Source organism: Pelobates fuscus, chromosome 13 (assembly GCF_036172605.1).
Source record: "Pelobates fuscus isolate aPelFus1 chromosome 13, aPelFus1.pri, whole genome shotgun sequence".
NCBI classification, from domain to species: domain Eukaryota; kingdom Metazoa; phylum Chordata; class Amphibia; order Anura; family Pelobatidae; genus Pelobates; species Pelobates fuscus.
This window is the reverse complement of record NC_086329.1, coordinates 35,474,189-35,602,222: the sequence shown is the minus strand read 5'-3', so window position 1 is coordinate 35,602,222 and position 128,034 is coordinate 35,474,189. Positions and strand designations below refer to the sequence as shown.

The 128,034-nt window shown below is 40.0% G+C and overlaps 1 protein-coding gene across 1 annotated transcript; it reads left to right on the top strand.

The window, feature by feature from the left end:
• Positions 1-15,935: 15,935 nt before the first annotated feature.
• Positions 15,936-103,297, top strand: DICER1 (dicer 1, ribonuclease III). Its single transcript, XM_063440043.1, has 28 exons — positions 15,936-16,051; positions 42,581-42,642; positions 50,138-50,328; positions 50,651-50,813; positions 53,104-53,234; positions 54,560-54,694; positions 64,694-64,854; positions 66,215-66,383; positions 67,050-67,528; positions 68,756-68,888; positions 69,973-70,215; positions 70,304-70,452; positions 72,005-72,137; positions 75,355-75,430; positions 75,698-75,837; positions 78,929-79,108; positions 79,445-79,658; positions 80,342-80,495; positions 81,984-82,166; positions 82,791-82,896; positions 82,976-83,151; positions 83,927-84,698; positions 90,250-90,405; positions 91,850-92,693; positions 93,643-93,911; positions 96,105-96,267; positions 96,432-96,507; positions 100,478-103,297. The coding sequence occupies exons 3-28, from the start codon at positions 50,215-50,217 to the stop codon at positions 100,641-100,643; spliced, it is 5,685 nt and encodes a 1,894-aa protein (XP_063296113.1). The 5' UTR covers positions 15,936-16,051; positions 42,581-42,642; positions 50,138-50,214; the 3' UTR covers positions 100,644-103,297.
• The last annotated feature ends 24,737 nt before the right edge of the window (positions 103,298-128,034 follow it).

Genomic DNA, 128,034 nt, shown 5'->3' with positions numbered 1-128,034 from the left:
GGCGGGCATTCCCTCCAATGGCCATTGGAGCAACTAAAAGTTGTTTTGTTGCCTATAGTATCCCTTTAAGATCTGAGACAACTGTGCATCTTCAGAATACAAAACAGGAGTGTTGACTTTAAAAGTCTCTGCTGAACAGCCACAATTAAAACGAGTTTTTTTTTTTATATATGTATCCTAAAGCACAAAATAATTATGCGTATATGCAAATGTTATTTGCCATCACTTCATCTATTTTATTAACACTATGAATGGCTGAAAGGATTGTGATTCTTGCAAAGTGAATGGAGATAGTTGATTCGCTAAAGTTGAACAGTCAATTGTAGAATATATATAAAAATATATATTTATTTATACAATTTCAGGGAAACAAGGGAATTGGGAAGATTTGTATAGTATGTATTTTGTATATTTTCTGCTCGTATAACTTTTAAATAATTCTGTCAGAGGGGCTAATATTTTATGGGTAAAACAAAATTATATATCACTAACGTTTTGTCTATGCTTCTGATAAATGAGAGAGAAAAAACTTGCTGCAATTTAGTGCTTTTCTTGACTGCAAAATAAAGTTTTATTCAATACACTTGCAAAATCTAAAGATATTTTTCTACTACATAAAATATGTGAATCTAATGATATAGTAAAATCAGAGGTAAAGTGCAAATATTAATAGTTGTTGCCAAATACTTTTTTCCCCCTCAGTTTATTTGACCCCTGCTATTACCCTGCCCAGGGTATCAATGCCTTAAGAAGGGCAGTAATTAGGTAACACTGACCAGTGTAACATCCTGCAATAGTTTTTACTCTGTTCCAAAATAAATAGTGTTTGGTTCAGATTTAGAAGCCATAAAAATGATTCATATACATTGTGCAAGTTAGTGTATATGTGGTTACTATACTACCCCTTTAATTAGGACACTAATAATACTTGTGGGTCAACTATAACTTGAGCTCACCCCTGTTTGTATAGATTATCCATTATCATCTCAAGATAAAAGAAAAGTAAGACGTTTTACAACATTGTATTACTTGCCTTCATTGTGACATCACCTTGCAAACTCCTATGCAAATTAAAGGACCACTATAGTGCCAGGAAAACAAACTTGTTTTCCTGGCACTATAGTGCCCTGAGGGTGCCCCCACCCTCATGGCCCCCCTCTAGTCGGGCTGAAGTTGGAGGAAGAGGGTTAAACACTCACCTTTCTCCAGCACCGGGCTCCCTCGGCGCTGGGGACTCAACTCCTCCTTTGGACACCATCGGCTGAATGTGCATGCGCGGCAAGAGCCTCGCGCGCATTCAGCCAGTCTCAATGCTTTCCTATGGATGCTGGCGTCTTCTCACTGTGAAAATCACAGTGAGAAGCGCGGAAGCGCCTCCAGCGGCTGTCAATGAGACAGCCACTAGAGGCTGGATTAACCCTAAAGTAAACATAGCAGTTTCTCTTAAGCTGCTATGTTTACAGCAGGCAGGGTTAACCCTACATGGACCTGGCACCCAGACCACTTCATTAAGCTGAAGTGGTCTGGGTGCCTATAGTGGTCCTTTAAGGATTTGTTGCAGCAGTGAGTTGCTTTGCATATTGGGGCACTTTGTGATATTCCAACTGTTTTAAATTAAAAGTACTTGTGATCTCAACATTTGCTCACAGTTTTGCTGCCATAATGTATAGTCTACCGTTATTTAGCTCATTGTTTCTCTTTTATAAACACTTTAAACCTGTATGGTGCTGGGGTGCACAAAGCACATCCTCTTGTCACTGAAATGGGTATTCCCTGTTATAATCACAGGTTTTAGAGCACAATGTTTTAGGATTCTGAGCTTCCATTTATTCATTGTTAAATATTTGTACTCTTAGATTTTTTTTTTTAGACACAGTGAAGTCTTTTTATTATTCTGCATCAAAACGTTGACGTATGGACAGCTCAATGCACTAATATATGAAGTATAAAACTGTAAATATTTTATGTGGCTATATCTTGTTAATAAAAAATCTTTACATCTGAACTCAGTTCTGAGTGATTATTTAAGAAAAGTGCTGTGTAACTAATGTCCTGGATCGGCCCAGACTGAGTTTGAAATCCTTGAAGCATAATAAATCCATTGTCCACTACTGTCTGAAAGCTGTACGAGTAACGATAAAGGGTACGTGGGTGAGGAAAGCATGTGTTTTAACAGGTTTTATATGAGTGGAGTGAAGAGAGCGCATTTAAGGTGGGGGGTTCGTGAGTAATGTGTATAGATTTGTGAATGGAGGTTTCTGGGTGGTTTGGCTGCTCATATGAATTGGTGCTTTGGTGGGACAGTGTTGGTAGGACACTTGTTTGTATGGCCCATTATGTCTCTGATGATCTGTGTTTTTTATCTCTGCCATAAGTTCCTAGTGATGATTCTAGAGCAGGGGGCTTCCTGGCAGTTTCTTACCGGTAATACCGTGATTTGTTAGATTTTTTCATGATTGGCTCTGATGTCTAAATCCTGTACTTGCACACTAGAGTATTTTGGTGGATCCTGAATTACACAAGACGTGGAGATCTCTCTTCCATGTTTAAAACTCCTGCTTTTCATTCTTTGTGTGGGTGTCTACAAAGGACCTGTTTACAGAAGGGAACTGTACTATGGGTTGTGTTGAAATGTCCATCTTAACACTTTATCTACTCAAGGCTGGAATAACAGCTGTGATATGAATAACAAATATACTCTGGGGTTTTTTTTTTAGGAAAAGAGAGCTTGATTACAACAATACAGGAAACCATGCTAACAAGCAGAGCAAATGTTTCTGGGAGTTGTAGTTCAGCTAGTTGGTGTCATAAGTAGAAAGCAGATAACTGATTTATAGAAACTGAGATCGTCCCTCCTCAGACACTGTGCTTTGAAAGATTTATAGTTATTTATTGTGTATGCAAGAATATTGAATACCTGCAAAGATAGTTACATCTAGTGCCCTTTTTGCAATTTTACACTTTCCATGGTGATTTAAACATAAATGACAGTTCAGGCTCCGAGGAGCTGAAAGAGCGTCTTCTGACTGGCGGGGTGACTTCGTAGTGAAGACAACACTCAATGGTGTGTGGGGATTTACACAAAAATAACTTTAAAAGTAAGTATGTAATTAATGCAATATCTTAACAATACATCAACCACTTAAGGAAACCGCTTCAGAAGTAAAAGGCCAGCACGATGGAAAATATGTTGTCTTTCAGGGGTTAAAATGGATCATTTCCAGCGTAGAGTGCACCTTTAATACAGGTAGTTCAGTGTGCAAACAAAAACCTACGAACAGACCTGGAAGTGTTCTGACATAACAGGAACGGTTGAAGCTTGACAAAGTCGATGTTGTGCCAAAATCCATAATTGTTTACAGAATAACGATTTCTACTTAACTGCTGGAGTTTAAAATCCTCATTCTTCATTTCACAGGACGTTTGGGCTGGGTGCCTCTCCACAGTGGTTGGTGCATGTGTGTAACATATACAGATGATGGATCTTTAAAAAAACAATAATGTACGCACGTTTACAGTTTGCCTTGGTGCTCTGTTGAGTGGGTCTCCCTGTGCGTCCAGTAAGACTCCTCACGAGGCAGAAACTCTTGCATGGGGTTATGGGATAAGTAATGTTATCCCAAAAACAGTTTTACTCATAACTTAAGATGAGTCGAACTGGCATGTAAACTGATTGCAGTCATTCTGTAACTATGATTTTATACGTAGCCTGGTTCGCTGTGTAGTAAACTGGGCTTGTTTAAGCTCTTAGCAGAGCTGTAGTTTATGCCGAAATGGTTCAGAACTCGACTCTCCCTCCTAGAGAGATCCTGTCTCTGATGAAGTGGGGCTGACACCCACGAAACGCGTTAGACCACAACATAATCAGCGGGGTACGGACGCAGATTGTAGAACCAGCAACAGTTTTTTTCCACAGAGCACTCCGAGATCTGGGGACCGACCGGCAAGTAACGTGCATCACCCAGAGTGAGGTTTCGGACGCACGCCAACCTCAAGAACAGCCGGCAGATAGTGATTTTCTCTGCAACATACTATCCAGATCGGTCCCTGTGGTTAAATCGGAATCACCAATACAGATGTGCTGGTAACAATCTTGCAAACCATCCCTGACTGTTATTTTCATATATTTTTATTCTTTATATATTTTAGTACTTTGAATGCTTTGGCACAGTCACTTTTGCCTAATAAACTTTGTATCATTTATAATTCTCATTCATCATTTTTAATTTATTGGATTCTATTGGATTCTACTGATTGCACTACATTATGGAATACAGTTATTTGTACTGTATCTCTACCCTATAAGATCTATATCTTTGGATTACAAAGTAAATTATTTGGTATATACTCCACTTACTCTGTCTCTACAGATTTAAAAGCGTATACACCACACACTATTGTGTCATTATACACTAATTTTTACATCAATCTCAGTATAATATAGGAAACAGTTCCTCATACTGTTCTCCTACACATGAAATGGTTAATATATTTTCCTTATAAAGTATAACATTTGGCGTGTATCAAATTGATTCTGTCTATAGCAGATTTAAAGGTATACACACCACATATACAAGTGTTGTCATTTATCCTAGATTTCTTGAAATATATGCCCAAAATTTAACCTAAGCCTTTTTTAATGAACCCGCTCCTCCTGGATTCATCACACTGATCTCCCGGTGTTAACTATATTATTTTACGTTTTTAGACAGATTTTTGGTGAAATCTCTGCCTATATCCAGTTTTGAGCATCTTCATTACAAGTCAGACTCCCTCATCCCTGTGTGTTGCATTAGGCATTGTGATGTAATTCCAGTAAAATACAAGTTTAGCAGGCTAAGATTGCCACAAGGCATATGTATGTATATGTGTTTGTAGTATCAGTTAGTTAATTACACGTAGCTAAGATACTGTTATCACTGTACTGACCAGGTGCAGGAATGTAAGAACTGGAATTACGCGTCCCTCTCCTTTGTATCAGATGAGCCACGTGGTTAGACCGGATGGATGAGTTTAGACTCTATTTATTAAATAGGTTAAGGGTATGTGTGGGTGTAGTTAATTGTGGGAGGAGCTACAGTGCTATATAAGGAATGTACTCTATGTATTCAGTACTCAGACTTTGCTGTATTTTGGTGACGCTAGTCCCTCTGAGTCCCGATCGGTGATCCAATAAAGAATCTCTTCCTTCCTGAAGAAACCTGTGTCCATCTCTCTGTGCTTGGCTTCCGTCAGTTTCTCCGGTATCATTTGGTGCATTGGCCGGGAAGCTCATCGTTCAACGGTAGCTGAGAGGCAGAGGCGTGAGACGGTCTATCTTTGCCCACGTTCTCTACGGCTGCACCCCTGAACTTCTGCGTGGACCTCCCTTCGTCTCGGCGCCACTGGTCTGTTGTCCAGGAGATCATCGGCCTCTACGTGAGAAGTGCTGGGGTGTCCCCGTCGATGAGTGTGAACTCAGGTTCAGGAACGAGGAGGTAAGACAACTGCTGTTTTAGACGGCAGGACCCACTAGGGGTATACCGATTGTGCGGTAGGCCCAAAGGGGTTTTGAATCTGTGTATCTGCCCCCTCTGTCGGAGGGAAGGAGCGAAGGCGCACCGCTCGATCGAACGCTCTTTAGTCAGACCGTTTGATTTGGTTAGTCAGGCGGGGTCCTGGTGTAAATAGCCCTAGCCGGACACCGGTGTCTTGTCTAGACTAGCGTTCTAGGGTGTATATTACGTTCGCTAGGTCGGAGGGACCGGGAGACTAAGCGGCGCCTGTGTAAATTCGGTTCGCTAGTTCTCATCCTATCTGGGCTAAGTGGGAAGGCGTGTAAATTTGGAACCCACTAGACTTTTGATAGTGCGACTAAGAGGCGCCTGTGTAAATTCGGTTCTCTAGCTCGCTATATATGTGGTGATTGGGCAGTGTGGCTAACCAAAACGGGTGTATATAGTTTTAGGTAGTCCATTCAAGGTACTGGCCAATAGTTTAGTTGGGAATTGTAAATGTGTTAACGATTGTTTTAGTAAAGTGTATATCTTGTTAGATAGCGCGAGCTCAGCCGTCTAGCGAGAGTGTTAATAGTGTGTTGCTGTATTATAGTGCACGGTACCATAACCCTGTATATTTACTGACATTATATAATAAGTACTAATCATTGTCGTCCATTGCATGTTTAACACCATAACCACTAATAATTGTATTGTGACCTTAACTTGTGCTTTGACCTATGCTAACCGTACTGTAACCGCTATTTGTAAAAGACGATGTTACTGGGGTGTGTTATAGACGGGTAATTCGTATATAGAGAATTATAGCGTGGGTGACTGTATAGTTACGCCAAAGGGCATAATATTGATTATATAGTGACTGGTGTAACAGCTGTGTGTGTACGGGAATTCCCTGAGTGTTTATTGTTATTGTGTACGTTTCACTTGGTAACCGTACCACGTGGTGCTGTTGCCAGAGGAAACGGGTGTGACTGTTGAATAGTACGCGTGTATAGTATTCGTTGTCGACGACGTTCCATTGTTAAGTATGGGTGCGTCGCAGTCAACGATTCCGGATCCCTTAGGATGTATGGTTAAGAATTTTAAAAAGGGATTCAAAGTTTGTGATTTTGGGGTAAAGATGTCTCCTGTACGTTTGGTCACTTTGTGTACTAGGGAGTGGCCTACTTTGGTTGCGGCATGGCCGCCACGTGGCAGTTTGGATCCAACTCTGGTACAGCGCTTACACGTGGCTGTATCGGGTAGGCCTGAACTTTACGGCCAGTTTCCTTATATTGACTGTTGGAGACAGGCCGTAAATGACTCGCCAAAATGGCTCCAGACATGCCACGAGGAGCAGTGTCGCCTCATGGTAGCTAGGACTTGCTCGTCCACTAGGACTGGTGTTAGGCCCATTTTGGACACGCCCCCTGAGTCCGAGATCCCTTTGCCGCCCCCTTACTTTCCGTTAAGAAGAAGTGACGCAAACGCAGGAAGTCCTGCACCCCTCCCCTCATTACCCTCATCCACTTCCGCTTCCTCCTCCAGTACAGGATCCACCCCCCCTCGTACTAAATCTCCCCTTCCGGAACCAGAATCCACCCCCATTAGAAACGAATATCCTGATTTGGCGCCACTTCAGACTTCCGGTCAAGCTTCATCTAGCTCGGCTCGAAGTGTTTTATTTACGACCTTTTCCCAAAACCGACCTCCCACATCCCCATACCCTATCTCTCCCCGACCGGAACCCATGACTGACGCCTCTCTACGTAGCCCCATCCAAACCCGACAGTTGACTGGTGCCCAACAATTAAAGCACTATCAGATGCCTCTTCGTCTGAATCCCGGGTCAGCTTATATCGATGCCGCAGGTCAAATGGCACACGCTGACCCAGTCTTCGTATATGTCCCATTTACCACAACCGATCTTTTAAACTGGAAGACCCATAATTCCTCGTATACTGAGAAACCACAAGCTATGACTGATCTGTTCACCTCAATAGTACAGACGCATAATCCGACATGGGCTGATTGCCAGCAGTTACTAATGACTTTATTTAACAATGAGGAAAGGACAAGAATAAATCAAGCAGCCATTAAAGCATTAGAGGATAGAGCCCGTGCTTTGAACCAAGCCAATCCAGCAGCATGGGCCGCGACACACTATCCCAACACCGATCCCGATTGGAACGTAAATGGTGCTGATATGGTTCAACTCAGAGCCTATAGAGACGCTATAATTGCTGGCATGAAAGCCGGAGGAAAGAAAGCCATTAACATGTCGAAGACAGTTGAGGTGATCCAGAAAAGCGATGAAGCGCCCAGTGTCTTTTATGACCGATTATTGGAGGCATACCGCTTGTATACCCCCTTTAATCCGGAAGACGCAGACAATTCCCGAATGGTTAACTCCGCCTTTGTCAGCCAAGCATACGGAGATATTAAGCGCAAGCTACAAAAGTTAGAAGGGTTTGCAGGTATGTCCATCACCCAACTAATGGAGGTAGCAAATAAGGTCTATATGAACAGGGATACAGAAAGTAAGAAAGAGGAAGAGCGCAAGATGCGTAAAAAGGCTGATATGCTAGCGGTAGCGATCGCAGGCGTAGATAAACGGGGCCCAGATAGAGGCAATAATAGATGGAGTAGGGAGCCTTTGAGTAGGGATCAATGCGCGTATTGCAAGGAAGAAGGGCATTGGAGGAACGAATGTCCGCAAAGAGAGCAGTACGAGAGAGACCAACCCAGGGCAGGCTACGGAAACTTTAGAGGTAGAGCGAGAGGTAGAGGAGGCCCCGGAGGGAGTAATGGTTATAGAGGGAGTAATGGGAACAGAGGAAGTGTTAGGGAAGACAGGTATATTCCAGCAGCGCAAAGGTCCCGCGATAGAGAAGGTAGGGACTTTGTAGGATTGGCTGACACTGTCATGGAGGACTATTGATACCGACCGGGCTCCATCCCCCTTGGTCGAGCGGAGCCTATGGTCGATGTATCAATAGGGGGGAAAAGGAGTGCGTTCATGATCGACACTGGTGCTGAACATTCAGTGGTGACTAATCTAGTTGCTCCTCCATCTGGAAGGACTATTACTGTGATAGGAGCAACTGGAAGAAGTGCTGAAAAACCGGTTCTTAAAAGTCGACTCTGTACATTGGGAGGCCACGTAGTAAAACACCAATTCCTTTATATGCCTGAATGTCCAGTCCAATTGCTGGGACGTGATATGCTATCAAAATTACAAGCGCAGATTACGTTCCTACCAAATGGAACAACATCCTTAAAGTTTAATGGACCTTCAGGTATTATGACTTTATCCGTACCAAAGGAAGAAGAGTGGCGACTTTATACAGTGTTGACTAGCCAAAACCCTAGGAGTGATGAGACATTGTTTAACATACCAGGAGTTTGGGCAGAGAACAACCCACCAGGACTGGCCCGCAATATTCCACCAATAAAAATTGAACTGAAACATGGGGTTTATCCAGTGAGCCTAAGACAATATCACATTCCGCAGAAGGCTAAGAAGAACATCCAATCCTATCTGGATAAGTTCATACGGTATGGTATCCTAAAATTCTGTACTTCCCCCTGGAACACCCCATTGCTGCCTGTTCAAAAGCCCGGTACAGATGAGTATCGACCTGTACAGGACTTAAGAGCAGTCAATGATGCGGTTGTTAGCATACATCCAGTTGTACCCAATCCATATAACCTGCTTGCTTTAATTCCGGGCGGGGCTACTTACTTCACAGTCTTAGATCTCAAAGATGCCTTCTTTTGCCTCCGAATTGCCGCAGAAAGCCAATGTATTTTCGCTTTCCAATGGGAGAACGCTGTAACGGGCTCAAAACGCCAAATGACTTGGACAAGACTGCCCCAAGGGTTTAAAAATTCACCTACCCTATTTGGTTCAGCTCTAAGTCAAGATCTACTGGATTTCGAGTCTATCCCAGGAGAATGTGTATTGTTACAATATGTAGATGACTTGTTGATAGCAGCAGTTACAAAAGAAAAATGTCAGCAAGCAACGCACGATCTACTACATATTCTCTGGAAGGCAGGATACAAGGTGTCCAGGAAGAAGGCTCAGTTGTGTTTGCCAACTGTCAAGTATCTGGGATTCCATATCTCTGAAGGTCAAAGGATTATGGGGCCAGAGAGAAAAGAAGCTGTCTGCCAAATACCAATACCCAAGAATAGAAGACAAGTGCGAGAATTCTTGGGGGCAGCAGGCTTCTGTAGGATATGGATTCCCAGCTATGCGATACTGGCAAAACCTCTGTACGCAGCCATCAAAGGTACAGAGCACGACCCCTTCTTATGGACCCAAGAACAGCAAACGGCATTTGAAGATGTGAAGAAGGCTTTGATGAGTGCCCCAGCATTAGGTCTACCTGATCACACACGACCATTCTACTTATATGTACACGAGCAAAGAAGAATGGCTGTGGGAGTATTGACACAGTACTTGGGATCATGGCAAAGACCTGTTGCCTACATGTCTAAGCAACTGGATGCAGTGGCCAGCGGACTTCCACCTTGTCTAAGAGCCGTAGCTGCAGCCGCCCTGCTAGTAGCTGAAGCCGATAAACTCACTCTGGGTCAAGAACTTTATGTACGAGTCCCACATGCAGTACAGACGTTGTTGGATTACAAAGGAAATCATTGGTTTAGTAACAGCCGTATGACCAAGTATCAAGCAATGTTGTGTGAAAACCCAAGAGTGCATTTAGAGACTGTAAACACCTTAAATCCAGCTACCCTTTTGCCGCAACCTACTGAAAGTCAACATGATTGTTTGGAAGTAATGGATGAAGTATTTTCAAGTAGACCAGATCTTCGTGATTTTCCCATCCAGAACCCCGATGTTCAATATTACACCGACGGCAGTAGTTATGTGAAAGAAGGGATCCGCTATGCAGGATATGCAGTGACAACAATAGACAAGGTGATAGAAGCTCGGCCACTGGCGAAAGGAACATCAGCACAAAAGGCAGAATTAATAGCACTAACACGAGCGTTACAATTGGCTGAAGGTTTAAGAGTAAATATCTATACGGACTCTAAGTATGCGTTTTTAACCACTCATGCCCACGGAGCTTTGTATAAAGAAAGAGGACTACTGAATTCAGAAGGCAACGAAATCAAGTACGCAGCTGAAATCCTACAACTATTGGAAGCAGTGTGGGAGCCGAAAGAAGTCGGTATCATACATTGTCGAGCGCATCTGAGAGGAGATGGTGATGTAACCAAGGGAAATCGGATGGCAGATAGTGCAGCTAAGCGTGCTGCTGAATCAGGAAGACAGGAGTATGTGGGGCATATAGCTGCTCTTATACCAACTCCACTGTCCCAATGGACTCCAGTTTATACAGCTCAAGAAGAGGAGTGGTTAAAGACTGAACCGGGAAAGTATTTGGAGAACAAGTGGTATCAGCTAGAAGATGGAAGAATAGTCATACCAGCATCACTAGCGGTAGAAATTGTCCAAAATTATCACAAGGGGACACATTCTGGGAGAGACAGTACTGAAGAATCTCTCAGGAAACATTTCTACATACCAAGATTGTCCAACTTGACTCAGGCCATTGTACGCAGATGTGTAACGTGTGCTAAGAATAATGCAAGACAAGGACCAGTAAAGCCACCAGGAGTCCAGTTTATGGGGGGACTCCTCATGTCCGATCTACAAATAGACTTTACAGTAATGCCTAAATCGGGTGGACATCGTTACCTGTTGGTAATTGTGTGCACCTATTCAGGCTGGGTAGAAGCATGTCCTACTCGTACAGAGAAAGCAGGAGAAGTTGTAAGATTCCTGCTACGAGAAATAATACCCCGATATGGACTACCCTGTTCTATAGGATCGGACAATGGTCCAGCTTTTGTTCATCAGTGCCTACAACAACTGACTCATATGCTTGGTATAAAGTGGAGGCTTCATACTGCATATAGACCCCAGAGTTCTGGTAAGGTAGAGAGAATGAATAGAACTATAAAGAACCAGTTGGCTAAAATGTGTCAGGAAACCCAACTTAAGTGGAACGTTCTCTTACCCATAGCTTTATTGCGAATCCGCAGTACCCCTACCAGAAGGATGGGCCTCTCTCCTTTTGAAATCATGTATGGGCGACCACCTCCCGTACTTGGTAACTTAAGGGGGGACTTGAGTCAGTTGGGAGAAGGAATTACCCGGCAGCAGGTTGTAGAGTTGGGTAAGACTATGGAGGAGGTACAGAAATGGGTACAAGATAGATTACCTGTGAATATTTATCCCCCTGTTCATAGTTATCATCCAGGAGACCAAGTGTGGATTAAAGAGTGGAATAATGTACCGTTAGGGCCCAAGTGGAGAGGTCCTTATGTTGTTCTTTTGTCTACCCCTACAGCGATAAAAGTAGCCGAAGTAACTCCGTGGATACATCACTCCAGGGTTAAACCAGCAGCAGTCGATTCTTGGCAAATTACAGCAGATCCAGAGAATCCCTGCAAGATCCGGTTGAAACGCACTACTCAGTCGGAGTAACGAGGAATTATTGTGGATTACAAATTTTATTGTTACAGGTGTGAGTGAGAAGGCCATAATAAAGCCTGTCCGCTTACCAACACATAGTGTATAAGCCAGGAAAGTCTCGAAGGGACACCTGTGAAGACGAGCAGAACTCCATTCCCTGCAGCCCTCACATCCTGGAAGCTGAGGTTCCATCGCACGGACGAAGACTGAGGATGACGGCGAAAGATGTGCTTTTGATTGTGTTTATTTATATGTGTTTTTATATTCAGGAAGGTAGAGGTACCGACACTCCTAGCTGTGAGGTATGCATTAAGACTACGAGAACAGGTAACCATATTTCCCAAACCCTAATTTGGCATTCACAATACGAATGTAAAGGAGAGGTATCAAGATGTAGATACCTAAATATAGACTATAGTGTGTGCCATTTAGGAGTAGGAGAACCTAAGTGCTTCAGTCCAGAGTATCAACCTCGTACAATTTGGTTGACTCTCAGGAATGGAGATCCTCAGGGGACCCTAATTAATAAGACGGTGTTAGAATCCGTACATTCTTCGGGTGTTCTGCTATATGATGCATGTAAGGCGATATCAAGTGGTAGAAAACCGTGGAATGTATGTGGGGATCTTAGATGGGAGAGGACGTATGGGTCTAATGATAAATATATTTGTCCCAGTAGTAAAAATAAATATGTGAGTCCTAGATGCCCAAATAAAGACTATAACTTTTGTCCATATTGGTCTTGTGTGGGGTGGGCGACTTGGGGACAGACAGTAGATAAAGACATGATAGTGACTAAGTTGCCGACTAGCCCTTATTGTAAGTCTATGGAATGCAACCCAGTCCATATACTTATTAATAACCCCGACAAGTTCCTAGATAAGTATGGAAATTTATTTGGGTTTCAGATATACGGGACGGGTTTAGATCCTGGGACATTATTGTTTATAGGAATAGAGACTGATACGGTATCCTCCCAGACTCATCAAGTATACCATTCCTTTTATGAAGAGATGAGTATAGATAATAAGATCCCCCATAACGCTAAAAACCTGTTCATTGACCTAGCTGAAAGTATTGCCGGTAGTCTTAATGTTACCAACTGCTATGTGTGTGGAGGTACTAACATGGGAGACCAATGGCCTTGGGAAGCAAAGGAGGTAATGTCCGGTTCTGAGGCAGTTGACCAACTAATATCTACACAAGCCGATTATCATTTGAGTGTTAGAGGTAAATCTGAGTGGAGATTAAAGACCTCCATCATAGGTTATGTTTGCATAGCAAGGAAAGGAATAATGTATAATACTTCTGTAGGAGAATTAACTTGTCTAGGGCAAAAAGCTTATGATGATGATACTAAAAATACAACTTGGTGGTCGGCTTCAAATGTCTCAGAACCATCTAACCCGTTTGCTAGATATGCCAGTTTAAAGGATGTGTGGTTTGATTTATCCATCACATCTACCTGGAGAGCCCCAGCAAATTTGTACTGGATCTGTGGTAAGAAAGCCTATTCGGAGTTGCCACAGGACTGGGAAGGGGCATGTGTGTTGGGTATGCTCAAACCATCCTTCTTCTTGTTACCGATTGAAACAGGTGAGACTTTAGGTGTTAAAGTGTATGATGTGAATCATAGGAAGAAAAGGGGACCCTTAGAGATAGGCACCTGGGAAGATAATGAATGGCCTCCCCAGCGTATCATAGATTATTATGGGCCAGCCACGTGGGCAGAAGATGGTACCTTTGGTTATAGAACCCCAATTTATATGCTCAACCGTATTATAAGATTACAGGCGGTGGTTGAGATTATTACTAATGAGACCTCACAAGCACTCAATCTTCTAGCGAAGCATAATACCAGGATGAGGACAGCAGTGTACCAAAATAGATTAGCCTTGGATTACCTTTTGGCAGTAGAGGGAGGTGTATGTGGGAAGTTTAACCTGAGCAATTGCTGTCTTCAAATAGATGACGAAGGGCAAGCAATAGCTGAGCTTACTAGCCATATGGTTAAACTAGTGCATGTGCCTACTCAGGTATGGAAAGGGTACAATCCAAGTAGTTGGTTTGGTAGCTGGTATGAGTGGTTTGGAGGGCTTAAGGCAGTGGTAGGTGGAGTCCTACTGATTTTACTGTTGTGTCTACTCCTACCGTGTCTTATACCCTTAGTAGTTAGGTCTGTGCAAAGCCTGATAGGAAGTATAGCAGAGAGGAAGGCTGCTGCACAGATAATGGCGATATATAAGTATAAGGCTCTAGATCAAGGAGAACCAATGCAGGAAGATGAGTGTTAAAAGATTCACATCATAAGATAAGTCTGGTCTGGTTCATGGTAACCTGAGGTATATGCAAACCAAGGTTAAGTGATGCCTCAAGTAATTGTGAAATATCAGAGGCATCAAAGGGGGGAATGTGATGTAATTCCAGTAAAATACAAGTTTAGCAGGCTAAGATTGCCACAAGGCATATGTATGTATATGTGTTTGTAGTATCAGTTAGTTAATTACACGTAGCTAAGATACTGTTATCACTGTACTGACCAGGTGCAGGAATGTAAGAACTGGAATTACGCGTCCCTCTCCTTTGTATCAGATGAGCCACGTGGTTAGACCGGATGGATGAGTTTAGACTCTATTTATTAAATAGGTTAAGGGTATGTGTGGGTGTAGTTAATTGTGGGAGGAGCTACAGTGCTATATAAGGAATGTACTCTATGTATTCAGTACTCAGACTTTGCTGTATTTTGGTGACGCTAGTCCCTCTGAGTCCCGATCGGTGATCCAATAAAGAATCTCTTCCTTCCTGAAGAAACCTGTGTCCATCTCTCTGTGCTTGGCTTCCGTCAGTTTCTCCGGTATCAGCATACCAGACTAACCTAATTCTAGCTTTAAACTGTTTGACTACTTATTCGCTGGCGTGCCAGGGTGATACCGGAGAAACTGACGGAAGCCAAGCACAGAGAAGTGGACAGGTTTCTTCAGGAAGGAAGAGATTCTTTATTCGATTCACCGACCGGGGCTCAGAGGGACTTATGTCACCAAAATACAACAAGATCTGAGCCCAGAACTGACTGCGTAAATGCATAATATAGACATATAGCTCCTCCTATAGTTAACTACCCACATATACTCTACACAATCAGCTGAACAAAGCCTAACTTCCCTTACCTGTTAGACCACATGGCTCACCCAGAACAATGGAGGAGGGGAATATGCCACATGGCAATCTTGTCCTAGTAAATTTATTTTTACTGAGATTCCACCACAAGGGCACTTTTCCCACCATAACCACCAAAGTGAGCTGTAGTAGTGATGGTGCTTGGAGTGTTTCTAAGTGAATTGTGATATTTAGAGGTGCAATAGTAAGCTATTTAAACCCCTTAAGGACACATGACATGTGGGACATGTCATTATTCCCTTTTATTCCAGAAGTTTGGTCCTTAAGGGGTTAAACAGTATTTTCCAAGAGTTTTGTTTGTCTCTGTTATTAAATATCAATAAAAAAATATTTATTAAAAAAAAAAGGAGAGAGATTTTGTCAATGTACTAATAAAGTTGTTTTAATTCTTTACCTAAATAAAGTTATATTGAAACGCTCTTGTATCTAAGGGAAAACGCAACCTTTCTTAAGTCCAGTGGTGATTGGTCATTGCACTAAACTGTATCACTCTCCATTGTGCTGATTGGTGCATTATCTTCCCCCTGCATCCCGCGCTCTGATTGGCTCTGCAAGCAGTCTCTAACGCTGGCTATTTGCCGTTTCACTTCAGTGTTTTATTTCTGGCATTCTCATTGGCTGCCTGCTGTGTAAGTCTGAGTCCGCGCTTGTGATTGGACACGCTCTCACGCTGTCCATGTCTCGTTGCTTGTGATTTGCTGGATCCGCTGCCTTCTCACCCCCTGACCCTCCAGATAGTGTCCAATCAGCTCACTCCGTGCTGTGCTGTGTTCTCCGAGCGGACAGTCCGGGCCGAGCATGGGAGGACAGCCTGGCGGGCCGGCCTTATAAACTCACTGCGTCCCCCGGCTGCAGCCCGGCCTTCACAGCAGCCAAGAGCGGGGTAAGAAACCTGGCACCGCCTGTACCATTATATATACTGTATCTCTCTATAATAACACACAGCCTCACTGTCATTATATATACTGTATCTCTCTATAATAATACACACACAGCCTCACTGTCATTATATATACTGTATCTCTCTATAATAATACACACACAGCCTCACTGTCATTATATATACTGTATCTCTCTATAATAATACACACACAGCCTCACTGTCATTATATATACTGTATCTCTCTATAATAACACACAGCCTCACTGTCATTATATATACTGTATCTCTCTATAATAATACACACAGCCTCACTGTCATTATATATACTGTATCTCTCTATAATAACACACAGCCTCACTGTCATTATATATACTGTATCTCTCTATAATAATACACACAGCCTCACTGTCATTATATATACTGTATCTCTCTATAATAACACACAGCCTCACTGTCATTATATATACTGTATCTCTCTATAATAATACACACAGCCTCACTGTCATTATATATACTGTATCTCTCTATAATAATACACACACAGCCTCACTGTCATTATATATACTGTATCTCTCTATAATAATACACACAGCCTCACTGTCATTATATATACTGTATCTCTCTATAATAATACACACACAGCCTCACTGTCATTATATATACTGTATCTCTCTATAATAATACACACAGCCTCACTGTCATTATATATACTGTATCTCTCTATAATAATACACACAGCCTCACTGTCATTATATATACTGTATCTCTCTATAATAATACACACAGCCTCACTGTCATTATATATACTGTATCTCTCTATAATAATACACACAGCCTCACTGTCATTATATATACTGTATCTCTCTATAATAATACACACAGCCTCACTGTCATTATATATACTGTATCTCTCTATAATAATACACACAGCCTCACTGTCATTATATATACTGTATCTCTCTATAATAATACACACAGCCTCACTGTCATTATATATACTGTATCTCTCTATAATAACACACAGCCTCACTGTCATTATATATACTGTATCTCTCTATAATAACACACAGCCTCACTGTCATTATATATACTGTATCTCTCTATAATAATACACACACAGCCTCACTGTCATTATATATACTGTATCTCTCTATAATAATACACACACAGCCTCACTGTCATTATATATACTGTATCTCTCTATAATAATACACACACAGCCTCACTGTCATTATATATACTGTATCTCTCTATAATAATACACACACAGCCTCACTGTCATTATATATACTGTATCTCTCTATAATAACACACAGCCTCACTGTCATTATATATACTGTATCTCTCTATAATAATACACACAGCCTCACTGTCATTATATATACTGTATCTCTCTATAATAATACACACAGCCTCACTGTCATTATATATACTGTATCTCTCTATAATAATACACACACAGCCTCACTGTCCTTATATATATACTGTATCTCTCTATAATAATACACACAGCCTCACTGTCATTATATATACTGTATCTCTCTATAATAATACACACACAGCCTCACTGTCATTATATATATACTGTATCTCTCTATAATAATACACACACAGCCTCACTGTCATTATATATACTGTATCTCTCTATAATAATACACACAGCCTCACTGTCATTATATATACTGTATCTCTCTATAATAATACACACACACAGCCTCACTGTCATTATATATACTGTATCTCTCTATAATAATACACACACACAGCCTCACTGTCATTATATATACTGTATCTCTCTATAATAATACACACACACAGCCTCACTGTCATTATATATACTGTATCTCTCTATAATAACACACAGCCTCACTGTCATTATATATACTGTATCTCTCTATAATAATACACACAGCCTCACTGTCATATATACTGTATCTCTCTATAATAATACACACACAGCCTCACTGTCATTATATATACACTGTATCTCTCTATAATAATACACACAGCCTCACTGTCATTATATATACACTGTATCTCTCTATAATAATACACACAGCCTCACTGTCATTATATATACTGTATCTCTCTATAATACACACACACACAGTCTCACTGTCATTATATATACTGTATCTCTCTATAATAATACACACAGCCTCGCTGTCATTATATATACTGTATCTCTCTATAATAATACACACAGCCTCTCTGTCATTAAATATACTGTATCTCTCTATAATAATACACACAGCCTCACTGTCATTAAATATACTGTATCTCTCTATAATAATACACACAGCCTCACTGTCATTATATATACTGTATCTCTCTATAATAACACACACAGCCTCACTGTCATTATATATATATACTGTATCTCTCTATAATAATACACACACAGCCTCACTGTCATTATATATACTGTATCTCTCTGTAATAATACACACACAGCCTCACTGTCATTATATATACTGTATCTCTCTATAATAATACACACACAGCCTCACTGCCATTATATATACTGTATCTCTCTATAATAATACACACACAGCCTCACTGTCATTATATATACTTTATCTCTCTATAATAATACACACACAGCCTCACTGTCATTATATATACTGTATCTCTCTATAATAATACACACACACAGTCTCACTGTCATTATATATACTGTATCTCTCTATAATAATACACACAGCCTCACTGTCATTATACTGTATCTCTCTATAATAATACACACACAGCCTCGCTGTCATTAAATATACTGTATCTCTCTATAATAATACACACACAGCCTCGTTGTCATTATATATACTGTATCTCTCTATAATAATACACACAGCCTCACTGTCATTATATATACTGTATCTCTCTATAATAATACACACACTGCCTCACTGTCATTATATATACTGTATCTCTCTATAATAACACACAGCCTCACTGTCATTATATATACTGTATCTCTCTATAATACACACACTGCCTCACTGTCATTATATATACTGTATCTCTCTATAATACACACACAGCCTCACTGTCATTATATATACTGTATCTCTCTATAATAATACACACACAGCCTCACTGTCATATATACTGTATCTCTCTATAATAATACACACACAGCCTCACTGTCATTATATATACTGTATCTCTCTATAATAACACACAGCCTCACTGTCATTAAATATACTGTATCTCTCTATAATAACACACAGCCTCACTGTCATTAAATATACTGTATCTCTCTATAATAATACACACAGCCTCACTGTCATTATATATACTGTATCTCTCTATAATAATACACACAGCCTCACTGTCATTATATATACTGTATCTCTCTATAATAATACACACAGCCTCACTGTCATTATATATACTGTATCTCTCTATAATAATACACACAGCCTCACTGTCATTATATATACTGTATCTCTCTATAATAATACACACAGCCTCACTGTCATTATATATACTGTATCTCTCTATAATAACACACAGCCTCACTGTCATTATATATACTGTATCTCTCTATAATAACACACAGCCTCACTGTCATTATATATACTGTATCTCTCTATAATAATACACACACAGCCTCACTGTCATTATATATACTGTATCTCTCTATAATAATACACACACAGCCTCACTGTCATTATATATACTGTATCTCTCTATAATAATACACACACAGCCTCACTGTCATTATATATACTGTATCTCTCTATAATAACACACAGCCTCACTGTCATTATATATACTGTATCTCTCTATAATAATACACACAGCCTCACTGTCATTATATATACTGTATCTCTCTATAATAATACACACACTGCCTCACTGTCATTATATATACTGTATCTCTCTATAATAACACACAGCCTCACTGTCATTATATATACTGTATCTCTCTATAATACACACACTGCCTCACTGTCATTATATATACTGTATCTCTCTATAATACACACACAGCCTCACTGTCATTATATATACTGTATCTCTCTATAATAATACACACACAGCCTCACTGTCATATATACTGTATCTCTCTATAATAATACACACACAGCCTCACTGTCATTATATATACTGTATCTCTCTATAATAACACACAGCCTCACTGTCATTAAATATACTGTATCTCTCTATAATAACACACAGCCTCACTGTCATTAAATATACTGTATCTCTCTATAATAATACACACAGCCTCACTGTCATTATATATACTGTATCTCTCTATAATAATACACACAGCCTCACTGTCATTATATATACTGTATCTCTCTATAATAATACACACAGCCTCACTGTCATTATATATACTGTATCTCTCTATAATAATACACACAGCCTCACTGTCATTATATATACTGTATCTCTCTATAATAATACACACAGCCTCACTGTCATTATATATACTGTATCTCTCTATAATAACACACAGCCTCACTGTCATTATATATACTGTATCTCTCTATAATAACACACAGCCTCACTGTCATTATATATACTGTATCTCTCTATAATAATACACACACAGCCTCACTGTCATTATATATACTGTATCTCTCTATAATAATACACACACAGCCTCACTGTCATTATATATACTGTATCTCTCTATAATAATACACACACAGCCTCACTGTCATTATATATACTGTATCTCTCTATAATAACACACAGCCTCACTGTCATTATATATACTGTATCTCTCTATAATAATACACACAGCCTCACTGTCATTATATATACTGTATCTCTCTATAATAATACACACAGCCTCACTGTCATTATATATACTGTATCTCTCTATAATAATACACACACAGCCTCACTGTCATTATATATATATACTGTATCTCTCTATAATAATACACACAGCCTCACTGTCATTATATATACTGTATCTCTCTATAATAATACACACACAGCCTCACTGTCATTATATATATACTGTATCTCTCTATAATAATACACACACAGCCTCACTGTCATTATATATACTGTATCTCTCTATAATAATACACACAGCCTCACTGTCATTATATATACTGTATCTCTCTATAATAATACACACACAGCCTCACTGTCATTATATATACTGTATCTCTCTATAATAATACACACACACAGCCTCACTGTCATTATATATACTGTATCTCTCTATAATAATACACACACACAGCCTCACTGTCATTATATATACTGTATCTCTCTATAATAACACACAGCCTCACTGTCATTATATATACTGTATCTCTCTATAATAATACACACAGCCTCACTGTCATATATACTGTATCTCTCTATAATAATACACACACAGCCTCACTGTCATTATATATACACTGTATCTCTCTATAATAATACACACAGCCTCACTGTCATTATATATACACTGTATCTCTCTATAATAATACACACAGCCTCACTGTCATTATATATACTGTATCTCTCTATAATAATACACACACAGCCTCACTGTCATTATATATACTGTATCTCTCTATAATAATACACACACAGCCTCACTGTCATTATATATACTGTATCTCTCTATAATACACACACACACAGTCTCACTGTCATTATATATACTGTATCTCTCTATAATAATACACACAGCCTCGCTGTCATTATATATACTGTATCTCTCTATAATAATACACACAGCCTCTCTGTCATTAAATATACTGTATCTCTCTATAATAATACACACAGCCTCACTGTCATTAAATATACTGTATCTCTCTATAATAATACACACAGCCTCACTGTCATTATATATACTGTATCTCTCTATAATAACACACACAGCCTCACTGTCATTATATATATATACTGTATCTCTCTATAATAATACACACACAGCCTCACTGTCATTATATATACTGTATCTCTCTGTAATAATACACACACAGCCTCACTGTCATTATATATACTGTATCTCTCTATAATAATACACACACAGCCTCACTGCCATTATATATACTGTATCTCTCTATAATAATACACACACAGCCTCACTGTCATTATATATACTGTATCTCTCTATAATAATACACACACAGCCTCACTGTCATTATATATACTGTATCTCTCTATAATAATACACACACACAGTCTCACTGTCATTATATATACTGTATCTCTCTATAATAATACACACAGCCTCACTGTCATTATACTGTATCTCTCTATAATAATACACACACAGCCTCGCTGTCATTAAATATACTGTATCTCTCTATAATAATACACACACAGCCTCGCTGTCATTATATATACTGTATCTCTCTATAATAATACACACAGCCTCACTGTCATTATATATACTGTATCTCTCTATAATAATACACACACTGCCTCACTGTCATTATATATACTGTATCTCTCTATAATAACACACAGCCTCACTGTCATTATATATACTGTATCTCTCTATAATACACACACTGCCTCACTGTCATTATATATACTGTATCTCTCTATAATACACACACAGCCTCACTGTCATTATATATACTGTATCTCTCTATAATAATACACACACAGCCTCACTGTCATATATACTGTATCTCTCTATAATAATACACACACAGCCTCACTGTCATTATATATACTGTATCTCTCTATAATAACACACAGCCTCACTGTCATTAAATATACTGTATCTCTCTATAATAACACACAGCCTCACTGTCATTAAATATACTGTATCTCTCTATAATAATACACACAGCCTCACTGTCATTATATATACTGTATCTCTCTATAATAATACACACAGCCTCACTGTCATTATATATACTGTATCTCTCTATAATAATACACACAGCCTCACTGTCATTATATATACTGTATCTCTCTATAATAATACACACAGCCTCACTGTCATTAAATATACTGTATCTCTCTATAATAATACACACACACACCCTCATTGTCATTATATATACTGTATCTCTCTATAATACACACAGCCTCGCTGTCATTAAATATACTGTATCTCTCTATAATAATACACACACAGCCTCGCTGTCATATATACTGTATCTCTCTATAATAATACACACAGCCTCACTGTCATTATATATATACTGTATCTCTCTATAATAATACACACAGCCTCACTGTCATTATATATACTGTATCTCTCTATAATAATACACACAGCCTCACTGTCATTATATATATACTGTATCTCTCTATAATAATACACACAGCCTCACTGTCATTATATATACTGTATCTCTCTATAATAATACACACAGCCTCACTGTCATTATATATACTGTATCTCTCTATAATAATACACACAGCCTCACTGTCATTAAATATACTGTATCTCTCTATAATAATACACACACACACCCTCATTGTCATTATATGTACTGTATCTCTCTATAATACACACAGCCTCTCTGTCATTAAATATACTGTATCTCTCTATAATAATACACACAGCCTCACTGTCATTAAATATACTGTATCTCTCTATAATAATACACACAGCCTCACTGTCATTATATATACTGTATCTCTCTATAATAACACACACAGCCTCACTGTCATTATATATATATACTGTATCTCTCTATAATAATACACACACAGCCTCACTGTCATTATATATACTGTATCTCTCTGTAATAATACACACACAGCCTCACTGTCATTATATATACTGTATCTCTCTATAATAATACACACACAGCCTCACTGCCATTATATATACTGTATCTCTCTATAATAATACACACACAGCCTCACTGTCATTATATATACTGTATCTCTCTATAATAATACACACACAGCCTCACTGTCATTATATATACTGTATCTCTCTATAATAATACACACACACAGTCTCACTGTCATTATATATACTGTATCTCTCTATAATAATACACACAGCCTCACTGTCATTATACTGTATCTCTCTATAATAATACACACACAGCCTCGCTGTCATTAAATATACTGTATCTCTCTATAATAATACACACACAGCCTCGCTGTCATTATATATACTGTATCTCTCTATAATAATACACACAGCCTCACTGTCATTATATATACTGTATCTCTCTATAATAATACACACACTGCCTCACTGTCATTATATATACTGTATCTCTCTATAATAACACACAGCCTCACTGTCATTATATATACTGTATCTCTCTATAATACACACACTGCCTCACTGTCATTATATATACTGTATCTCTCTATAATACACACACAGCCTCACTGTCATTATATATACTGTATCTCTCTATAATAATACACACACAGCCTCACTGTCATATATACTGTATCTCTCTATAATAATACACACACAGCCTCACTGTCATTATATATACTGTATCTCTCTATAATAACACACAGCCTCACTGTCATTAAATATACTGTATCTCTCTATAATAACACACAGCCTCACTGTCATTAAATATACTGTATCTCTCTATAATAATACACACAGCCTCACTGTCATTATATATACTGTATCTCTCTATAATAATACACACAGCCTCACTGTCATTATATATACTGTATCTCTCTATAATAATACACACAGCCTCACTGTCATTATATATACTGTATCTCTCTATAATAATACACACAGCCTCACTGTCATTAAATATACTGTATCTCTCTATAATAATACACACACACACCCTCATTGTCATTATATATACTGTATCTCTCTATAATACACACAGCCTCGCTGTCATTAAATATACTGTATCTCTCTATAATAATACACACACAGCCTCGCTGTCATATATACTGTATCTCTCTATAATAATACACACAGCCTCACTGTCATTATATATATACTGTATCTCTCTATAATAATACACACAGCCTCACTGTCATTATATATATACTGTATCTCTCTATAATAATACACACACAGCCTCACTGTCATTATATATACTGTATCTCTCTATAATAATACACACAGCCTCACTGTCATTATATATACTGTATCTCTCTATAATAATACACACAGCCTCACTGTCATTATATATACTGTATCTCTCTATAATAATACACACACAGCCTCACTGTCATTATATATACTGTATCTCTCTATAATAATACACACACAGCCTCACTGTCATTATATATACTGTATCTCTCTATAATAATACACACACAGCCTCACTGTCATTATATATACTGTATCTCTCTATAATAATACACACACAGCCTCACTGTCATTATATATACTGTATCTCTCTATAATACACTCACACAGCTTCACTGTCATTATATATACTGTATCTCTCTATAATAATACACACACACACAGTCTCACTGTCATTATATATACTGTATCTCTCTATAATAATACACACAGCCTCGCTGTCATTATATATACTGTATCTCTCTATAATAATACACACAGCCTCTCTGTCATTAAATATACTGTATCTCTCTATAATAATACACACAGCCTCACTGTCATTAAATATACTGTATCTCTCTATAATAATACACACAGCCTCACTGTCATTATATATACTGTATCTCTCTATAATAATACACACAGCCTCACTGTCATTATATATATACTGTATCTCTCTATAATAATACACACACAGCCTCACTGTCATTATATATACTGTATCTCTCTGTAATAATACACACACAGCCTCACTGTCATTATATATACTGTATCTCTCTATAATAATACACACACAGCCTCACTGCCATTATATATACTGTATCTCTCTATAATAATACACACACAGCCTCACTGTCATTATATATACTGTATCTCTCTATAATAATACACACACAGCCTCACTGTCATTATATATACTGTATCTCTCTATAATAATACACACACACAGTCTCACTGTCATTATATATACTGTATCTCTCTATAATAATACACACAGCCTCACTGTCATTATACTGTATCTCTCTATAATAATACACACACAGCCTCGCTGTCATTAAATATACTGTATCTCTCTATAATAATACACACACAGCCTCGCTGTCATTATATATACTGTATCTCTCTATAATAATACACACAGCCTCACTGTCATTATATATACTGTATCTCTCTATAATAATACACACACTGCCTCACTGTCATTATATATACTGTATCTCTCTATAATACACACACTGCCTCACTGTCATTATATATACTGTATCTCTCTATAATACACACACAGCCTCACTGTCATTATATATACTGTATCTCTCTATAATAATACACACACAGCCTCACTGTCATATATACTGTATCTCTCTATAATAATACACACACAGCCTCACTGTCTTTATTTTTACTGTATCTCTCTATAATAACACACAGCCTCACTGTCATTAAATATACTGTATCTCTCTATAATAATACACACAGCCTCACTGTCATTATATATACTGTATCTCTCTATAATAATACACACAGCCTCACTGTCATTATATATACTGTATCTCTCTATAATAATACACACAGCCTCACTGTCATTAAATATACTGTATCTCTCTATAATAATACACACACACCCTCATTGTCATTATATATACTGTATCTCTCTATAATACACACAGCCTCGCTGTCATTAAATATACTGTATCTCTCTATAATAATACACACAGCCTCGCTGTCATATATACTGTATCTCTCTATAATAATACACACAGCCTCACTGTCATTATATATACTGTATCTCTCTATAATAATACACACAGCCTCACTGTCATTATATATATACTGTATCTCTCTATAATAATACACACAGCCTCACTGTCATTATATATATACTGTATCTCTCTATAATAATACACACAGCCTCACTGTCATTATATATACTGTATCTCTCTATAATAATACACACAGCCTCACTGTCATTATATATACTGTATCTCTCTATAATAATACACACAGCCTCACTGTCATTATATATACTGTATCTCTCTATAATAATACACACACAGCCTCACTGTCATTATATATACTGTATCTCTCTATAATAATACACACACAGCCTCACTGTCATTATATATACTGTATCTCTCTATAATAATACACACACAGCCTCACTGTCATTATATATACTGTATCTCTCTATAATAATACACACACAGCCTCACTGTCATTATATATACTGTATCTCTCTATAATACACTCACACAGCTTCACTGTCATTATATATACTGTATCTCTCTATAATACACACACAGCCTCACTGTCATTATATATACTGTATCTCTCTATAATAATACACACAGCCTCACTGTAATATATACTGTATCTCTCTATAATACACACACAGCCTCACTGTCATTATATATACTGTATCTCTCTATAATAACACACAGCCTCACTGTCATTATATATACTGTATCTCTCTATAATAATACACACAGCCTCACTGTCATATATACTGTATCTCTCTATAATAATACACACACAGCCTCACTGTCATTATATATACACTGTATCTCTCTATAATAATACACACAGCCTCACTGTCATTATATATACACTGTATCTCTCTATAATAATACACACAGCCTCACTGTCATTATATATACTGTATCTCTCTATAATAATACACACACAGCCTCACTGTCATTATATATACTGTATCTCTCTATAATAATACACACACAGCCTCACTGTCATTATATATACTGTATCTCTCTATAATAATACACACACACACAGTCTCACTGTCATTATATATACTGTATCTCTCTATAATAATACACACAGCCTCGCTGTCATTATATATACTGTATCTCTCTATAATAATACACACAGCCTCTCTGTCATTAAATATACTGTATCTCTCTATAATAATACACACAGCCTCACTGTCATTAAATATACTGTATCTCTCTATAATAATACACACAGCCTCACTGTCATTATATATACTGTATCTCTCTACAATAACACACACAGCCTCACTGTCATTATATATATATATATACTGTATCTCTCTATAATAATACACACACAGCCTCACTGTCATTATATATACTGTATCTCTCTGTAATAATACACACACAGCCTCACTGTCATTATATATACTGTATCTCTCTATAATAATACACACACAGCCTCACTGCCATTATATATACTGTATCTCTCTATAATAATACACACACAGCCTCACTGTCATTATATATACTGTATCTCTCTATAATAATACACACACAGCCTCACTGTCATTATATATACTGTATCTCTCTATAATAATACACACACAGCCTCACTGTCATTATATATACTGTATCTCTCTATAATAATACACACACAGCCTCACTGTCATTATATATACTGTATCTCTCTATAATACACTCACACAGCTTCACTGTCATTATATATACTGTATCTCTCTATAATACACACACAGCCTCACTGTCATTATATATACTGTATCTCTCTATAATAATACACACAGCCTCACTGTAATATATACTGTATCTCTCTATAATACACACACAGCCTCACTGTCATTATATATACTGTATCTCTCTATAATAATACACACACACAGCCTCACTGTCATTATATATACTGTATCTCTCTATAATAATACACACACAGCCTCACTGTCATTATATATACTGTATCTCTCTATAATAACACACAGCCTCACTGTCATTATATATACTGTATCTCTCTATAATAATACACACAGCCTCACTGTCATATATACTGTATCTCTCTATAATAATACACACACAGCCTCACTGTCATTATATATACACTGTATCTCTCTATAATAATACACACAGCCTCACTGTCATTATATATACACTGTATCTCTCTATAATAATACACACAGCCTCACTGTCATTATATATACTGTATCTCTCTATAATAATACACACACAGCCTCACTGTCATTATATATACTGTATCTCTCTATAATAATACACACACAGCCTCACTGTCATTATATATACTGTATCTCTCTATAATAATACACACACACACAGTCTCACTGTCATTATATATACTGTATCTCTCTATAATAATACACACAGCCTCGCTGTCATTATATATACTGTATCTCTCTATAATAATACACACAGCCTCTCTGTCATTAAATATACTGTATCTCTCTATAATAATACACACAGCCTCACTGTCATTAAATATACTGTATCTCTCTATAATAATACACACAGCCTCACTGTCATTATATATACTGTATCTCTCTACAATAACACACACAGCCTCACTGTCATTATATATATATATACTGTATCTCTCTATAATAATACACACACAGCCTCACTGTCATTATATATACTGTATCTCTCTGTAATAATACACACACAGCCTCACTGTCATTATATATACTGTATCTCTCTATAATAATACACACACAGCCTCACTGCCATTATATATACTGTATCTCTCTATAATAATACACACACAGCCTCACTGTCATTATATATACTGTATCTCTCTATAATAATACACACACAGCCTCACTGTCATTATATATACTGTATCTCTCTATAATAATACACACACACAGTCTCACTGTCATTATATATACTGTATCTCTCTATAATAATACACACAGCCTCACTGTCATTATACTGTATCTCTCTATAATAATACACACACAGCCTCGCTGTCATTAAATATACTGTATCTCTCTATAATAATACACACACAGCCTCGCTGTCATTATATATACTGTATCTCTCTATAATAATACACACAGCCTCACTGTCATTATATATACTGTATCTCTCTATAATAATACACACACTGCCTCACTGTCATTATATATACTGTATCTCTCTATAATAACACACAGCCTCACTGTCATTATATATACTGTATCTCTCTATAATACACACACTGCCTCACTGTCATTATATATACTGTATCTCTCTAGAATACACACACAGCCTCACTGTCATTATATATACTGTATCTCTCTATAATAATACACACACAGCCTCACTGTCATATATACTGTATCTCTCTATAATAATACACACACAGCCTCACTGTCATTATATATACTGTATCTCTCTATAATAACACACAGCCTCACTGTCATTAAATATACTGTATCTCTCTATAATAATACACACAGCCTCACTGTCATTATATATACTGTATCTCTCTATAATAATACACACAGCCTCACTGTCATTAAATATACTGTATCTCTCTATAATAATACACACACACCCTCATTGTCATTATATATACTGTATCTCTCTATAATACACACAGCCTCGCTGTCATTAAATATACTGTATCTCTCTATAATAATACACACACAGCCTCGCTGTCATATATACTGTATCTCTCTATAATAATACACACAGCCTCACTGTCATTATATATACTGTATCTCTCTATAATAATACACACAGCCTCACTGTCATTATATATATACTGTATCTCTCTATAATAATACACACAGCCTCACTGTCATTATATATATACTGTATCTCTCTATAATAATACACACACAGCCTCACTGTCATTATATATACTGTATCTCTCTATAATAATACACACAGCCTCACTGTCATTATATATACTGTATCTCTCTATAATAATACACACAGCCTCACTGTCATTATATATACTGTATCTCTCTATAATAATACACACACAGCCTCACTGTCATTATATATATTGTATCTCTCTATAATAATACACACACAGCCTCACTGTCATTATATATACTGTATCTCTCTATAATAATACACACACAGCCTCACTGTCATTATATATACTGTATCTCTCTATAATACACTCACACAGCTTCACTGTCATTATATATACTGTATCTCTCTATAATAATACACACACACACAGTCTCACTGTCATTATATATACTGTATCTCTCTATAATAATACACACAGCCTCGCTGTCATTATATATACTGTATCTCTCTATAATAATACACACAGCCTCTCTGTCATTAAATATACTGTATCTCTCTATAATAATACACACAGCCTCACTGTCATTAAATATACTGTATCTCTCTATAATAATACACACAGCCTCACTGTCATTATATATATTGTATCTCTCTATAATAATACACACAGCCTCACTGTCATTATATATATACTGTATCTCTCTATAATAATACACACACAGCCTCACTGTCATTATATATACTGTATCTCTCTGTAATAATACACACACAGCCTCACTGTCATTATATATACTGTATCTCTCTATAATAATACACACACAGCCTCACTGCCATTATATATACTGTATCTCTCTATAATAATACACACACAGCCTCACTGTCATTATATATACTGTATCTCTCTATAATAATACACACACAGCCTCACTGTCATTATATATACTGTATCTCTCTATAATAATACACACACACAGTCTCACTGTCATTATATATACTGTATCTCTCTATAATAATACACACAGCCTCACTGTCATTATACTGTATCTCTCTATAATAATACACACACAGCCTCGCTGTCATTAAATATACTGTATCTCTCTATAATAATACACACACAGCCTCGCTGTCATTATATATACTGTATCTCTCTATAATAATACACACAGCCTCGCTGTCATTATATATACTGTATCTCTCTATAATAACACACAGCCTCACTGTCATTATATATACTGTATCTCTCTATAATACACACACTGCCTCACTGTCATTATATATACTGTATCTCTCTATAATACACACACAGCCTCACTGTCATTATATATACTGTATCTCTCTATAATAATACACACACAGCCTCACTGTCATATATACTGTATCTCTCTATAATAATACACACACAGCCTCACTGTCTTTATTTTTACTGTATCTCTCTATAATAACACACAGCCTCACTGTCATTAAATATACTGTATCTCTCTATAATAATACACACAGCCTCACTGTCATTATATATACTGTATCTCTCTATAATAATACACACAGCCTCACTGTCATTATATATACTGTATCTCTCTATAATAATACACACAGCCTCACTGTCATTAAATATACTGTATCTCTCTATAATAATACACACACACCCTCATTGTCATTATATATACTGTATCTCTCTATAATAATACACACAGCCTCACTGTCATTATATATACTGTATCTCTCTATAATAATACACACAGCCTCACTGTCATTATATATACTGTATCTCTCTATAATAATACACACAGCCTCACTGTCATTATATATATATACTGTATCTCTCTATAATAATACACACAGCCTCATTGTCATTATATATATACTGTATCTCTCTATAATAATACACACAGCCTCACTGTCATTATATATACTGTATCTCTCTATAATAATACACACAGCCTCACTGTCATTATATATACTGTATCTCTCTATAATAATACACACAGCCTCACTGTCATTATATATACTGTATCTCTCTATAATAATACACACACAGCCTCACTGTCATTATATATACTGTATCTCTCTATAATAATACACACACAGCCTCACTGTCATTATATATACTGTATCTCTCTATAATAATACACACACAGCCTCACTGTCATTATATATACTGTATCTCTCTATAATACACTCACACAGCTTCACTGTCATTATATATACTGTATCTCTCTATAATACACACACAGCCTCACTGTCATTATATATACTGTATCTCTCTATAATAATACACACAGCCTCACTGTAATATATACTGTATCTCTCTATAATACACACACAGCCTCAGTCATTATATATACTGTATCTCTCTATAATAGCACACACAGCCTCACTGTCATTATATATACTGTATCTCTCTATAATAATACACACAGCCTCACTGTCATTATATATACTGTATCTCTCTATAATAATACACACAGCCTCACTGTCATTATATATACTGTATCTCTCTATAATAATACACACACAGCCTCACTGTAATATATACTGTATCTCTCTATAATAACACACAGCCTCACTGTCATTATATATACTGTATCTCTCTATAATAATACACACAGCCTCACTGTCATTATATATACTGTATCTCTCTATAATAATACACACAGCCTCACTGTCATTATATATACTGTATCTCTCTATAATAACACACAGCCTCACTGTCATTATATATACTGTATCTCTCTATAATAATACACACAGCCTCACTGTCATTATATATACTGTATCTCTCTATAATAATACACACACAGCCTCACTGTCATTATATATACTGTATCTCTCTATAATAATACACACAGCCTCACTGTCATTATATATACTGTATCTCTCTATAATAATACACACACAGCCTCACTGTCATTATATATACTGTATCTCTCTATAATAATACACACAGCCTCACTGTCATTATATATACTGTATCTCTCTATAATAATACACACAGCCTCACTGTCATTATATATACTGTATCTCTCTATAATAATACACACACAGCCTCACTGTAATATATACTGTATCTCTCTATAATAACACACAGCCTCACTGTCATTATATATACTGTATCTCTCTATAATAACACACAGCCTCACTGTCATTATATATATACTGTATCTCTCTATAATAACACACAGCCTCACTGTCATTATATATACTGTATCTCTCTATAATAATACACACACAGCCTCACTGTCATTATATATACTGTATCTCTCTATAATAATACACACACAGCCTCACTGTCATTATATATACTGTATCTCTCTATAATACACACAGCCTCACTGTCATTATATATACTGTATCTCTCTATAATAATACACACAGCCTCACTGTCATTATATATACTGTATCTCCCTATAATAACATACACACAGCCTCACTGTCATTATATATACTGTATCTCTCTATAATAATACACACACAGCCTCACTGTCATTATATATACTGTATCTCTCTATAATAATACACACACACAGCCTCGCTGTCATTATATATACTGTATCTCTCTATAATAATACACACAGCCTCACTGTCATTATATATACTGTATCTCTCTATAATAATACACACACAGCCTCACTGTCATTATATATACTGTATCTCTCTATAATAATACACACACACAGCCTCGCTGTCATTATATATACTGTATCTCTCTATAATAATACACACACAGCCTCACTGTCATTATATATACTGTATCTCTCTATAATAATACACACAGCCTCACTGTCATTATATATACTGTATCTCTCTATAATAATACACACACAGCCTCACTGTCATTATATATACTGTATCTCTCTATAATAATACACACAGCCTCACTGTCATTATATATACTGTATCTCTCTATAATAATACACACAGCCTCACTGTCATTATATATACTGTATCTCTCTATAATAATACACACACAGCCTCACTGTAATATATACTGTATCTCTCTATAATAACACACAGCCTCACTGTCATTATATATACTGTATCTCTCTATAATAACACACAGCCTCACTGTCATTATATATATACTGTATCTCTCTATAATAACACACAGCCTCACTGTCATTATATATACTGTATCTCTCTATAATAATACACACACAGCCTCACTGTCATTATATATACTGTATCTCTCTATAATAATACACACACAGCCTCACTGTCATTATATATACTGTATCTCTCTATAATACACACAGCCTCACTGTCATTATATATACTGTATCTCTCTATAATAATACACACAGCCTCACTGTCATTATATATACTGTATCTCCCTATAATAACATACACACAGCCTCACTGTCATTATATATACTGTATCTCTCTATAATAATACACACACAGCCTCACTGTCATTATATATACTGTATCTCTCTATAATAATACACACACACAGCCTCGCTGTCATTATATATACTGTATCTCTCTATAATAATACACACAGCCTCACTGTCATTATATATACTGTATCTCTCTATAATAATACACACACAGCCTCACTGTCATTATATATACTGTATCTCTCTATAATAATACACACACACAGCCTCGCTGTCATTATATATACTGTATCTCTCTATAATAATACACACAGCCTCACTGTCATTATATATACTGTATCTCTCTATAATAATACACACACAGCCTCACTGTCATTATATATACTGTATCTCCCTATAATAACATACACACAGCCTCACTGTCATTATATATACTGTATCTCTCTATAATAATACACACAGCCTCACTGTCATTATATATACTGTATCTCTCTATAATAATACACACACAGCCTCACTGTCATTATATATACTGTTAACTAGGGAGTTTAGGAAGAGAATGACTGATGTTATTCAGTTCAGACACCAGCATGCTGGCAATTCAGTGTCCGTGTCACAAGGAAGGTTTGCGCTGCGTGGGTAGGCTGGAGGTGTGCGTTACAGAAACGTAGTGAAGGTGAGGACATGACGATGGTGAATCGGAGGTTGGTTAATATCTAATACTTTTACATTGTAAACATCGTATATCTCTCTGATATATCATGTATTCAATGCGTTTAGGGTTAACTTATATTAAAGGCTCTCTTTAAAGGAACAATATTTTGGCGGAGCGTCAGGGGTTAATACAAGGGCTCTCCGCTGGTAATCAGGATTCAGCATACAGAAGGCAGGACACACAGCTTAATTCCCATTCCCAAGGACCAGACGACACATAGCCTGGGAGTCAACTGACAATTTTTATTCATGGCTCCAGGAGTTAACTGTCAACTTTTAAATGTTCTGCAATATGACCTAAAGTGGCTAGGTTTGCCACAATGCTCCTTTTATGACATTCTCCCATGCAAGGAAGGTACAATCGATTCTCGAACAGAATGGTGATTACTGTTCGAGAACAGATTGCCTTGTTCACATACAGCAAAATAAGGCTACTTCTGCCACAAATATTAGCATCGTAACCACTGCAGCTTGCTCTAGTGTTTACAGCGCCAGGATAAAACCATATTTGAACATTTTGACAAGTTACTCCTCCTGATAAGCTGGATACGATCCAGGACTGCAATGATTGGCTGAGTGTGCTTACCTGACCTTCAGCCAATGCTGAGCAGGGACTATTGGAGCCTCATGGGACCCCGGGTAATTTGTTAAAATGCTCTAAACTGTTTAAAAAAATACTCTGTGGGGGTGCCAGGGCACTTCTGGCCATATAACCTCTACTGCAGTGGTAGTTGGAGCAGTGGTTTAATTGCTTGTGTTTTAGAGTGCTACACATAAATGGCTTTAACTTAAGGAACACTGTAGAGTCAGGAACACAAACATGCATTCCTGACCCTAGAGTTTAAAAAAAAAAAAAAACACCATCTAGCTCCCCCCTGACATCCCCACCTTCCAGCTGAAGTGGTAGAGGTTAACACATTGAAGGAGTTTAAGCATGCATGGGATAGGCATAAGACTATCCTAGCTATAAGATAAGACCAGGGACTAATGATAGTATTTAGAAAATTGGGTCGACTAGATTGGCCGAATGGTTATCTGCCATCACTATAAATAGTGTTGGATGCGATTTTTAGATTGGTCGTTGTCACACCTGTGACCCCAGAACGTGCATGAATGGGTATGCCGAGGCGCCCATTCTACACCTTTAAGAACGTGAGCAGCAATCGCAATACTGACATTTGGGCCCACATTGGAATATTAGACTGTAGATAGCGACACTGTAAATGGTAACAAGACCCTCAGAGATATATTTACAGTCTAATTGTTGGAAATCCCTTTTGTTCTTGCTCCTCCTTATGGTAGCTTGCTACTGAGCCCTTTCTTTGGGGTAGGGGGGAATCTTCTCTTGAGTGGGTTAGCAATAATTCTGTACGGCATCATGGCCTTGTTCAATTTGTGAATGTGTGCCCCTAACATTTGGTCTCCAGGCAGTACACTTCTTTTTTTTCTTTTTTTTTTTTTCTTTTTTATTATTACACCAATTCTAATCTTTGCATATCCTAAATATTATGCTTTATTCTTCAATTATGTTTTTTTTTTTTTTTTTTTAGCATCTGGTATTATTCACTAAAACCTGATTTTTCCCAATTTGAATTTAAATAGAAAACCTGAGCTGGAAAATACTCTTTAACTTTACTATAGTTAAAACTGGCTATTTCTGCCTCAGTTTTGTCAAAAATATTTAATTTGCGAAAATGTGAGTACGTTTTAGTGTCCCGCCCTCTCTCCTCCCACATAGAGTGTGTGTGTGTGTGTGTATATATATATTAGTGCTGACTGTGTGTTTTATGAATGTTTGTAGTGTGTGTGGTATGCGCTGAGTGTGTGTTTTGTGTTTCTGCTTAATGACCGCTATTACTGTTTAAGTGACTGTCCCCTTCAGCGGTCTTTGCATGTATTGCAGTGGGCTGCCAGGAGGAGAAGCACTTGCAGTTATACTTACCTGAAGCTCTCCCTCCTCAGCGCTGCAGTCATCTTACTTCAGCTCCTGATGCATCCTCCATCCGGAGCTTGCGTCACTGCTCTACTCAAGTGCAAGAGTATAGTTTGAAGGATCACCATTGCCAAAATAGTGCAGTGTGCTAGTATTTGCCTCTTTCCCTCAAAAGTTGATGGTAGAACTTCTATGTGTAGTCAACTTCAGGCTTGACCAGAAGACTAGTGAATAGTCACTATCCTGTCTTTTATCTTGATTGCCTTGGACGTTCAATGAAATTCCAGTGCTGATAATGAGTATTTCATAAAGCTTTTTATCTTTAGAAGATACTCAAACAGTAGTATGTTGGCAGGGTCTCGTAAAAATATTTTTGAATTTCTAGGCTTGCATTTTTTATTTACATTTTTTTTTTTTTTATGACATGAATTTATCTAAAAGCTTGAGCAAGTAAAGCATTTAAAAAATAAAAATAAAATCATTTATATATAATTGGCTGTCAATTAGTTCTCCTTTGTTTAAGTGATACGTTGGTGAGTACTTAGAAATTCCCAAGTGTGTAAAGTCTGCATGGACCCCTGTGACAAGCCATAAAATAATGTTCCATCTGACAAAACATTGGAATGTCTGTTTTATTACACATATTAACCTTGTTTTATTTTTTAATGCTTAATAATTGTTTGACTTTACTGTTTTCTCTTCAGATTGTTAACTCTGTTGTAAGCTTGGTGCAATTTTATATTTCCTTTCTGAATGTGAAAATGGCAGCTCACAGACCACGTTGAAATCAGCGTTTTACAAGCTGTTATTAGATGTAAAACATATGCATAACATCTTCCTGACTTGAAGCTAGTCACTTAAACTAATTAAAACGTTTTCCTAGAAATGTGGGTTTGACTGTAGTCCTTTGAGACACTATAGTAAATGCATGCAACCCTTCCTCTGTAAATATGCAAATTTTTTCAAATTTTCTTTAAATTTTCTTTGCTTTGTTTTTGTCACACTATTAATTGTGATATTATAAAAAACCACCACCACCATGTTTAAAAGCACATGCTGTCATTTTCTGAATTCTTTCAGATGCTTTTTTTAAAACTGCAAGGCAAGACAGATTGTAATTAGATTTGTAAAATGCGTGTGGAGTCTCTCAGAGCCAAAAGTATTGTAATCCAAGAATGCAGACTTCATTCACAAGGCCTTTTATTTGTCTTTTGTGTTAAATGTTCTCATTTTATGTTCCCTTCAGGTTACCAAGGGTGATACTGAGTTACTGACTTTGGGAATCTCTGGGAAATCTCAGCATCAGCAGTAGATTTCGTAGGCAATATGATGAAACGGCTCATTGTTTCTCTGTGATGATAAATGACAGGTCTGGGCAGCCTGCAGCCATTAAGCTAATATTTCCATGAACTTCTGCCAACAATAGCTAGCTGAGAATGATGGAAGTTGTAATCCAGCAGAAAAACACCACCCCAGCTTTACAAGATGTCAGTGACCTCAAATAGTTAGAAATGTATCTTGAGCACAGAGCTGGGTGGCTAAAACACAGATGCCAAAGTTGGCTATGAGTTCACAGAAGCTGGTGCCAAGTAGACCAAAATGAAAACTTACATGCATTTAATTATGTGTGTTTTTTAATTGGGGGTTTATCTAAAAACAGCTTGCAAAACCTGCAGTTCTCATGTTTGCAGCCTTTGCAAGCCCTCCCCTTCTAACACTGCCCAGACGTTCTGTGGCTGTCCAATCACAGACTTCCCAATGCAGTTCAATGAGAAGTCTTTGCAAGGCAGGTGCTCTGGGCATTTACTGACTCTTGAGTTTATATACACTGACCTAACCAAACCAGGAAGTAAAAGGACCAGTTATCTGCTTGAAAGCCATGGGGGTGTAACCAGGATAATTTATAAAATCGTCAATTTCTATTGAAATCTGCACTTTTTGCGAAATGGGGAAAAAATAGGACACACTCTTCACAAATAGTTGTTTTTCAGCAAGCTGAAGTGCTTTAGTGGTCTGGGGCAGTGTTAATTTTGGCGGCAAATTTCAATTTAGTTTTTGTCAGTCTTTTGACTGAAAATTCATTTTAGTTGTATTTTAGTCATCTAAATCTCAAAAATTGTAGTTGACAAAATGAACTCCTTAAAGGACCACTATAGGCACCCAGACCACTTCAGCTTAATGACGTGGTCTGGGTGCCAGGTCCACCTAGGATTAACCCTGTCTGCTGTAAACATAGCAGTTTCAGAGAAACTTCTATGTTTACCTATGGGTTAATCCAGCCTCTAGTGGCTGTCTCATTGACAGCCGCTAGAGACGCTTCAGCGCTTCTCACTGTGATTTTCACAGTGAGCAGACGCTTGCGTCCATAGGAAAGCATTGAGAATGCGCGCACGGCTCTTGCCGTGCATGCGCATTCAGCCGATGACGGGGAAAGGAGGAGGAGAGTACGTTTTTAACCCCTTCCTCTCCATCCAGCCCGGTGGGCACCCTCAAGGCACTATAGTGCCAGGAAAAAGAGTGTTTTCCTGGCACTATAGTGGTCGTTTAAGGACCGTGGACGCACTAGGTACGTCCAACAAAAACTGAATACACAATGACCGCAGCAATATATTACTTACCCTATCGTCGCCGTTGCTCCCGGTCTGGGGGGACTACCTGACAGCCCAGACAGTCCCCCCTCGACAAATTAGGCCCCGCGGGCCATGTGATGGCTCTGAAACAGCGGTCACATGGCCGCAATAGGCGTCCATAGTGCTGCCTGCAGGGGGACTGCCTGAACCGATAGGCAGTCTCCCTGCTTCTGTTAAAATAAAATAAGTGTGTGTGTGTATAATGCCATACTAAGTATATTTTTATATTAAAGGAACACTATAGTCCCCTAAATTACTTTAGCTAAATAAAGCAGTTTTAGTGTATAGATCATTCCCCTGCAATTTCACTGTCATTTAGGAGTTAAATCACTTTGTTTTGGTTTATGCAGCCCTAGCCACACCTCCCCTGGCTATGAGTGACAGAGCCTGCATGAAAAAAAAACTGATTTCACTTTCAAACAGATGTAATTTACCTTAAATAATTGTATCTCAATCTCTAAATTGAACTTTAATCACATACAGGAGGCTCTTGCAGGGTCTAGCAAGCTATTAACATAGCAGGGGATAAGAAAATCTTAATTAAACAGAACTTGCAATAAAGAAAGCCTAAATAGGGCTCTCTTTACAGGAAGTGTTTATGGAAGGCTGTGCAAGTCACATGCAGGGAGGTGTGACTAGGGTTCATAAACAAAGGGATTTAACTCCTAAATGGCAGAGAATTGAGCAGTGAGGCTGCAGGGGCGTGTTCTATACACCAAAACTGCTTCATTAAGCTAAAGTTGTTCAGGTGACTATAGTGTCCCTTTAATATAAAAATACACTTCTAATTAAATTACACACATGTAAGTATAATTATTGTATATTAAAAATATAAATAATGGGTAAATAAATATAAATTTATATATATATATATATATATATATATATATATATATATATATATATATATATAATGTATATGTGTGTGTGATTTTATTCTAACTGTATTTTGATAGAATATATATATATATATATATCTCTTTATATAAAAATACCCTTAGAATGAAATTATATATAATCTCTTTAGGTATATATAAATAGATTAAAATAATACGAAATATATATTGGGGATCGACCGATTATCGGTCTGTCTGATATTATCGGCCGATTTTCTGTATTTTCAACAATATCTGTATCGGCCAATAAAGATACCGATATTGTCTATAATGCAGACCAGGGTCCTAGGGGGCCCAGCACACTCTTATTTACCTTCCCAGCAGCTCCTTTCAGCTCCCCTGTCTAACTCTTGCGAGTCCCGCGGCCGTCAGAGCGTTGCCACAGGTTAGCATGGCATCGCAGCACACAGGCCGTGAGAGTTGGACAGGGGAGCTGAAGGGAGCTGCTGGGGAGGTAAGTAAGAGTGTGCTGGACCCCTCTGCAGAGTCCATGCAACAGTTTATAAAAAAATAAATAAGTTAAAAATATAAAAATAATTTTACAAACTTTAACATATCTACACAAACACACTCACTGCACAAACATGCACTGCATTAATTATATATACACACTACACAAAAACACACTGCATCCACTACACACACATATTCTTGAAAACATAAAGAATTATGTTCTTAAAGTGATTGGCATGTATATTTTGTGCATTAACATTAATAAAAAAAAAAAATTAGCAAAAAATAAATAATAAACATGTTCAGTTAACAGTAGATTTGTGTAGAAAGTGTTTTTTTTTTTCTATAAATTGTAAATGTACAGAATATTGGTATTGGCGATCGGCCTGAAAGTTCAGATTATCTGTATCCGCTCTAAAAAAAAAAACAATATCGGGCAAATTTTTTTTTTTCTTTCTATTTTTATATATATATATATGTATGTAATTTTATTGATTGCAATTTGGGGGACCTACCTGACATCCCAGGCCAAAAGTCCAGAGAATTTAATTTGCTAGCACTGTATTTAACCCTGTAACTTTCCATGACACCCTAAAACCTGTACATGGAGGGGTGGCCACTGTTTTACTCGGGAGACTTTGCTGAACACCAATATTAGTGTTTCAAAACAGTAAAACCTATCACAGCAATGATATTGGTTTGGTTACTAAGGGGTTAACACTGGTTTCGGGTATCCCTTCAATACTTGGAAGTTAAAGATATACCGGTACTTGGCACTAAACTCTATTAAGTGTGTTCCCCACCTGTCACTCTGTGTGCTTGGAGATGTCTTCTGGTAGAAGCATGTAATTGCAAGCTGTAGATCTTTCTTTTTACCTGTACTTTTGCTTGAAAATTGTATGTATTAGTATGCTTTATAACGAGTTCCCCTGCAGGTTTGGAATGGAGTCCTTTTAAAGTATTGGAAACCCCCTTTGTCGGTTATTACATGTAGTAGCAGCAAATTATTTTGTGATGAGCTGTCTTTTTTTTTTTTTGATGAGCTGTTTTTGTACAATTTGTTTGTAATATGTTATATTTTTGTGTTTTCTGTGTTTCACTATAGCCTGGTCTTGTCTCTGCAGGTATCATGATTTCACTGTGCGTTTTAAGTACAGTCAACTCTGAATCTTTGCATATTGTTACGGTAAGGCTGCTCTGATTGATGTTGAAATGAAACCCTCAATGATGTTGGGACATTCTATGCCGTCCTACATTAAGTGAGCTGTAATGCATGTAGGGCACTAGGGCAGCATAGAATGCCCTGCATATTTGGTATGTGCAGGGTTAATTCCATGCTCACACCAGGGAGTCCCAGGTAACAATGGGTACCTGGGAATCTCCTCTGTGTACTTGTGTAGAGATGCATTGATTTTTAGTGGCCCCAGACTTTTTGCAGTGCTGGAAGCCAGCGTGGCAAGTGTTTTTTTTTTTTTTTTTAAATACTTGGTTATTGCCGTGTGAGCATTGTTAAATTCCTGCACACATCACTAAACCTTAGGTAATGGATACCTGGGAGCCAGTTTCAGTAGCCCCAGACTGACCGATGAGCTTCCAGCGCTGCACAGAGCCCTTTAACTCCATTCAATAAACTTTTTTTGGGAGGGGGGAGGAAGTTCATGCAGCTTGTGTGTCCAGCTCCAGCGTGTCCCCAGCCGATTGGGACCGTTGCTGGATTTTTCCAGCTGCCTAGCATTGATCCCTATATAATCGGCTGGAACCAGCACTCTATTCAGAAATATACAAAGTATAATACTGAAAACAGCCAGTAGATGTATTCCTGACACTTTAGTGCTAAACCCTCTAATTAGGTGGCCCCTTAAAAGTAATTAATACTCACGTGGGTCTGCCGACACTGGCCCTGCTCCCTTGGTGACATCAGAATTGCCATAGAGAAAGCATTGCATTTGTTAAATTGGCAAGGGGGCGGGCCAAATGCTGTTTTGGCCAATCAGCAGCACCTCATAGAGATGCATTGAGATGCTGTATGGCAGTACTGCCTACTGTGCCACTTGGAGTTGTCCCTAGAGGCAATGTAAACACTGCCTTTTCTCTGAAAAGGCAATGTTTACATTAAAATGCCTGAAAGCAATGATTACACTCCCCAGAACAACTACATTAAGCTATTGTTATTCTGGTGACTAGTGTCCCTTTTAAATACAGTGAAACCCATTTCTAATATCAGAATTGATTTTGGCAGTTGGTTGGGGTTAGATTTAGGGGTAAGAGTAGGATACGGTTACTCTGTTATAGTAAGGGTTAATACTGTGTATAGGTTAATGAGACACTATAATCACCAAAACAACTTTAGCTTAAAGGGATACTATAGTCACCAGAACTAATACAGCTTAATGTGGTTGTTCTGGTGTGTACTCTCTGTAGGCATTTTCATGTAGACCGTGCCTTTTCTCACTAGGGACACCTCCAGTGGCAGTCACTCAGACGGCCACTAGAGGTGCTTCCTGGGTCTGCAGCACTTGCGATCAGCACCTCTACGCTCTCAATGGATGCATTTATTTAATCCTGTGGGAAAGCATTTGATTGGCTGAGATTGTCAAATCTGATGATTTGTATTGTGATTGGCTTTTTATCAAGACTTCTGATGATGTCAGCCAAGCAGGCAGATCGGGGGCAGAGCTAGCAGCAGCAGACTGGCATTAAAAGTAATATTTTAGATGGTGTTTTAACACTAGGGTCAGGAATAATACATGTTTGTGTTCCTGACCCTATAGTGTTCTTTTAATGGAGCAGTCTTGGTGTGTAGATCATGCCCCTGCAGTCTCCCTGCTAAATTTTATGCCATTTAGGAGTTAAATCACTTTATTCAGCCCTTGTCACACCTCTCTGCATGTGGCTTGTGCAGCCTTCCTAAACACGTCATGTAAAATGTAATGTTTGAAATTCTTTTATTTCACAGTCAGTTTAATTCAGAATTGCATATCACCTGCACTGTTTGTGTGTGAGTAGTTCAATTTACAGAGCAGGAGATAAATACTTCTAAAGTAAGTTAGTATCTGAAAATGAAACCATTTTGTTTTTTATGCAGGCTGTATGGGCCACAGCCAGGGGAGGTGTGAATACGGCTGCATTAACAGAAACAAAAGTGATGTAACTCCTAAATGGCAGATAATTGAGCAGTGAGGCTGCAGATGTATGATCTGTACTCAAAAACTGCTTCATTAAGTTGTTTTGGTGACAGTGTTCCTTTAATTCTGTTTTAGGGCTGAAGATCGTGTTGGGTTGAAGTTAAGGGTAAGATTAGGGTAGGCATACTGTGAGTGTACTTATTGGGTAAGTGGTATGGTTGGTATAGGGTTAGCATTGCCTATCAAAAGTTTTTGGGTTTTTTAAGATCCTAAACACATTAGGCATTTAGTAATCAGGGCTGATACTATTTTTATATAAGATAAGGCCAGGGACTAATGAGAGTATTTCGAAAAGTGCACCTTATTATCACATTGGAATATTTTATACTGACGCCGAGGTCGGCACCCAGGCAAGAACATTGAGAAAAAAATTTTTGGAAAGGGTGAGTGCCAAGTTTATCTCTTTATTTATATATATATATATATATATATATATATATATATACACACACACATACTCCAGCGCACTCGCTTATTCACTAAACAGTGATTTCAAATCTTAGAGATTGTAATAGTTTTATTTAAAAACACCTCACCTAGGCAAAAAATGATGGGGGTTTAGTTACATTGCATAAGCCTGCCAACTACGTCAAAGTACCCCATATTCGGCAGGTCCTATCCTAGTAGCAGCCTAATGCTTGCTCTTATGAGATTAATCCACTTACTTGGGAAATACTTCCTTACTGGGACTCTCTGCAAGTCAAAGCTAAATAGGGTCCTGGACTGAGGCACCTGTAACAAAGAGGGGTGCAAAACCAAGGAGTTGGCCTGGGACTCCCAAATATATAAAAGAAACCAAGAGGGCTGCACTCACCTGAACATGCATACATTATAGGGTGCTGCTGGGGCCAAAATATACAGAATCTAGCGCACTGGAAAACACTTCACCTAGGCAAAAAATGATGGGGGTTTAGTTACATTAAATGATCATACATTGCATAAGCCTGCCAACTACGTCAAAGTACCCCATATCCGGCAGGTCCTGTCCTAGTAGGCTTATGCAATGTATGATCATATAATGTAACTAAACCCCAATAATCTTTTGCCTAGGTGAGGTGTTTTTAAATAAAACTATTACAATGTCTAAGATTTGAAATCATTGTTTAGTGAATAAGCGAGTGCCCTGAATTATTTATATATATATATATATATATATATATTTTATTCTTTTCATGGTGGTATCAGATATAGCAGACACAAATACAAAAAGAGAAGTCCAATATATAGTAAAAACCAAAGAAAAGGAAAAAGTTACCTGCACTCTCTCCTTAATCCCTATGTATATTTAGACAAATGGAGGTCATTTAGTCGCTCCAATGGCCATTGGAGGGAATGCCCGCCTGCCAACGTCAAGGCAGACCCCCCCCTAAGCGGGTCCTAACACTAACCCTTCAGCCGGCTTCCCTGAGCTTCTGGCAAAGATATCTCTAACGAGACAGAGAGAGGTATTTTTTATATACACCCCTATATACTTATTAACCCTTTGTAACAGACCGTTTCGCTCACCAGAGGATACAAGCCGTTTAGGCGATAATCCCCTTCCAGATAGACCAGCAGCTACTGCAAGCACCAATCTCCCAAACTGCAAACTGCACGAATTCACCAACTCCCGAACAAGAGACACACGAACACTGGAAGCAGCCGAACAGGAAAAGCCCTATGAACATCTTACACTCCTGGCAATCGGCATACAATCAAATTCCCCCCAAGAATGAGACAACACTTCACTTTGAGGGGTAAGCAGGAACTCATTTACTGGGGCTACCTGCCCGGCTTTTATGCAGGTTTCCCACCTGGTGGACACTCCCCTAGGGGACCAGATGGGAAACTGGGAAACATATAGGACACGGACCAATCACAGACATACACCTTTAAACAATCCCACAATGCATCATAATCCCTCCTCCCTGGACTGGAGATAATTGGAGAAGTAATCCAATTATCTCCAAGGACAGAGGCAAAACTCCATTACCCACATGGCAGACAAAAAGACAGTAAAAGACACAAAATTACCCACTGACACATTTAGTACACAAAACCCATACATGCAACATATCCCCGGATAGCTTAGATCTGAGCGCACAGTATTACCGAATGGCGCTCAGATCGCATACATATAGTTCAATTGCCATGGAGCCAAAGTCTTTCACATAGTCTTTCGTTACACGAATAGGCTCCATGGCATGGCTATCTGGGGTGAGGCTGTTCATACGGTCAAACTACCGAATGAACAGCCAGTCGGTTCCACTACCGAATGCTGAGGTAAGGAGGCTGGCGGCTCAGCGTTGTTCGCGCAATAAAGTGTCCGTTTTCAGTTCCATAGTTTGAGCGCTGAACACCGCTGGCCGTTCGGTAGTTAAAATGGCCACGCTGCCACGTGTTCGGCAAACAAACAAAGGCCACCCAGCGTTCATCAATTAAGCTGCGGTTAACCGCAGCTTCTGGGCGGTCAATTGACGGCACACTCCAGCTCCTAGGTGGTCCCTCGTACGGTAGTTTGTTCGGTAGCTGGAATCTACCGAACACCCTGGCAGAAAGGCACGAACAAGCCTTTCTGCAGGGAAAATACAAGCTTTGACCTGCAGGGCCATAGTCCAAAGGGAGCAAGCGAGCAACCAGGCTCCTCCAGTGCACAGTGGCGAGGTTGGTTTCGCCACACCCTTAATAGGGAACATATGGGATGGGCGGCAGCATTGTAACATGGCTGTGTGATACAAAGTAAATACAAATACAAAAAGAGAAGTCCTGCATTCACTCCCATCACTACTGGGCCGGCAGCGAGGACTAAAGTACACATCAGCCCCAATATATAGTAAAAACCAAAGAAAAGAAAGTTACCTGCGCTCTCTCCTTAATCCCTATGTATATTTAGACAAATGGAGGTCATTTAGTTGCTCCAATGGCCATTGGAGAGAATGCCCGCTTGCCAACGTCAAGGCAGACCCCCCCTAAGCGGGTCCTAACACTGACCTTTCAGATATAGCAGACATGCAATGTTATAAGCACCTCACATTTATGTTTAATAGGTGATCATATAAACCAGACCTATTGTAAATATAAATTCTGTGTAAAATAAGAAAACACATAAACAAATAAACTATGAAAGTGTAGGGCAAACCAGAGTTAATAGAATATCCCCACTTGCTCCTAATACCTCTGGTCCCCCAGTTCTCCTCTTGTCATTCTACAGGGTTCTAACATGTGCGCACACTCAGAGAAGGGGATACATGCTAATTCTGATAATGGGCAAATGGAAATCTCTGCGTGCAGGGTTGGGGGCAGCCCGGTTCTTAACATCATGAGTGTGATGTAGGAACCTCAGAATTACTCATTTTGCCATCAGGGTCTCTCCCTCCCATATATCCTGCCTTTGGGCAGGTTTTCACAGATTCTCCGTGAAAATCATGGAGGCTTAACGTGTGGCCGAACTAGGCCATCATAATAGCAGGCACTCTAGTTTCCCATGCCCCTGATTCTCCCTGACTCCATATAAGCCCCCGCCCCTCCATACATTCCCTAGAGGGGGGAGAAAAATGGGTAGACGGTTTACTCCTAAGGAGGCACACTCTATTTCATCATACAGAACTTCGAGAAGAAAACAAAATAAAAAGTGAGGAAAATAATACAGAAAGTCAGCCTGATTCGTGTCTTGCAATGGCTACTGGTTAGGAACAAGCCCAGTGGAGTCCACAGAGTAGCTTGAGTGTCTCTTTGCTGGGCAGGACCATCTATGGGGGGGGGGGGGGGGTCTTGGGTTCTCTCCTAGGCCGTTGGCCTTCGGCCCGAGACTTTAGCAGTCAGGTAAGTTGCTGTCCCCCCTCGCTCCTGTGAAGGCAACTTTAGGAGACTTAAGAATTTTGCTGGATCCTCTTCTGCTAAGGACAGCACCGAATCTCCCTGAGGCACCACCAAGCTCTCTGATGTTCCCTCCCCACCGGTATCGAATGCCATGTTGTCTGAGCATCCTGGTGGTTGGCCTGAATCTGCACCGCTCCATCAATGCCACAAACGGCAGGTCATCGAAGACTTTTACAGGACTATCCCCCACTGTGACATTGAGGTGGTTTCTGGCGCGTGCCAGGATAGCTGTCTTTACAGAGAGATCTCAGGTGGCGGCTATGACATCCCTTGGTGCATCTGTCAGGGCGGTGGGAGCTTTCCCGATTCTGAATGCTAACTGCATTGGCAGTGCATCAGTGTCTCCCTTCACCCGCAATGCCCTTGTTACCTTGTTAGTATAGCGAAGCAGGGCCTCTGGGCTTCAAGACTCCGGTGCACCCCATATCCTCACATTTCTCCTGGGGTGCCTTTCCTCCAGCGATGTCACTGTGCACGTATGTCGCTGGACCTGCTCCGATAGTGTGTCCATTTGGGATTGGTCTTCACTAGCCGGCTCTCTCTCTCGTTCCCCTTCTCGTGATTCCACTTCACCTATGCAGCGGTTTAGACCACTGACTTCCGTTTGTACCAGAGCTGGGTCGGCTTCCACACTGCACAGAGGTCAAGTAATAGCCTCTTGATGTCCCTCTTAGTGGATGGAGAGGTGTCTGTGTTGGAATCTGTTTGTTGATGTACTCCGCTGGGCTCCTGTGAGGTGGTGGAGCTTTCTTCCCGTTCCAAGTTGTGTGATTCACTTGACTCGTCGTCTCCTAGGTTCCATCTTGGGTAATGCCTGTGGTAGCGGCCTGTCGAAGGATTTGCAGATATCAGGCTGAAGGGAGCCATCCAGGAGGGCTAATCGTTTTTGATTGCGCCCCATTTAGCTCTGGGGGGTTCAGGTTGTGGTTTGTCTCGGTTAATTGCGCTTATTTTGTGGCAAAAAGATTGATTATGATCGTGTGGATCCAGAGCTTCTCTCAGACACGTCTGGTCCGTTGCTCAGCTAGTCACACCCTCAAACCATCATATTTTTGTAGAGGACAGTTCCTCTTTTATTCACCTTAGTAAACACATCTAAAGCTTCTATTGGTGTGAGGTGTGCAGCTCAAATAAGCTTGCCTCTACTACAAATGTGGCTAATCAGCACTGCTATCTGTCCCAGGATTCTTACGCAGTGTTGTGTTCCTTTTACCCATTCTGTGTAAGAATAGTGTTGCCTTTTAATTCCACTACAACAGAATGCTTATTTAGGTAAAAGAAAAACAACAAATTCAAAACCGAGGAAGCATAGCGTCTATATTTCTTTCTTTGCTGTTGTGTTGCGATAGCCAGGGAATAGATTCCCAGTTGTTCCAGTACTACAAATCCCATGATGCTTTACCCAGCTATAACGTTGGCACAGCATCATGGGTGTTGAATTTGGAGCTTTGTCTCCTGGTTATTGATAAACTGTACATGTGCTGGCAAGTTAACAGCAGTGAATAGATTCAGAGTTTAAAATAATATCTCAAGCCACTGTTATGTTATAGACCTGTTAGTGGATGTCATTAAAACACTTTGAGAATGAGTAAAACTGTTACCCAGTTGTGATGAAATATTTTTTTGTTTCTCTTGCAGTAAGCTGTATGGAAGCCAAATTGCAATGATCTAAGTCACTGGATGCATGAAAGCCCTGCGTTTTGCAGCCTTTCAGCATGGCAGGCTTGCAACTCATGACCCCGGCCTCTTCACCAATGGGTCCATTTTTTGGGCTTCCCTGGCAGCAAGAAGCTATTCATGACAACATATATACCCCAAGGAAGTATCAGGTATGTCTGGCCCCTGTGATGAAAATAAAGCAAAGATATTACATGTTCCGGGCATAAAATACTAAATATCAGCATCATCTAATAACCTCAGAACTCTTTAGAAAGGAACTTTTCATAAATATGTCTTTACATGTTTTCCTGTTTCATGGAGTTGTGTTATTAGAAGTCCCTTGGGAAATGTGTATGCTATTTTTCCATTCATGGAACTAGATTGGCACACATTTCTAGCCATCCATGTGTTTTGAAGATAGATTTATAGATATATTTTAGTTTCAAATGCATATTGTCTGATTTTATTTTTATATTTTTGTCCTTTTTGCAGGTGGAACTGCTCGAAGCAGCTTTGGATCACAATACTATAGTTTGTTTGAATTCTGGCTCAGGGAAGACATTCATTGCAGTACTACTCACAAAAGAACTGTCGTATCAGGTCCGTGGGAACTTCAACAAGGAGGCCAAGAGGACAGTGTTCCTGGTTAACTCTGGTAATTGTACAAATAGAAAGGTGCACTGTGCAGTTAAAGCATTTATACAGTACTAGAACATCAGTGGGTTATAAATTAAATGGCAGTTACAACACACGTACAAGTATCTTCAACGTAACACAGAACCATTCAAGATCAGACTGAACTAGGTGGTTCTAACCCACTTTAAGTAAACCCGGTGGTTGTGTGTGTGCTTCCCTCCCACTCGAGCTGTACTGTTGCGATGGGGGTGCTAGAGGTCCTTTTGGGGTTTGGGGTTACCCATGGTCTGTCCTGTTACTTTAACTGCAACTAGGCCGGCCATGAGCATCTGGGGAGCTAAGAGAGACTCTGTCAGTTCCAACAGCATATTATTAGGCCCTCACTGAGGGGTGTTAGGGGCAGGGAATGCCTGGGCTGCGCCCATCGCCCTGAGATGCAGTAGCCTGCTGTACCATGAGCTTATTTTCTTTCTTTTTTCCTAGCATATATCAACAGTACCAGAATTCTACCTTAAGGTGGACCAGTAGCTTCTATAATTAAATATGTTGATTCAAAAGAGAACCCACTCCTTCATTCCTTAAATAAGTAAAAGCAGCCCACAGCATCCGTTTTTACTTGTCCTGCATGCGACACGGACGGCAGCCTCTAGATCAGATTTGAATGATGAGGTGCACGGCTTGCAACCTAGGGGCATGACTGGATAATTCCCCGGGTGGAGAGCAATAAGGCAGTTGTTTATCTACATTATCCATGTTGCTCATATCGTATTTCTTTGTTGCAGGTAGGGTTAACTTTTAGTATTTTAGCATTAGTGTAGTTTTGTTTTTTTTGTTTTGTTTTTTCTTCTAATATTGTTTGCCTAGAGAGATATTGGCTATAAATCACTGACGATGCCTAACATGGTTGAAACAATCGTGTAGGGTTGCTGTATCTCTCGTGCAGATAAAGCTGGCCTGCATTTCGGATCTAGACCGCCCCTTTTGGATGTGCAAATGGCCCTGGATTTTTTGTAATAGCACAAGATGAGCTAAAACCAGCTTGAGATCTGAGCGGGGACCCACTGAAGGGCAGGCTAAATGAGCTGTTGTCTGTTCTCGGTACTCTTTCACCCTGGTTTTTTTTATTTATATATCCCTCACACCTATATAGTTACCCTTTGTGTCCACTGAAGATTCTTCCCAAGTGCCCACCACTGAGTTTACACGTTGACCTTGGAAATATTATTTTCCTAACTTCTAAATTTTGTCTTTTTTTACTTTTCCTCTTTCCTGCTTATTTTCTACCCTTTTTCAAGACTGTCGTCTCCTCAACTTTAGCCAAGCTTATGTCCATACCGACCAATCTTTACGCTGGGTTGTGGTTTTACAACAATCTCTTTCACTGTATTACATATTGAGTTGTTTTTTGTTTGTTTTTTTGTTTCCTGACGACTCCTTCCTCCACTTTCTATCTCTCCTTTATCTAGGTCTTCCATGGCTATTTCCTATTCCTTTTCTCAGCTGTCCACTCCTTTACTTTAGTCGTGCATTACATCAAACATTACACCGGGTCCTGGGTTTTGCACACAGCGTCATGACTTGGGATTCAATATTCCCTGCCACATTATCGAACGCTATGATGTTGTACCTTTTCACATGGAATACCTGAAATCCTAACAGGGACTGCTAAATGCATTTAGAATTGGCAGGGAGTCTGTCTAGCCGGTTATATAGTGCACCTTGCTTACATGCATTATGTTTTAAACCTATGGATAGGCATGTCTGATTTCTTCAAAATCTATATATCCTGTAGTGTCGTATCGAACACAAAAAGTGTTCTTTTTAAAAATTCACTGTCCAGGTATACTTCCTTTTTGGTACAGCACACATGTGACCCTTTATAAAATAAAATAAAAAAATAGTTCTTAAAAAGTGGGGCGCTAATCAGGGAATTTCATATTTTAGTGCTAAACAGCCAAATTATAAAGTCTTTCCAGCTTGGCTATGTTGATCTAAATTTGTTACCTTACAAAAAATGTCAAAGCAAATATACCATTCCTCCCATCCTTCAACTCACTGACCAAAAAATGGCAAGTGTCTTTGTTAGTACTGGAAAAACACGCAGTACACTTTTTCTCTTATTCAACTTGCTGTCCTATCTTTCTGTGGTTGATGGGAGAAGCAACATCTTTAAGGTTTAGTGATGTAAATGTATAATATATTCAGTATTGGCTGCAGCTGTAAGAGTGACTCTTGTGCTTCTTGTGTTTGTAATATTATATTGGGAAGTACTGCGTGATACCCACTCTGTGTGTGTGATATAATTTCAGCAAAGCAAGTTTCCCAGCAAGTATCTGCTGTCAGGACCCATTCTGACCTCAAGGTGGGCGAATACTCTGACCTAGATGTAACACAATGTTGGTCAAAGGACATATGGAATCAGGAGTTTGTCACTCACCAGGTAAGATTACTGTTTAGAGCACTATATCTAGTCTAGTACATGTGAAGGGTAACTGATAGGATCATTCTGGGGAACTTCTAAAACATTTTAAATGTGTGGGTTTTTTTTTTCCCTTAGTCTTTTGCCAAATTTTGAGCTTCCTACCTTGCATATTGAAAGTATTTGCACCTAGTTGGTCACAAATCGTATAAACCCCCTATAACCGTCAGTTAAATTAATGAAGGCTATAGGATGACAAGCTGCCTAATATATTAGGATTATTATAAAGTTGTAGAAGGTAAACCTTGTATATGAAAGTAAATGCATGCTGGCGCAGCCTGCATCCATTGGGTACATTGTATGGGAACAAGCTCCTTATTGGCTACTAGCTTTAAGAACAGCCACCTGACTGGTTGCAGATGATTGGAGGAAGATCTAAAACCTGAGGCAGACTTGTAGATTTCTGCAATAATTCTGTTTAATAATGTTTTTGTATTAATCCATTCAGTGTCGGACACTGAGGTTTCCATTTGGTTTCATGAAAAGCGCACTGTTATAATATGACACCGTGGCATTGTCAGTCGGCAGAGAGTCTGCTAAATAAGTGGTATTGCTCTGAATGCATTAGATGGCGTTTGTGATGGTCAATGTGCAATAAGATCATCTGTCTGGGTGGATGTCTTGCTTTATGTTCAGTAGAGCCTCCAGTCTGTACTCAAAAGGTTTTATTGAAGATAGACCGCCGTTTTGTATTGTCACTCCTTTGCCTGCGTGCACATATAATGTGGAATCTTGTACCTTCATCTGTAGAGAGATGAGGCACTTAAGAGGAACAGTTTCCTCATGCAGACTACATGCCACCCAATGGGTAATACAGGTTTTGTGCCACATACAACTGAACTCCTTCCATTTAAATGTCATTGAGCATCTAACTATGAAAGAAATAAGAAGCTGCACAAATGAGTCAGTTTATTCTTTGTTTGTATTTTGTTTGTTTATTTATTTATTTTTAACCGGAGACGTCCATAGTAAGTAAATGGTTTGTTCTATTCAATATGCATACAAATAAAATAAAGTACGACAATAAAGCTGAGGTAATATAAATCTTTGTTTTTTTATTTTATATTTTCCATTTCAGAGCCAGTTATCAATACTCATTCTTTAAAACCTTTTTAGCACAAAAGCGATTTGGTGAATGTCTGCTAAACCTCTTGATTGAGCTTGTCAGTTTACTGAAAAGACATTGAAAACACATGATCTTTTATTTCTGAAATTCAAACCAGACGTCTGTGCAAATCCCTGACGAATATAATGATGCTACATTATTACCTTATTTGTTTTTTCAGATCCTGGTGATGACCTGCCACATCTTCCTGCATGTACTGAAAAATGGAAACTTATCATTAGCCAACATTAATTTGTTGGTGTTTGATGAATGTCACCTTGCAATCCAAGATCACCCATATCGCGAAATAATGAAGGTAGGAATCCTTTTATTTCCTTCTTCCAGGTATTTTTTTTTTTTTTTTTTTTTTTTTAATTCTTTATTTTTTTTTTGTGCAAGCGATACAAACGAGCCTGTGTTGCCACAACAGCAGTCGCAGGCGAAATAGATTCTTACAGTGTCAAACAGGGCATTAGAAAATCTGCACAAATTTTATATATTATTAGTACTTAGGCATTGTTCAGACGAGGTAAAAATAATAGATATAACGACGTTAACTGAGATAACATAAGAGTAGGTCTAGAGGTTAAAGCATTGGTCGTCCTGCTTAGAGTGCTAACATTGCTTGGGTAGGTAGTTATTATAGTATGGTATCGCATTAGATAGGCATTAAGGAATGCATAAGGTTATAGGAATAGAATGCTTCACAACATGCTAGATATCTCATATTTTGTATGGAACTAAGCTTGATTAAAAGGAGGGTCATACGTGTTAGGTCAGCGTCAGTACAGGCTGATATATTATTCTAAGCGTAAACAAACTATATATATATAAATCCACGTTAATTATATTTTAACTTAAGTCACAGTATGTAGAGTACCTGCTGTAAACCAGAGCAGTGAGAACAAGAGGAGAGTATAACATGTGCACATCATAGCTTAACTGTTACTTAAAAGGTTAAATATTGGCTGTGCTTGTTCTTGAGACTGCTGGAGTAGTTAGGGAAATGCAAAGCATTAGGAAGCAATAATTCAGGTTATGTGGAACAAGTGTAAAAATTGGGGACTGTGTTAAACTGCGGTATAATGAGTCCCTTTAGTTGCTAATCGTCACCCGATGCCTTTTATGTGCTCGAGCAGGTAGTCCCTTCTCTGACCCGTTAGGGGCTCTCCGCCATCTCGCCTTGCAATGGAAGCGCTGAGGCCTCCTCTGAGTGGTCTCCGGGTCTCTTTTCTTGCGCAGGGTTGCCTGGCTGCTTTCCGGTGGGCCGCGTGTGAGCGACGTGTGGTCCGCCATTTTCGGGTTCTCTGCACCTTGGTCAGCTTGGGTTTGCCACTGGATCGGGAGGGTGTCTTTTGAGGTGAGTGTTTCAGCTTGCCTTGCGTCTGAGCCTGTTGGTGCCTCATTTTTAGTTTGTCCCAAAAAGCCGTAATCAGGTTGTTGAGTTTAGCATCAAAGTCCCAGCCTGTAGCGGCGGCCATTTTGTTTAGCTGCTTGTTTTTCGGCTGCTCCCATATTTTTGTCACTGGGGCTCTCACACTTAAGATGCCTTTCCGTGTTGTACCGGGATAACCCCTGCTGGTCCTGGGGGGGGAGCAGGGCTTTGGTGGGGTAGCACCTACAGTGCCTGGGCGAGGAGAGCGTCCAGTTACCTTTTGACTGTTAGGTGCTTGCAGTCTCTGTCCCGCTGGGCGATTCGGTGCCTGTGGCGACTGTGCCGCCTTCCGTGTGGTGCTGCTTAGCTGAGTGTGCTTTCGGGTGTCGGGCACCATCACTGGGGTCAGTAGAGCTTCCAGCTTCTCCCATAATATTTGGAAGGCCCTGTTTATTCGGCTCTCCCCTACTAACTTCTCGTTTAGGGTGTTGAAGGAGCGCGCTACCTCTGCCATTTTATGAGCTTCTACCGCCGAGTTTCTCCCTTGCTTTACAGGCTTATTCCTGTGCATCTGTGCTGTGTTGTCCCTGTTATCCAGGGGGGACCGGGATGACCCCCACCGGTCCATAGGGGGGGGGGGGGAGGTTGTGCTACCAGCTTACTGTGAGCCGTGTGCCTCTGGCGGGAGAGCGGCCGCCTTTCTCCGCCACCTCCCTCTGTAGGCCCCAGTCTGCCGATGCGATGCCCGTTGACCCCGGGCATCGAGTGTGATGTCCCTGGGTTCGGGTCGGTTTCCCAAGTCCAGTGGGCCCACTTGTAGAAGGGTGAGCGCAGTGTAGCTTGCATTATTCGCTGTTTTTTGCTCGGTGTACAGGAGCAGATACAGAGCACGTCTGCCCTGTTCGCTAGTCAGGCCCCGCCCCCCCTTCCAGGTATTTTTTGGCCCAAAGTGAAATGCACTGTGCACAAAGTATGAGCCTTACTGCTAGATCTGTATACACCTATTATTTGTTGAACATTCTTTAGATCAGACTTCTGAATTCACCCATCATTTCCAATGTTGCTTCAACTCCCATGATTCTCTGACTATCGCTTTCAAATAATTCTGGGAGTTGAAAGCTAGCAACGACGGCGTGGGGGGTACAGAGTTTTAGATCCCTGCTCAAGATCATGGAACTATAGATCCTTAATGGTTACGTTTAGTGTGCATTTTTGCTATAAAGCTATCTTTGTGTTAAACTCTCAGAAATACACCCCGTTGAAATTTGTAAAACCCAAACCTTCCTTATAAATTTTGATTTATTCTAGAGCAGGTTGAAAGTAGGTTGTGCTATTACACAAAATCCACTTTGTTCTCTTAACTCATATCCACAAAATATTTCTCTACCCACCTTCACATCAAGGGCCACATTAGGCAAGACTGAGTTTATCTTGTTCTTTCATTTGTTCCTTGGCTGCCCATCCATGTGTTTAAAGGGACAGAGAAGAAAGGATGTTTGAGGTTAGATTGTCAGATTTTTTTTTTTTTTTTTTTTTTATTTGGCCGTTTTTATTTTGTCGTTGTGGCGAAACCGACCTCGCCACGTGTCCTTGGAGGGGGCTGATTGTCCGCCTCTTGCCTTTGGACTATGGACCAGACTTTATGGGAATGTGATACCCCAGATAGCCATACCATGGAGCCTATTCATATAATGAAAGACTATGGGAAAGACTTTAGCTCCATGGCAATTGTACTGTGTGAGTAGGATCTGCGCGCTATTCGGTAGTTTTGTGCGCGCAGATCCCAGCTATCTGGGGATAGGTGAAATGTCTGTGTGTTATGTGTAAAATGTGACTTTATGTATTTTAAAGTGTTTTATGTCGTTTTGCAACCATGTGGTTAATGGAGTCTGCCTCTAGTCCTGGATAATTGGATTACTTCTCCAATTAACTCCAGGGCAGAAGGGAGGAAACCAGGGTGCATTGTGGGGATGTTTTTCTGCCAGCCAGGAGGGACAAAAGATACTTTTACTAACTTTTGAACCCCTGGTCGGATTCATGCCATTTTTTAATATGTTGTTCCCCTGAATGGATTGATTGTGGATATGTATTTTTATGTGAATGTGATGTATGGTTTTAAAGTTATGAAAGTTGTGTAAAAGTATATTTTACACTGTATGCATAATGGTATTATGTGTCACACTAAGGGGAGGGGATGTGTGGGAGGTAACATCTATGTCATTGGTTATTTTATGCCTCCCCCTGGGTGTGGCCTGTATGTGTGAGATGGAAATAAAAGCCGGGCTGGATGAGCCAGTCCAGAGTTCCTGCTTAACCCTGAAGCTGAAGTGTTGTCTCTTTCTTGGGGGAAGGGGACTGTATGCCGATTGCCAGGAGTGTAAGCTGTTCGTATTGCTTTTCCTGTTCGGCTGCTTCCAGGGTTCGTGTGTCTGCTGTTCGAGAGTTGGTGAATCCGTGCAGTTTGGGAGTTCGGGAAATTGGTGCTTATAGTAGCTGCTGGTCTATGGAAAAGGGGATTATCGCCTAAACTGGGTTTTATCCCCTTTTGAGCAAAATGGTCCGTTACAGTCGTAATTCGAAACGTGGAGGTTACAGAAAAGAAAGGGGGGAGGGGATTCCAAATGTAACACAGTACATCTATTTGTCAGTAACATACTGGGTTCAATTGATACAGTAAATGTGGCATGTACGATATAAGAGGTAGACATTTCAATGTTACATTCTTCGACTGGTAGCATAGTATAGGGTTTAGGTACGCTTTTTGAAGAGGTCTTTATCAACAGTTTGGATGCCTTTGTGTGTACTCATTCAGCTGTCAGTGGTTTCTGTCTGTGTCTACCATTTGACAAATATTTCAATTGACATTTTCCATTCATTTATAGGGTACAGAAAGGAAAAGGGAGGTTATGGGGGAGATGCAATAAGCCACGCTGCTAATTTTTACCTTTGATACTATTGGGGTCACCATGGATGCCCAATACTGTAGAGTTACAATGTGTGTACATTAGTGCCCCGGAGGGTAAACGAATCATTCCAGGGGTGGCTAATGTGGGCTTCAAACCTGTGGGTCTAGAAGCGCCGCAGTGGGCGGTCTGTGACATCCTTCAGTGGGGGGCATGGCGGTGGGAACCACTCTGGTGAGCATGGTGATTAATGTGTAAAATAAAATAGCTTGTGGATCAGGGGGGTGGGGAGATGTAACTTGGAATCTTGAGCTATGCTATTGTTCATGCGAGTTACTAGTGATGGCGTTGAATGCCTGCGTTCCATACTTGTGTGCTAAGGAGGAGTGAAGTATTCTGGTTGGTTTTGTGGGCTTACCATTGTTCCCATGCCGTGAGCTAGTATTATGGACGGGAGTGTCTGGCCATGAGTTTGTATTGTTTGTTAATGTCTACCGTTGATATGCACTGTTCTATGGTAGGAGGGAGTGTGATCTTCCATTGTCTGCTGATTATCGTGAGAGCTGCTATTATAATTTGGTATATTAGATACCTTTTGGCTTTTCTGAATTTTTATTGGGAACAGCAGAAGGAGGAATGTTTCCGGGTGAAGAGAGAGAGAGAGACCCCCACGCAACATTTTATCAGGTTTGCCACATCATGCCAATATGTGCGAAGTTGGTGACAGAACCACCATATGTGAATCATGTCACCTTTGTCCCCTTTGCATCTCCAGCAAATGTCCGAAGTGGTGGGGACCTGCACTTCAAGCGTGTGGGGACCAGGTACCACCTGTATAAGACTTTGCGGGATAGTTTGATATGGGATAAGTGTCAGTGGTTTGTCGGTCATGGATGTCGTTAGGTCTTTGTCCCGCGCTTTTTTTTTTTTTTTTTTTTAAATAAAGGATAAGGAGTTCAAGCAGGATGTGCAGTGTTCCGAAGCGTAACTTAAGTAGATTCGTTTTTTTGGAGGTTTTAATTTAAGGCTTATCTTTTTAGCTTCTGACAATGGTGGCCCTAGTGTTCCTGTTGTGTGTGGTAAAAGTTTTGGTGTGATCTAGGACTTTAATTGCAGATACGTAAGTGGGCTGTGCCAGGAAGGTTATATTCTGATTGTAAGTCCAGGAACCCTTTGAGGCAGAAGCCTTGAAGTAGTTGGGAAATTGTGTGGATACCATGCCTCCCCCATATCTTATGATTGAAGTTAGAGATAAGTAGCGATAAGGCCTCTATCTGTAGGGCGGGTGATAATCTGTCCACCATACCTAACCTTCTGTGATAGTTGTCCCAAATGTGTAGGGTGAGTGTCGTCGTGGGTAGTGCGTGTCAGTATTTTGGTCTTTGTTCTGTGGGCATCCATGCCAATATTGTTAAGGGGATCCCCCTGGATAACTTTTTTTTTTTTTTCTTCTTCTATTATTGTCAGTATTCAACAGGGATATAGGCCTTAGATTTTGGCTCCTGTTTGGGGGTTTACCCAGTTTCGTGAGAGTGGAGATATGCGCCATTAGCATTTCTGGAGGCATGGTCCCAGTACCGAGTATGTGGTTGAACAGTTTCTCTAGATGGGGGTGCTAGAAGGGGCGCAAATCATTTTTTTTTTTTTTTTTTTTTTTTTTTTTTTTTTTTTTTTTATAGTAGGAATTCGTGAGACGATCTGGTCCCAGGGATTTCCCCGTGGAGAGGATGGATGGTGTTATTTCTTGCTTGGTTATTGGGTTCTGGATGCTGGCTATGTGTGTGAGCGTCTGTGTCAGTAGTGTTGTTGAATTCAGGAATTCTTTGATTTCTTGGTCAGATGGTTGTAGATTGTCAGATTTTTAAATATGAAAATAGTGTACATCAAGCATGTCAAACTCAAAGTCTGGTACGGGCCACATAAACAAGGTTTAAGTTTATGTGGGCCGCAAAAAAAAACCTTAAATTTTCATAGAGTTTCATAGGTTTATTTAAAAAATTACAGTATAAAAAAAATACCCAGCATCCCCCTCTACCACCCTGTGCCAAATCTGATCCTCCCGCTGACAGACACACTGACACACACACATACTCGCTGACACACTCACATATACTTGCTGACAGACACACACTCACTGACAGACACTGACACACACACACACTCACTTAACACATTCTTTTCTTTATTGCTCCCTACCTTTTGGAGCTGATGTGTGGCATCTCCCTGGGGTCCAGTGGGGGTCCTCTATCTGCTCCCTCGCGTGGTTTAGTGATGCTGGGTGCCGGAATATGACGTCATATTCCGGCGCCCGGCTTCACTACAGACGGCGCGCGTGCGAGGGAGCAGTGAGGATCCGGAATACCCTCGCTGGCCCTCCTCCCCAGCTGGGTAAGTGTTGGCAGAGTAGGCACCTGCAATGTGGGGAAAGCAGGTGCCTTCTCTGCTATAACACTGAGCATGTACTCGCGGCTTGCCGGGCCGCAAAGATGGTCCTTGCGGGCCCCGAGTTTGGCATGCTTGGTGTACATACTATTCAGTGTTCCAACTCTTTCCTTAAGTAATTCTTCCAGAAAATATCTGATAATTAGATGGAACTATTTTTGGTAGTGAACAGATTCTTGTATACTGCATTATGCTGTCCCAGTACTTGCTACTATCTTTTCAGATTTGGTCTCTGACCTATACATCTACATTTTATGGTGACGACTACTCCTCTCAATCCAGACTTTTAATACTCTGCTAGTGCTCTTGCCAATTATTACATCATTCAGTTTTATACTTCAAAAATAGTGCTAAGAAACCGTTTCCTTTGTGTGTAGTCTGTGCACAAAACCTTCAACACCAATTCCTCAAGTGATGGTACCCTCCAATAACAGTAATCCAAATTTGCTTCTGACTCAACCTCTGACTCCAGTAATTTAGTATTTCTTAGGATTCCAATTCCCATTCTTTTCGGGAAGATGTAAGATAAATTACTTTTCGTGGTCTCTTAGACCAGTACCAGAAACATTAAATCCGTCATGACCCCACAGAGTGTATCCTACCACATGGAGACTGACCTTACTCTACTATAGAATGCCCATAAGACCTTTGCCAGAGGTAAAGCTGTGCTCTTTAGTTAGATTGCTATAAATGAGAGAAAACTCATTATGACTGTATTGGAATTTCACTAAAATTCCAACCCAGTCAAGGAAATTCTCTACCTCAGTCGGTGGACTTTGCAAATTCTGCAACATTCCCAAAAGGTGACCTTTCTGCTTTAATAATATAACCCAACCACCGCTAGGATAACGTGTTCCATCTGTATCCACTGTGTCTTCTCTGATTGTGTTTTCAACAACTAATTCTTGTTAAATTCTTAACAATTAACATACATTGACAGAAACATTTTCTATGTACAAAAGACCGTTATTCCATGATTTCACATGCATGTTAGTCTTTAAAGGGATACTCTAGGCACTAAAACAATTCTAAATTAAACCGAATGTGCAATAAAGGAAGTGTAAACATTAGATGGCTCTTTAGAGGAAGTGTTTAGGAAGGCTGCACAAGTGAAATGCAGGAAAGCTTGAGGGATGATTATAGATGAGACTTTGAGATACATTTGCAAACAAGACCACCTGAATCCTGAAAAAAAACTATTAAACTGAAGGGGGGACCTAGAGCAGCGGGTGGGGGCCTATTGTCCTGGCCCCCACCCCTGAGCGGCGGGTGGGTGCACAAAATAAGAAAGTGTTTGGGGGGGAGAACGACCTATTGTCCGCCCCCACCCCTACGCGGTGGGTGGGGGCCCTAAATAACAATATGGTGGGGAACCCGTGTCACCTTGGAATGGGGGGGTGGGAATTTTCATTTAGACAATAGTTCCCCCACTTATTGTGACTTAGGGCCCCTACCCGCCGCGCAGGGGTGGGGGCCGGGGGGAGGACAGTAGGTCCCGTCCCCCCCTTATTGTTATTTAGGCCCCTCACCCACCGCACAGGGGTGGGGGCCGGGAGGGGGATGACAATAAGTTCCCCCCCGACCACCACTCAGGGGTTGTGGCCGGGGGGAGGACAATAAGTCTCACCCGCCGTGCAGGGGTGGGGGCCGGGGAGGAGGACAATAGGTCCCTCTCCACATTCTCATTTAGGGCCCCCACCTACTGTCCTCCTCCCCCGGCCCCCACCCCTGCGTGGCGGGTGGGGGCCCTAAATCACAATCCCCAGCCCCCACCTCTGCGCATCAGGTGGGGGCCCTAAATGAAAATTCCCACCTACCCCCCCCCCCTTCCAAGGTGACTAGGAGTCCCCCCCCCTTATTGTTGTTTAGGGGCCCTACCTGCCGCTCAGGTGTGGGGGCCGGGGGGGAAAGACCATAGGACAATAGGTTTCTCCCCCCCCCCCCCCCCCCCCACACATTCTCATTTAGGCCCCCACCCGCCATGCGGGGGGGGGGGGGGGGGTACTAGGGTGTTTTTTTAAACAGGCTGCTCACTGTTTAGTTGACATGTCCCTACTCGCAGTATAGCAAGTAGGGGCATTCAGGCGATTTTGATCTCCCTTATGCTATTACGGGGGTCATATTGACCCCCATAGAGTGAGGGAGGACCTGGGTTGTTTAGGAAGTGTCAGGGAGCATTGCTCCCTGCCGCTTCTATCTTTACATATTACAAGGAGGGGGCAGCGAGCCGGTAGCTCCCTCCTTGTAATAAACTGAACAAACGAACACTGATATTCAGTGTTTGTTTTCGTCTGACATTTCTAGTCATTCATTCGGCTTTCTGACGAATGAATGGATGAAATTCCCGTTTGCATACCCAAGTGTTTAACTGGGCATGTGTGAGAATCTCACAGCGCTATATAGTGTGGGCAGATGACATGTCCCACAGGGACTTCATCTACCCAAACAAAGATGGCGGCGCCCAGAATATAGGTCGGGGCAGAAAATAAAGATTTTGTCAAAAAATAGGTTATATGGGGGGCTTAGGGGCATTTGGGGGTGACTAAGGGGTCAGTTAGATGTAGTGGAGTCGGGAGGGGGGTTTGGCCAGGACAGTGCCGCTTTAAGAAAACCTTTTGAGACTGGAAAGTCTTACAAATTTGGACTGCATACACATGACTCGGTCTGTAATGTATATTGATGGTAGTGTGTGGTACACAAAGGAAGAGTCTGGCCTACAAACCAACCTTTAATGTTGATGTTACATTTGGCCAGGCTGCTTTAACTCCGATTGGAATCCATATGCTGATGTAGTGGTTATGGTGCCCTGTCATCCTCCCGGAGTAAGTGGTCAAACTGTGTAAGAAGTTTTGACAACTCACCAGAGGCTCACCTGACACACACCTGCTTTCTCTGCAACCAGAAGCTCTGCACTGTGCTAAGTGGGCTGTATTGGTTCTGGTGCTTGCTTTGTTCTTTAACGATTTCTGAGCACTCTTCTTTGATTCTCTGATGCAAGCCCCCTCCGTACCTAATATCATAACTGCACACTAGTCCATGCTATACATCTGTGGAAATGGGTCTAACTCAAGGATTAATAATACGGAAGAACAAAGCATTTGTATTTAATTTTTATTTTATAACTTTTTAAATGATTTTGTGTGTGTGTGTGTGTGTGTGTGTGTGTGTGTATATTAACAGTATTTTTCATAGTTGGATAAAAAGCAGAGAAACTACATTTGTAGAATTCAGGGCCATGACTTCTATGATAAGCTGTAGTTGTTATGGTGCTTAGTGACTCTTTATGGTTTTTGTATGGAGATGTTATAACCCTTGTACCTGTATAGGTCTGTATTCCTTGATGTACTTTCCAATTGTTTGAAGCTCACATTTTCACCGAAAAAATATATGCTTCAATCTATAATCCAAAATAGTAATCCTTGTACGTGTATTGCATCAGTAAACAGGGCACTTGCCTTAGTCAACTAGAGCGAACAAATTGGGCCCTATCATGTCTCATTAGAATGTCAGCTTCTCACCTTCCTAGCGATGGGATTCTGTATATATTAATACATGAGCTCATTTATCATGTGCTGCTTTCTTGTGTTACGTATAGATCTGTGAGAGTTGCCAGACATGTCCTCGGATTCTGGGACTGACCGCTTCAATACTGAATGGGAAATGTGACCCCTGTGACCTGGAGGATAAAATCCAGAAGTTGGAGGAAATATTACGCAGTAACGCAGAAACCGCAACAGATCTGGTAGTTTTAGACAGGTAAACAGGACCCAGAAACCCATGACATCATCTCTTCTGGAAATCAGGACTCCATAGAGCTGTATTGTGGAAGCCTAGTGATGCTCCATGTAACCATAGCATCTCTAATGCACATATGCCAGACAGATTTTAGAAGGACAGAATGTTCTATCTCATACCAAAGCTTTTTCCTTTGTAAAAGAGTACACTTTATAAATAACATTTGCTTATACAGACACGGTTATAATTCAGATTCTGTTATTTTTTTATTTATATAGCGCCAGCAAATTCCATAGCGCTGTACAATGGGTGGACTAACAGACACGTAATTGTAACCAGACAAATGGACGCAGAGGAACAGTGGGGTTGAGGGCCCTGCTCAATGAGCTTACATGCTAGTGGGAGTGGGGTAAAGTGACACAAAAGGTATAAGTAGGGGTAATGAAATGGGTTGCTAGAAAAATATTCACTGAGAACTTAGTAGGTTATTTTTGACAGTTGCAGGTGAGGAGTTATTGGGGGGGGGGGATGGGATGAAAACCTGCTAACAGTTGAAATTATATAATATGCTTTCCTGAAGAAGTGAGTTTTCAAAGATTTTTTGAAGGAGTGGAGACTGGGTGAAAGTCTAATGGAGAAGGCAAGGGAGTTCCACAGAAAAGGTGCAGCCCTGGAGAAGTCTTGGAGGCGAGCATCAGATGTGGGAGTACAGACAGAGAGGATAGGTGTAGGTCTTCGGCAGAGCATGGAGCGTGACATGTTAAAGGGACACAATAGGCACCCAAACCGCTTCATTTCATTGAAGTGGTCTGTGTGCAGTGTCCCCCTTTGTGCTACACTGTAAATAATTGCAGTTTTAGAGAAGCTACAATGATTACATTACTGGGCTAAGATTGCCTCTAGTGGCTGTCACAAGCTCTGCTTGAGGACATCCAGCGTCTGTAAAATCCCCATAGCAAAGCATTGAAGTATTGCTTTTTTATGGGGAGGGTCTAATGCGCTTGCTGTGCATTAGTTCCACCTGCTCCCTGTCGTACAAGGGGAAACGCTGACCCACGAAAAAAACACCAAGGATTTGTAAAACCCTTTCTGTACCACAAGGAAGGGAGGTATAGTGTTCAACTTTGTATTCCGTACACCATAGAATCCCTTTAAGTCATATTGCTTTAATCAAGCTGTCTGCAGGCCAGTTATCAAGTTTTCTAAATAAATGTTGAAATATTATAACAACATGATATCACGGCAATTGTGAGCCAACATGTTTACATGTTCTGTATGACTGGTTCACTTTTTAAATCATTACCCCGGAATTACTTTTGAATGTACCATTCTGTGCATTTATTTTATATTAATATTTTTTTTTTTTTTTTTTTTTTAAAAGGTATGCCTCTCAGCCTTGTGAGATTGTGTTAGATTGTGGACGGTTTCTGGACAAAAGTGGACTGTATGAGAACCTTTTAGCTCAGCTGGACGAAGCACTTCAGTTCCTTGATGATTGCAGTATTCCTACAAATTCAAAAGAGAGAGATTCCACATTAATCTCTAAACAGGTATACTCTAAATTGTATAAATTGAACATTACTGATTCAGAGGGTTAAAATATTCAGTTTTAGTCGTTGATTGCTCTTCATGCAGCAATTTTATTTCGAAACACTTTTTAATGTTAGTGTATTTGTTTGTTTTTCTGGAAACAGTGCAATCCAAACTGCAGATAATCTCTGAATAAAATGTCATATTATGGCAGAAAGAAAATGTGAAAAAAATTGTATGAAGTGTTTGGCTTTTTCCCCACTTTTATCTTTTTATTCCCTTTGTGGATTTACTCTTCTCTCTGTCTTTGGGATTGCCTCCATATTATCGGGAGGCTGTTGTAAGCATACACCTCTAAGCTTACTGCTGTTGGTGGGTACACTTTCACTATAATAATGTTTGGAAGCCCTTACACAGGAATTGGTTGATATATCTGCATTGTTTTATTTATTCTGTACATCACTGAGCAACACAGGTTGCTGCAGCAGAAATATATTGATTTTTGAAGCATTTAAATAAATGATTAAGTCCGTCTTGGAGATTCCCTTCAAATCCTACCACTAATGTCTGTGAAATACTCATAAGAGCTCTTCTCTCTGTATAAATACAGCAAATGTAGATGGGAATCTATAAATTCATGAAGAAGTAAACAATGTGTATTGGAACGTGTCCTCCTTGTTTCCTAGATCCTGTTGGACTGTATGACTGTTCTGCTGGTGCTGGGTCCGTGGTGTGCAGATAAGGTGGCAGGCATGATGGTGAGAGAGCTACAGAAGTTCATCAAACACGAACAAGAAGAACTGCACAGGGAATTCCTATTGTTTACAGACACTATTTTAAGGAAAATCCATGCTCTTTGTGAGGAACACTTCTCTCCCACTTCCCTGGACCTAAACTTTGTTACCCCCAAAGTCCTAAAACTGTTGGAAATTCTGCGCAAATACAAACCCTATGAACGCCAACAGTTTGAGAGCGTTGAGTGGTATAACAACCGCAACCAGGATAACTATGTCTCTTGGAGCGACTCAGAGGATGATGACGATGAAGAAGATGAAGAGATTGAGGCAAAAGAGAAAACCGAAACAAGCTTTCCATCTCCATTTACTAACATTTTGTGTGGCATCATCTTTGTGGATAGAAGATATACAGCGGTTGTTTTAAACAGGTGACTTTATTTTTTTTTCTTCCTTGTTTAATTATGCCTGGTTTCTCTCATCCTGTACTTTTCTCTTTCTCTCAAGTAAATTGGTTAATATGGGCCTCGATTCAATAACCTTTCTAAATGATTTAATACGGTTAGAAAATCTTTAGAAATTACTTTTTTACAGTAGTCTCCATTAAAGTCTGTAGAATTTTTTTGTAAATGATTTTAAAAATGTTTTTTGTTTTTTTTTCTTAACCGTATTGAATTATTTGGAAAGCTTATTTAATCTAGCCCATGATTGGTAAATGTTATTTCACATGTGTTTGTTAAAGCAGCAATGTCACCTTTCGGGATCTTTGCATAATTTGCATAGACACCTGGCAGTGACTGCTCTGCTGGATATCCGGTGGCCACCAAGTGCAGAGGAAGGTGAGATATAATCTGAATCACCATGGTCTTACTGACATTCTACTTCCAAGCCTGTGCTGTTCTCTTGCGCATGCCTGAAAATACACCGCTGAGGTCTACAGTCTCCACTGACAATGCCCTTTTCTGTGTTTCCGTCACTGACTGCTGGATGGCTGGAGGAAATTACAAAACGTAAGGCCAGTAGCTCTTCTATTAATGGAAGGGCTTAATCCACTGCAAGGGTATACCTCCTCTTTCTGGGTGGTCGTTTATGTCAGGATTAGTGAACATACACTAGCTCTTGTTAGCTGCACAGTTTCGGCCACGTGTGCTGTGCGTCCAATTAAAGAGGCCTTCAAGATGGAAGATGGGTAAGGCTAAAGACCTATATATCCATTAGAAATAATACTCACCGAGGGTGTAATACATGTAATATTGTATTTTAGATAAAAGATCAAGTCCCAATTTCTGCAGTAAGGAACAAATTAATACTGAAACCAAGGCATATTAACATGGCAGCTAAAACAGATGTCGAGACAGGATCAGTATCATAAAATTCCAAGTTCAAATGCAGCCAGATGGCACATGCTATAAAATCTACCAATAATAATCTTGCATAAATGAGGTTGTCGGGAGGTTATGGTGTAACTATAAGAATTGACCCAGTGCAGTGCAAAGCTTTATATCCTGCCATTTCCACAAGCATTTTACCATTCACAACACAGGCATGGGATCTTATTTTAGGATTGCTGCTGGAATTTGTGTGCATTTTGAATGCCTTCATATGTTGTCATAAGTTTGGTGGTAAATGATTTGATGGGCTTCCTTATAACATTTCAGGTTGATTAAAGAAGCCGGGAAGCAGGACCCTGAGCTGGCTTACATTAGCAGCAACTTCATAACCGGACACGGCATTGGGAAGAACCAGCCTCGAAATAAACAGATGGAAATGGAGTTTAGAAAGCAGGAGGAGGTAATGCTCTGTACAATTTGCCCAAGATCTGTCTCCCCCGTGGGAAAATGGAAGGATTTTTAATAGAAATCACCCTACAGACTTTGTTGACCTTTCTTGGAAGTAGTTGGTATTGACAGCAGGGTGTGGATATAAAATTTATTTAAAAAAAATCTACTTGTTCACATTCACAGGACTAAAGTGGTAACTTGTTCCTCATGACAAGCTACTTGTCCTGACCCATAAAATAATTTTAATTATATTGGGGCCACTACCTATAGTGTCTCTCCATCTGTCCTTACTCATAGGGTGCTTGTAGTGTGTCTGTGTGCGAGCACTGGCTGGGAGCCTGTTATTTGCATCATCTTCGTGTGCAAAGCATACGGCTAAAGCGGGGAGGGGGGAAGGGAAATCTTTCAGAACTGCTTGTCCCTGGTGACAGGCCATAGGAATTTCCAATACTTTTGACAGTTCAAATCCCTGGAGATTTAAATTTAGCAAGGGGTGGAAATCATACCAGTTTTCTGGGATAGTGAATGCTAAACTTGCCCCTGTAGAAGTTTGGTGTTCTATGAAACTTAGGCAGTAGGTTCACATTGCCATGGGAGATTTGGCAGTTTGTAGAGAAATCTTTGCAACAGGAGCACAAAACCATTTATATTTCATATATTCTATCAGAACTAAAAATTTCCACTTAGCCATTGGTGAGTAAAAATTCAGCTCTGGCAAGTAGAAATTCATTCCTGGTAAGTAAATTTACTTGCAGTGGCAATAAAACTGTAGGCCCGTCTAGTAGCATAGGACTTGAAAATGTGAGCCTTGCGTTACGTAAATAGTCTATTTAAAAAATAAATAAATAATAATAAAAAAATAAAGTAATTCTTGTTTTTTCACTTTTTGTCAATAGTCACTCAACCCCTGGTCTCATGTTCTCATTAATAGTGTGTATATGGTGAAAGAAGAAAATACAAGCAAAACTCTTAAGGAAATCATTCCCTTGCATATTGTAAATTACTTTTGAAGAATGTGTACATTTTGCTGCTAAACAGACACTTACTAGTTATCTTTTTTTTTTTTTTTTTTTTTTTTTTCCCTTCTCTGATAGGTTCTAAGAAAGTTCCGCGCACATGAAACTAACTTGCTAATTGCTACCAGCATTGTAGAAGAGGGAGTGGACATCCCAAAATGCAACCTGGTGGTTCGATTTGACTTGCCTTCAGAGTACAGATCTTATGTCCAGTCCAAAGGCAGGGCACGTGCTCCCATTTCAAATTACATTATGCTAGCAGACAATGATAAGATAAACACGTTTGAGGAAGATTTGAAAACCTACAAAGCAATTGAAAAGGTTTGCAGCTGTACACATTGTGTTTTACATCATCATATATTCTTTCTTAATCTGTTTCCAAGTCATTTTCGTTTCTTTAAAATTTTAGATATTGCGGAATAAATGCTCAAAGTCCAAGGATTGTGGGGATATAGAGTCTATCGATGATGATGATGAAATATTTCCTCCATATGTACTGAGGAAAGATGATGGGAGCCCTAGAGTTACCATTAACACAGCTATCGGACACATCAACAGGTAATTTCAGTGTGGATAAAAAGCCCATCCCCAAGAACATATTAATTTCATGTCACTGGTGGAGTCCCTATTTGTGCTTTGTAATCAACATAGCTACAGACTAAGAAGGTCAAAGAAGAATGCCCATAACATTTAAGCCAGGGTGCCCAATAGGTTGATCACGATCTATTAGTCGATCCCAACAGAGATGCTGGTAGATCGCCGACTGCTCTTTAGTTATGGGGTGAGGGCTCCGAAATGCAGCTGCGCAGTGTTACATGATCATGTGGAGGAGCATTAGGGGGAGTGGCCCCAATGTGCTCTGTCCTTCTTCACATAGTTTCCAGGCAGTGGAAGGATTTGCTTTGACACTGGGTGCAGGCAGCACCGCGGCAGTAAAGCTTTGAGGCAGGGAGCAGCAAGGAGACTTTGAGCAATTTTATCAAATGTCTTCTTGCTAATATTGTGATTTATTTTTTTGTGGATAGTGCTTTAAAGGGCTGACATGGTCTTTGTAGAAGGAGGGGAGCAGCGTTTTTGTAGAGAGGAACAGGGCTTGCATTCCATGGAAGGGGCGATAGTCACCGTACCCATGATGACCCTTATCCGCCGCCAAAAGGGGGACCTGAGCATCAGAAATGGACTTGGAGCAATGGAAGAAGGTTGTCGGATCTGATGAATCACATTTTCTTGTAGATCAGGCGAATGGGCAGGTGCGTGTGCATTGTTTACCTGGGGATGAGGTGGCAGCAGCACTATGGGAAGGAGGCAGTGTTATACTCTGTGCATTATCCTGCTGGGAAACATTGGGTCCTGGCATTCATGTGGGTCTTTCTTTGACATGTACCTACCTCCTACCTAAACATTGTTGCAGACCACGTACACCCCTACATGGCAATGATGTTCATTGATGGCAGAAAAACTGTTTTAGGAATGGTTTGAGGAACATGACAATGAGTTCAAAATGTTGCCCTGGCCTCCAAATTCCCCAGCCTTCAATCCTATTGAGCATCTCTGGGACGTGCTGGAACAACAAATCCGATCCGTGGAGGCCCCACCTCGCAGCTTGCAGGATTTAAAGGGTCTGCTGCTCATGTCTTGGTGCCAGACACACCAGACACATTCAAAGGTCTAGTAGAGTCCATGCCTTGACACAGAGCTGTTTTGGCAGCATGAGAGGGACAGGGCTTGCATTCCATGGAAGGGCTTGCATTCCATGGAAGGGGCGATAGTCACCGTACCCATGATGACCCTTCTGATATTAGGCAGGTTTTGGTATTATGGCTGATCTGTGTATATATTGTTTCATTCTTTGTTTGGTATTTTCTTGATCAACAGTTTCTAAATAGAATGTTACAGCTACAGTTCCCATGTTTTGTCAGCCATGGTAAAAAACTGGTTGATAAATGATGGAATATTTAAAGTTAATGACTAGTCCAAGGCTGCACTCACCTTATCCAAATTGTAGGCAAATGTCTGTCTAAATGATAGAAAATACCTTTATGGAATTTACATCTGTTTCCGGTGACTTATTTTTATTTTGAATATTAATTACGGATTTGTGTTTTCATAGGTATTGTGCCCGGCTACCTAGTGACCCGTTCACTCATCTTGCTCCAAAATGTAAAACACAGGGATTACCTGATGGACTTTACCGTTCAACCCTCTACCTACCAATCAACTCTCCTCTTCGCGCCCCCATTGTTGTAAGTAATTGGTAAGAATAAAAATGGCAGACCAGGGTTGTGGTTTATTACTTTAAAAAGGAGCAACTTTCAGCCAAATAGTTTAAATTTTTTTTCCCCACTAAAAATCCTGCCCTGTTAACAGCAGAGTTGTGAGGCCTGCTTGTTTTCTGTGGGGAATTATGTTGTGCTACGACCTCTGCTCGCTCCTCCTGCTGTGAGAATATTGCAATAAAGCAGTTGGTAGCATGAATTATTTACATTGACAGTCTTCTTCCAGTCATTCCTGGCAACCTTGCTCTTCAGGTCTTCATAGCTGTATTCTCACTTTTGCACAAGAATAGAAATAAGGATCTCTATGAAAGGCATTTCGTGATCTCTGATAGCGTGTGGATCTCATACGAGAAGTGGACTTTAGCACTGTTTCTGGTCTTCTCGAGCATCCTTTTATTTATTTCTCTTTTCCAGGATATAATCTGCAGTAGTTAGAGAGAGCTACTCCTGGCAGAAATTACAGGCTTCATTATAAGAGGACTCTTCTCCTACCCTACCCCTTTAGTATTTTTTTTTTCTTTTCCCTGCCATACCAGGCAGGAGACTTTTTATCTGTAGCTGGTTATAATTGCCGTGATGAACTGAGCCTTGTCACGTGTGCTTGGAGGCGTTTGCTGGCCAGCCTCTTACAAAAGACTATGGGCCTTTTAAAAACTACGGGAACAGACTTGGTTTGTGGAATTTTGAATTTGGTTCGGGAACCGGAGACCACCCTGGAGCTTGTTAAGCCTAATTTTGCAATTTCAATTTCGCAAGTGTTGGTGGCCACAATTCCTATGGACGACCACGAGGTGGCGGCCATCTTGTTCACATGAAACCAGGCAGCAGTGTTTGGTCGTCGAGTTCATGGAACTATTTTTAGACACTGAAACTCACGAACACCGCTCGTCTTCCATGGTCGCCTGCATTCGGTTCTACAACACTTAGAAAGGCACTGTTCGGTGGAAACGTTCCCACGAACAAGAGGATCAAGCTCCAGGGTAAGACTATTGACTCTGTTGGGTAGTTTGTTCATTTTTAAACTACCGAACTAGACTGATCGCCATCCCTGATTCTCTGGAACTGTTGTGCGCATGGGACCATGCAGGCGCTCGGTCAAATTATGACTTCCAGGAAATTCCTGAACCCCTGAACTGGTCTGGGTGATTTTTGGACATGTTGGTCACCCAGATCAGGGCCATCAGGGGATGTAACTTTTGTCGGGATTTTTATGCGTTTTAAGGTATTTTGGGAGTTTTGTAAAAATGTGTGTTTTTGTGCCTGGAGATAATTGAGTTTTTAATACAGTGCTTGACTCCATTATCTCCCAGGCATAGGGGAGGAATTTACCTATTTGGTACGGGAGTGCCCTGGACCTGAAAGCCAATGTAATCGTGTATATGTTATTACTGTAGTCTACTCTCAGGTCCAGGGGGGAGTGCCCCTTGCATGGGGACCTGCATATAAGGCCAGTTGTGGTTGCCATTAAAGAGATTTTTTTTTTTTTACCCTTCATGAAGTCTAGGCTCATGTTTGGGGGATTGGAGAGCTATATTCACTCTGGGGATCGCTATAATCACTATACTCCTTAGGATCACAACAAATTGCTCTTGTGAGAGCAGCCTGCTTCCCTCTCTGGACTAAGAGGTCTACCTACTGGAAGTTGGATCCTGGTCTTGAGTTCTGGGTGGGTGGAGGACAGCTAGACCCCAACCAAGCTGCAGCAGTTTGTGGGGTCTACAGCAGTTATGGTGTCCAATTGCAGTGCTTATGGTACTCAAGGATTACTAGGAAGCAGCGATTTGACTGAGGTGCCCAGTCGAGGTGCCAGACGGTCCGTCACAGTTGCTTACCAGGATTCCGGTTCAATCGTCTGCAGGGCACAAGTGTTTTCTTCCTCATGAACTTTCCTGAGCCCAGAACAGGTACTAGATGTGGCACTAACTTCCACCTCTTGATTGGTATCCTTACACTAGTAAAGAGTGTAGAACATTCAGATTTGCGCATTGTACTCTGTGTGGCCATGCAAGAGTGTTTCTTGGAAAAGAGCTCAAGGAAAGTCTTAATGGATCAGTGTAAGCACCAAAGCCAACTGAAGTGGTTATGATACATAAATGCTGTCCCTTCAGTCTTTCTGCCGATTTTATTTATTTATTGGTTCATGGTATTTGGATTTATTTTGACCTTGGATATATCCTACATGGCTGTCAGTCAATATTTACTCCAGCAGCTTCCTTACAATACACAGCAATTAATATTCTACCTGTTTTACGTTTGGCATTGGCACACAGTGTGCTGTACCAATTATTATATTTAGAATTTGCGCGTGCTTTGTCGGGAGCATGTCTGCAAGTCCTCCTGTTCCTGCTAAAGAGTGCACTGGATTGGTCAATCATGTAATTTTGCACACATGCAAAGTTTGTCCTTAGTGATTTCTTTAAAAGCATTTGATTGGACAATGTTCATTACTAACTAGGAAATTAGTGTGGAGAAAAACATTTTTTTTTTACATTAATTGCAAAATCCAGGTCTGATACTGAAAGCATGAGGTTGTAGGACAGGGGTAGGCAACCTTTGGCACTCCATATGTAGTGTCCCTTGATGCTTTGCCAGCATTATGGGAGATGTGGTCCACAGCATCTACTGCCTACCCTTGTTTTAGGTCTCTCATATCCAGAGGGCTTGGTGGCACTAACAAACCTTTTAGTATAATGGTTGGAAAGGGGGACAGGGTCGCCAGCACTGAAGGCACTATAACAATTTTAATAAGATGACGTTGTTAAAGTGCCTACAGTATTCCTTTTAACAAATTATAGGATGCAACAATTTGGAACACGGATATAAACGTGTGGAAAATTTGGGGTATTTACTTACAGTAAAAACCAAAGAAAAAGTTACCTGCGCTCTCTCTTGGAGTATTAACTTAATTTTAATTATTATTTTTTTTGGATATTGCACTATTCCTGTCGGCATTTTGAGTGCCATCTAATATGGTGCACTAAATAGCAGTAATGACAAACATTACTAATATAACTTATGAGACGGTAGGTTTGTGGGCGTAAAGAACGGAGATTGGATGGCCATGGTATAACCTCCTTTTCAGCTGAATTGTAATGCCTGGTTCTCAATAAACTGAATAAATAGTGATGCTTTCAATCTGTAAGAGGTTTTCAGAAGCTTATTGGAAGTCTTGTGATTTTTCTAGGGTCCTCCTATGGTCAGTACCCGGTTGTCAGAGAGAGCAGTAGCCCTTATTTGCTGTAAGAAACTGCACCAGATTGGTAAGAAGTTCCATAATTTATGACAAATATTTGATTGTACAATTAGTTTATTTATTTATGTCTCCCATTTTAAAAGCACCATGTTCTATCATTTTATTTGTTTGGTTCAAGCTTTCTTCTCGTGCGTGCGTGCGTGCGTGTGAGAATTGTAATAATGAGCATACCTCATTCTATTGTGTGTGTGTGTGTGTATGTTAGTTATACGTGGGAAGGGCTTGATAAGTTTTTATGGGAAACACTTGCTTAAAGCTTACTTTTTCTCTTTAGGTGAATTGGATGATCATTTGATGCCAGTCGGTAAAGAAACCGTTAAATACGAGGAGGAGCTTGATTTACACGATGAGGAAGAGACTAGTGTCCCAGGCAGACCAGGCTCCACTAAGAGAAGGCAGTGCTACCCAAAAGCTGTGAGTTGCATGTAGCAAGTGTGTATTGTAATGCATTATTTCTGGTAAGAGTTGGAGTGTTTTGGCTTTCCACAATAAACAGGAATTCTACAAGACTGTTTTTTTTTTTTTGTTTTTTTTTTTAAATGCTTTAAATCATTTGACACAATATGTATCGTTACATTGTTGACACATGGTGTATGAGCACATTTTGGAATGTAATGGCAACTCTGTCCTGGGCATGACAATAATGCAATGCACGTGCTGTTGCTGGGCTTCCACGCAATCTTTCAAAAGCCAATAAATGTATATCCCAGGCTGAGATTGGTGTTACAACAGTTACATTGTTTGTAAACGCTAGCCTAGTCAATTTCTCTGTCTGCACACTGCTAGTTCGACAGTGAGAGAAGAGGTAGTTACAAAATGTCCTGGTGTCCCTCAATGTTCTGCCAGCTGCAATTGCTTAATATATTTCCTTTTGTGATATCTTTATTTTGGAAAACTCCAATCATTCTAACCATTACATCCTTCTGTCATGATTATGGTTCCAGGGCACTGGATACCTCTATGAAACTCTAAGCAGGTCCCATACAAGGCTGCATTCATTAGCGGGGAGAGTAGTTCTGTTCTAAATAGGCACTATGACCACTAGTGTGGTCGCACTCCTTTATGGGTAAAAAATTTTTAAATCTCATTTCACTGGTCGGATCACGGCAACTTCTTTTCCCCAGGCTGAGGTTATTATTACCGATGCCACTGGGAGTCATTACGCAATAGCGTCATTACAGAGACTACTGCACTAGTTGACCTTTCCTCTTATATACAGTTGAAAGAAAAAGTATGTGAACCCTTTGGAATGATATGGATTTCTGCACAAATTGGTCATTAAATGTGATCTGATCATCTAAGTCACAACAATAGACAATCACAGTCTGCTTAAACTAATAACACACACATAATGAAATGTTGCCATGTTTTTATTGAACACACCATGTAAACATTCACAGTGCAGGGGGAAAAAGTATGTGCAAGGGTTCACATACTTTTTAATTTAATAACTGTTTGAACCTCCTTTAGCAGCAATAACTTCAACCAAACGTTTCCTGTTGTTGCAGATCAGACGTGCACAACGGTCAGGAGTAATTCTTGACCATTCCTCTTTACAGAACTGTTTCAGTTCAGCAATATTCTTGGGATGTCTGGTGTGAATCGCTTTCTTGAGGTCATGCCACATCATCTCAATCGGGTTGAGGTCAGGACTCTGACTGGGCCACTTTAGAAGGCGTATTTTCTTCTGTTTAAGCCATTCTGTTGATTTACTTCTATGCTTTGGGTCATTGTCCTGTTGCAACACCCATCTTCTGTTGAGCTTCAGCTGGTAGACAGATGGCCTTAAGTTCTCCTGCAAAATGTCTTGATAAAATTGGGAATTCATTTTTCCTTCGATGATGGCAATCCGTCCAGGCCCTGACGCAGCAAAGCAGCCCCAAACCATAATGCCCCCACCCCTATACTTCACAGTTGGGATGAGGTTTTGATGTTGGTGTGCTGTGCCTCTTTTTCGGCACACATAGTGTTGTGTTTCTTCCAAACAACTCAACTTTGGTTTCATCTGTCCACAGAATATTTTGCCAGTACTGCTGTGGAACATCCAGGTGCTCTTGTGCAAACTGTAAACGTGCAGCAATGTTTTGTTTGGCCAGCAGTGGCTTCCTTTGTGGTATCCTCCCATAAAAATCCATTCTTGTTTAGTGTTTTACGTATTGTAGATTCGCTAACAGGGATGTTAGCATTTGCCAGTGACTTTTGTAAGTCTTTAGCTGACACTCTAGGATTCTTCTTCACCTCATTGAGCAGTCTGCGCTGTGCTCTTGCAGTCATCTTTACAGGATGGCCACTCCTAGGGAGAGTAGCAGCAGTGCTGAACTTTCTCCATTTATAGACCATTTGTCTTACCGTGGACTTTTGGAGATACTTTTACAACCCTTTCCAGCTTTATGCGAGTCAACAATTGTTAATCGTAGGTCTTCTGAGAGCTCTTTTGTGCAAGGCATCATTCACATCAGGCAATGCTTTTTGTGAAAAGCAAACCTAGAACTGGTGTGTGTTTTCTTTGGGCAGGGCAGCTGTAACCAACACCTCCAATCTCATCTCATTGATTGGACTCCAGTTGGCTGACATCTCACTCCAATTAGCTCTTGGAGACGTCATTAGTCTAGGGGTTCACATACTTTTTCCACCTGCACTGTGAATGTTTACATGGTGTGTTCAATAAAAACATGGCAACATTTCACTCTTTGTGTGACTTAGATGATGATCAGATCACATTTCATGACCAATTTGTGCAGAAATCCATATCATTCCAAAGGGTTCACATACTTTTTCTTGCAACTGTATGCATTTTCCCAATGCATCTCTATGGGAGCTTTTGTCGTCTTCGTGTAGTGGTTCTGGTGCTTTGTGTCTGTTTAAGAGGTTAAAGTATATCTGCAGTGCAGTGATAACATGGTAGTAATTAATAAACCTATTTGTCGTTAGAAAATGTTTAGACTATTTTACACCAAATTAAAAAGCTTTAGAAACCTGGCGATGCAGTGAGATCCTGTAACAATCTGGGATTGATCTGCCTGTGTTTAAGTGTTTACAGGAATTGCACTGCAAAGGATGAAAGTGAAACTCAGGCTAGTTTCTTTTTAATCTACCCATTAGCTCAGGGGTCCTCAAACTCCGGCCCCCCAGATGTTGCTGAACTACAACTCCTATGATTCTCTGGCTATCTGTGTAATTCAAAGAATCATGGGAGCTGTAGTTCAGCAACATCTGGGGGGACGGAGTGTGAGGACCCGTGCATTAGCTAATGGTTTTGTGTAAATAATATGGCCTGATGTACTGTTTGTCTTTAAACAAAAAAAAAAATGGAACTGCTTATACCGTACACGGTTAGGGCAAGTTACACTTCTTGTGTACTTATTATTACGTTTTGTTTTAAGTTCATTTTGAATTCATGCTTTAATGTATAACTCTGTGTATGTCTCTACTAGCTGATATAACAGGTACCAGCTGTTACTGTATTCGCTATAACTGATATTACCTTTTATTTCTTATTTTGCAGATACCAGAATGTTTACAGAACAGCTACCCTAAACCTGGCCAGCCTTGTTACTTGTACGTCATCGGAATGGTGTTAACCACACCGCTACCAGATGAATTAAATTTTAGGAGGAGGAAGCTGTACCCTCCAGAGGACACAACAAGATGCTTTGGAATACTGACAGCCAAACCCATACCTCAGGTAATGTTTGGTCCCTTAGCAAATGGAACGTTGGCTATCTTAGGGCTATTTGCATATACTTGGTTCATACTTGTATACTTGTAGGGTCTGCACATGTAATGAGTGAATAGTAAGTGTGCGTCGTGTTGCCCATGTGTATAGCCATTGTGCCTCGCACCGCACACGGTGAAAACACAATTTTAATTTATAAAGTAATTCTCTTTAGCTTTCAAGCTTTTTAGGGTAAAGGCTGCATTGCAATCCACCAATCCTCTGTAATTTACCGTCATTCTGACTTGGTTATCAAACAAGCTATATAAGCTTTATATGCCATTTGTTCATGGTCTTGTTTTATAGATTCCTCACTTTCCTGTCTACACTCGATCTGGGGAGGTGACTATATCGATTGAGCTAAAAAAGTCTGGATTTACCTTGACATTACAGCAGCTTGAGCTGATCACCAGACTTCACCAGTACATCTTCTCACATATTCTTCGTTTGGAGAAACCTGCACTAGAATTTAAACCAACAGCAGCTGATTCTGCTTATTGTGTTCTACCTCTCAATGTTGGTGAGTATGTGCTTCACACATTGTCGCTACTTTTTCATAAATTAAAGTGTTTTCTCACCCATGCACTTAGACATGTAAAAACAAATATCCAGTATTTAACAATCTGTACTATAGTTTGTAAACTAGTGTGCAGCGTCCCTTAGCAACCGTGTCAAATAGTTACTAAAACTGGAATTTTATGCCAAGATGGCTGATTTGCAGAATGTAACCTATGTCCTAAAATGGTTGGAGATAATCCATGGAAGTTTATTCTATAAAACAACAAACTATTTTTTTTTTTTTTATTGACTTTCCAACTTCGTTATACTGTCTGCAAATTGATGTTTATAGAATAAATGTATGTGTGTGTTTAGGGGCACTGGACAAACTTTGATTACTAACTCAGATGAGTGGCCAACAAGGCAGACTTAATATTCATTTTACACACTCACTTACACTACAGATATATTCCATGAAACATGCACATCTTAAAAACATCATCTACACAGGTAGAAGACTGGTGGATTACTGACTAAACCTTAAGATAAAATGTGAACAGTTGAGATTTGGCTCGATGTTTCCAGTTTAGTTGACCCCTCACTTCCCCCTACGGATGAATCCCTTTTTTAAAGGAAATGATAGAGAGCTGTGAGCAATAGTAAAATTAATCTCAGAATGCTAATCTGTTTCTCTTTTGCCCTTAGTAAATGACTCTGGCAGTTTGGATATTGACTTTACGTTTGTGGAAGATATTGAGAAATCAGAGGCACGAACTGGCATCCCAAGCACACAGTATTCAGCTGAAAATCCTTTTATTTTCAGACTGGAAGACTACCAAGATGCTGTGATCATTCCAAGGTAAGTCTTTTTTTAGGAAACTGCCAGAACGACTAGTTTATTTACCTAGTTGGAACAGTTTGGTCATTTTAGGAAGTAGACCTGATCTACATCTGTAGTGACTATTGTATTGCTATAGCTTGGGAGTGCCATTGTATGACTGGAAATTGTGAGTTGGTGCAATGGTGAAAATGGATGTACCTACATCTGCTTTGGTGTTTACACCTATGTCTGTGCATTTTTAACTTGATATTTTTTTTGGCAATTTTGCAAGCCCAATACGTTGGTAGATGAGCTGTCTAATATGGCTGTTCTGTTTAGATACAATTGTCTAGAATTTATTTTGACAATCCGATATTGTCATAACTGAGAATTTATTTTTTGGGACAACATCACAACTCTGGACTAACTGAAAGTTAATGGTGGATTGGGCTGTTATTTAAAGCCCTTTTCCATCCCATATGATTCTGTCAAGACACAGCCTGGCATACTGTGACTTCCATGATGTAGTGGGTGCAAAGATTTGAGTGCATATTGAATGTACAAAGTTACAAGTAGGCAAATGCAAAAGGGGTGCATCTTGGTTAAAGGGCTTCTTCTAAAATGATTTCTGTATTGTGAAAGATATATGCAAGATCGTGTCTCTTAATAATGCCTTGAATTTGGCTCCCATAATTCTTGCTGAACTAGTATATTCCTCTAAGTCACTAGCAGTGGAAAGACATAGACTTCGTATGGTACTATTCTCTCTCTATCCTGCACCGGAGCCAAGAGTAATATGGACTTTGTAGAACACTTACCAAACCAGCTCCCATTTTGTTCCCACTACAGCTTATGTGTTTTAAGCAGAGTGATCACACTGACTGGGAAACTGTCACCTTCTGGGATAAATTTGTTTTTTTGGTCATTATGTTTTCATATTCTCATAGTTTAACAAATTATACCTGGGAATTGTAAAAAAAAAAAAAAATAACATTAAATGTAGAAATAAACCTCTTTATTCTGCAACTGGGCACCTCCATCAGTCAGGATTGAGAAAGTTTACAGAGAAGAGGGAAATGAAAGCAGTGTTTCTGTATCTTCACTACCTAATTTGCCTTGTGTGATTTTAATAGTATATATTTAAAGGGTTATTTCTACAAACTGCTCTAGTGGTTATGGTGTTAGGAATACCCTGGCACCGCTCTGCAGTATTCGGGCAAACTGTTTTACAATGGTTTACCTCACACCTGGGTCCCACTATGGAAGTTAAATATTTGTGTGTAGAGTTTCAAACACGTACAAATTCCAAGCACCATGACCACTTAAACACTGAAGTAACCCTTTGATATATCTTTAGAATTTAAAATGAACGTGAGCATCACACAAAAGAAAACTTAACACAAGTTATGGGTTATTTTCAGTGTTTTATTCGGTAGTGTAATTTGTAATAATCCATTTAAAGAAACATATTTTTTTTTTTTTATTTTTTTTTTTTTTAATGTGTTCCATGTTCTCTACTTTTCTCAGATACCGTAACTTTGACCAGCCCCACAGATTTTATGTAGCGGATGTATACACTGATCTTACTCCACTTAGTAAATTTCCTTCTCCAGAATATGAAACGTTTGCGGAGTATTACAAAACTAAATATAACCTCGACTTGACAAACCTCAACCAGCCTCTTCTGGACGTTGACCACACATCTTCAAGGTATGGGTATTGAACAGCAAGTGCTTTGTGGATCGCAATATTACATTTCGGACAGTTTAGTCCTTCACTGCCTGTATAAGATTGTTGTATTCGTGAAAGCATGCTTAAGTTCTCTTTGTGTCTCTGCATATTCAACATCTGCCAGTGTCAATATTTATCTATCTTTGCCATAAGTGATTTAAATATTTACAGAGCTATGCCAGCCTGATTTGGGGTTCGTTCTCTCAGAATACAAATTGTTAGATTTTCCAGTACTATTAACATGTAACCATTGAGCATGTCAAAATTGTAAGCAGTAGAGGTAACACTAGTCTGTTCTTGGTGGCAGCACCCAAATACCTATTCTCCTAGTAGCACAAGCTTGTACAGGTGTTTTGAACTACAACTCCCATGATTCCCTCGCTATTTTGGAATAATGGAATGTACGAGTAAAACTACAGCAGACGTTTAACCCCTTCCTTGCCATCCTTTGTTTTTAACCATCCTGATTTCTCATCCAACCACAGAACTAAGTGCCCCTTACTGCAGCACAGAGTCGAACTGTACTGGGGAGAGCGCGACACAAATGTTGTTTCATGTACTTTTTGTAACCAACATGTTTGTCTTCTTTAAATGCTTTGTTAGACTTAATCTTCTGACCCCGCGTCACTTGAACCAGAAGGGGAAGGCTCTTCCTCTAAGCAGTGCTGAGAAGAGAAAAGCAAAGTGGGAAAGTTTGCAGAATAAACAGGTATTTTTGCCATTTAGATTGGTATAAGTGATCAGTTGTACTTATTGTAGGGGTGCTGACTCCCATTTTATCCGGACAGATCCTGGTCCCTGAGCTCTGTGCTATCCATCCCATCCCAGCATCTCTGTGGAGGAAGGCGGTCTGTCTGCCCAGTATACTGTATCGGTTACACTGCTTGCTGATTGCAGAGGAACTACGAGCACAGACGGCCATTGATGCAGGAGTTGGAGTGAAATCTCTCCCGGAGGATTTCAGGTACAAGTGGACTTTGTAGTTTTGTATATTTTATATATATATATATATATATATAATTATTTTTATTTATTTATTTATTTTTTGCAAAGAGGGAGAAAAACTATGGAAAGTGCTCATGTACAGCACATCCCCTGCATGGAGGATCAGTTGGCGGGGTATTTGTAGTGAATGTCAATGGTTTCTGAATTAAAGTTTATTTTCCTTCCATCACTTGCTCATGTTCTGCTACCCTTGTCATGTCACTTTCTCTCTACCCTCTCCTGTGGGTATCTGACAGTATGATCACAGACTAAATGCTGCTGTTCTAATTTCTACCCTTACTAGCAGATAAGTATTTAGTAGAAGATTGGCAAATGGCTGGACAGCAAAAAAAAACAATCCTTCAATGTCCCGTGCAGCCACTCAACTACTAGTTGTAAGTTAATTAGTAAATGCACCCTAATAGTTTGACCATTGTGTGTATGTATAGATTTTTTTAACTCTTCTACATGCATACTCCCATTGGTTTTTGGGTTGCGTTTAGATTAGTTTAACATTGATTTATGCTTTAAAATGTAGACTCCCCTCAAATACTAAACTGGAACTGCATTGAAAAGCACAAATCCATGTTAAAGCAATCTAAACAATCAAGAAAACTATATATAAAACATTAGGAGAACCGTATTGGTACAGAATGTGAGGTTTAATACTATGACTTTGAGAGAAATAATGGCCACACACTGGTCTCATTTTTCTTCAATACTTTATTTTAATTTTTTGTAATGTTTTCCTTTAGATACCCTAACTTGGATTTTGGATGGAAAAGGTCCATTGACAACAAATCCTTCAACTCTTGTAATAGCTTCTGCTCTGAAAATGCCAGTGACAGTAGTCTATGCATGGCCATGGTCTGTGACAGCCCTGAAAGTCAAACTGCTAAGCTTGAGACTGCCACAGAAATGATTGACGAAATGCATTTGAACAGCATACTGCCGTGCAAAAATGAACCCAGTCATCCCCACGTTGATCAGGTCTCTGACTATGCCAACATGTGTAATGGTGTTTCTTGCAATGGTCTTACCAATGGGAATTGTGATGCAGAAAGTAGTGAGTTTTGCCAGAGCGGACGGCAAAATTGTTGCGAACCAGAAACTGCAGTGCAATCATCTACCTCATGTCCTGATCAGAATATACCTAATAATAACCAACCCATGCCCAGCAATGAATGTACTCTGAGTGAAACATGCATTGACACCAATACTACCAAACCTACCTCAGATGAGTCCTCTGCCCTGTCCAACAACATGTGTCCTTCAGAATGCTGTATAAACATGGAAGAAAACAAGTTAGCAAATGGACCACTTAACGGATATTCTCCAAAAACTCTTGGCCCAAACCCTGGTCTTATACTCCAAGCCTTGACCTTGTCAAATGCCAGTGATGGCTTTAACCTGGAGCGTCTTGAAATGCTTGGAGATTCATTTCTGAAACACGCAATCACCACCTACCTGTTCTGTACTTATCCAGATGCTCACGAGGGACGGCTGTCTTATATGAGAAGCAAGAAGGTGAGAATGTTTACATCAATGCATCCTGCAAATATATTGCTTGAAATGATCAATGAGTGCTATTTTAAAATGTTTCTGTAAGTACACATCAACTGTTCCCTCAAAACCATTTTATATAATGTGTGTGTGTGTGTGTGTGTGTGTGTGTATATATGTGTATATGTGTATATATATATATATATATATATATATATATATATATATATATATATATATATATATATATATATATATATATATATATATATATATATATATATATATATATATATATAAAACCTTGCACTCCAACTCACTTGTATATGGACCCGGTGCTCGATTGCACTGAATAAACACAGTCAAAGGAAAATCAGCACTCCCAGGATTTGTTCAAAAAAGTAATACTAGTTCTTTATTCCAACAGTCAAAGTTTCAGTTCCACTAGGGAACTTTCATCAGGACAGAATACAAATACATATAGAATCAGCCTAGTTTAAATAAGAAAGGTAATCACATTAACTCACGGTTCAGGTGTGCAGGGGGTCGATCATCCTCTCCTCCGAGCGTTTGGGCGGGCACAGGACGCCTAAGTCATTCTGTTCGCACGCTCAGGTTACTTACTGACAGCCTGCGTCCTCCATCACCATGGAGACGTCGGGCGCATGCGTGATAGACATTAATACTGTCTCTGTATCCACCCCTCGCACGGAGGCAGGATATTGCTCTAAAAATCAACAGTGTATGCATAATTCATACCTAAAGTCCCCAAAAATAGAGATATATTAAACAGGATAAACATATTTTGGTTCCTAATAGTTAATCACCACCTGTGCAAAAAAACAGATACATGAATATGAAAGAAAAGCTAATTTAGTGAATACTGTATAATACATACTAAGAGTGAAATCATTCTAATTATCCCTGTGATCATTAATAACAATATAACCTATCAAAACACTCAGTGTCTATAATAATATTTTCTAAAGAGTGCAGTGGGAATAATCTGCAACCTCTGCCAGTAAATCTCAACATATGTGTATATTATAGTGTGTGTGACACTGATATAGTGCCAGTCCAATTCTGGTGTCTAAGGCTCAAATGACCCTATACTCAAGAGGTCTGTAAGGTGAAAAAAAAAAACTTAAAAAGAGTGATAAAAATCAAAAATACAAAACAAAGATACAAAAGTGCTAGTGCAACATATTTAAAGTGATGCTCATTGCTATAAACCTATTCTCATAAGTGTTTCCATGTGAGGCTGCTATAATATCTCACCTATTACCAGGGGGAGATGTATTGCCATATACATTATAATATATGCCAAACCTATCAGAAAGGAACACAATTTTTTTTTTTTTTTAATAAATCCTCACAAAATAAAATCGCTTAATGCTCTTTATCCAGGCTTTGGGAAACATATAAAGCATAATAGAAAGAGGGTCCTTAACTTCTCCTACATAATATTCTGAATCATGATTATGAGATTACCATAATGGTGTATATTTGATATGACTTTAAATATACCAAGAATTAAAAAATTGGAAACAATCCAAAAAAAGGACTAAATGATAAAAAAAAAAAAAAAAAATATTAGAGGAAGGAAGTATATGAAAGTTTCTCATTCAGGCCATTGGGGGCCAATGTCCCCAATTTTTGGATCCACCATGTCTCTTTTTGTAGTAATTGTTCCTGTCTATTACCACCTCTTCTTGAGACCGGGAGATGGTCTATCGCTACACATTTCAAAGAGGTTAAAGGATGACTTTTCTCTAAGAAATGTCATGCCACAGGTTTATCCGATTTCTTATCCCTATAGGCCAATCTGATGCTGGACCTGTGTCCTCTTATTCTTTTGCACAAAGCTGTTTCCGTCTTGCCGACGTAGTTCAATGCACAGGGGCATGACAATTCATAGATCACATAATCTGTACGGCAACTTATCCTGTGTTGTATTTTGAACAGTTGACCCGTATGGGGATGGTTAAAGCTTTTGCAGGGCATGAGGTGTCCCCAAAAATTTTTTGGGTTCCTTTCTGATAGGTTTGGCATATATTATAATGTATATGGCAATACATCTCCCCCTGGTAATAGGTGAGATATTATAGCAGCCTCACATGGAAACACTTATGAGAATAGGTTTATAGCAATGAGCATCACTTTAAATATGTTGCACTAGCACTTTTGTATCTTTGTTTTGTATTTTTGATTTTTATCACTCTTTTTTTAAGTTTTTTTTTCTCCCCCCCCCCCCCCCCCCCCCCCCCCCCCCCACTTTACAGACCTCTTGAGTATAGGGTAATTTGAGCCTTAGACACCAGAATTGGACTGGCACTATATCAGTGTCACACACACTATAATATACACATATGTTGAGATTTACTGGCAGAGGTTGCAGATTATTCCCTCTGCACTCTTTAGAAAATATTATTATAGACACTGAGTGTTTTGATATAGGTTATATTGTTATTAATGATCACAGGGATAATTAGAATGATTTCACTCTTAGTATGTATTATACAGTATTCACTAAATTAGATTTTCTTTCATATTCATGTATCTGTTTTTTTTTTTTTTGCACAGGTGGTGATTAACTATTAGGAACCAAAATATGTTTATCCTGTTTAATATATCTCTATTTTCGGGGACTTTAGGTATGAATTATGCATACACTGTTGATTTTTAGAGCAATATCCTGCCTCCGTGCGAGTGGTGGATACAGAGACAGTATTAATGTCTATCACGCATGCGCCCGACGTCTCCATGGTGATGGAGGACGCAGGCTGTCAGTAAGTAACCTGAGCGTGCGAACAGAATGACTTAGGCGTCCTGTGCCCGCCCAAACGCTCGGAGGAGAGGATGATCGACCCCCTGCACACCTGAACCGTGAGTTAATGTGATTACCTTATTTAAACTAGGCTGATTCTATATGTATTTGTATTCTGTCCTGATGAAAGTTCCCTAGTGGAACTGAAATGTTGACTGTTGGAATAAAGAACTAGTATTACTTTTTTGAACAAATCCTGGGAGTGCTGATTTTCCTTTGACTGTGTGTGTGTATGTGTATGTATATATGTATGTGTATATATATATATTTAATTTATTTATTTATTATCTCACAAAAGTGAGTACACCACTCACATTCTTGTAAATATTTTATTATATCTTTCCATGTGACAACACTGAAGAAATGACACTTGTAACGGACTGTTTCAGCAGACAAGGGGTTAAAATCCGTTTAGGCGATATGCCCCTTTCTGAGAGACAGGCACAGCTACTGCAGAACACCAAACTCCAGAACTGGATACAAAATAGCACTCCAAACTGGAACCTCACGAATAGCTACTAGCAGACGAACAGGAAAAGCAGACATCAGCTTACACTCCTAGCAATCGATCTCCAACAGCATACAGTGAATCCCCCCAAGAATGAGACAAGGCTCCGTGTTGAGGGTCAAGCAGTGGTCTGAGGTGTTGGCACACCCAGCCTGGTTTTTATTATGGTTGTGCACATACAGGACACACCCAGGGGGAGGCATAAAACAACCAATCAAGTAACAGTACAACCCACACATCCCCTCCCCTCAGATAAACAGTTAACATAATTATTACATACAGTAAAAATACAGTTTCCACACATACTCTGTAACTTTAAAACCATACATCACATTCACATAAAAATACATATCCACAATCAATCCATTCAGAGGAACAACATGTTAAAAAATGGCATGAATCAGACCAGGGGTTCAAAAGTTAGTAAAAGTATCTTTTGTCCCTTACTGGCCGCATGGCAAAATCTGGCTCACACAGGTTTTACAGAGGCCTCTATCCTGGAGACAATGGGGGGGGGGGGAGTAATCCAATTATCCAGGGATAGAGGCAGACTCCATTGAGCACATGGTTACACAAAGACAGTAAAACACTTTAAAATACATAAAGTTACTTTTTATACATAACACACACACATGTTACATATCCACAGATAGCTGGGATCTGAACGCACAAAACTACCGAATAGCGCGCAGATCCTATTCACACAGTTCAATTGCCATGGAGCTAAAGTCTTTCATTATATGAATAGGCTCCATGGCATAGCTATCTGGGGGTATCACCGCTCACACAGGGCAAGTACCGAATGGCCCCACTGTGTTTAAAGGGCCAGAATGAGTGACATGCACTCTGTTAGGGCCGAATAAGTTTTTTTAAAAGGGCCCAATCTCCCAGGGACCATAATCACATGGCAAGAGGCTGGCAAGCATTCCTCCCCAGGCCCAAGTGGCAAGGGCACTTCGTCACAACACTCTGCTACAATGTAACATAGTAATTGTACAGCCTGTATGACAGTGAAAATGCTGTCCCCTCAAAATAACTCAACACACAGCCATTAATGTCTAAATCTTTGGCATTTGTGGAAGGAAATTGAAATTAATGGAAGGATTATTAATATTAAATAGTTTTGAGGTGACAGTTGTCCTTTAATGTAGTTTTCATAGAACAACCGGTTTCTTCCATGTGCACCGTCTTTAGTCACCTTTGCTGCAGTTTACTCAATTACCATATTCCACAAACCCATATCTTGCTTCCTGTTATTCTTTAATCCATTACGTCAAATACTGAAGTTTCTTTTGGTGCTAGTGAATCCCTTGTAAAGTTCACTTGCCAGAGGTAAGTTGCTTGTGGATTATTGCTGATAAATATTCCAGTGATGGTTGTTGTGTTTGTGTAATACTTGAGGACTAAATTCTAGATTTGTTTTGATAGACTTCAAACTGCTGAGCCACAGAATGCCAGGCTTGTGATTGAGCCCAAAGAATTCTGAGGATTGAGCCACATGCATTATGGGATTTGCGCTCATGTAACATTTGTAGTTTAAACCTTTTATCCTTTTAGCTCCATGGCATACCTTTTCACTATTGGCTGATTACACAATACTTATGCTGTTTAATTGGCAGTAAAGCATTGCTGTAAAAGCTTAGCATCATTGCAAGATTTGTGGTGGAGACACTCACTGCTCTGAGAGTGACTTTCTAACTCAAGTTTTTAATTTTATTATTTATAAACTAATCACTAACCTGCAACCATCATACTGACCCCTGAATCAGGGACGTCATGAGAGGAGTTTTAATATCTCCTTCGCTATATAACTTATGCTTGTGGTGACTCCAAACTTGAAGATACATTCTTTTCACAATTTGCTTGGGAGCTTACTGCTGCACGACTAGTTCTCAAAACTGTGAACCAGTCTGGGAATTGTGAATAGCAGCCTTGATATGCTATGCTATGGCTAAATCAGCACTTAGTTTAAAATACCTATCCCATAAACTACAACTGAACAGAGGTTTATGGGATGATAAATACCCCACCAACCAAAATTAGAGGTTTCTGATTAGTAGAGCCAATTCCTTTAATATTGTTTCCCTTTTCCAGTATAAATACAGGCTCCAGGTAACGGATGTCTACAGGACTTGGTTTGTTTAAGATTGTGGGAGTTTAACCACGAATACAGAGCTGCAGATTGACTACCCTTTGTAGAAAATATTCTGGTTTTATAAAGTGTTTTTTTTTCGTTGCAGGTCAGTAACTGTAATCTTTATCGCCTTGGAAAAAAGAGAGGCTCGCCCAGTCGTATGGTTGTGTCCATATTTGATCCGCCTGTAAACTGGCTCCCTCCTGGGTATATTGTAAACCAGGATAAGAGCACCTCAGATAAATGGGAAAGTAATGAAAATGTGAGTTGGAAATGTTGTATTTTATGAATAAGGAAAGCTGTGTTTAGTAAAAAAATTGAAATGTAACACCTGCATATCACACTCTTGAGACCTTTGCACAGTTTAGATTTTCAGTTTGTATAATACTCTATCCTCAGGATTGTGTTCTTAATTGCTTTTTACAACACTGAGAAATGAGTTAAAGGAAGAAGGAATAATTCTGAATTTTATGCTGTGGGTTTTAGGAAACATGTTTGTCTTAATCACTCTTTTCTTCCATTGTGAAATAATACGGTCAATCTGTTTATACTACCCTTGCATTCTAGGGTATCAGGGTTGTGAGGTAGAATGGGGGGAGCTCCTTACTGGGTATTAACCCTTCAACCGATTGTACAAGCAAGAAAGGGGAAGGCCATGCCATTGGGCTTTCACTGGTTTCTTGTGGTCTCAGGGACCCAAGAGCAACTTTGTTCCCTTGTCGAGAACTATGGGATCTGATCTGCCACCCCTATTTAGTTATTTGTGTGTGCCATACTCTTAATTAGCATAAAAAAAACAGTATTAGCACCTTGGGACCTATGGATCCATCCCTTTGCACACTGAGGTATGAGAAAATAGTTTTAAAGGGACACTATAGTCACCTGAACAACTTTAGCTTAATGAAGCAGTTTTGGTGTATAGATCATGCCCCTGCAGTATCACTGCTCAATCCTCTGCCATTTAGGAGTTAAATCCCTTTGTTTATGAACCCTAGTCACACCTCCCTGCATGTGACTTGCACAGCCTTCCATAAACACTTCCTGTAAAGAGAGCCCTATTTAGGCTTTCTTTATTGCAAGTTCTGTTTAATTAAGATTTTCTTATCCCCTGCTATGTTAATAGCTTGCTAGACCCTGCAAGAGCCTCCTGTATGTGATTAAAGTTCAATTTAGAGATTGAGATACAATTATTTAAGGTAAACTACATCTGTTTGAAAGTGAAACCAGTTTTTTTTTTTCCATGCAGGCTCTGTCAATCATAGCCAGGGGAGGTGTGGCTAGTGCTGCATAAACAGAAACAAAGTGATTTAACTCCTAAATGACAGTGAATTGAGCAGTGAAATTGCAGAGGAATGATCTATACACTAAAACTGCTTTATTTAGCTAAAGTAATTTAGGTTACTATAGTGTTCCTTTAAGACAAAGTGTAACTTTCTATTACTATAAAACTGTTGCATAGTAAGATAAGTGCCTACTGGATTTATATAGCCAACTTCAAAAAAATTTAATATTTAAAATCACCACCGAAACAATTATTTTTTAATAAGCCTAAAAAAAACAACAACAAAAAAACCTATAAAACATATATATAAAAATGTGTATGTATGCCATAGCTAGTAAATTAATGTATGTGGTATAACTAAATCCTTACTAGGAAGGTAACTGGGTTTATCATGAGCTTTTTGTTTATCTGTTTGCCCCAACAGACTATTGAAAGTGTCACAGCCAACGGAAAACTGTATGAAGACTTTGATGATGAAGAAGATGAAGACTTGATTTGGAGAAACCCAAAGGAAGAAACAGACTTTGATGACGATTTTCTGGAATATGATCAGGAACATATAAAATTTATTGACAGTATGCTTATGGGATCTGGGGCATTCGTGAAGAAAATCCCTCTATCTCCATTTCCACCACCCGACTCAAATTACGAATGGAGAGCACCAAAGAAAAGCTCACCGGAAACTGGTCCATTCCCACCCGACTTTGATGACTTTGATTACAGTTCCTGGGACGCAATGTGTTACCTGGATCCCAGCAAGGCAGGAGAAGAAGACGATTTTGTAGTAGGCTTTTGGAACCCTTCAGAAGAAAACTGTGGCGCTGATGCTGGGAAGCAGTCTATTTCTTATGACTTGCATACAGAACAGTGTATTGCAGACAAAAGCATTGCGGACTGTGTAGAAGCATTGCTAGGCTGCTATCTGACTAGCTGCGGTGAAAGAGCCGCCCAGCTCTTCCTTTGCTCTCTGGGCCTAAAAGTACTCCCAGCAGCCACAGAGGCTACTAAAGGATTGCTTTCAATCCAAGACAGTGGGACCAATAGCAGTGACACAGACTCGGAACATTTGTTCTGCAAGGGGATAGACTACGGTTATTTGAAGATTCCACCAAAATGCATGTTTGATCATCCAGATGCAGAGAAAACCTTGGACCATTTGATATCTGGCTTTGAGAACTTTGAGAAGAAAATTTGCTACCAGTTTAAAAACAAGGCCTATCTTCTGCAGGCCTTCACTCATGCATCCTACCACTACAATACAATAACTGGTGCGTATGTTACTCTAGAACTGTAATTGCTTTGCATTGTAGAAAAATGTATATGTATTTTGTAGCACTGAAACATAACCTTATGTTTCTGAATGTATTTTATGATGCTGTTGTTAAAGGAACACTAGAGCTAGGAATACAATTGTGTCCTCTAGCCTTATAGTGTCCTCTAGCCGTTTAGACCCCATCTACACTTCGTAAATGGTTAAACCACTCAAAATAAGTTGGCGCTTAGGACCGCAGTGCACCATAATCATCTCATTGAGTTGAAGTGGTTATGGTATCTGGAGTGTCTCCATTAAAACCCAAAGAGGACGCGACACTGGCAAATTAAAGGAGTACTCCGGCATCAACACAAGTTAATATGCTGTATTTTTTTTGCATGCAAAGTTACAAAGACTGAAAAATGACTTGTGTCTATTAAGATCAGCCTTTCTTATGTCTGCTATGTGTTTGCAAAAAAAGTTTTTTTTTTTGTTTAGTTTTTTTGCAGAATTCTGTACCATAAACCTGCCTCCTTAGTCATGTTCATCTTTCCAATGGCAGCGCTTAGTGAGCTGAACTGCTAGAAACAAAGCGCCTGCATTAGGAGGAGAATATTGCTAAATGTCAGTCAGTCTGTCTCACTGACTGCAGTTTGGTTGTGGATCAAATGAGAAGTGAGCAGCCATATGGCTAGGATTAGAGTACCGCATTCTGCAAAACGACTTATTTTGCAAAGGCTACAAAGAGCATGCAAAAAAAAAAAAATAGGATACAGATGAGGGTCTGTATGCACGCTTTCCTTGGAAATAGGTAAATAATAAAAAAATGACGTTGATTAATCCCTCATTAAGTTGCTAGAAGTAGTTTGACTTATTTATATAAATACTTCAGATTGCTATATTAATAAGCAAAGTACATTGAAAGTATTTACTCTGCTAAAAGAACACTCCCCTTTTTTTGACAGATTGCTACCAGCGTTTAGAATTCCTTGGAGATGCAATTTTGGACTACCTCATAACTAAGCACCTTTACGAAGACCCCCGCCAGCACTCCCCAGGGGTTCTCACTGACCTGCGCTCTGCCCTGGTCAATAACACCATATTTGCATCATTAGCTGTGAAATATGATTACCACAAATACTTCAAGGCTATCTCTCCAGAGCTGTTCCACATCATCGATGACTTTGTGCAGTTCCAGCTGGAAAAGGATGAGATGCAAGGGATGGACTCTGAGGTACTGAGCGGATATTTTCTCTGTGCGCTTTGGAGTTATTCTATTGTCTTATACTGGTATTAAGTCTGACTGGTACAAGTCTTGATTCACTTATTACAGAATCTCTCGGTGGTGTATAGATCAAGAGACATAGTGTCTGTTAACATCTCCCCCCACCAATTTGACCAATTGTAAACAGGTATCGCAAGAGCTGCATTGAGCAGTGATTTATGTGCAAAAAAAAAAGCTCAGGGAATAGAACATACATAAACATGCCAGGTACTATTTTGTTTCTGGTTTCTGGAGGATTTTAATGTAGAATATACTTATTACTTGTCGACTGCCTAAGCTTTGAACTTTTTACATTAGGGAATGTATATATTCCATACTGTCTCCTATAATATTCTGCCAAGCAGATAAATGGAACATGCATCTGACACTTTGTTAATAAACAAACCTACAGACCTTTCATGTCAGGTGTTTCCTGCCTTAAAGGAACACTTTAAGCACAATCACCACTACAGCCCATTGTAGTGGTTATGGTGCCAATAGTGCCCAAACACTCCCCAGAGCATGGTTTGCTAATGCTCTGACTTCTTACCAGGTGTCCGCCAAGCACTGGTCTCTGCCCGAGCGAAGATCATGGTAGGTTGCTGGCTCTCACTCAGAGACCGGGACCAGCGCCCCAATATACCCCTGCTAAGAAGTCAGACCTTTAGTAAACAGTGGCATCACAATGCCATTCATATTTTCTGAGTAAAGGAGCGCCTGCCTTGTGCCGAACTACATGTACCTTAATCTCTGCTGAGCAGGGGTCTATTGGATCTGCTCAGTGCTCTTACTGAAATTAAAGGAATTGCTAGGATTGGCTGACCGGTATTCGTTACTTTGTAGTTTAGACAGAAAGCAAATGTAGGATCTTCAAAAGTGCATATCTTTTCCTTTTTATTGCATTAACAAATTAGAGTTTAGTTCCACCCTGAAATGTCCCTTTTAATAATGAATTGCAGTTCCTTTAGGCTGCTATTTATTGCCACCTAATGGCAGTTTATTCTCTGAAGGTATGGGATAGCCAGAGGATGTCACTATTACACTGTGCATTGTTCCCTCTTTTGCATAGTCTAAAGGCCTTAAAGAGGACCTGTTGTCATGTATGCTTTGTTTGTCAAGTGAATCTCTCCTATTTGACCAAAACGACTTTTCATCACATCCATGCAGCTCGTTAGTTAATTTAATTTTATAACATAAATAAGAAAATTTGGTTTGTAACATAACATAGGCTAGATATGATGTGAATACCTAAAGGAGAGGAGTGTTGAAAATTAGACATTTTCGTGAACCCTCACTAGTAAAATTTCTTTGAGCATAAAACCAACCAATATCAGATTTTATCAGTTAAAATCTCATTCACTCCTCCTTACAAGTTGCTTCTTTTTTATGAGTGTTGAGATTTTTAATACACCCCTCTTTGCACCCCCTTAACCCATAAAGGGAATTGCTGTGTTTCTTAACACAAGATTGCAGGGTTTCCAAGGGATTTAAACATTTGGGACTGAGCCAAGGTGAAAACAGAGTGAGAACCAGGCCAACAGCAGTGAGTGACGCAACACCCCATGGCTTTTGGAGTGTAGGTCCCAACGGTGTGTGTGAAATAAATATATAGATTTATTTTCATTTACTTACTTTCTTGAGGAGGTGGAGGTGAATTTTTTTTTTAGTAATGTTTACGCATTGACAGTTTATCTAGGATTGCTGATTTTACAAGCAAAGTAGAGGTCACTCTAAGGCATTAAACATCTCTAGGGGGTTCTGGTAAGGCGCAAGCCACCTTAATGGGTTTAGCACTATAGGGTCAGGTAAACGTGTTTGTGTACCTTTTAATATTGCTGTTTAGTTTCCATATTGTCAAATTGTGGCAGGAAGAGCCCTGTTTTCTTTTTTTTTTTAATTTATTAATTGTATGTTAAATTGCTCAAACGCTTGAGAAAATAAATCTGGACACCCTCCTAGAATTGTAGCACTAGAACTACTGCATTAAGCTTTATTGGTTATAGTGTTTAGAGTGTCTCCTAAAATCTGTTCTCCTGTCCTTGCTGGACATTCCATTTACTTACTTATTTCTTTTTAATAACTTTTGCCTTGCGTAATAATATCAAAAGAAACAAATGCACAACAGTTATATAAAGGTAATGTGAGTGTTTTATAATGTAATAGTTAAGAAGATCAGAAGAGGATGAAGAGAAAGAGGAGGACATAGAAGTCCCGAAAGCGATGGGTGACATATTTGAGTCGCTGGCCGGAGCAATATATATGGACAGCGGCATGTCATTGGAGACGGTCTGGCAGGTGTATTATCCAATGATGAGGTCACTTATAGGTATATACACAATCAGCATTTTTTTTTTTTTACAGTGTGTGTCAATTATACAGGCAAATATTCCAAAACTATACAACTTTAAATATAGATTTTTATTTATTTTTAACATTAATTATAATAGACTACGGAACTAAATTGAGATCTAACATCATTTTTCTCTTTAGAAAAATTCTCTGCTAATGTTCCTCGATCTCCAGTGCGGGAATTACTGGAAATGGAGCCAGAGACTGCTAAATTCAGGTAAGAAGCATGTAATATTCTTTAACATATTCACTATAAATATGGATCATTCATTTTGTGGCCAATAGCGTTCCATTTTAAACTAAGAATGCAGTCAAGGTCGGTTGTAATGACCACCATGATCTGGTGTTACTTTAACCCCTTAAGGACACATGACATGTGTGACATGTCATGATTCCCTTTTATTCCAGAAGCTTGGTCCTTAAGGGGTTAAAGATACTAAAACTGCATCTATATAGCACCTCCAGTAATTAATTGTGGTGCCTGTTTAAACCCCTTAAGGACACATGACATGTGTGACATGTCATGATTCCCTTTTATTCCAGACGTTTGGTCCTTAAGGGGTTAAAAGCAACTCAGCACCATGTATAGATTGACTGACTAAATATCTACCTGAATGTGAACCTATTACCCACAAGATTTGCGGATATAAGGGACACCAGAAATTAATTATAACATACTTGAACATTGCTTCCCTCTTAAAAGCAATCTGTACCTACCGTATATACTCGAGTATAAGCCGAGTTTTTCAGCCCATTTTTTGGGCTGAAAAACCCCAACTCGGCTTATACTCGAGTCAAGGTCTGTATTATGGCAATTTACATTGCCATAATACAGACTGGGGGAGAGGGGGGCTGGCAGAGCTGTAACTTACCTCTCCTGCAGCTCCTGTCAGCTCTCTCCTCCTCCGCGCCGTCCGTTCAGCACCTCGGTCAGCTCCCAGTGTAAATCTCGCGAGAGCCGCGGCTCTCGCGAGACTTACACTGGGAGCTGACAGAGGGAGCTGCACGGACGGCGCAGAGGAGGAGAGAGCTGACAGGAGCTGCAGAACAGGTAAGTTACAGCTCTGCCAGCCCCCCTCTCCCCCCCACTGAACTACCACTGGACCACCAGGGAAGGAGAGCCCCCTCCCTGCCATGTATCAAGCAGGGAGGGGGGACAAAAATAAATAAAAATATAAATAAAATAAGAAATAATAATAAAAAATAATAATAATAATAATAATAAAAATAATAAAAATAAAAGGGGGTATAAGGACCACTGTGGGAGGGGGGGGGGGGTATAAGGACCACTGTGGGAGGGAGGGGGTGGGATAAGGACCACTGTGGGAGGGGGGGGATATAAGGACCGCTATGGGAGGGAGGGGGGGATAAGGACCGCTATGGGAGGGAGGGGGGGGGGATAAGGACCGCTATGGGAGGGGGGGGGGGGATAAGGACCACTATGGGAGGGAGGGGGGGGGGGGATAAGGACCACTATGGGAGGGAGGGAGGGGGGGGGGATAAGGACCACTATGGGAGGGAGGGGGGGGGGGGATAAGGACCACTATGGGAGGGAGGGAGGGGGGGGGGATAAGGACCGCTATGGGAGGGGGGGGGGGGATAAGGACCACTATGGGAGGGAGGGGGGGGGGGGATAAGGACCACTATGGGAGGGAGGGAGGGGGGGGGGATAAGGACCACTATGGGAGGGAGGGAGGGGGGGGGGATAAGGACCACTATGGGAGGGAGGGAGGGGGGGGGGATAAGGACCACTAGGGGAGGGGAGGGTAAGGACCACTAGGGGAGGGGTGAGTCAGGACCACTGAGGGAGGAGGAGAGGTCAGGACATATGGGGGGGGGGGGGGGGGGGCAGGCAAATATCCTTGCACCGGCCCTGCACACACTGCATTCATACACACACTGCACTCATACACTCACACACTGCATTCATACACACACACACTGCACTCATACACTCACACACTGCATTCATACACACACACACTGCATTCATACACACACACACACACACACACACACACACGCTGCACTCATACACACACACACACGCTGCACTCATACACACACACACACACACGCTGCACTCATACGCACACACTGCATTCATTATACACACACTGTAAATAAATATTCAATTAATATATTTTTTTTAGGATCTAATTTTATTTAGAAATTTACCAGTAGCTGCTGCATTTCCCACCCTAGTCTTATACTCGAGTCAATAAGTTTTCCCAGTTTTTTGGGGAAAAATTAGGGGCCTCGGCTTATATTCAGGTCGGCTTATACTCGAGTATATACGGTACATTACTGAATTTAGCTTCCAAACTGCCAGCACAATATGCAAAAATATTTGTATGTGGCTTTAATATTAATACAATAGCCTGTGATCAAACAATTATGTAAAAATATTACTGTATACGGTAGTCCCATCAATGTGTTAATCTTCATAAAGCATACAGCGGGTTCTGGTGGATGGGGTGTTTGCCTTTTAAAACCAGAACTGCTGCTCCATGCCTCTGCATTGCATAGTATTGCTAGGAAAGGTGAGTAAAGTTTATCTAACTTGGATTTTATTTTGGAAAGACGAGACTAATCTTTTCTATAAGCAGGGGTCGCTGTGAAGTTATAGTTTGAATTGGTGCTAGCTGTAAGTGTTATTGGAATGTTCCCATCTCCATAAAACTTAAGCTCAGTGCCATCTTCCCTTCAGGGGTTAAACCACTTGTAGCTGTTGAGATTTTCTTTGGCATCTGTTACTCCCTATTTTCTATAGAAATATAGGAATGATTTATCAGATGGTATTATGTGAGCCCTGAGTAGGGCCAAGAATGAAGTATAAAGAAGAGGGGGGGGTTGCATTAATGTAACACTCACAACCCTTGTATCGTGGCAGTGGCCATGGTGCTCGAGTGATGTGTTTATCATTTTGATTTAAGCTATGAATTTAGCAATAAAGGTGAAAATGACAAGTTTCACATTAATACTTCCATGCAAGTGTCTACAGCAGTGGTTTCCAAACCAGTCCTCAAAGCACCCCAACCAGTCCAGGATTTAGGAATTGCTCAGTTGTGCCTAAGGCGAAAGAAAAAATCCTTAAATCCTGGACAGATAGGCATGCCTTGTAGACTGGTTTGTAAACCATTGGTCTACAGATTTGATGATTGCAACTTCATTGCCGTTTTATTTCTTTACCCTTTTACTTATTTAGATTGCCTTCAGGCAGCTTTAAATTGAGTAGATCAAATGCAGTTTACCAGTTATGTAAGTTCCCCCAACATGCCACCGAGCTCTGTTCTACTGGAATAAATAAGCAAAAACCGGTGGGGCTGACTGCCAAACATTCAGAGATACATTTAAATAACATATTGAGGCAGGAATACATGGGCCAGGGGCAGAAGTGGCACAACACTGCAGTCTGGTCAAAAACACATTTTATAAGCAGCTCTGTCCCTATCTCGGCTAATGTGTGTACAGGCATGTCACTCGCTTATTAAAGCCATGTCCCCGCAGCTAATAAATGCGTTCATGGGAGACCTAAAAGGATGCTGCACAAGTATAAAAAACACTGTTTTGTTAATATACCCGCAATCAACATATGCACACATTTAGTTATACCCAATGAGAAAACATAAATAAAAAAAGCATATCTAAATACAATTTGCAACATCTTGCAGTTTTCTTGTCTGCTGCCTTTGCAAGATGTCCTCTTCTAATCCAACCCAGACTTTATGTGACTGTTCAATCACAGACTTCTCAATTAGAAGTCTTTGTAAGGCAGGTGCTCTGAGCAATTGCCTGCCTCTTGAGCTTCGCTCCACTGAGTAAAACAAACCAGGAAGTAACAGGACCAGTTAATTTATCAAACTGTAAATTTCTTTGGTAAAAAGTGTATTTTTGGCAATAGTCATTGGCATAAAGCAGATATTACTTTAAATCTGCAGTTAAACGCATTCTAAAGAATTTGGGTTTAACCCCTTAAGGACCAAACTTCTGGAATAAAAGGGAATCGTGACATGTCACACATGTCATGTGTCCTTAAGGGGTTAAAGAGAATTTTCTTTTTTGTTCAGCCTGTTTTTGTTTTTTCTCTCTCCTTTAAGTTCCCTGTTTCATAGCAATTTCTAAAACTGAAAATCTCTTGTATGAAAACAAATTACAACTATTGTATTTTGTTTTCCTTCTTATAGCCCAGCGGAGAGGACATATGATGGGAAGGTTCGAGTGACTGTGGAAGTCGTAGGAAAAGGCAAATTCAAAGGGGTTGGAAGGAGTTACAGAATTGCCAAATCTGCAGCAGCCAGAAGAGCCCTTCGAACCCTCAAAGCAAACCAACCTCAGGTCTCAAACAGTTGAGAACTGGCCTCCTCGGTCACTGCCGGAACAACCTTCAATGCAATGCTGAGCACTCATCCCTTCAGCTATACAGAGGTTAAAAGTATACATATGACGTCTATAAAGCAATTGTGTTGAGAGGAACAAATTAAAAGCAGAATGACAGTGTTTCGGTATGGAGCAGAAAACCGAAAGCATGTGCATTTGGGAAGCCAACTGTAGCTTAATCCTCCCCAGTGCTCGGTGACGGGAAGAGACGTTTATAGTGTTTTGCGCAAACACAATCCTTTTCCTTGTTCCTCACTTCTGCTTTGTTTAATCGGAAGAGTGCTTTATCTGTGATATCTGGCAGTGTCTTGTCTGTCTTATTCATATTTTTTTTTTTTCTTCTTCTAAGTAGGACTTTGCTAAATGTTGGGGTATGGAATTGAAAAGTAGGGTCAATGGGATATGTCTAAAAGTGCATCTATGTGAGTGAAGATCTATATATACTTTTCATGTATACTAATTTTTTTTTTAATCCACTGCAAACATTTTATAAGCTGTGTTAGCTAACGGAGTGTGTGATTATTATTTTTCAGTTAAATCACCACTGAATGTCACTCATATCAACTTGACTTACACAGTTAAATTTTGCATTGCCCTTACAGGATGGCATTTTGTTTCTGGGAAGAGGTGGTGATAGTTGCAATCCCACTGTCAAATAAAAAAAAGAATCTAGCCTGTTTATTGGATGTTACACGTACTGCAATATAGAATTCTACTGCCTTTGTATAGATTAAGATGCCTCTCCTTTTGTTTTACACTGTCTCCTTACTAGTGAGTGCAGTAGTTCTCCACAAACTCGAAGGTTGTGTTTTTTTCCTGTAATTCAGACTTTTAGATCTGTTGACCCTTCGAATTGCTTCAATTTTGCGTTTGTGGAGGAAATTCCTGTCGCAGTATGGCTGTTGACACGCGTTAACACATTGTAATGCCAAAAGGCTTTGTGCAGTCGCTCTGGCACTTTAAAAAGGTTAATTGGTTTCCTAATCAATAGTAGATTTACTAAGTGGTATTTGTTCTTCCAGATGGGCTGTAATTAGAAGTTGGGGTCTAGTAAGCAACAAATAGAACATTTTATATTGTCACCTCTTAATCACTTTCAGCTCAGACTGTTTAAATGTAGATTGGGCTTGTCTGTTACCCTGAGTAGGGCAGGGCAAAAATGTACTTCAGTGCATTTGAAATGTATCTGTAGTCTTGTCAATTAACAAAGACTTGGGTGGGTTTTTTATTTTATTTTATTTTTTGGATGGTGGTGGTATGGGTTGTTGGAATAAGGGCTCTGCCTAACTTTCTACATTAATATATTGTAGGCAATCTTCACTTGAATACCTCATTTACCCTTGTTTTTTTCATTCTGCGTGCTTTGTCTGTGTTTGGTGCTATGTTTAAGTATTATGCTTGAAATGTGTAATTTTTTTTCCATTTGCACTGTAACGGTATTACCTCCTAATTTACAAATTTCTTTATTAAAAAAAAAAAAAAAATGTGGGCTAATTTCACTCACAATTCTCTTATCAGAGGTTTGCTGCAGCTTTCCCTTTGGTCTTTGAAGCGTTATGCTTAGCTTATCTGTGCAAACTAGGTGTGCATTTCAGTAAGCACTATGTAAATGGTGACTGTGTTAAACAGTCTAAAATTAAAAAAGCCCAACAAAGGCTCCTGCTGTGCATTTCATTGTAGTCATTTGATGGCAATAATCCTTTCTGGCTTTGTGCACATATCATGTGGGAGTGGTCCAGCACTGAAAAGGTTAATAAAGGATTTCTTTTAAAAGGAGTTTTTTAGGCTGTTTAATTTTTTTTTTTTTTTTTTTTATATGCATGTCATTCTAATTGAGTAGGGTGTCTGTGAGATGTAAGGCAACAGCAAGAAGGAACCCAAGCTTCCCGATACTGATTTGTGATGTACAAGTAATAATCTTTCACTGTAGTGCAGTGAAAGACTGTCATCCCACAGACCGCATTTGTTGAATGACTGAGCACTTGTAAATGCGGTCACCACACACCCTGCAGACAAGGAGAGGCAATCCGTATAAAAACAGACATATATACATCCTTCGATACATGCTGTTTTACATAGGTGTTGTGGCAACGTAATGTTAAAGTACACCCTGAATGGTTTTCATTCAGATACCAACTGAGATTCCTAGATTTGGCAAACTAAAGGCTGGAGATGACCACCGCTGGATACATTATATAGATGTATTAAAACAATTATGTATTTAACCTTTACATTCCCAGAAATGTAAGTGTGTCTTCTCTAGCCTAGTAAGTGGCTTAAACCCCTAGCTTCTCCCTAACACTTCTGGAGAGGGTTGATTAAATTGCAGGGACCCTTACTGCACCCATAACCTATGCAAGGAGCATAATTTGTTATGGTGCGTTGAGTGTCCCTTACCTATGTCAGTACTGAACCACTCCCAGTAAGATTGCTTAGAAGGAATATTGGTTTCTACGGTAACTCACAGAGCAGTATAGCATCCCTCATCATTTGCATATATTTGCTGGGGTTACTGATGAGCTGCTCTGTATGTGACTGTGTCGCCACAAAGCTATAAATTCAGGCTGAAAGGTGAGAATGCTGCCTTGTACATTGCGCACCCGTATCGTTCTTATTTAAAAAAAAAAAAAAAAGTTTTTAAATAGGCTGAATTTGTTTTTTTTTTTTCCTTCTTGAAACCTGTTAAGTCTATGAATAATGTTGGTCTTTTTTTTTTTTTTTTTTTAATCCGCTGATATATATATATTTTTAAAAGTGCTAAATCTAGGAGACAGTCTTGATATTCAAAACATTTGCAAGTGCTTGTTTTTTTTTCTTTCCACCCCCCTTCTAATTATGTACTTGCCCCATAATGTTTTGCAACAATACTAAAATATATGCATTTTTGCCGACCCATTTCAAAAACTTAATTGTACAAAGGCTTCAATATTACACATAATAAACACATGCTTCCGTATGACATTTCTCCTGCTTCCTGGGTATTCACGCTTTTAATTGTTACGCTTGCTGTTTGCATCTCATCCCATTCCCTTTACCCCCTCTAGCCCACATTGCAGATCACTATAATTTCAACTTACATCTGAGATTGTGAACTCCTCAAAACTTCAGCTGAGACCTCATTCTGACATGTCATGTGGCAGTGTTTTGTGTGGTTTATTAACCCTTAATAATAAAGTATGCAGTTAAGACTTGACAGAGAGTAAATGTAAACTGCTTGGTGGCGACATATGGAGAGGGGGGAACTTGATTGCACCTGTTCTTGTTATGACCACCTAGCAAACTGTATGATTTTTATCTTTGTTTTACAATACTGTACTTTGAATAGACCTAACTATGCTGCATCTGTATTTAAAGCTTTTTATTGGTATGTTTATGTAGCACAAAAAAGCGTTGCCCGAGCGCCGTGCTTTACCTCATTTCAGATCGACGATATGCTTAAGAGGGAGGGGAGTCATGTGGTTTCGTTTTAGCTGCCATTTCAAGTCTAAAATAGGATAATTTTGTTGCCTGGGATGGTCATGTTCTTGCACAGTGAACAACCGTACAAGTCAATTTAAATTTTTTCTATATATTTTTTTTAAACTTCCTACTGTCTGTGGTGTTCTTCATTTTACAAAACATCTGGGTAGCATTTTGTTTTTTTAATTGCTACATTAAGAGCAAAAATAGTTTTGAAATTTGGTTTCTGTACCATTCCCAAAGGTTGAGCCTTTGAAGCTGGAGTGATATGAGCTTTGACATTCAACAAAGTACAGTATAATATATATTTTTATTTAATTATTGTGGTTCTGTTAACCCAACAGTTGCCACAGTTCTCTTCCTGGCACAAACCTTTAACTATTATTATTTTTTATTTTTTTATTAAATAGAAGCACTCACCTGCACACACCATGCCATTTGAGCAAGTATGCAGGTTTTGGTTTCTGTCAAATTATTCAGGCCTTTTTATTACTTAATGCATGCATCTAAATATTGGAGATTTTTTTTAATGTAATAATTAAAAATTAATTTTTTTTTTAACATTCTATAAATGCATACAAGACAGCATTTGGAAGTAGTTGAATTCCAGTGGTAAAAGTTTTTGAAAAAACAAATAGCTTATTGTTTTTTGTTTCCTGATTTGTAAACTGTCAAAATTATTTTTTGTAAGATTTTCTTTTTGCTGTTTTATTTTATTATTTTTGGCCTGTCAATACATATTGATTCAAATCCTGACATGAAATGCTGCCATTTTCGAAATCTTCCGTCAAAACCAGCTCTTTCCCAGTAGTTTTTAATTTACAATCCTTGGGATTGTCAAATAGCAATGACTACTTCCATCATTGTAACATTGAATATGCAAGCAAGATCTGTCATAACATTGACCTGGCTGCTAAGTGCTGCGTCTGACGGAAGTTTACTTAAATTGGTAGTGATCCATGATTGGGAATGAAGTCACCATAGAGTTTGAGAGGTAATAAAACAAAAAACACACGCAGAGAGCTATTAAGATTATTTGCTTGTTTGTTTTCACAAAACGAATGTTCTTCATTTTTGGGCAACAAGAACACATCTAATTTAGTAAAAGGTAAAAAAACAAAAAAAATTCAGAGTGGGTGAAAATATTTAATTTGAAGGTCTACCACAGACGAGCCAAATCGTTCATGTGCACTTGTGGGTACTGCAGCAGCGGTACCCAAACCAGGAAATGTTTGTGAGCAAGATCTGAAAACTTGCAGGCAGTGCTATTGTAAATACATTTATGACATGCAGGGGGGGTGGGGGGGTGGGAAGAGCAGATAAAGTGAAAAGAAATGTAATTTGGACATTAATTTGTCAGGGTCACATGCTGCAGCTGTGTCATGGGAGTTTCATACTGTAATCCTGCTGCAGAAATATGCAGTCTGCACCTTATGGATCACAAATACCTTTAATAGTTTTTGTAATAACTGTAGCTAAGTATATCTCCAATAAAGTTATGTTCTGGTTGCTCAGATTGGTTTTTATTGATTTATTTTTCACTGTTATGTACACAACAGAGAAATGTTTCATACATATTGTGACAGACTGGTTCTATAAAACTGCCTCCGCAGCTACACCCCAAGGACATGCAATAGCTCCATGTTCTGTTTCAGCATCCGTAAGACACGTATACAGTGTACATTATGCAGAGCTAACCTGGCCCATGTCCCTGCACTGATACTGTGTTTGATATTGAGAGAAGTAAGTTTGGCTCTGCTAACGTCCTACTGCATGCACTCCACAGTCCTTATCTGTCATGTGGATAATGCTCAGAAAAATGTTCAAACCAAGGAGAAGTCGGCTATTGTAATACTTATCCAAACTATAATTAAATTAAAACTCCACGCACCATGACAACCAAAGCCCACTGTAGTAGTAATGGTTTGAGGAGCATCCTGGTGGTGTTCCATGTTAAGTAGGCCTTTTAGTATACTTTGCCAAGTTACCTGGGTTGTGCATTGCCCTGCTTCCAGATTCTCAGTGCAGGACAACACAGTTGGCTCTTCTGAGCTAAGATAAAGCCAAAGCGTGCTGCCCTTTAAGTGTCAGTTGACCTCTCAGCCAATGGTCCTGGTACTTTATCAACTATACAGACATCTGTCTTTTCCTACAGGAGAACAACAGTTTTTATCTGGATGCCAGATGTCAAATTGCTCTAAGAGGGTTTAACAATTTGCATATACTGGTTAATGCCAGGGCACTATAACCACTACATAGACTAGTGATTATGGTGTTTGGAGTGTTGGTTTGTGCGGGGCATTTGCTAAATAGTGGAAAAAACGAACTCTGGTTTCAATTTTGGCACTATAGAAACAATATTAACTAGCTGCTTTTATAAATATTGTAAAGAGTTATTGTATAGGATAAAAAAAAAAATAATTAAAATCTGTTATTATATCCACAGATATCCACTTATTAACCAGTTTGACTTTGTACTTGGGGCTCTTCTGGGAGCAAACTTCTGCCTCTGTTACAGCTGTCGACACCAGAAGCTCCGCAATGCCAAGCTTATTTATTGACTGAGCTAAGCAAAGTGTTGCAGCTGTAGTGAGGGCAGAGAGTGTCACGAGGTGGACACCAAGAAAGAAGTCAAACTGTTCGACTACTTATGTACTGTAGTGGCTATGGTACTGAGTATTCCTGTATTATAATCATAGACAACAAAAATCTAAAATAAAGACTAGCTGTAAGTGATAGCTAATTCTTCAGTGCATGAGCTTTCAAAACAAAATGGAATCTGGACAGGTCAAAATTCACAAAATCTTTCTCATGGTGTAATAGTTCAGACTGTTTTACATTGCAGGGTTAAGGGGACAAGGATACTGCACCCAGACCACTTCATTAAGATGAAATGGTCTGTGTGCCTATAGTGTCCCCTTAATTCCTTATGGTACACACCGTGCAAGGCTCATATGTTAATGACATAAGTCACCTATTACCACCAGTGCTGTCTGTACGCCTTATCCTGTGATGTCAAAACACCAAACACTAGGCATCAAACGGTGCTCACATGTCCCGATTTGGATGTTTTAGCCATAGGGTTGGCATGTAAAAATATAATTAATTATTGAAAAAAACCAAAAAAATAATAATTTGGTTATTTCAACTAAACTGCTGTTCGGTCAGCTGATAAAATCCCCCAAATCTCAAAGGTGCTGATTCAAGTCTTCATAAAAAGCAGGAAAAAAAGGGGGGGGTGTCTCAGCTAAATCGCAGACTCACAAACACTTATGCCATTTAACGCCCTGCAACAAGAACACAACCTCGCTGATCAGGCATATTTCTCCTACCTCCAAATAAAATCGTGGTTGGGAAAACACTGCACCCTCTCCCCCCGACAGGTGGGTGTAGACCGACAGGAGCTGACTGAGGTGGAAAGCATCAGTCTACAAAAGAAACCACCTACCAAACTCCTCTCCCGATTTTACGCTAAACTAAGAGACCAACACAAACACACCAACCCTACGTTCATTGTGGCGTGGGAGAGGGAGCTAGCGAGACCACTACCCCTGAGAAAAATGACACAATGCACACAACACATTGAAAACCACGAGGGAAGGTTCTTTATAGATAGTACATGGTCCCAGCGTGCTTGCACCACACTGACAAAACAAAGTCGGCACTATGCTGGAGATGCCATGCAATGCTACATACAATTTAGTTATGTGACGCCCTGCACTCCTACTGGAATCATGTCGCCAACTTAATCTATGCCTGCTCCAAGGCCACACTGCCGATGAGACCAGAGACCTTCCTATTCCTTCTCCTGCCGCCAAAGCTGCCTAAAAGCACACAATACCTAATGTACCACATCATAGTCGCAGCCATAATGGCCATCAGCAAAGCATGGATGTCTGCCATAGCCCCTTCACTCGACCTACTTCACCCATCGATAAATACCACAAAACTCTATTAGTGCTGCTCACGAGGCAGGGGACATGGCAAAGCCTACTGGCACAAGGCCTGGGCGCTGTGGGATGCATTCACAAATGATGACCCAGGGAGCTTGGGCGACCAGGCACGCCCGCGATCCGATTGCTCGGTCCACGGCAGTCAGCCCTGACTCCAGCAACCTATGCATCACCCACCACGGGCATGGAACTAAGCTCTGCACGCTCTGGGTCTATACGACTTCGGGTAAGGGACCCTCTTGACCACTCGTCCTTAATGATAGTCACTACATTACAAATACCGCGCATTATTGCAGGAAACCCTTGCATAAACCATGCATGCAACCTGTATCCTTAAGCACAATATGAGCCACGTGAACCACTGTTGAGCATCTAACACATGAATGAAAATACACAAATAAAATTGCGGGAAAAAAAAAGTTGGAGACAACAGAAGCATGGCAAAGCAGCCCACCCACACAAGCCAAGTCAGCCACAACAATACATGGGATTCTGCCTCTGGGGGGTTTGCGCACCACTGGAGAAGATAAAGGTTGACAGTAAAACTTGTAGAATACATACTGTAGATGCTGGAATGTGAAGCCATCTGTTGTGAGCAAAACTGGTTGTACCCCCTTAGACCCTGGTTCCTTCCTTGTTTGCTCTCCATTGTGTTGTATTACACCAAAAAAAAAAAAAATTAAGTGGATTTTTTTTTGCAAAAAATAAAATAAAATATATATTTAGAGAAGGAAAAAGTCTGCTGCATGGAATGCTATGGCTCATGGGTTTCCAATTCCCCTAAGTTCACAAAATTCTCTATTGACCGACTTGAATCAGTCGAACTGAAACTAATTAAGAATGAAAGTGCACATATGCCTCAAAAGGGTCTTTCACTAAGTATTTCACCTGGTAAGGCTTTTGCTGTCAGATTCATTTCAGTAATCCTCACCAGAAACACAAAGCAATGGGGCAAAACAACTAGAAAGGACCGTTGTATTTGACTTCAACAATATTGCTTAATGTTCTATTTCTGTCCACATCTCCTATAGATCAGTAAAATCTAACACTAAAGATCACCGTGCAGAGGCCAGAGAGGAGTTTGGTGCTCATTCTCATGGCATCCAAATCTTAAAGATGGTGCCAATAAATCATACATTTTCTGTTTAAATAAATCCTGTATTTAAGGATCTCCCCTGTCGGCGGCGGTGCACCTCAGCTCATTCCGGGTCACTACATTGTCCTGGAATAAGGGTACCCAGGACAGACTCTCAAAATGTGGGACTGTCCCGGGCGATCTGGGACACATGGGCACCGTAGGAGCAACGTATGTAAGAGTTTGCAGAGCACCCCAAAAATACATGGTATTTCTACAGAAGGGAAAAAAACAAAACAAAACCACAAAGCACCTTGTTGACTAAAGGTATTAAAATCCAGGACACTAGTCACTCTCTTACAACCATGCTGGCAGGAGGCCATCTCTAACACAATCGATCAAACTTTAAAAGATGGATTGTACATAAGGAAGCAAGGTTAAATGGAAACTATAGTGCCAGGATTGCAAAGTTGTATTTCTAGCACTATAGTGTCACCCCCTCCGACAATCCCAGTTGTCCCTCGGCAGTGGTTCAGGCTCCACCGATGTCACTTGGCAGTGGGAGACCTAATTCGCATGTGCGGCCCTCGCATTAGGACTACCCCCATAGGAAAGCATTGAATCAATGCTTTCCTATGAGGTTTTAGCTGACCAAAAGTCCGCTAAGGACCCAGAAGCACCTCTAGACAGCAACTAGAGGTGGAGTTAAGCCTGCAAAGTAATTAGTATAGTTGATCAATAATTACAATTGCAGGGTTAAGGGGGCAGGGACACTGGCATGAGATAAAGTGGTCTGGGTGCCTATAGTGTCCCTTTAACATCTGGAATAAACCCAGCAGATTAAAAGAACATGCAGTTTAGATAGGCATGCTTATGCTCTCTGGAGGAAACCTAGTCTATTATTAATTTTTCACTTGCAAGTCACTGAATAGTTGTAAACATATAAGTAATAAAAGAAAAGAGCAATTATAGTAGCTAACCTAGTTCCGGGGCAGGTGTGGGGGAAACTAAGGTCAAAATGTGCAAGCATCGATCATGGTCCGAGTGCCTGCTAGCTGTGCTGAACGGTCCAGAATTCAGCCATGTGCTGACAGTGAAGATTTACTGTTCAGCCCATGCCCTGCACTGGATGGAAGGAGTCCAAATTTTGTAAGCTGAAACTATTCCTGGAACATGTGAAAAAGGACATTCAGCTAATGCAGTCAACAAAAATTGGGCATGACAAGCAGTCTTGCAAGCCAGCCAAAGAGGGCGCCGAGGGAAACTAGTGCTTAGAAGGCCCTTTTTTACAGGGGAAAAAATACCCAGCATTGGATGTGTGCATTTTTTAAATGAAGCACACAATCTGCAATTGGGGGGGGGAGGGGGGGGGGGGATTGGAAGATTTACCTGGTTTCAAGAGAAGCAGTACATGAGGATGTCCAGCATCAGATAACGGGCCAAAGGTTCCAAAAGCACCCCCAGTGGTTGTCTGGACAGCCACTGAAGGCAGACTTACATTGCAGCACTAAGTGCCTTTAACCAAAGATACTGGGGAAAACCTAACATACACAATTCAAGTCATAAGATAGGCCTATAAAAATCTTACATTTTAATTTGTCATAAATACCAATAATTGCAACATGGCAAGTGATGTCACATCTAAAATTGGACTCCCCCCCCCAAAAAAAGCACCAGAAACATCCCAACATTACAAGGAAAAGATCAGTTTTTTCACAACACAAAATGAGTATTAAGTATGTAATATCCCTCCCAACTACAGCCTCACCACATATAAGTACCTTAAAGGGACACTTTAGTCACGAAAACAACTTAAGCTTAATGAAGCAGTTTTAGTGTACAGATCATGCCCCTGCACTCTCACTGCTCAATTCTCTGCGATTTAGGAGTTAAATCACGTTTATGCAGCTCTAAAAACTTCTCCCTGCAAATGATTTACACAGCCTTCCTTAACACTTCCTGCAAAGAGTCATCTAATGTTTACACTTAATTTATTGTAAATACTGTTTAATTTAGAATTTATTGTCTACTGCTCTGTTAATAGCTTGCTAGACCATGCAAGAGCCTCCCGTATGTAATTAAATTTTAATTTACAGAGCAGGAGATAAAAACGTTTAAAGTAAGTTACATCTGATTGAAACTGAAACCATTTTTGTTCAGGCAGGCTGTGTCAGTCACAGCCAGGGGAGGTGTGCCCAGGGCTGCATAAACAGAAGCAAAAATGATTTAAAGCCTAAATGGCAGAGAATTGAGCAGTGATATTTCAGAGGCATGATCTATACACAAAAACTGCTTAATTAAGCCAATGTTATTTTGGTGACTATAGCGTCCCTCTCCCTTAAGGACCAAACTTCTAGAATAAAAGGCAATCATGACATGTCGCTCATGTCATGTGTCCTTAAGGGGTTAAGCAGGATGTCCATAACCAATACTTATGTCTGTCAATGGAAGTGAAGTCAGATGTGAAATCATTACTTGGTGATAAGAATTCACCAGCATCAACAGATTCCTCTACCTTCAAACATACAATGGAACTGTACATGCGGAAACATTTACTTGAGTTAACAGCTATGATATCATACAGAAAACAAGCGGTCAGTTCACACGGCATAGTTTTCCTCTGGACAACTTCCCAGTCAGTTGGGAGAAACAAGTGTGCAAGTCATTAAGGATATTAAGAAAAAAAATGTAACGTAAAGGAGCACTAACATTTAGAATAAATATTTTTTACGTTGGAGTGTTCCTTGGCTTTCACAGATGAACCTTCCCCTTACTGTTTGGTAATCCATCGCCAGACAGTCTCCATTGGGAAGCCACTCTTCCTGCTGGATGATGTATGGCCCAACCCAATACTTCTCATAGAGAAGCATTGGAACCTATGGTGCTCAGATTATCCTATGAGAAGCATTCCAAGGGTTTGGCCATAGGAAATATGAAGCTTCCAATTATTGAATGTCTTTATTAAAAAGTGTCTCTAGTGACGGTCTCATAGCGTTGTGAGTAATTGATGTCTAACGAGAAACACTCACTTTCACTTTGAACTACAGTTTAAAGTGAGTGAGGCAGAAAATCCTCCCGGGCTTTCACTAAAATGGTAGCCATACATCGTATTGGCTCAAGTGGATTGTCTGTCAATGTATACTTACTTTTGATTAAAAAGACTACATGCCACATAGAGAAGTGAAGTCGTAGTACCACCTCTACGCATGACCTTGCCACATGATTTGAAGGTGTGGTTTACAAAAAATCTAGGATATTGAATAAATTGATTCCTTGCTTAAAGCGATACTCTAAAACCCATAAAGGATAATATATATATTTGGTAATTCTTGTACCAACTTTGGACATTATTCATTGGCAGAGAGTGTTAAACCGTATGTGCCAAACCATTCAAAAACAGTTTGACAGCTTACTGTGGGGACAGCGCTATGGGGATTCTGGCATCATAATCACTACAAGGCATTTTTATTTTTGAATTATGTTGTCTTCGGGGGAGGACGGTAATAGATAATGTATAATGGACTTTGTGATTTTTATTAAATGCGATATTTAACACAAGCTTATTTTTTTATAATTACCGCAAGCTCGAAAATAGATAAGGTGTGATTTCTCGAAATGTCAAGCACTTTTTCTTAAACTATAGATTTGGACTTTTGCATTACTAGTTAATAAGACCCAGTACCAGTAATTTGTAGAAAAGAAACAATGCACAATCTAGCAATATAACTAGATGCAGAGATTACTGTTTTAACATTCCGTAAAGACATTCAAAATCTAGACATAATTTTTTTTAAATATTTTTTTTTTAACTGTTGCAAAATATTATTGCAGAGTTCTAGGGGAAACCTTTTGTTCGGCAAACGATCTACTTGAGGTTTTTAATTGGTTTGAATTATCTTCTAAAACAGAATTATGTTTGAGTTTACATAAAATGGAAGAATGACATGAGAACTTTTAACTTAAGCAGCAAAATATAAAGGCTAATCGTATTTAAAAGTAATATGTGTGTCTTGATTTAAAGCCCATATACGTTCAACTGGGACTTTTTAGAGGGCTCGGTTCTAAGCTGTTACACTGAGTTATACAGCGAAGCCTTTCCTGAGCTTACATTGCCAGACCTAGAATACTCTTGTGACTGCATTTAATAAAGAAACAAAAGTCTTGGGTAAGGGGATATGATTTTTTATGACAGAAGGAATGCAAATAACTTTTAGTCCCCTTGCCTAAACCAGGTTTCGTTCTGATGTGATGGAGTTTAATAATGACTTATAACCTGTGCTGACGATGTGCAGGCTCTCGCAACGTCATTTAACTCATTTATTCTGTGTGCTGTAAAAACAACGAAATGGCAAATAAATATATGGAAAGTTCATTGTTTGTCAGAGGGCCCGAGCCAAACGTTTTCAGTGACCTTTTAAAATATGGTCCCAAGCGGGTACTAAAATGTCTGTCACTCAGCATACACGCTTGCACAATTTGGCCTTTTAACCCAAATGCATCTTGTTTTTCTCTCTTTCAACTGGTTGTATGAATTTCAAATCAGCTGCAGCTATTTAAGTTTTTTTTTTTTTTGCATCGTAGGATTACTGTAAATTGCAGACTGACAATTACAATGCGCAGCGCACAAGAGACTTATTAATGGATAGATCTACTGATGGGTTTTCAGCACTGACTTGGGGCCTGGTGTTCCTCAGGCTTAATTAGATCCAGCGAATGAAGTCGGCTCAAGCAGTGCAAGAGTTCGTCCAAGGAGCCCCATTTTTATCAGAGGAAGACACCAATTGATCATAGAAGACTCATATCGACCATGTCTAAATCTCTAATTCACCTTCTACTTAATGACTTGTTTTGGCTTAAGAGGCTAAGTTATTTGACAGTATCAATGTCCGCTAGCAATGGGCTACAGGTGGTTTTAATAAACCACTTCCATTTCTGGAGACTTTTACCAAAGACAGAACTCCAGTTCAACAGACACAAGTGAGGCCTGTAAAAACGAGTCTGCTGCAAAAGAAGTCAGTCTGAATTGAGCTATTCCTTGCTTTTATTATGAGAGAGTTGGGAGAGACCGTTTGCTGTAAATACCGCACAAGCCTTTCCTGGGTTTTAATATTTCAACGCCTTTTATTCTTGAATTTTTAGCTGTCAAGGTCCAAGTGTTTAAATGAGACACATTTACCGTGGCTCAAGAATGACATCATCTAAAACTGGAAAGAAATGGAATCCCCCCGCACCCCGCAGTTTAATAATGACATTCTAAAAGGATATCATTTGGAATATAAGCAGTGAAATATGTTGCCTGGGGTACATTACTTGATGCACTTTAAAAAGTTAAATATGGGAGAGAAGAATGACTCTTCGTCCTACTGAAAGAAGGCACGTAACGTTAATCATATAATCGCAGGAGTTTTATTCATCAAAACACGGAGCTGATAACAGAGATTGAAATCTTTGCCCCTTATTTATTTAATTAATCAAATTACTTTTTTTTTTTGCGTTATTTAGCGCAATTCTGGATTGTCTAAAATAAATAAATAAATAATCCACCCTACACATCACAAGTAAAATTTTAAATGACATTGCAATTAAGTTGACACAATTTGTAAAGATAAACAGGCCGCACTATAACGGAACACACAAACAAGATGAAAATACTAAAGAAAAACAAGCTACCTGCGCTCTCTCCTTAATCCCTATGTATTTTCACTGGGGGTGTATATAAAAAAAAGAGCGCAGGTAACTTGTTTTTCTTTGGTTTTTACTATATATTGGGGCTGATGTGTACTGTAGTCATTGCAGCCGCCCAGTGATGGGAGTGAGCGCAGGACTTTTCTTTCTGCATTTGTATCCATTTTTTGTATTACTCAGCCTTGTTACAATGCAGCCGCCCATCCCATGTGTTCCCTATTAAGGGTTAATAATGTATAGGGGTGTATATAAAAAATACCCCTTTCTGTCTCATTAGAGATTTTTGCCAGAGGCTCAAGGAAGCAAAGTGAATGGTTAGAGTTAGGACCCACCTAGGGGGGTCTGTCTTGACGTTGGCAGGTGGGCTCATCCTCTCATGGCCATTGGAGGTAACTAAAAAACCTCCATTTGTTTAAAAATACATAGGGATTAAGGATAGAGAGCAGGTAGTTTGTTTTTCTTTGTTTTTTTACTATATATTGGGGCTGATGTGTACTGTAGTCATTGCTGCCACCCAGTGATGTGAGTGAGCGCAGGACTTTTCTTTCTGCAAGATGAAAATACTATTTTGCATCACATTAATAGTGGGAAATACTGTCATGACTATTAATACTTGTTGCTGTTTTACACGTCTAGAAACTTGCAGTAAGTTAGAACCATTCACTTGTCCTACTGGTCCGACCAATCACCATCCCTGAACACAGAATTCAAGACATGTGGTCTGGATCAAAAGCATCTGCTATGAAGCTTTAGATGCTAGATGTTTGAAAGTATTAAGAAGACAGTAATGCTCCAACCCTGATTTATATAAAACAGAGGGGGACAGTTATGCAAGCCAATTGAACCATAGGACCTGCTTAAAAAGCACATGTCAAGCAAATATGACATGAAACATAACACGTCATCTTTGCATACACACTATGCCAGCCATGTAGCTAGCTAGTGGGAAAAAATATAATTTATGCATTTAAACGTATTTATTGGCTCTATGGTTATGGAATTATAGGACGTAGGAGCATACACACAGCAGAGGCCCGGGTCCAAATGAAGACCTATTAAATATTACATTTAATGGATCAGTTTACTGGTGATTTGGAAACGGCTTTTATAAAGGGTGGTTTGGAGTTCTACTCCCTCTGTCATCCCTAGGGGATATAAGGAGCAGTATGTGGGCCCATTCTTTCATTAACCCCCCTACCAAGACTTAGAGAGATCATTATGTTCCCCTCTGTTTTTTTGGAGAACTTGGACTCATGTTAATAATGAGAAATTTTTATTTGCATGCAATTGGTACAGGGAACTTAGAGTGCCCTCTATTGATCAAAACCACTTACTGCCACTAACAGTGTATCTTATACTGCTGGTGACACTAGATGTGTGCATTTGATGTAGAATTATTAAAAAAAACCCTTTATTGAACTTGTACTGAATTATTGTACTAACTCCATTTTAACCTCACACTGGGACAAACCCTCCATTTTGTCCCCATTACCTGACTTCTCCATTTTAAAACTACATTACATGACAGAATTTCCCAGCCCATTTAATACAAAGAACAAAGACTGTATTTTCTATAAAGACATGACTAACCAAGAAACTGCTGAATTTCCCCTAACTCGCAACATAGTATAATTTGAAGGCCATGAGAACACTGTACTAATGAAATGTTCTATTCATAAGAGACCTTGCACCTGACCACAAGGCCTGACATCACTGACTGTGTAAAATGACGCTCAAGCCCCCCTTTCCACCGAGTAAACCTCATGCTAGGGAAGATGGCGCTTGAGCCCTCTGTCCCCACCCGTGTCCAGAACAATACCACCTATCGGTGGGTGGACACTTAGCTAACCACTTAGTTTTTGAGCCAATTAATTATATTGATAGGTGGACACTAACCCAGACACTTTGATACCGGAGAAACTGACGGAAGCCAAGCACAGAGAGATGGACACAGGTTTCTTCAGGAAGGAAGAGATTCTTTATTGGATCACCGATCGGGACTCAGAGGGACTAGCGTCACCAAAATACAGCAAAGTCTGAGTACTGAATACATAGAGTACATTCCTTATATAGCACTGTAGCTCCTCCCACAATTAACTACACCCACACATACCCTTAACCTATTTAATAAATAGAGTCTAAACTCATCCATCCGGTCTAACCACGTGGCTCATCTGATACAAAGGAGAGGGACGCGTAATTCCAGTTCTTACATTCCTGCACCTGGTCAGTACAGTGATGACAGTATCTTAGCTACGTGTTATTAACTAACTGATACTACAAACACATATACATACATATGCCTTGTGGCAATCTTAGCCTGCTAAACTTGTATTTTACTGGAATTACATCACATTCCCCCCTTTGATGCCTCTGATATTTCACAATTACTTGAGGCATCACTTAACCTTGGTTTGCATATACCTCAGGTTACCATGAACCAGACCAGACTTATCTTATGATGTGAATCTTTTAACACTCATCTTCCTGCATTGGTTCTCCTTGATCTAGAGCCTTATACTTATATATCGCCATTATCTGTGCAGCAGCCTTCCTCTCTGCTATACTTCCTATCAGGCTTTGCACAGACCTAACTACTAAGGGTATAAGACACGGTAGGAGTAGACACAACAGTAAAATCAGTAGGACTCCACCTACCACTGCCTTAAGCCCTCCAAACCACTCATACCAGCTACCAAACCAACTACTTGGATTGTACCCTTTCCATACCTGAGTAGGCACATGCACTAGTTTAACCATATGGCTAGTAAGCTCAGCTATTGCTTGCCCTTCGTCATCTATTTGAAGACAGCAATTGCTCAGGTTAAACTTCCCACATACACCTCCCTCTACTGCCAAAAGGTAATCCAAGGCTAATCTATTTTGGTACACTGCTGTCCTCATCCTGGTGTTATGCTTCGCTAGAAGATTGAGCGCTTGTGAGGTCTCATTAGTAATAATCTCAACCACCGCCTGTAATCTTATAATACGGTTGAGCATATAAATTGGGGTTCTATAACCAAAGGTACCATCTTCTGCCCACGTGGCTGGCCCATAATAATCTATAATACGCTGGGGAGGCCATTCATCATCTTCCCAGGTGCCTATCTCTAAGGGTCCCCTTTTCTTCCTATGATTCACATCATACACTTTAACACCTAAAGTCTCACCTGTTTCAATTGGTAACAAGAAGAAGGATGGTTTGAGCATACCCAACACACATGCCCCTTCCCAGTCCTGTGGCAACTCCGAATAGGCTTTCTTACCACAGATCCAGTACAAATTTGCTGGGGCTCTCCAGGTAGATGTGATGGATAGATCAAACCACACATCCTTTAAACTGGCATATCTAGCAAACGGGTTTGATGGTTCTGAGACATTTGAAGCCGACCACCAAGTTGTATTTTTAGTATCATCATCATAAGCTTTTTGCCCTAGACAAGTTAATTCTCCTACAGAAGTATTATACATCATTCCTTTCCTTGCTATGCAAACATAACCTATGATGGAGGTCTTTAATCTCCACTCAGATTTACCTCTAACACTCAAATGATAATCGGCTTGTGTAGATATTAGTTGGTCAACTGCCTCAGAACCGGACATTACCTCCTTTGCTTCCCAAGGCCATTGGTCTCCCATGTTAGTACCTCCACACACATAGCAGTTGGTAACATTAAGACTACCGGCAATACTTTCAGCTAAATCGATGAACAGGTTTTTAGCATTATGGGGGATCTTATTATCTATACTCATCTCTTCATAAAAGGAATGGTATACTTGATGAGTCTGGGAGGATACCGTATCAGTCTCTATTCCTATAAACAATAATGTCCCAGGATCTAAACCCGTCCCGTATATCTGAAACCCAAATAAATTTCCATACTTATCTAGGAACTTGTCGGGGTTATTAATAAGTATATGGACTGGGTTGCATTCCATAGACTTACAATAAGGGCTAGTCGGCAACTTAGTCACTATCATGTCTTTATCTACTGTCTGTCCCCAAGTCGCCCACCCCACACAAGACCAATATGGACAAAAGTTATAGTCTTTATTTGGGCATCTAGGACTCACATATTTATTTTTACTACTGGGACAAATATATTTATCATTAGACCCATACGTCCTCTCCCATCTAAGATCCCCACATACATTCCACGGTTTTCTACCACTTGATATCGCTTTACACGCATCAAATAGCAGAACACCCGAAGAATGTACGGATTCTAACACCGTTTTATTAATTAGGGTCCCCTGAGGATCTCCATTCCTGAGAGTCAACCAAATTGTACGAGGTTGATACTCTGGACTGAAGCACTTAGGTTCTCCTACTCCTAAATGGCACACACTATAGTCTATATTTAGGTATCTACATCTTGATACCTCTCCTTTACATTCGTATTGTGAATGCCAAATTAGGGTTTGGGAAATATGGTTACCTGTTCTCGTAGTCTTAATGCATACCTCACAGCTAGGAGTGTCGGTACCTCTACCTTCCTGAATATAAAAACACATATAAATAAACACAATCAAAAGCACATCTTTCGCCGTCATCCTCAGTCTTCGTCCGTGCGATGGAACCTCAGCTTCCAGGATGTGAGGGCTGCAGGGAATGGAGTTCTGCTCGTCTTCACAGGTGTCCCTTCGAGACTTTCCTGGCTTATACACTATGTGTTGGTAAGCGGACAGGCTTTATTATGGCCTTCTCACTCACACCTGTAACAATAAAATTTGTAATCCACAATAATTCCTCGTTACTCCGACTGAGTAGTGCGTTTTAACCGGATCTTGCAGGGATTCTCTGGATCTGCTGTAACTTGCCAAGAATCGACTGCTGCTGGTTTAACCCTGGAGTGATGTATCCACGGAGTTACTTCGGCTACTTTTATCGCTGTAGGGGTAGACAAAAGAACAACATAAGGACCTCTCCACTTGGGCCCTAACGGTACATTATTCCACTCTTTAATCCACACTTGGTCTCCTGGATGATAACTATGAACAGGGGGATAAATATTCACAGGTAATCTATCTTGTACCCATTTCTGTACCTCCTCCATAGTCTTACCCAACTCTACAACCTGCTGCCGGGTAATTCCTTCTCCCAACTGACTCAAGTCCCCCCTTAAGTTACCAAGTACGGGAGGTGGTCGCCCATACATGATTTCAAAAGGAGAGAGGCCCATCCTTCTGGTAGGGGTACTGCGGATTCGCAATAAAGCTATGGGTAAGAGAACGTTCCACTTAAGTTGGGTTTCCTGACACATTTTAGCCAACTGGTTCTTTATAGTTCTATTCATTCTCTCTACCTTACCAGAACTCTGGGGTCTATATGCAGTATGAAGCCTCCACTTTATACCAAGCATATGAGTCAGTTGTTGTAGGCACTGATGAACAAAAGCTGGACCATTGTCCGATCCTATAGAACAGGGTAGTCCATATCGGGGTATTATTTCTCGTAGCAGGAATCTCACAACTTCTCCTGCTTTCTCTGTACGAGTAGGACATGCTTCTACCCAGCCTGAATAGGTGCACACAATTACCAACAGGTAACGATGTCCACCCGATTTAGGCATTACTGTAAAGTCTATTTGTAGATCGGACATGGGGAGTCCCCCCATAAACTGGACTCCTGGTGGCTTTACTGGTCCTTGTCTTGCATTATTCTTAGCACACGTTACACATCTGCGTACAATGGCCTGAGTCAAGTTGGACAATCTTGGTATGTAGAAATGTTTCCTGAGAGATTCTTCAGTACTGTCTCTCCCAGAATGTGTCCCGTTGTGATAATTTTGGACAATTTCTACCGCTAGTGATGCTGGTATGACTATTCTTCCATCTTCTAGCTGATACCACTTGTTCTCCAAATACTTTCCCGGTTCAGTCTTTAACCACTCCTCTTCTTGAGCTGTATAAACTGGAGTCCATTGGGACAGTGGAGTTGGTATAAGAGCAGCTATATGCCCCACATACTCCTGTCTTCCTGATTCAGCAGCACGCTTAGCTGCACTATCTGCCATCCGATTTCCCTTGGTTACATCACCATCTCCTCTCAGATGCGCTCGACAATGTATGATACCGACTTCTTTCGGCTCCCACACTGCTTCCAATAGTTGTAGGATTTCAGCTGCGTACTTGATTTCTTTGCCTTCTGAATTCAGTAGTCCTCTTTCTTTATACAAAGCTCCGTGGGCATGAGTGGTTAAAAACGCATACTTAGAGTCCGTATAGATATTTACTCTTAAACCTTCAGCCAATTGTAACGCTCGTGTTAGTGCTATTAATTCTGCCTTTTGTGCTGATGTTCCTTTCGCCAGTGGCCGAGCTTCTATCACCTTGTCTATTGTTGTCACTGCATATCCTGCATAGCGGATCCCTTCTTTCACATAACTACTGCCGTCGGTGTAATATTGAACATCGGGGTTCTGGATGGGAAAATCACGAAGATCTGGTCTACTTGAAAATACTTCATCCATTACTTCCAAACAATCATGTTGACTTTCAGTAGGTTGTGGCAAAAGGGTAGCTGGATTTAAGGTGTTTACAGTCTCTAAATGCACTCTTGGGTTTTCACACAACATTGCTTGATACTTGGTCATACGGCTGTTACTAAACCAATGATTTCCTTTGTAATCCAACAACGTCTGTACTGCATGTGGGACTCGTACATAAAGTTCTTGACCCAGAGTGAGTTTATCGGCTTCAGCTACTAGCAGGGCGGCTGCAGCTACGGCTCTTAGACAAGGTGGAAGTCCGCTGGCCACTGCATCCAGTTGCTTAGACATGTAGGCAACAGGTCTTTGCCATGATCCCAAGTACTGTGTCAATACTCCCACAGCCATTCTTCTTTGCTCGTGTACATATAAGTAGAATGGTCGTGTGTGATCAGGTAGACCTAATGCTGGGGCACTCATCAAAGCCTTCTTCACATCTTCAAATGCCGTTTGCTGTTCTTGGGTCCATAAGAAGGGGTCGTGCTCTGTACCTTTGATAGCTGCGTACAGAGGTTTTGCCAGTATCGCATAGCTGGGAATCCATATCCTACAGAAGCCTGCTGCCCCCAAGAATTCTCGCACTTGTCTTCTATTCTTGGGTATTGGTATTTGGCAGACAGCCTCTTTTCTCTCTGGCCCCATAATTCTTTGACCTTCAGAGATATGGAATCCTAGATACTTGACAGTTGGCAAACACAACTGAGCCTTCTTTCTAGACACCTTGTATCCTGCCTTCCAGAGAATGTGTAGTAGATCGTGCGTTGCTTGCTGACAGATTTCTTTTGTAACTGCTGCTATCAACAAGTCATCTACATATTGTAACAATACACACTCTCCTGGGATGGACTCGAAATCCAATAGATCTTGACTTAGGGCTGAACCAAATAGGGTAGGTGAATTTTTAAACCCTTGGGGCAGTCTTGTCCAAGTCATTTGGCGTTTTGAGCCCGTTACAGCGTTCTCCCATTGGAAAGCGAAAATACATTGGCTTTCTGCGGCAATTCGGAGGCAAAAGAAGGCATCTTTGAGATCTAAGACTGTGAAGTAAGTAGCCCCGCCCGGAATTAAAGCAAGCAGGTTATATGGATTGGGTACAACTGGATGTATGCTAACAACCGCATCATTGACTGCTCTTAAGTCCTGTACAGGTCGATACTCATCTGTACCGGGCTTTTGAACAGGCAGCAATGGGGTGTTCCAGGGGGAAGTACAGAATTTTAGGATACCATACCGTATGAACTTATCCAGATAGGATTGGATGTTCTTCTTAGCCTTCTGCGGAATGTGATATTGTCTTAGGTTCACTGGATAAACCCCATGTTTCAGTTCAATTTTTATTGGTGGAATATTGCGGGCCAGTCCTGGTGGGTTGTTCTCTGCCCAAACTCCTGGTATGTTAAACAATGTCTCATCACTCCTAGGGTTTTGGCTAGTCAACACTGTATAAAGTCGCCACTCTTCTTCCTTTGGTACGGATAAAGTCATAATACCTGAAGGTCCATTAAACTTTAAAGATGTTGTTCCATCTGGTAGGAACGTAATCTGCGCTTGTAATTTGGATAGCATATCACGTCCCAGCAATTGGACTGGACATTCAGGCATATAAAGGAATTGGTGTTTTACTACGTGGCCTCCCAATGTACAGAGTCGACTTTTAAGAACCGGTTTTTCAGCACTTCTTCCAGTTGCTCCTATCACAGTAATAGTCCTTCCAGATGGAGGAGCAACTAGATTAGTCACCACTGAATGTTCAGCACCAGTGTCGATCATGAACGCACTCCTTTTCCCCCCTATTGATACATCGACCATAGGCTCCGCTCGACCAAGGGGGATGGAGCCCGGTCGGTATCAATAGTCCTCCATGACAGTGTCAGCCAATCCTACAAAGTCCCTACCTTCTCTATCGCGGGACCTTTGCGCTGCTGGAATATACCTGTCTTCCCTAACACTTCCTCTGTTCCCATTACTCCCTCTATAACCATTACTCCCTCCGGGGCCTCCTCTACCTCTCGCTCTACCTCTAAAGTTTCCGTAGCCTGCCCTGGGTTGGTCTCTCTCGTACTGCTCTCTTTGCGGACATTCGTTCCTCCAATGCCCTTCTTCCTTGCAATACGCGCATTGATCCCTACTCAAAGGCTCCCTACTCCATCTATTATTGCCTCTATCTGGGCCCCGTTTATCTATGCCTGCGATCGCTACCGCTAGCATATCAGCCTTTTTACGCATCTTGCGCTCTTCCTCTTTCTTACTTTCTGTATCCCTGTTCATATAGACCTTATTTGCTACCTCCATTAGTTGGGTGATGGACATACCTGCAAACCCTTCTAACTTTTGTAGCTTGCGCTTAATATCTCCGTATGCTTGGCTGACAAAGGCGGAGTTAACCATTCGGGAATTGTCTGCGTCTTCCGGATTAAAGGGGGTATACAAGCGGTATGCCTCCAATAATCGGTCATAAAAGACACTGGGCGCTTCATCGCTTTTCTGGATCACCTCAACTGTCTTCGACATGTTAATGGCTTTCTTTCCTCCGGCTTTCATGCCAGCAATTATAGCGTCTCTATAGGCTCTGAGTTGAACCATATCAGCACCATTTACGTTCCAATCGGGATCGGTGTTGGGATAGTGTGTCGCGGCCCATGCTGCTGGATTGGCTTGGTTCAAAGCACGGGCTCTATCCTCTAATGCTTTAATGGCTGCTTGATTTATTCTTGTCCTTTCCTCATTGTTAAATAAAGTCATTAGTAACTGCTGGCAATCAGCCCATGTCGGATTATGCGTCTGTACTATTGAGGTGAACAGATCAGTCATAGCTTGTGGTTTCTCAGTATACGAGGAATTATGGGTCTTCCAGTTTAAAAGATCGGTTGTGGTAAATGGGACATATACGAAGACTGGGTCAGCGTGTGCCATTTGACCTGCGGCATCGATATAAGCTGACCCGGGATTCAGACGAAGAGGCATCTGATAGTGCTTTAATTGTTGGGCACCAGTCAACTGTCGGGTTTGGATGGGGCTACGTAGAGAGGCGTCAGTCATGGGTTCCGGTCGGGGAGAGATAGGGTATGGGGATGTGGGAGGTCGGTTTTGGGAAAAGGTCGTAAATAAAACACTTCGAGCCGAGCTAGATGAAGCTTGACCGGAAGTCTGAAGTGGCGCCAAATCAGGATATTCGTTTCTAATGGGGGTGGATTCTGGTTCCGGAAGGGGAGATTTAGTACGAGGGGGGGTGGATCCTGTACTGGAGGAGGAAGCGGAAGTGGATGAGGGTAATGAGGGGAGGGGTGCAGGACTTCCTGCGTTTGCGTCACTTCTTCTTAACGGAAAGTAAGGGGGCGGCAAAGGGATCTCGGACTCAGGGGGCGTGTCCAAAATGGGCCTAACACCAGTCCTAGTGGACGAACAAGTCCTAGCTACCATGAGGCGACACTGCTCCTCGTGGCATGTCCGGAGCCATTTTGGCGAGTCATTTACGGCCTGTCTCCAACAATCAATATAAGGAAACTGGCCGTAAAGTTCAGGCCTACCTGATACAGCCACGTGTAAGCGCTGTACCAGAGTTGGATCCAAACTGCCACGTGGCGGCCATGCCGCAACCAAAGTAGGCCACTCCCTAGTGCACAAAGTGACCAAACGTACAGGGGACATCTTAACCCCAAAATCACAAACTTTGAATCCCTTTTTAAAATTCTTAACCATACATCCTAAGGGATCCGGAATCGTTGACTGCGACGCACCCATACTTAACAATGGAACGTCGTCGACAACGATTACTATACACGCGTACTATTCAACAGTCACACCCGTTTCCTCTGGCAACAGCACCACGTGGTACGGTTACCAAGTGAAACGTACACAATAACAATAAACACTCAGGGAATTCCCGTACACACACAGCTGCTACACCAGTCACTATATAATCAATATTATGCCCTTTGGCGTAACTACACAGTCACCCACGCTATAATTCTCTATATACGAATTACCCGTCTATAACACACCCAGTAACATCGTCTTTTACAAATAGCGGTTACAGCACGGTTAGCATAGGTCAAAGCACAAGTTAAGGTCACAATACAATTATTAGTGGTTATGGTGTTAAAACATGCAATGGACGACAATGATTAGTACTTATTATACAATGTCAGTAAATATACAGGGTTATGGTACCGTGCACTATAATACAGCAACACACTATTAACACTCTCGCTAGACGGCTGAGCTCGCGCTATCTAACAAGATATACACTTTACTAAACAATCGTTAACACATTTACAATTCCCAACTAAACTATTGGCCAGTACCTTGAATGGACTACCTAAAACTATATACACCCGTTTTGGTTAGCCACACTGCCCAATCACCACATATATAGCGAGCTAGAGAACCGAATTTACACAGGCGCCTCTTAGTCGCACTATCAAAAGTCTAGTGGGTTCCAAATTTACACGCCTTCCCACTTAGCCCAGATAGGATGAGAACTAGCGAACCGAATTTACACAGGCGCCGCTTAGTCTCCCGGTCCCTCCGACCTAGCGAACGTAATATACACCCTAGAACGCTAGTCTAGACAAGACACCGGTGTCCGGCTAGGGCTATTTACACCAGGACCCCGCCTGACTAACCAAATCAAACGGTCTGACTAAAGAGCGTTCGATCGAGCGGTGCGCCTTCGCTCCTTCCCTCCGACAGAGGGGGCAGATACACAGATTCAAAACCCCTTTGGGCCTACCGCACAATCGGTATACCCCTAGTGGGTCCTGCCGTCTAAAACAGCAGTTGTCTTACCTCCTCGTTCCTGAACCTGAGTTCACACTCATCGACGGGGACACCCCAGCACTTCTCACGTAGAGGCCGATGATCTCCTGGACAACAGACCAGTGGCGCCGAGACGAAGGGAGGTCCACGCAGAAGTTCAGGGGTGCAGCCGTAGAGAACGTGGGCAAAGATAGACCGTCTCACGCCTCTGCCTCTCAGCTACCGTTGAACGATGAGCTTCCCGGCCAATGCACCAAATGATACCGGAGAAACTGACGGAAGCCAAGCACAGAGAGATGGACACAGGTTTCTTCAGGAAGGAAGAGATTCTTTATTGGATCACCGATCGGGACTCAGAGGGACTAGCGTCACCAAAATACAGCAAAGTCTGAGTACTGAATACATAGAGTACATTCCTTATATAGCACTGTAGCTCCTCCCACAATTAACTACACCCACACATACCCTTAACCTATTTAATAAATAGAGTCTAAACTCATCCATCCGGTCTAACCACGTGGCTCATCTGATACAAAGGAGAGGGACGCGTAATTCCAGTTCTTACATTCCTGCACCTGGTCAGTACAGTGATGACAGTATCTTAGCTACGTGTTATTAACTAACTGATACTACAAACACATATACATACATATGCCTTGTGGCAATCTTAGCCTGCTAAACTTGTATTTTACTGGAATTACATCACAACTTAACAATTAATCCAATTAATGATGTTTATTTACTGATATCTTGATAATCAATGATGACGCAAAATGCCTCTTAAAAGGGCCTGCGAGCCCGCTCTTGCTTCTCTTGCCAATAAATTTCCTCGAAGTTATTTTAACCTGAACTCCGTGTGTCAGTCTGAATTACTTCAGCGTATATACGCAATTCAATTTTCTTTAATTTGGACAGGAACAGATAGACATTTAAACATCTTTGTTTACTGCTAAAAAGTACCATAACACATTCATCTGTATGATGATGGCTCCCGTGAATGACATTGTATTCCCAGGCTAGGCTGTGTGTGTGCGTTTGTTTTTTTTGTTTATATATATATATATATATATATATATATTTAAAAAAATGAAATAAGAAGTTGTTATAAACCACCAAAATGCTTTTTCTTTTCTTTTTTTTTTTTTTTTTGCACACTAAGAAATTACTTGCAGCATTCAGCACCCGTTTGCACAAGCCCTGGATGATCTCATATAAACAATGCTTTGCCCAGGTTAGCCATTTTTAGTCAATGTTGCGGGAAATGTCAAAGTTGCGGGTCCTCCTCCTGTCGGGCTGAAGTCGGAGGAAACACTTACCTTTCTCCAGCGCCAGACTCCCTCGGCGCTGGGGACTCTCCTCCTCCTTTGGACGTCATCGGCTGAATGCGCATGCGCGGCAAGAGCCGCGCTCGCATTCAGCCAGTCCATAGGAAAGCATTCACAGTGCTTTCCTATGGACGCTGGCGTCTTCTCAATGTGAAAATCACAGTGAGAAGCGCGGAAGCGTCTCTAGCGGCTGTCAATGAGACAGCCACTAGAGGCTGGATTAGTAACCCATCTGTAAACATAGCAGTTTCTCTGCTGTTAAACCTAGCTGGACCAGGCACCCAGACCACTTCATTAAGCTGAAGTGGTCTGGGTGCCTATAGTGGCCCTTTAAATAACTATTTTGCCTTATTGCATACTGTTTTGGGGGAGAGTTACATCAGCCTGTTTGGGCTAATTGTGTTAATTGTCTGTTGTGGATTTGGCCATCGATAAATAACGTTGGTACCAATCACCATAACTTTCCAGATCTCTTGGCATTTTATTTCAGTTATTGACAGTTCAATAAACCAGATATACCATATTAGAGGGATTTGCTGATTAATTAAATTCTAGCTCCTCTAGCGCTGCAAATAAATAAACATACCATTAAATACTTTGTGTGAAAAGCTTCAACCA

Coding starts and splice junctions, on each gene's coding strand:
- DICER1 (XM_063440043.1), top strand. CDS start 50,215: ATGGCAGGCTTGCAACTCATGACCCCGGCCTCTTCACCAATGGGTCCA. Junction 50,329..50,650: donor ATACCCCAAGGAAGTATCAG/GTATGTCTGGCC, acceptor TCCTTTTTGCAG/GTGGAACTGCTCGAAGCAGC. Junction 64,855..66,214: donor GATCTGGTAGTTTTAGACAG/GTAAACAGGACC, acceptor TTTTTTTAAAAG/GTATGCCTCTCAGCCTTGTG.